Below are 144,179 nucleotides of genomic sequence, written 5' to 3' on the forward strand. Positions count from 1 at the left end.
TCGTTTATATCGTCCGTCTCTAACCCCATTACCTTACCCATTCCTGTGAACGGACTCATTTGCTGTCATAGTCGTTTAGTTTGATTCACGAGGGCAGTTATCGATAGTGTTGCTCCTGTTGTCATGCCGATGGGACTACCTGGCTCAACATACAAGTACTGTCTTGTTTATATTGTTGTTTAAGATAATACTGATTTACAGCTTTTTGTCAATCGACTGCCGGATGAAGGTCTTCCCACATTGCGTCGGTCATGATAATTTGTTGACTATATTGTTTGACTATATTTCACCACGCTGGTCAGCGCTGGTTGGTGAAGGGTGGGCCCTGAACCAATTCGGACATCCCCTCTGTTCTTAGCCATGGCTGGGAATCGAACTCAGACAGCCAGGTGCATAATGCAGAGCGCTCACCACTGCACCACTGTTCCCCCATATATATTGTATTTTAGAGTATATAGAAAGCAAAATGTCTTGGGCATAGAATTATACATCCGTGACGATATGGAAAATGCACATATTTTTGACATGATAGTGAAACACCATGTGGATGCTGCCCATGTTATTCTGCCAACAGTGTATCCCTACCACATAATGTACATGGTTAATAAGTACAGGGTTTTAATAATGTACAGTCTCTTGTCACTCAACCCATTGCAAGATGAAGGCCTCCCCACACTGTGTTGGTCATCGGTGTTGTTTGACCATACTTCACAATGATCAGTGTGGGTTGTTGACTGGTGGATTCAGATATCATCACTTGCCGGTGATGTTATCCATGGCTAGCAATTGAAATCAGGTCGTTGGATTCACAGTGGAGTATGCTGACCATGCACTCGGCATATGGTTGTTGTGCCAAATATCTTGGAAAAATTGGATGATAAAACTGTAAACCACACCTGGCTAATTTCATTAATGTGGGGATCATCGAACCATCAACCGTTCATTATATCGCAGCTTTCATGCCAAATAATGTAATCTTGCAATGTTCTTAAAGTATTTTGCAAATCGACTTTATCATGTCAAAATAACGTTGTGTCCTAACATAAAACCTAGACATCGTTTCGACATCCTGGCCACATCGTTGCGTGGTCTGCCCCGTGCCTCCATGTCAACCCACAGGGTTTGACACTGATCTGAGGTCCCTCAAGGTCTCAGAAAATGTAGACACCATGCAGCCCAAGCTACATTGAGTATCCAGACATACTACATGCCAACGTGACTTCGTTTGTCATTGTACTTTATCTACGCAGATTTTTTTTGCCAACTAAAAAAGAAGAGACCGAAAAAAAAATTCCAACACCTTTTCATGCATATATACATAAAGTTGTTGTCTAATAGTTAATAAATGAGGAAAAACTATTTTTTATTTACGTATGTACATCTTTTCTTTGACAGAAAACACATGCAAACATTGTGTTAACAACAGGGTTGTAGATATGCTGGGTTCAGCACTCTTAATCATCAAACGCAAGGACAAGTTGAACCTTTGCAACTCTAAACAACACAGGTCAGTTTTATGACTGCTGTCTTAGTTTTTAATACAAGTGAGCAACAGGGCAGGGTTTGTGTGTGTGTGTAAAAGTGCCTTGCAATTTGTCACGTGATTTATGTTGAGTGGTATAATCCTTCACGGCCAAAACTATAAACTTGGCTTTGAAGCCCTACTAACATCGGCAAGACCTGGTTCCAATTAATGTTGTGACCAGTGTAGTCATGTCCTTGGAATCATAAGCAATTAACCTTGTATTATATATAAAAAAACACATTTTTCGAGAAGCTTTTAATCACTCAAATGTACTGTTGTGTGCCAACCATTCAGAATTGTGCAATCGTAGTTACACATTTTCCTCTAATAATCCTGTTCGTGGTGAAAAATACTTTCATGCTTGATTTGAAGCTTTCGTGACTGCAGGAATCCATACTCTTTGGTTATTTCGGTAAAGTCACGTAGGTAGAAAAAGAATAGATCACGACGTTTCGATCGCAACACAAGCGACTCTCATAAGCTGGAACAGATACAGCAGTTCTGAACTGTCAGCTGTTCCACCTGATGACGGTCGCTTCTGTTGCGATCGAAACGTCGTGATCTATTAATTTTCTACCTACGTGACTTTACCGAAAGAACCAAAGAGTATGAAATACTTTCATGTTTAATAATAATAATTACGTATCATTTACAGTCCTTTTCCAAACCTTCCCACACCATATTTGTCGTTGGGGTAGTTTGGCTCTACTTCACCATTCTGGCCAGTGATATTACTCATGACTGATGTTAGCTGTGGATTGGAATCGAACTCAGGTCACCTGGTTTACAGCACGGTGTGCTAACCACTGTGCCGCCGCTCCAGGTTCAAGCATTTCATTATTCTGAATTGGTTGCTCATGGCTGGGTTAAAACATGTGCATACGACTGTATTTTCCCATCAGCACACAGGAGATGGAGGCACAAAGACAAAGTTAACTAGTGCTTCGCATGTTTTACTGCAAGTATTTATTTGAAGAAAAAAAATCCTTTGTTAAAAAAAAAATAGAGGAGCAATAGCGTTATTGGTTATCACACTGCTCCAGGAATCCAGCGCCTGAGTTTGATTTCCAACTACAGCTAAGGGCAATAACGAGAGTGATATCTCAACCAGCCATGGGTGTCTGCTCCCCTTCCGCCTAACTCTTCACCAGTTGGCAGTGACCCGCATGGTGAAGTATAATCAAACAACCCCAACGACTAACACGGCATGGATGGGGAGTCTTTATCTCGTCGTGGATTGACAAAGGGCTGTGAATTAAATATTATTTTTATTTTGTTCACATTTAGTTATCTGATTTCCTTCACTTTCAGCACTGAGAGTTCTGTCTTTTTGTTCTGCCCTGTCCAGTGCCAGTGTTTAGCCAATCCTATACCACTCCCCTCCCCACCCCCTGTGCCCGACGGAGCCAAGTCTGCTGCAGCAGCTCTACCAGCCAAGATACACAGAGTCTACACAAATGAGTGTAATTGCTCCTGATATTGCTAGATTGTTTGGGTTGTTCCAGTAGAGTGGATTTTCCATTTCAACTCAGCAGCCACATGGGCACAGTTATATGAAGCCTAATGCAAGCTGGAGTAACCTTAGTACCTATATTTTTTTAAATATTCAAACATGCTCTTAAACAACGCAAAAAAAAAATACCACCACTCATCATTTTTCTCACATTAGTATATTTACGCAGCAAATAAATTCGAATGATTTGACCTTTAGCGGTGTTATATTAATAAAGCCACAAAGCACATTGTTGATGTGGTTTTAATTCATCGGTGTTTCTTCCTCACCATAAATCAGCAAAGTAGCTCACAAAACCAGACTTACTGTGCTCATTGTTATTATAAAGAACCCTTTCGGAAGAGCTTGGCAAAAAAAACCACTTGTTTTTCTGGTCACTGTGACCTCCTCGCTATTACTTCGATGGCCTTATACAATCCAGATCTTTGGGGATTCAAAACACTGCTCTGGGGAATTGGGCAATGTGTGAAAGAAAACAAATCTGGACGTTGCATCACATTATTTTACAACACCCAGGGAGTGTACGGAAAATTAAACAATCATTGTCCCGTCAATGTACCACTCATTAAAATATTCATTAACTGGAAGCTGCACTTGTTACAAAAAGCAGTCTCCCTTGGGGATGAAAACAGAAGCTGGGCATCCGATTATAAAACTCCATAGAATGTGCAACGGCTTTATCCTCACCAAGGATCGTGTGTTAGAAGGAAAATAATGGGAAGACTATAAAAGCTGAAAAACATCTACAAAATCGGTGCCAAATTCTGCGGAAATAATAAAATGCAAACTTACAATGTCCTTTTCGTTTTTATGCATTGTGTTACGTAATTCAGGGTACATCGAGTACGGTACTGAGGGTAGAACTTTAGGTCCAGCCTTGGACTAAACTACTATTTACAACCCGTTTGCCATATTGCTTTCACACATTTTTTACAACTATCTATGCTATTGTTAGGTGTTGACAGATTGCTAAAAACATTCAATTCTAGTATTGAGACCAAATTTAATTAAATAAAACTGTCTCTTTGCTCATATGATGGTTATGGTGACCCTGATAAGCCATCTGTGGAATTTCACATATCCAATTCCTATGGTGGAGGGTGAGTGACCACTGTTGACTTGCCGTGAAGTATACACAGCTACTTATAAACAAATAATAAAGCATCTCAATTTGTGGAGTCGTAACAACGTGATAGCACACTGATATGAACATGGTGACCCGAGTTTGATTCCCTGCCACTACTACCAGTGGTGAGTGATATCTGATCTGGCTCAGGGCAACCTTCTTCACTAACCCTCATTGGCCAGCGTGGTGAATTATGGTCAAATAGCTCCCATAACTCACACGGTGTGGGCAGGTCATCATTCAGCAGTCGTTTATTTGTCAAAGGAAAATCATTTGTGCAGCGTAATGAATTGGAATACATGTAAGTGTAAATGTATGCAAGTCGTGTTGTAAAAGGAATAAAAGGTGTGTCATCAAAGTGTGAAGTTAGCTGAAACGCCGGTTATTTGACAACAAATTGCTACCAGTAACCGCAGACGTGTAAGCCTTGAATTAAAATTGGTTCAGCACTCGGCTCTGGGGGGTACCATGCTTGTGACACGGGGCCGGTATAGTTGAACACCAATGGGCTAAACCATTAAAGAAGGCACAGTAGCATCCAGCAGGGATAGGGAGAGAGAGGAAAACAACACTTTGTGCGGAAAGGATTGACAGCCATTGAATCTTGAAATGCAGCCAATCCCATGTTTCTAAGTCATGCTTAGAAACGTCACTTCTTAATCAATTCTTAGGCTCACAATACATGCCTTGAATTGTGCAGCGTACAATCTGATTACCCACGAGATATACAAATTATATGGTAATCTGCTAATGCGTAGTGTTGGGCAATCCGATTATTTAAATAATCACTTACTCTGCTGATTACCGTTTCCATTTCTCGACTAATCCGAAAATAGTTGATAAATAATAATAATCTCCGCCAGGGGCGTAATTGTCAGTGTCTGGTGAGAGCATTGAGCATCGTCAGCTCTGTGTCCCACTGGGCCGGGCTTGTGGGGGTTTTTTCGCCTTTATCCCGCACCTCCGATAAGTGCGGTTGGCTACGTACGGTGCGAAATAACTTCAACATACGTACAGCGCATTACATGAGGTAGGGTGTGCGCGTGTGTAGTCTCCATTTTTAAAGGGGCCCAAAATAATCGACCACAAAAAAGTGTTTCGTTACAAAAATGTTTTGCCAATTAATCTGGTGAATGCATTAATAATCCCAGATCCACAGAAAAAAGTTATTCACTTGCAGCAGAACGACACATTATAGCAGTTCATCAAATATTGGTGAGATGAAATGTTACAGGGTTAACATTCATGTTTATAGTACCCAAATGCAAAGCAGTGACTGGGTACTTGCTAATGGCACCCCCCTCAGTTGAGCTTTGGTATAATCCCTCTCAGCACCAATACACTGCTAATTACCGTAAATATATTACATATACTGTACAATGATATAGATACAAACACATCATCAGTCGACTCATTGTGAAGAACAGAAGTAACAAAATAAATAATAAGACAATACGCCGGCCCCCTTCCCATATGTTTTATCTCCATGAAAGTGTATATTTTTTTCACGTACACAAGGTTACTTTGCTTTTTTTTTCACTGATGATTGTTGAAATGGTCTTATTCGCAGCTTATTTTAGAAAAATGTTTGAATCCATCTAACAGCTTGAAAACAATAAGCGTCGACATATACATATATAACGTATGACTCCTGCACCGGCATACTTTTAAAGACATTCTCAAAACTGCTCATATTTGTTAGAAACGTTGGATTATTGTTTATGTTTTAGTTTGCAAAGCAATTCTTGTTAAAGGTGCGGTGTTTTTCGCCTTATTTAGGTGCATTTATAACCTAGGTCACCAGGAATTAAAAAAAGAAACCCCATCTCAATAAGCTCTCACCTTTGAAGAATCGTTGCCCTTCGAGTTATTGATATTCAGCACTGATAATTATCTGCATAGTAAATATTTAACGCTGAGACAGCGGCTGTCATATCGCTATCTTACAGAGCCATTCTCTTACTGCTGTGTTATTCAAGAGCCCTAACCATTGTTGAAAGGCAGGGCTTTAATTTTAAGAGACTGCTGTGGGGTGGGTGCCTGGATGCCTCTCTTGGCTGGTTTCTTGCCAAGCTCAATGGTGAACCCTGACTCCATCAAACTTCATAATTTTATCTGACAATAAACACGCACATGTCACATATGGTGCATGTTTGCATGCTTGGACACAAACCAAGGATAGAAAGAGTCAGGATGGGGGATAATTCTTCCCATCTCTTTTTTCCCTCGTCCGCTCTATTTTTCTCTTGCTCTGTTCTACCTTGCAGCTTCAGATGAGAGGCTCAGATACGTAACCGCTCTCCTCTCAAAGGGGCTTCTGTAAAACTTGACCTTCGTGACCTGTAGGGAGATAAATAGGGTTTCATTTCTCATCTTACATTTCAGATCATCTAGACATCAGATATGAATTATCACCGGATTGTATTTTTATAGGGGAAAAAACTTGCGAAAGTACAGTGTCATCAAATAGTATATTGTTAATTCATTTAACGGGTTTTAAATGTCTTTCTATGCTGGTTGTATTGCAATTATCTTGAATCACCCTTCTGCAGATAACAGCCCTGGAAAATTACATCACATAAATTCTTCTGGGGACCCTTCATGACGATTTGTTATCCACACTAGTGGCACACCTTTAATCACAATAATGAATCCTAGTTATTAATAATTATGAATACGTAATTATAATGCTCCTAGATTTGGCTACGTACAGTGCGAAACAAGTTCAACAACATACATACAAAGGGACTTTGGAAGTAGTCTACATTTTAAATTGTGTTTTTTGTGCAGTTATTGGCTACTTAGATGAGGCAATCGCAGTTTAATGTGTTCTCCAGGAATCGAAGAAGCTCCCAGCACAGTGAGAGAAACGTTGGATATCCTGACGAACAGCACACGCTACAACCCCCGAAACACACACCAGAGGACTATACAACACGACTGCTAAAAAAAACCTACGCAGTAGATGACACCAACAACTGACTACACTTGAGAAGTCAGTCTAATCGTGGGAAGTCGATACCTGAATAAAAACCTAGGTTTTCAGTGGTGCCAGCTCAGTGCTCTGATCCCTGCGCCATCTGGTCACCTCCTAGAACAATTTTAATGACCGAGCAATAGCACTAGGATTCAAGTGACATGGCATTCGAGAAAAAAAAACCACGTTAAAATACAAACTAACATTGAAGTTTCTGTTTAGATACATTTTCTCAGAGTCGAAATAATTAAAAAATAAATATCCTTGCACGTTGTAGTAAAGTGTCTTAAGTTATTTATTTCTACCACAAACTGTTTTTTTGCAAATTTTGCGAGTTGTACATAAATCAGGACTACTGGGCACAGTTGTTCGTGAGCAAAACTCAGCGCCGGCGGTTTCACCTTACACACGAGTGACACAGAGTTCTGTTGCAAAGCTTGTACAAGCCCTCAGAAAAACAAGCCTGGTGACATTGACACAGGTGCAGAGTATGCAAGAGCTAAAATATAACCTGTGCTGGTTTTTCTTGAAATTTTACAGCTGGAAGTTTGCGGATAGCTGCAACACAAGATCTGGTCAATAAAACTGTCAGGTTGTAATTTACGTCCACTGAAGAATGCCTTCGTGCACCTTGGTGAGACGCCTCACCCCTATGCACAGTTTCCGCTGGCTCAATGTAATCGAGTAGTTGGCATTGTGCACGTGATGTAGCGATGGTTCCCCTTGCCAATTATTTGTCCCCCACTCCCTTGAGGGTAATTAATTGATATCCCTTCATTTAAAAAAGTTTAACTGCCTCCTCCACACAACCTTATTCCTCAAGCCTTCTCCTCATGCTTCCTAAAATAGTGTCCAGTGAAGAGATTTATCGTGTGCATGGCTGGCAAAGTTGTGCTTCTTTGCCCATTTCTGTTACTCATTAACCGCCAACTGCAAACCCACTCTCCGTGATCGTTACCCAGCCATGAAACAATTTCTGGGCCCATTCCCCATGCAAACAATAATACATCAAAATGTAATTTGTCTGCGTTTTCTTGGATCAGATGTATTTTGTGTGCGCTGGCATTGTTGATTTATATGCTGGGATTCACTTCTCAAGGCATCCACTTTTGTACATGATCAATTTGGCATTTAAAAAAAGTCTCTTCCATTAAACATATATGGTAATGATTTATAACCCTAGCTTAATGTTTTGTGATGCATCAACTTTTTGTCATGAATAGACATCGCGTGTTAACATCTTAACGATGGAAATGTATTGTGTAAAGGACTTCCATGAAATGAGCAGCGAGCATAAACATTCTTAGAAAAATGCTACCACAAGGCAGCAGTTGACTTTTTGTGGGCATATTAGTCAAAAATTTTGTACTGAAGTAGGTAATATATTTCATTTACTTACACTATAGTAATGCAAACGAATAAATCAGCGTGAATCATTTGGGGAGTAGAAATTGAAATATTGTAACTGTATTACTTACACATGAGATCAATGCGCAAGTAGCAAACGAGCATTAAAATAAATTACCTTTTAAAAATATGGATTTAATCATCGTTTGTAAAATGATACAGATAAGCTAAGTAGTTGTGATGAATGCAAACTTCTAAAATGGTAATTTCTCATCAGAACTGCATTATTTCCCCATGACCCATAGATTACATATGCGCAAAAATAAGTGCACATCTGAAACTTAACTACAGTAAAAAAAAATAACAATTTGTCACGCTTGCCTACCATGAGTGTAATGTGCACCACCAAGGTGCCCTGTTTCTCTGCTCTGCGTTCAGAACGCTGCTCTCCACTACAACCTCCGCCCCCCACCCGCCCCTCCCCCGCTAACCTCTCCCTCCCCCCACGACGACCCTGGCTCTGACGATTGCACAGCTGTGGAGGCACGAAAGTCATCAACCAGCAGGAGCAGCGTGTTTTGCCTTTCTCAGCACTTTCCCTACAGAATGCCGCTTTTGTTCTCCGTAAAGCAGGGGTCAGAGACACCACGAGAGGAGCAATAAACCTTTCTCTTGTGAAATGAAGGGGATAGGCCCCGTCCTGAAGCTCACAAAATATACAATTAATGTTCTCATCGTACGCGTATCTTTCCACACATTTTCCACACGCATTTCAATCAGCGGGCTTTCTTCTAAAGCTGTGTTCTAAATGTGTACGGCTCACTTAAATGTTCTTAGATGCAGCAATTCAATTTAGTATAAACCTGTACTGAAACAGGAAAATGTACAGCGTGTCGTGTGTGTGTATATTTATATAACTTGAACGTTTTTTGCTTAATTGGAAACGGGCCACTACATTATTTTATGGTTAAATGCATGTAAATTGCAAAAGTACACATGTGTTGCCATTACATTCAATCTTCCTTTTTTATGCAATACAGAGACTTGTGTCAACATCCATTCCAGGATCTTTACATCTCCAGTGTGCAGAGATATATATAAACAAAGTGCCAAAACTTTATTAAATTATATACATATATAATTACATGCAGTACTTGTTAAACAAAATTATATGAACACATGTCTATTATGAGTGGAATATGATAACATCACGGCAAATTAATGCATAATAGTAATACGCTATTGCTTACTCTTCACCTATTCGCACGTTTGGCTAACGTACGGTGCAAAAGAAATTAAATATACGTACATACATCGTGTACAGGCAGTGTTCATGTATCGAAAATGTGCCAAAAATGAGCGACCCTGTGCTGGTGTGGGTGAAGTTGCCAACCCTGAAATTTGCTTGCGTTGCTCACGCCCGTTCCTGGTGGAAGAGCCTCCCTTGTGGAATAGGAAGCGAGAAGAGACCGCTCTCGATTGTGCATTTGGCCTGCTCTTCCACGACTACCGGTAACATATGCACCTTTTTTAAATCCTTTATATTAAGTTCACTTGCTTGCTTGCTTGCGCGCTTACGACCGTGCAAATCTTTCGGTCGTTTTTTAACCCACTTCCCGTGATCCAATCGAGCTGACATTTTGCACACAGACTCGTTGTGCGTGACAATTAATTTTCGTGAAATTTTTTTTCCAAATTTTTACACTTTTTAGGAAAAAAAATTATATTTAATTACCAATTGCTTAATGGTGGCAGACAATCATCTGACCCATAGGTGGCAGCCATCTCAAGCCAGAGGACGAGAGGACTCTAGCCGCCACGCATATAAAGGATTCATAGTGAAAAACTTTGTTTTTACGGGTTAATTTTTTTACAGGGCATATTGTTACGCGCAATAATGGAACAAGGGGAGGTACGCTGGCTAAGTGCAGAACTCGACTAATCCACAGCCCTAATTAGTCGCGACTCCTATCATCTGCCGCAGCTGTAGGGTTTCTCTGAAAGTCCTATTATCTGCGGCCATATTTTTTCCAATTACCCAATGATTTTATCCATAATGCGTAGCGAAGAGGAGTCGCGGAGCAAATGACTCCTAATATTGGTGGGGTTATCTGTGAATAATGACCCTGCGGATAAGAGTGAAAAAATACCCCACAAACAGGATATCACCTTGGATAAGATGGGCTCTGTACACTCATACGGCAGATGTACGGTACAAAACATCGGCCTCTCAGCACGCTTTACTGGCGATGTTTAATATGAGAAATGCACATGGTGACTGCGTCGTGACAGCCAAGTCACAACACTCCAACGTGTTTAATATATTGGACAATATTTTAACCAGCTGAGTTTTTATTCGAAATGTCAACTGAAAAGTATCTACTTTTAAAGATAAACCAAACATGATGTTCACATATAAACAATGCACTGGTGACACACATCACTTTAAACAATGTTATTAACTAAAAATGTTGTTGAATTGTACATTCAATTAATGTGGTTGAAAAAAAGTACAAATTTATGATCAATCAGAAATTATTTTCCCTGCCAATCAAGTTTAATTTTACAGGAATACATATTTTAAATTAAGTGTATGACAGGTAAATTATTTAACATTATACCGGCTGCTTTAAAAAAAACTAACAACACGTATTTCACATTCTTTCAAGTCTAATCCGTGAGTTAAAAGATTGCCGCTCGAGTGGCCGAACTTTATGCTGTCATCGACTGGATGTGCCCTGGAGTTAAACTTGCACGGGACCTTGCAATAGCACACAGTTCAAGCTGCACACTCAACCAAGCAGGAACATGTTTAATGAATGTCGTCATGAGAGACATTTTTATTAGCCCTTGTCACAAGAGCTCCTCCGGGTGACATATAAATTCGAGGATGTGGCGCACTTGATCAAGTGCACACACCGTGACGTCACCCCACTGGACACACGGTGTTGCAGTTATTGGCGTGACATAGCTTTTGCGTGTTATGCTTGCTGGGCAACAAATAGTTTTAAGACTGTGGTGACACGCGTTTTTTTTCGAACCATCAGGAAGACATTCTGTACAGACACGTGTTTTTAAAAATCTGTTATGAAAGTTACACATTATGTATGACCTACTGTTATTGTGAAGCAGGTTACATATGCAACCTGATACTGAGCTCGGCTTCGCACCTCAGAATTGCGTCTTCGGTCCGCAACAATGCGTGCATTATAAATTGTATTATTATTGAGGATGTAAATGCTGTGCAATATGATTTAACTTCATTTTTTCCCCACAATTCTATCCCCGACGGTGCTCTAAGTGTCAATATTACGAGAAGAAAAATCCATGAGTTCTAGATTTGAAGCTTTCGTGACTGCAATGATTCATACTCTTTGTTTTTTTTCCGATAAAGTCACTACGTCATTACGTGACTTTACCGAAAAAACCCCTAAGAGTATGAATCCTTGCAGTCACAAAAGCTTCAAATCTAGAATTAATGCCCTCTACGGGGAGGAATTTCACCTATCTGTTAGAGTTTTTAACAGACAACGAGACAAGAAGTCACAGCTTCTCGAGACGCTCTACGTGACTTTACCGAAAACAACCTAGGAGTAATAAAAATCCACTTGATTCACTCGTACAGCAGTGCCACCATTTGTGTTTGAGAACGGCCGATGCAAGCGGATATCATTGAGCTACCTCTGAGATCCACACATAAGAGGGCAGATCCTTCCCACAAGCTCTTAATGAGAGCAATGTTCATCACATTAGAGCCGAACGTATATTGCCATTATAAGAACTGTACATTAGCCGAATTAATTGGAGAACCAAATGTAATGTGATGGTGTCTTTGTGGAGTAATCGGTGATTGAGCTAAGACCATCAACTCCCTACACTTGAGAACCAAGTTTAAGGGCACTTGCCCTGATTCAAAGCCAGGATCTAGGCGGTGCCAGCTCAGCGTTCTGACCTCTGGGCCACCCGGCCAACTTAAATGCTGCACAATATCGATAATTGAAAAGCTGGTGAACCACACCATGGACCAATTTACGTTTGGGAAAGTTTCACCATACATGCTGAGTGAATCATGTATTTTTTTTTTATTGTGGAATGTTTTCCACTCAAACATAAGGATCGCTAAAACACACAAAAACTGGCATTAGTGTTTTTTTTTTTATAGTAATGCATATTAGCATCTGATTTTAAGAGGTCTGCTAAATGTTACTTTCTGCCAAGGGCTAATTGTTAGTTTAGCAGTGGGACCGTTTCAAAATAATTGGGATGGATTGTATACTTTAGTTTAAATTTCCACCCATCAGGTGATTTGCCTTATTTGGCAAGGAGCAAATTGTGTTGGTTTATACTGTGGTGTAGCATAATCTTACAGATTTCATTACACGCTACATTTGTGACAAAAATTAGGGGGGGGGGGGGAAATACAGACAATTATAATAGAACGTGTTTTGTTCTAATTCTGTTTGCTCTGATGGATTTTTTTTCTCCTCAATACGCCATATGAAAACATAAAGAAAATGGACTTGTTTGTTTGGCAGGATACACTAACATTCTTACCGGTATTTTCAATTTATTTGTAATTTAAATTTTATTATTTTAATGTTCTATCTACGCGACTTTACCGATAGAACCAAGAATATGAATACACTATTAGGAGGCAACAACGTTTATTCTACACTTTACACGACACCGTTACACTTGGAACTAATACACCTGTCTCTCACTCTTGTTACCCACGGGACTATAATACACCTATCTCTTTCCTATACGGGATAACTAGAATCGGGTCAGAGCAGCCACGTGCTGTCTGACCCACGATGTCTAAGACAGAGACGTAAACATAGCACCTCGGTTCCATTTCACCCATGGACAGCCCCGATATGCAATCGGGCCTCCCCTTTTACCCCTCTCGGCACGACCTGCCTCCACCCTCGTCCGCGCCCCCCTTCTCGAACGTTCCTGAAGGTTCCCGACAACCTCGCACATGCTACCTGCCCGGTTCCGCCCTTAACCACGCCTCCCTCAGGAACTCTCCAGAAACTTCTCGGCTACACTACCCATGTCCCCTCGGTCACCTGTTCCCCGTACCCCTCACCCCAGCCCATCACGCGCTTTACCCAGAACCGGAGTGACTCGTCCTCACATCCACCCTCTGCCAGCAACCCTCACCACATTCCCTCGTGACCAATTATGCGGCAATTACTCGCTGCGTTGGTGAAGTGGCTGCTATTCCCTATTCTATTGGTAGGGCTCCTTTGCCTCTTTCTGCTAGCACAAGGTACCACGCCCCAGTGACCACACTATGGTACTACACAGTGTGCTCACCTCTGTCCCCATATTTCCTTGTTATACTGCACTCAGCGCTACATGCCGTTGTGATCCATTTTACATCACTACATCACCCCCCCCCCCCCCCCTTCATAAAACACTATGGTACTGCACGGTGTGCCCATATTTCCTTGTTATACTGCACTCAACGCTATGCGCCGTAGTGATCTATTTTACATCACTACACATGTATAGCTGTCACAGATCGCTAACAACCAAAATAAGCAGTGCAACCTGTACCCGACCATTTGCATTGCACGTAATAACTGCTGGACGAGCCGTAATAAAGGCATAACTGTTCCTTAGTTTTCGGTGAGAGGAAATAAAGGACACATTATAACGGCATTCAGTACTCGGAGGAACAAAGACCATCCTTGCTCACTGCTGACAGGAGATTGCCCCTGGCAGCAGCAGCAACAACAACATGCGTGTTTGTGGCACGTGGGAGGGGAGGTGGGGATGTCCTGGGAACCCATCACACACGGTTAGGCTCAAGCAAAGGTACAAAATCATTCGCTAACATTTTCTAAACCCCCCAGGAAGGTAATGCACATTGTCGTTTTAATCAAAAGGTAATGTTTAACAAATGTAAATATTTTTTGACAAATGTGATTACATTCATAGTATAGGTGTACAATTTGTCAGCTATTAAGTTGTTCTCACGATTATAAGAGCCGGAAAAAGTGTAACATGCGAACCGAAAACAGAGGTGAAGCCTTCAAATTGTAATTCCAGTCGGATACAAGCTGAGAAAGTAATGGAGTACACTGTGTAAGCTTTATTCGTGGATGTTTTGAATGTGGAATTATAAATCCTCATTCCTGACTGTACAGGATGTTATTGCAATGCTACTACAACTGCCTCTCGTGACACTTCACTGTACCAATGTAACATTGTGTTAAATTATAGCCACGCGGACAACCGCATATTCAAGAGCACCCCTTTGTGATTTCAGGGTCAAAGGGGCTTTAGAAGTGTAAATTATTCTCCATTGCAGATGACCATTCTTATATTGAAAATAGCGTAATAATTTACCATCCCTGCCTTAATTCATTTGTTTTTTAAGTTTGTTCTAACAATACGCGTCATCATCATCTGCCATGGTCAATCCACTGCTGGATGAAGGCCTCCCCAATCTGATGCCACCTCTCACAATCCTGAAATATAACAACCCACCTCGTACCTGCAACACAAACGGATTAACATCTCTCCATCTCCTCGCTGGATGTCATTCGGACGTGTTTCATTCCAGTACACAAGAAAAACCATTAAAGTTTATCAAAATTAATTTTAAAAAATTAAGTATTGGTGACGCAGGATTTACAACTTAATCTTTTGGCAAGGCCAATTAGATTACTGCTACTAGAGCCAACTCCGGTAAATTATAAGTGTCATCTGCTCGCACAAATGTAGTCCTTAAAACTGAAACGCAGAGACACTTTCCAATAATCCCGCCCTGCCATTGGGTTTGCGATGGCCGCCCGTGAAAGGAGTGTAACCTAAGGTCACCACAAGTAGGTACGGCACAGAGGGGTGGGGGGGGGGTGCTGGCTCTCTGAGTCATCGTGTCACCGTGCCACTGTCCGTGTTTACTCAAGCCCACACTTCTCTCGCTTCTCTCCATTACCCCGCGGTACTATACGTGACAACATGCGCCACGATGACTCACTGCACCGAGTGACCCGGCACGCTCAAGCCACGAGCGACGCCTGATTTGACAGCTCAGTTATTTTTAAGCCCCTGCCGTCGTCACCACTTGCTTTCAAACTTTTCCACTCTCCCAGCACTTGAAACGATAACTATTAACAGGTGTCTCGTGAAAATAGAAATCAAATTGCTGGCACAAGTATCCTTCCAAGCGAAGATGATGATTACGCTTTGTTGCAGGATAAAATGATTGCAATTTTACGTAACTGCGAGCGGTAACGCTCGACTATGAATGCGGTACTATGCTATTAGCAGTTACAACAGCTGCATGCAATTCACGTAGTTATGTTTTCTACATGTTAACACACCTTGCTTGGTTTAAAATAAAACTAGCCACGTGTACACGACACTCTATACATGAACAGCTACTTATTCGAGTTCATAAAATGTCATGTCAGTTATGGTGATTGTAAAAAAAAAGCATTTCAATATATTCATAGGAAACTCATGTGTGCAATAGGCACTAGGCTACACCAGGTGTTGATAATGACTTTGGCCATAAAATGTAGTGATAACAGTCGTGGTACAACCTGAGCATCTCCTGTTCGCGCGTCACTGATGGTGGAAGGGTCTCCTTTAGAGGGAGCTTTAGAGAGCCCCTCGAGAGGGAGTTTGAGACCCATTCTCCCACACTGGCCAGACATTCGAATAGGTGAGAGTACTCATACTTTACCCCATCACATCGCATTCGGACTGTGGCATATCCATTTATGCTGTTGAGTGGACAGAAATTGGGGGGGGGGGGTTGATTTAGAAAAGTTGGGCATTGGGGATTATCTGAAACTGGCTTGTGAAATTTGACTTCATGTGCATTATACGTTTAAATGAAAAAAAAATATATCTATTGGCTTCATGTTGGCCCTGGACCGGCTTCCTGTTTTGACTGCGGGGAGTCTAGGAGGCAGGAAAGAGAGTGGCGTGTACTGCTGCTGCTGCCGAGGGCAGACTAGAGTTTCCTAGTGCGCGCCGGAAGATGACCCGTGGGAAACTCGGACGGCCCCGCGGAGGTTCTCAGCCACCAACACCACGCCTCTCTCTGTCTGCCTCGCTTTCCTATTTACCCCTCTGCCTCTCCGTGAACCGGCGTGAAAAGCGGGCCATAATAGCTCACTGCACACGCACGCACGCACGCGCATGCATATGGCGTGTACTTTCGCCGTGCACATAAGCTGGCCTCATGCCCTTTTATATTGCTCCAATGTTCCCAGGATTGTTAGCAAACGGCAAGCGGCCCAATGGGTTGACAGAAAACAGGAAAGGCTTCCCAACTGCAAACAGGCACGCGAGGTCCATTTCTTTTTTGGGCGAGAAAAGGCCATTGAGCCATATACATCGACATGCAAATTAAAATCATGATATTTAGACAATGGAGTGTCGTGGAGGCAAGCAAGCCACTCACTGTGCAAGCGTTGCCTGTTTACGCACTTATGTGAAGACTGGCACAATATTGAGGACCTTAAAAAAGTGTGCCACACAAGGCGTTTTAAGTGAGCATCGAATCGCACGCACCTCCGATTGGCACGGTTGGCTACGTACGGTGCGAAAGAAGTTCAACATATATTTACATACAAGTTTAGCAACCACAAACGTTGATTCACACACGGGAGCGGGGGGGGGGGCAATAAGTGTAGTTGTGAATCAAAGCCGGTTCATATTTTTATTCCATATAGCATATAAGAGCAGAGGTGAAATATATAGGGTCATTCAATCTGGCTTTTGTGAGGATCGGTGAGTTTTTGTCTAGACGGGAAATGGAGGTAGTGGGCACAACGTTTGAAGTCTCGCACACAGGTGGAGAACAGAACCCAGTAGTTTTTTTTAACGAAGCATTCTACTTGGCCCAGTTTTACTCGTATTTTAGCAAATGCTTATCTCATCATCCTGAAATGACCCATCGTATTTAACTACATAAGGATGTGTACAGCTAAGTGATGCACGTTTTACATTTATACCGTAAACACATATGTTAAAGTACAGTGCAAGGAATGTTTGTAAAAAATCAAGTAGCCATATAAGAAAAAAGCTGCAGTTTTTGCAATTTTTTCTTGCTGTGGTTGTCCCACCTGATGACGATTGCTTGTGTTGCGATCGAAACGTCGTGATCTATTATTTTTCTACCTACGTGACTTCACCGAAAGAACCAGAGTATGGATTCCTGCAGTCACGAAAGCTTAAAATCGAGATATTAGCCATATTTGATTTCAACAACAAAACATTTTTGTCTGTTTTGCACATTTGAGGACACTGACCTTTCTTTAATATCTTAATTTAAAGTTTTCGTGACTGCAGGAATCCACACTATTTGGTTCTTTCGGTAAAGTCACGTAGGTAGAAAAAAATAATAATAAATTGCGACATTTCGGTCGAAACACAAGCAATCGTCATTAGGTAGAAAGATACAGCCGTAGAACCGCCGAACAACCTTGTTCCACGGCTGAATCTTTCTACCTGATTATGATTGCTTGTGTTGCGATCGAAATTACGTAATTTATTATTAAAATGTTCTTACTTAAATACTTTCCATTGATTAATGGCCTCAAGTTCACGCTTTTATCATCGTACCACAATAAATATTAATGTCATATTGCAGAATGCTGTCCAGCATGCACCGATTGTAAACGAAGCTTCATGGAACCGAGCAAAACCTGCGCTCAAAATGGATTTTCAATTTAACGGATTAACAGCCTGCGCCAGTCATCGCATGGAAACAATTTTGGATTACCCTATTTAATTTCCTGCGAAGGCGATGATGTGACATTTACGCAATGAGACATATAAAGGTAGATTTCACTTTAAGCATATTTTATTGAGGAACAGATACAACTGGCTTCTTTCCCTAATTTTCTGCTCGTTGTTAAAAAAAAACTTTATTGATAATAAACAATGATTTACGGATGACAAAAAGTTTAATTTGGTTTCTGTGGATGCGTTTCCCAGTAATCGCACTTAATTTTTCTTCTTTATGCCCTGGTCGCGTGACTGTTTGATGTTTGTGCAAACAGCAGCAGCTGGGCACCAAGCTAATTTAAAGCCATTAATGGGATCTCATGCGGTTATTCTTCACTTTACTGCTCCTTACAAAGACATTACGTGGCTCTCTCAGTTGTGTTCTGGTCGAGAAAATGAAAACAGATTTTACAATATTTAATCTCTTGAAAGATTTTTTTTCGTTACAGAATGCCACTTCACTTTGGGAGGAAGATTCATCTTTATACACGACTAAAGTTTACTGCAAAGGGTTTTTTTTTGGCTGTGGTGTACCGAATAGCGGATTACACCACGTGTTGCTCGGTATGATGCCCAACGTTTCGCTCCACGTGTTGGGGGCTTCTTCAGGAACCGAATTTAATTCATTTCCTTAAAAAAATCTCTCAGCAGCACGTGGAGCGAAACGTCAAACGATACCGAGCAACACAGTAGAATTCAAAAACACATTAGAGAGATATATCTAAAGTTTTACATACAAGTACTGTGTAATGTGTGTACAGGTGTATGTAAAATTGGTTTAATTTAGCACCTACCGAGATATGCATCACTAGATATGTGCGTGAATATTCTTTGCAGTCTATTCAGTTATTCGGATTGCATAATGTACTGTATATGATGTGCAATATTTGCCATAGATTTAACATTCGTATGTGGGAAAGGGATACGTACTGTATACGTCATTATCTTGGGATTTGGCAGGCTTTTTTGTACTGTATATGAATGATGCCATACAGTATATGTAAAAAAACAAGGTGTATTTCCCAGGTTCATGCAGAGTTCCACAATCATTCACTTAAAACTATAATTATTCACCAAATAATGTTTTCTCCAACTGCTGAAAAGGAGCAAAGTAATCGCACCAGTAAAGAATAAGTATAATTTTTTTTGGCCTAATTCTATTTCTCTACAGCCCATTCTGTACACTCTCCAACCCATCAGATGTTAACGCTCATTCGCCGGTACCTCTCTCAGCGCGTGCTCTCTTGGGAAAAGGCTGCCTTTCACAACACATTTCCAACTTAAACTTTAATAAAACTATTATTCTAAGCTAGATTACACATAGAATCCCGATTGTATTTTGAGGCAATTATCCATCTCCAGTGAGATCTCTGCAGCGTCTTTGCTTGTACACTAATCTCATTTCGACCTCGCTTTTCGTGCCATTGTTATGATGGGTGTTGGCTTATTTCGATGTCGGGCCCCTTGCTCTCTTGTTTCCAGAAATCCCCAGGTGTTCCAATGATTTTCCGATTATTCCCACCAAGAGCCCGCCAAGTCACGGCTTCTGTGTTTCTAGCTTTTGTCAAAATTTCCTCGCGCACACCACAATTGCCCTTTCATCATCCAAACGTAACCTTCTCTGTAGCCTTAATCCGTTTCCTAAATTGTATTCAACGGTCTGAATGCAAGACAATTATCTCCAGAGCTACGTGAATCAGACATGTTCTGGTCACTCAGGAATAGATCAATGGGGCTGTAACGGAGAGGAAGCGTTTAACCAATGGACGGAAGCTTGACAATATGCTTTATTTTCATACAACGAAAGCAACTTGGTGAGAGAATAATTTACAATGGTATTCTGCAATTGTATTTCGCACCTCTCTTTCGACTCGTGTTTGAAATTTAATGATCCCGATAACAGGAATTGTAATTAAGCAACTTGCTGCTCATCTGTTCATACCAAATAAAGTTGCTGTTCGATAATCTGTCCTGTTCTATTGAAGACAGACAAAAAGGCCTCTCCCTAGAACATTAATGGAGTCATATTTTTAGGATTCATTATGGTACGTATCAGAGAGGGCATCCACTGAGGAGTTGGAGCAATGAATTCAGTTCGTGTGCAGGTGTGAGATGGATTGGCTACATCGTATCATCACGAGGGATGGCGGCGGTTTTGGGCGGCCTTCATCCAGCAGTAGATTGACCATGACAGATGATGAGGATAAAACGAGTATTTTATCACTAATAATAATCTTATAACGAATAAAACCAAGTAATGTCTGCAGACGGCTGTTGCCACATTTCTCTACTCATATCAACAGGGCAGGGTTTCTGTAGCAATGATTGCATGTGCTCGTTGTATATTGAGAACACTTGCATCAACATCATTGAAATAACGACGAATCGATCCGTCACTGAGTGAGGAACAGCAAGCAGTACAAGCATACAAGTTAAGACTTCCTCGCACTACGCAGATGCAATGGTCGGTGATGCTTTGCGGTTTTTCTTTTTCTTTGTGTCAACGTCGCCACCTTGTGTTCATTTAGTGCAACATCATCAAGCACGACTGTGGAGCAATGTCAGACGTGCGGGGGGGAAGCAGATTGTTTTATTTTATATACACACACACATACACTGTATCTAAAAACATAGGATAATGTGAAATCAAGCAATAAAATAAGATAGTTATGCATCGGAGCTCAATTTCTTGAAGCACTCATGTGGCGTCGACCAACATTGTGCGGAACTTATTTTTTCCCCCCTTGCACAGTGATGAACAAATTCTTTCACGATGTAAAATACAATGCAAAGACGTTAATTTATCGACTGGAATGACAGTATTAGTGCTAGGATTAATAATGAACACTGCTTTTTAACGTACTGATAATTCCCTACACAAGACTTCATCGTAATTTCTGGACACGACTTTTGATTCGGGAACGGAATCGACATACGGGGGCACACGCAACGTGGATGTGGCTGAAATTCAGGGTTTAAAAATGAATAAAATCAGAGCATATTCTTGGTTCTTTCGGTAAAGTCACGTATAAAAGACAGCGTCCTAAATTAGGACGCTCTGTTTCTCCACCTGAAGACGGCTGCTTGCGTTGTGGCCGAAATGTCATGAGAATTGTATTTTTATTTTTATTTCCCTTCTACGTGACTTTACTGACAGAACCAAGAATATGAATCCCTGCAGTCACGAAAGCTTTAAATCGAAATAAAATCAGAGCAGTGCATCTCCTCTTCTGTGTACGTTACGTACATCATTGTAATACGAGTATACGATGCATCTATTCAGGGTTAAGTTCATCCAGATCTCTCCCAAGGCAGAGCTCAACAATATATTTCCCTGTCAAGCCCCACGCTGTCGATGGGGACTGGGCGTGGTCGAGGGGTTTGAGTGCTTGGGGAGCCTCGGAAGATATTCAAAGAGAAATTAAGCCATGGATTTATCGAAGATCAGAGTTATGTTCAAATGACTGATTGATAACTGGTAAAAAAAAACATTTTACAAAAGAGTAATCGATAGCGAATAACCAACAACCAAAGAAAATAACGTAATGTTTAATCTCAGCAGTAAACTTGTACTTAACGACAAAAAAACGCCTATCGGTTTAATAATACATTACCCGGTCAGTGCAAAACCAAACTCAAAGTTGTAATCACAACAAGAGAACAGGACGATATATATGTAAGCCCTCAAAAAATGGCTAAATTTACTCCAAAAGCTCCTCCACAGATCCAAAAACACCAATCCACGCAGAACATTGTCGTTTCTGGTGTACACAAAACACAAAGGGCCGAGCAATGCGGAGAATAAATACAAATATTTGAAAGCTGTGACAGGATTCATGAGAGTGGTATTGTAAAAGGACAGCCTGCCAATGCTTAGCCTGAAGGAATTGGCTGGTAACATCTGCCTTCCAAGCAGATTTATGGAGAAATCCTTCACTCTCCTATTACACAGTAATTAAATAGGGCTTTTTTTTTACAATGATGTTCATTACGTACATTCTCAAAAACGTAACACTTTGATTGTGCCCAAACAAATACTCTAAAACATGGTCCTTCACAAAAAAAACATTGCTCGAATTATAATTCATCGGGAGCATAACTTACGGGGGGAAAAACATAACAGTATATAAAGAATATGGAATATAAATGTTTATTTTTCAATAAAGTGTCTTCCTGCCGAATTTTATTGGCAGCATGTGTGTAAAAAGATGCAAAAGCACCATAGTACCAGTCTCTAAAAAATAACGTTTTGCATTCCCCCCCCCTCCTTCCCCCCACACCTTGGTGTTCATTCAACTTTTGGACTCTGCCACATAGCGTCAAAATCACGTATCCGTGTCCGATTTACAGTTTTGGAATTTGTCTCGGAGACTGTGCACACGCCTCAGTTGGCCCGAGGGTTGGCTTCCTGCAGAGGGCTTCGGAGAATCTGCGTCTCCACCTGCCGGGGTGCTCCGCGCGGTCTCAACACTTTTGAGCAGACACCCACCGCTGGCTGCGATGCCCGTGATGCCTGCGCTGAACTCCACCGTGATTTCTGCAAATGGTTTTTGTGGAGACTGTCCCCACGAATTTGCATTCACGGTGAGTATCTTTCTTGCGATGCTTCTGACCGGGACTTCCATGGTGGCTTGTGTCAGTCCAACCTTTCTGGTTGAGGTCATTTCGGGTGACGATGAATTCCCATTGATTAAAATGCGCGAACTGCACGGCAGAGGGGGCCGTGTGGTGATCACGACAGGGTTTTCGTCTTCAGCTCGTTTTACAGATACACTGGGTTGGCATGTGTCGATGTAATTTTCGGAAGGTTTTGGCTGAATAGACGTTAAGCAGTCCTGATGGTACATGTTGTTTGTCATCTTTGGTTCAATCACCGCCGTGCTTTGGATGTTACAAGGAACAGTCCTGTCAATGACAACTATCTTTTCCGTGTCTTGTAGAACGATTTCTGAACCACAGTATTGCGTGTGTTTCTCTGTGCTTTCATACAAATGCTCAGTGAGCCAAGATTTGGATGTATCAGAGTCATGTTCTTGGACATGATCTACCTGGTCAGTACTACCAAGAACAGCATTTGGACGAAGCTTCTTCTCTGCATTTATTTCTCCGTCTATCCTGTTTTTGGACGTACCCATACTGACGACAAAATAAGTAACACAATTTTCAACACTTTTGGATGTTGTCAGCTTTAGACTGGATCTCCGTTTGGTCGTTTCAGTTGTGGATTCTTTTGTTCCATCTTTGGTATCCTGAGAAGCCACACATTTTGAGCCAGAATGTTCTATAGGAACATGAATAACAGAACGAGTGTTGATTGCAATTTTACTTTTTTTATGCTCCAATTCCTTGTCCTTGGTTATAATTTCTGGCTCAGAATTTCTCCGCTCCAGAAGGGAGTATTTAGACTTAAGGTCATGCACAGTGGAACAGGTTTTGTGATCAGAAATCGCAGTCTCCTTTAACATGGTGGCGGCACAAGCAGTGTGTTCTGATGAGGTGGGAGATCTGCAATGATCTGGAGAGAATGGCCGTGGAAAGGCTGTAGACAATTTGCTTTTGTGGGCTGAGTTAGGGAGCGCCTTGCTGTAGCCCGAAAACGAGGAGGACCTAGACAGACCAGAGCTGCAACGGGCATGTGGAAATCCGGCAACAGAAGATCTGTGAGGGCCGAGGGAAGTGACAGTTTGTGGGACAACATATGCTGGTGGTGACACAGGTGGGGGAGACTTAGGAGTGTAGCGATCATAATAAGACCGGCTCTGATCTTTTACAGCACCCGTTGGTGGGAATTGGCCCGTGAAAAAGGTTGGTCGCCAAAATCCAAATGATGATGGCATCGGTGAATTATGCTCATGGCGGTTTGATCTGTAAGGCTGCTGAGGCCCTGTCGTGGGATGTGCCTCTGAAGGGCTGGCCATCAAGGGAGACAGAGGTGGGCTTGTTGGGGTAGGTGAAGATGGCTCACTGATAGAAGTCTGCTTCTTGTTGAGTTTGTTCTTCAAGGCTGCCTTACGTATGTGTTCTGTGGTTGGCAGCATTGACGGGGCAGAATGCTGTTTCTTCATTGTGAGGTAACCTTCAGCTCTTGAACCTTAAATAAGAGAAACAACATATGCAAGGTAATAAATGATCGATGTATGTCAGAATTCGTAACTTACTGCTCATAGCAGTGAGCTTAAATTTTTACCGTACCTCCAATGGACCGTTAGACACACGCTAAAGAATTGTTGATGAAACTAATAATGATGGTTCACAGCTGATCGTTACCATAATGTTCATGTTAACAATTGAAACTTAAAAGTGGGTGTGTGGCTCAGCGATCAATGTGCTAAGCTGGCACCACTGATATATCATGGGATTGCATTTGAGCATCTGCTCACGATTAAAGCACGTTTTCAAGTGTAGCGTTTTGATGGTCGTTCGCCAATAAAAGCATGAAAAAAACCCACCAAATTATATTTGGTTTAGCACTTTATTTGGCAAACTTCTACCTCCAAGAATGATATATTTCTGAGTATAATGTGATTAAAGTTTGACTCTGCAGCATGGCAGGTGGGAAAGCGTCACTCTTTAGTGTGGAGGTCACTTGAAGATATTTCAGAAGTAGTTCTGCTTTATCTCCTTATGCGGACCACTCTCCAACACGGGGTGATGCACTGCTAGCTGCAAAGTTCTATAACGGAAATGTATTTGTCTCATTACATGGTTATGTTTTTTACAAATTTGTAATACAATTGAGAAAATGTGTTTAAAAAAAATACACGTCACTTGACATTGAAATAAAACAGCACGTGTTTCGTAGATAACACAAGTCAACATCACATACCGACAGTGGCCCCTTGCAGCATCTTGTGTTCCAGCAAAGCCGCCAGCTGCTGGCTGGCCTTCTTGCGCTGTTCTCGGTCTACCTCGTCCCTGTCTGTCTGCGCCTGGGCCTTTAGTCGCTGGTTGTACTGCCTTGCCATGTGCAGCACGTGGGCCCGGCTTCGCTCTTCCTCCGTTCTGGCTCTGCTCGTTTGGCCGTTACCGCCAGGGCAAGAGGCTGTGCGTTTGGTAGCACACGTGTCTTCGCGTGTTTTTTTGGCAAGTCTTTCTTGAAAAGTGAACGTCTCTTCTTCTGTATTCTTTGGATGAAATGTGCCGTCATGCCGATGGCAATCTGGGACACGGGTATCGTCTTCCACGATGCTGTGTTGTGATTGTGGCGATTCCTTTGTGTTGTGTGTAGCAGCATCACACTCTGCTTCTTCTTCCTCTTCAATAAACAACGGTTCGAATTTATCAGTGCAATCAGGAAAGTCCTTAATGTCAACGCCCTGTTTTTCATGCCCATCAGAACAACCCAATTCATCTGTTGGTGAAAAGCCATTTGGTCCTAAATTAACACAAGATGTTACATTACTCTGCAATTGTACAGTTTCTGACAAGTCCTGGCCTTGTCGGCCGAGGATGCTATTTGTCGCAGTATCTGGCTGTATCTCTACAGATCCGTCAGCACATGCACCACCATTTTCAACAAACAACTCCTCACTCTCAGATGTGCGACTAAGTGAAGTGCTACTCGCAAAACTGGAATGAGAGGCAGAATCTGTACAGGTGGGAACTGTGCAAGCACCCGTGACCTCTTCCTGTTGAGGATCCCCAGTTGTTGCTTCACCTTCAGAGCCGCTGACGCAGTTTTCTGTTTCAGAGTCGTCATCATCATCATCCTCATGGGAACTTTCATAAGTGCTTTCCTTTATCCTCTCCATGAAATTATTACGCAGCATGTAGGCAATGGACGATGGCTTACTCACAGGCTCCGATGAAACGGTTTGAATGAGAGGATTCAGCTGCTGGTCCACAGTTTCCCACACGGGCTCAAGTCCTGCAGAGTTGCCGCTGTTTCGTAACAGACTTCTACTCGGGGGTTTCAGTTCAGGGCGATGTGCTGAGTTTTTAGCCAGGCTGCTTATTTTTAAAACAGAATTTTTCACAACGCCCTTCGGAATGAACGCCATGCTCTCTCTCTTCTTGGAAACAGGCATTGCCGATTCTTCGTTTAGGTCAAAGTTCTCATAGAAGCTTTTGATCTTTTGCAGGAGGAGCCTATCCTTGTTGTTTAGTGTGGAGAAAGCTCCACTCTCAGCAGCACTTGGGGCTCTATTTTGAGGATTGGGCACGGTTTGGTATCTCTGCAGCTTTGGCCTTTTTACAGTTCCGTTGTACGGTACTTTATCGTTGCCTCCATCATAAAACAATTCAGCAGGTGCTTGCTTTGGCTCAGTGGCATGCAGGGTTTCACATGATTGAACAGAAGGATTGGGATCAGACTTTTGCACAAGAGGAGATGTACTTAGAGCGGTGACGCATTCAGTTGCGTCAGAGCATTCCGCATCGGATGGAACATCATGCGACATATCGTTAAAGCTCTTGCTTTCAAACTCTTGTTGTGCTAAAGTGACAATTTCAGGACTTGTGGACCTTGAATTGGTTAGAGTTGCCGAGGTATTTTCTTTCATATGCAAGTTTTCCCCTTCTCCATTTTCAGTAGCAGGCATCAAATCCCCAAGGGAAAAGTGCTCAAGTTTTTCATCATCCATTCCACCGTCATCCATGATTTCATCAGTTAATGCACATGCACCCTTGCTATTGATCAAACTATCCTCTTTATCCATATCAATATCTTCAACTGGCTCAGCACTTTCTGAACAGAAATCGTCAAAGAGAAACGATTTTGAAAATGAAGACTTCAACCAATCCAAGTTCAATTCAGACGCCAATAGATCCAGCATCACCTAGCAAGAAAACAGATGAGAGGCATGTCATGTTTACGTTACTAGACAAGTCAAGCACTATTTGCTTGTACGCAAGTTGATATCAGTGAAGATTAGGAAGATCATGATTACAATTACGATTGATATGATAATCGTGATAATTAAATAATCACAGTGTGTTCTGTAGATATTGTCTGAAAGTTAAAGTGAGCACCTGTGCTGATATTGAGGGCTCGAATACAGATTTGACCTCGGATTCTGAATTCTCTGAAACCCCATCGCTCTGTAGGAAGAGAAAAAATAAAACATCTCAGTAAACAGTAAAGCACTGTAGTACATGTTCACATGCTGTGCACATTTACACGGGGTGGAGCATTGGCACAAGGGTGAGCACAAAGTGAAACATTCCCGGTGACCTGAATTCAATTCCCAGCTTACATCAGCGGCGGGTTAAATCTGAACTGCTTCTGGCTCATCTTCGCCAACCTTTACTGACCAGCATGGTGAAAGATGGTAAAGCCTCTCCCATAGCTGGCATGGCGTGACGAGGCTTTAATCTAAGCAGCATACCGACAAACGGCTTAATTAACATGGACGTTTAACAAGCAATTGGCTTACCCCTCCACAGCTGTCATTCCCTTTACGGAATTTGTCCTCTCCTGGTCGTATCTTGCTCTCACTGCTTGCGCCTTCAAAATTGTGGCCGCCAAAATCATCTCCCCACGCATCGAGCTCGTGCTCACTGCCCCGCCGTGCCGGTGCCGGCAAGCTGTCACAACTGCGGTGTACGTCTCCCCTGCGAGTTCCTTCGCCCGCATCCAGGCTGTCGTTGCTGCAGTGCCTGCGCCTCGCGAGGCAATTATCGCTGCCGCCGTGCCGAGGCCCTCCCGCCGCGGGAGGGCCACCCTTCTCCAGGCCGTACTTCCTGGGGCCCAGGAGCGGGCTGTCCACTTCCAGGCTGGTCATGCTGCCCCGGCTCAGGAGACCGGCCACCGGCTCAACGCTGTCCAGGCCGTCGCAGCTCGAGTGATGCTCCTGCGTCTCGCCAGCCTCCAGGAGCTCCGAGCTGCTGCTGGGCTCGAACGACTCGCTGTCGCTGAGGAGCTCCCCGACACTGCCCGATCGCTGGGGAGGCACGGCAAATGTCAGGCGTGATGCTTTGTGCGCAGAAACGGAGCATAAGAACATGATCTAGCATGCGTTAGTTTTAATTAAGCAAAGTTGTGATATTTTCTGTGACGGTCGCTTTTTTGAAGAGTACATGTTGATTTCTTATTAAGAAGAATTGACAATTCGTATGATGGCCAGTGGTCAAGACTCGTGTCGGAGTTGCAGCTAGATGAGAAACATGCCCATGAGGACATCCACTCTGAAGGTAGAGCAGTGAAATCAGCTCGTGTGCAAGTGTTCGATGGAATGCTGCATCACGGGACTGTGGGAGATGGTGATGGCTTGGCAGGACCATCATGTGGCCATGGTTTGATCGTGGCTGATGATGTTTAAATAAATAAGTTATTGCTGCGTATGAACATTTATTGCAATACACTTACCATTCTCAGATCTACTTCAGTCCATCCAGTCACAGTGCAGGATATGTAAATGAAACCAGACATGAAGTCAGCACAGTACAAACATTTCCAATTTCAAAGGGACATTATCATGACAATACTTAAGGATATTTATAAACTTTAGGGCCCTTGTGATTTTATTGTGATTCCATGCCTTTCTTGACTGACCACAGTGACTACAAAAATATTCATTCTTTGCCTATGTGGCATCATCACAAGCACGGATAATAAAACACTCAACACCTTCGTCAATAACACTGCCCAAAAATGAAAAATTGATAGGTGGTATTTCAGGAAATGGCCCTTCTTCATAGCACACTCGAGGCCAGACAGACTGAGTGGATAAGAGTTGGAGACAGTACACAGTGGTCTAGATGTATTGTGACCCCCAATTAAATTCTCGAAAACTTTTTTTAAAATTAAGGTTTATTTAAAACAGAAATGAATATGCAAAGGAAAGAATGCGAGGGCTAAATTAATTGGGAGTCACAAGACATCGGAACCACCCTGTACTTTACACCAAGGGGCCTGATAACATTTATATATTTTTTTGTTTCCTGATGAACAGTTTTTAATCGGTATATGAATAGTTTCCTTTTGGTCGCTGTTTGAATGACAAACCCTTCAATAATCAAGGTATTTCTAAATAAACTCATTTGTATTCAAAGTATAATATACAGTATAGCCGGCACAATGCTTTATGGGAAGAATTGTTTGTGCGAGGTCAATGCATTTTTCGCTCACTGTGCTGCCAGATCGGAGTTCAGTACATTTCCACAACTGTCAACCAATTACGTATTTTTTTTGTCTTTTTGAAATTATATTACAATTGTCCTCACGTCATCATGTCATGAGATCATGTGTTCATTTGTAACTCTTGTACAGCAGCGAAAGTCCACGATGAAGGCCCATGGAAGGAGATAACAATATCTTCTTGGTTCTTTCGGTAAAGTCACGTAGAAGGGAAGTAATAAAATAATAAAAATAAAACAATAAAACAATTCTCACGACGTTTCGGCCACAACGCAAGCAGCCGTCCTCAGGCGAAGAATGAGAACATTATCAAGCTAGGAGCTTATATAGGTGTAGCGAGGAGGAGCGCCTTAACAAAAGAATGTGCATATGAAGAGGAATTTAGCATACCAATGGACAATGCGTAGGGGGTGGGCGGAGGGGTTTCAAAGTCCCATTATGCCCATGCATTATGCAGGATCAACAGCACCACGGGGGGGGCGCAAGGAACAGCGTTAATAAAGGAAAGGAATGTTAGTGATATGTAGCTGCATTTACCAAACAACCACGTAGAAAACCGAAGTGAAAACTACATAAAAAACTAAAATATAAACTGATACTTACTATACTCTACAATAAGCTGAGTTACTAACAACAAATAATAAAATTACAATTCTACGTCGTAAGAAGTATATAATATACTTCCATCTAAACTTTATTCTCTTAGCATATACAGTACTATATACTGCCATAGATAAACCCAACATTAAATTATATACTGTATTGCTGTAAACCACCCTATACTTTATACATTTTAATATAACACTATGTATTATTCAACTCACCCTAATGTGTATCGAAATGGTTTATTACGTCCTTCCAATGATTGCTAAGCCTGAATCCATCTTCTCGGTTAAAATTGTCTCTGTGTTTGTATATGTGGATCGCCTCATGAACGAATCTCTCATGATAGCCAGATGGCTTGCAGAGAACCTCCGTCTTGGAGAAGTCAATGTCATGTGAGCCCACTGAGTTGTAACAGTGGTCTGCCACGGCTGAGGTGTTTGTCCTACCGTGTTTTAGATCAGCTTTATGTTCACGAATGCGGTCTGAGACGTGTCGTTTGGTTTCCCCAATGTAACTGCTACCACAGAGGCAACTTAGTTTGTAGACGCCAGGGTACTGTATGTCTGGAATCACATCTTTTACAGATGGTACCAGATCACGGATTTTATGTACTGTGTTGAATCGGACCTGGATCTTGTGTTTAATCAGGATTTTGGAGATCTTTTTTGTGACCCCAGCAATGTAGGGTAAGGTGATGGTCTTGAAAGGCTCCTCAACAGGATCTTTCTTGATGGTTGGAGTGATGGCTTTGCGGATTGTGTAGTCGGAGTAACCATTAGCCTTAAGAGCTTGGCGTACGTGTTTGAGTTCACTGGAAATGTGTTCATGGTCGGAGATGCATTGGGCTCTATGATATAGAGTCTTGATGAGGGAATTCTTCTGGGATGGATGGTGGTGGGAATCCGGTTTTAGATAAGCATCCGTGTGGGTGGCTTTCCTGTAGACAGAGTGGCTCATTGAACCATCAGGTCTCCTTTTGATTAGGACATCCAAAAAGGGTAGCTTGCCATCATTTTCGACTTCCATGGTGAATCTGATGGCTGGGTGTATGGAATTGATGTGGTCGAGAAATTGGTCTAGAGCAGGCCGGCCATGTGGCCAGATGACAAAAGTGTCGTCTACGTACCTCTTCCATAAGGTCGGGCGTAGAGTGGCAGTCTGGATGGCGTCCGTCTCAAATTTTTCCATGAAGATGTTGGCTACAACCGGAGATAGGGGGGAGCCCATTGGGGTGCCCTCAATTTGCTTGTAGAAGGTTCCATTCCAGGTGAAGTATGTATTGGTTAAGCAGTGTCTCACCAGGGCGGGTACCCCAGCATTTAATCCTTGATGAACCAAGTCTTCAATGATTGCGATGGTGTCAGGCACAGGCACCTTGGTGAACAAGGAAACCACATCAAAACTGACAAGCAGGTCCTCTGGGGACAGGGCAATCCCCTTGATTGTCGATACCAGGTCAGTAGAGTTTAGTACTGCAGAGGTGGTTTTTCCAGTGAAAGGCCGTAGTATTTCGGACAAAAAACGAGCCAGTTTGTAAGTGGGGGAGTTGATAGTAGAGACAATGGGACGAAGAGGTGTATCTTCTTTATGTATCTTTGGCAAGCCGTACAATCTTGGTGGCCTGGCTGCAGAAGGTTTCAACGAGAACTGTTTGGTCTGATCAATTAATGCGGTTGAAGCAGAAATGATGTTGTTGGTTTTGGAGACGAGGCTGTTGGTGGGGTCTCTTTTTTTTAATTTACATGTATTTTTAAGGCGTCTTCCACTAATGATATCTGCACATATATCAAGAAAATTCCCTTAAAGTGACTTTTTTTTAAACCACACACTAGGGGGTGCTGCACTTTCCCACACATCCTGCTGTAGGGGACTTGTTCATCACGTGGCAGTCAAAGGAATATTTAAACAACGAAATCTCACAGCTGGGATTTCAAAACCAATTCTAACACGATAACCCTTTCGTGTAGTCACTGGCGACCAGGCTAAGACCATTAACTGACTCCACTTTGAGAACCCAGTTTGACTTCGCAGTGGTCCCACCACGGATTTGATCACGTGATCTCAGTGGCGTCAGCTACTCGTCACCAAACCTACGCACAACACAAGAACTGCGCACGAGGGGGCGCTCAAAGAGCAGGCTAAGGCGGAGGCCGTTCGAGCTTTGTGCTTTCACTGCCATCTGCGTCTTCATTGTCCAACTTCGTTTATGTTTGCCCTCAAATATTTGCTCAATCATAGCACGTACAGCATAGGCCTCTATTACATGGCCGCGCAGAGTACTTACAAAGATGCTCTGTTTTGTGTCAATAAATAAAGTAATATTTATTCATTGTGGTTGAAAAATTAGCTTGTTATACCAGCCCATGATTACCTATTTCGCTAATACTGTCACGAGACTGTAAAGTACACAAGCAGACAGCTGATAAAACATTTGGCATTGTGCCGACAGCAAAACTTTTGTAAGCACAGTAAATGTATATAAATCAACACCCCACAATGTCCCTTTGTTTACCTATATATTGTTTTAAGCCAGTAACATCTTGAAGTGGTTACGTGTTGAAAAAAAGACTAAATTATTTCGTACACTTGCGCTTTGTCTCACTAATTCCTTAAATACATTTTCGAAGGAATTAATTCTGCAGAGATTACTTAAGTTCACCCTAAACCCACACGGAAACGAGAAACAAAACACACCGAGTGGCTCTAAAGTTCTTGCTTTTCTTGTCGCAGGTTCTAAAAAACGGGAACAAGAACATTTGAAAATGTGAATAATAATGTCACCAAACGCACACGAAATAAAACATTCACAATTACATACTTTCTAAGATATTACTCAGAGTAATTTTGAACCACAGCCCGACAATTAACGTGATGCATGCAACACAGGAAATGGCAAAAACTGAATACTGGAAAGTCTGAAAGATGTCAGCAGACACAGCTTAGGGTAACCTGTGTACAAAATCCCATGGCAGTGATGGAGGGAGCTGGAGGGGGAAGAGGCCCCCTGCTGAAAGCTGAGCCTCCCTTGTTAAATCCTTGTAGTACAATTAAGCAGCAATAGGCGTCGAGGCTTTTCCTCAAATACAGTACATAAGGGGCACAAACTGGATCATAATACACGACAGACAAAAGGAGACCATCGTTATTAATTCTGCTTAGGGTTTAACATTTGTTCAAAGTTTGTTGAACATTGGCTGTCATGACCCCACTCCCCCAACCTTCCCCCTGAGCTTTTGAATGCCCCCCCCCCGACCCCCCGGATGTACAGGTTTGCCGTGCTCCCTAACAGCGTGTCGGACGACACAACTGACCTGACTTGCGTCGACCTCTTCGCAAGGCGAAGCTGCCGGTGGTAGGCAGCACAGGCTGTGCGTGAGGCTGATCTGCACGAACAAAGCAAATAAAGGGGACACCCCAAGCATTAGGGCAGGCTCGACGGTCGTACGCTTTATCTATTGCCACGAAATGTCTCTGGAGGCAAGCAAATGTGGCACTCAATGCATAAAGCCCTAGGAACAGTAATTCGCAATGGGAGACTGCGCTGGTGATCCTTCCAACGTTATCATTAAGTTGGTCTCTGATTATAATAACAAATTACGCCCCTGTCTTTTGTTTGACCATAGTGTATTACGTCGGAAACTATTCAATTGTCTTCACCAAGCCGTACTAACCAGCGTGCTGAAGTATAGCAAATCACACCTGCAATTTGCGTGGTGCAGGGAGATTTTCATCCAGCAGTGGATATCTAAAGATGGCTGTATATGTATTATTCAAAGAAAAAGATCCCAAATCGGTTTTACTGACAAAGTAAATCACTCTTAATTTTGGAGCTTTCGTGACTGCAGGAATTATTCTTTGGTTCTTTCGGTTAAGTCACGTCTAAAGATAACGTCGCTATTATTTTAATTTATTATTTTATCTTTAGACGTGACGTAACCGAAAGAACCAAAGTAAATCACTTAAAGCTACGTAACTGGATATTTATGCTCTTTAAGCATCTGTAGAAGTGACTGTTCTACTTTAAAAATCATATAATATTTCATCATCGTCACTATTGCCATTTATTATTTATATAGTGTATCATGGTATCATGCCCTGCTCTGCAGATCTGGAGGCGCAAAAACATAGTTAAAACATGAAGTCAAATATGAAAACATGAAATACAATATTCTAGGTACAAATGATGATTGTGTTTGAACGGACACATTATCGAACACGACACTGTACTTACGGAAAGCGTCCATCTCTAAGATGGCTTGTTTGGCCTACAAAGCAAAGAGATTTGCATCAATGATTACATAAATTTTACATAAACAAACATAAATGCTGGCTTAAAAGTATTTTGAAATCTGGTGGGCCCACAGTGGAGACTACAAAGGGCAAATTAAAGCAATTTTGTGATCTACAATTTCCTTGAAATGAAGGAAAAACAAATGTGACGTGACCTGACAATGTGAGATGCCCTAGCAGGCCACACTCCTCTACGATCACATAGTTTTACTCATTCGAGACAATTTCGCTCACACTAACTCCGCTTCTCCGCTGACAAAAAAAGTTTTTTAAAATAATGCCAGTTCCAATGACCATCTCTGATAAATACACCCATCAATGGTTAAACATCACAGCAATAAAAAACAGTATTTAATATTATATGCAGTTTATAAATACACATTTTATTATATAGACATAAAAGCGAAGGATATTTTTCGTACCAAACTCGTGAAATTTTTAATTACAGATATAATTTAGAATGTTTTCCTATGCATTAGATATCAAACAATGTTGACAGGAGAGATGGCTAACCATCGAATAAAGATGGTCACTGCATTGCGCCCTTTCAGGTGTGCTTCTGCGGCCATCTGGAATGCCCTTCCTTCTGATATTAGAAAGCCACTGGAGCTATGCACTTTTAAAGTATCTAGATTTATATAGAACAGTTTTTTGTGTTTAATTTGTTGTCTTTCCCCTGCATCTCCGATTAGCACGGTCGGCTACATATGGTGAGAAGTTCAACATACTGTACAATACATATGTACGGTGCGAAAGAAGTTCAACATAGGCACGTGACTGATTTGAGGGACTATCAAAGGGAATACTGCAGATATAAACACCAACGAAAAGAACCTAATCTTTCATTTCATCTCTGCATTCCTCAGTGATCACAGATAACCTCCAATATATGGCTCCCTCATAATTCACACGAAATATATTTTTTAAAAGGCTTAATAAAATAGGCTTATTCTTACTCGTCCATGAAATATCTCATTATTTTAGCACAAATATCGTAGTTAAAGATGTATAAATGTCATATGACACTATTTTATGTGTTATTGAGTGCGGTTGAATATTTTTCATAGAATAATTATTATAACGTATAATGCATAGAAATATCAGAGCATCTCATGACACCCTATACAAGACAATCATAATTAACAGTGTTGTGAAAGGATAATGAAAATCATTATATGATAATCATGTACATTTTATATAAAATTAGGTCACAATTGCAATATATATGTTGCATTTTAACAAGTACTTACATTCCAAATACTTAAAAGTTTAGTCTAAAAATGTTAGACCTGCATTTGAGATGAATATGCTGCCAAAGTATGGTGCAGCAATATCGATTATTATCATGCAGTCATGGTCAACAAACAGAAGGGGGAAGCGTTTTTTAGCACCGTGTGTATGTTAAACTTCTTTCACACAATACCTAGCCAACCATGCTAATCGGAGGCACGTAACATGACTCACGCTACACTCATCACAACCGCCATATGCCACTGATAGGCCACGTAGGCTGCTCAATCCATGAATCAGCCAGCCATCACCTCACTCTTTGTGTGGAAGGAATCTGGTGAGTAAGTTCGACAGGCCACTTCACAGGCCAAGCAATACTCAACATGTGCCGCCACGTCATCCCCGATGCCTGGTACTTGTTACCATTAGACTTTAGCGGTGGCCTCTCATGCCGACGTGAGAAATGGGCTGACGGAACGAAACCTCAAACGTTTAAGAGCAAGAGGTTGTGTTTAAAATGAAATAAAACTAGTGAGTGTATGGCTCAGCGTGAAAGATTTACGTACGTGAGGGAAAGAAGAGGTCTGGTTAAAGTCTGACAGTGCAATGTTCCTTTTACATCAGACAATGACGAGCCGGGTCAGTTATGAGAATACGTGCAAGCTGAGCGTTTCAACAGCAGCAGCGGTCACCTTGAGTGGGATTTTTCCTGGGTGATTCTCTAGGATGAGCCGTTTCAATTCGTGGATCCAGAGCCTCTTTTCATCAAAGGAGCGTGCCTGAAATAACAATATTAAAGTTCACAGACACACCATGATCCGGGTGTACCCAGGGCTTAGTTTAAGCTGGGTCTGTCTGGGTCGAAGACCCCAAACATAAGTTTTGCACCTGGCACACTGCATCCAGTATAAGTATTTCAATGCCTTTGGTTGTTAGTCACGTGCCTATTTCAGTCCACGAGTGACCCCGGAAATATTGCTTGAGAAATGATGCCCTGGGTGTAACTTGTCATGAAACGGTTTGGGCACATGTCAAGCCGCATAGAACCGAGAATAAGGAAAACACGAGGATGCTTTGTAATTTCCATTTGTGAACGTGGAGAAAGTATCTCAGCCAAAAAGTTCATATTAATGTTTTCCTCTAATGAGTTGTGGAAATTTCAGCATGTTAAAAGTAAAAAACCGGAGCAATAAAATGCATAAGTTATAGCAACTTTGTGATTTATTAACCAAAAAGGAAACATTTAGTTTGACGGCCCAATGTAGACATCACAAGTTAACTTTGGCAGAAAGATCGTGTTGTGAGGACCAATGTCATTCTGTATTGCTGGATAATTATATACAATACACACACACACGTGCATATGCTATATTAATTAACATTCATGAAAAATTTAATGTGAAGCTATTTCAGCTTCCATTACTGAAATATGACTTGTGTACGTATCAAATGTACTATGAAGCTATCAAGAGCTGATTGGTCAATACCAGTCACTCGATCAGATTACAGTTCAACCTAACCCATCCACGTGATATTACACATCTACGCACCTAAAGGCAAGGTGTCTGCACAATATCAACCAGTCAGAAGATTCTTGATCCCTGGAGGGAAATGACCTCAGATTTTGGCTGGCATCGGCCACCCCTGCTGTTCCGAGCGTTTATTACTTCCTGAACCCGAGAGGCAATCCATCTCTCAGCGGTCTCCTCCCAGGAGGCAGTGTTTCACGGGACTGCTCTGCCCCTCGGCATTTGTGACCGGCCGTTTGCGTGTTGGCGCAATGCGAATGGAGGAGGTCACATTTGCAAGCAATTTCTCAAGATTGTGAACAACTTGCTAAGCAAACAAAATTCAAATTCTTCACGCAAACCCACAGCCAAACACACATGTAATTAGTTGAAACTGAAAACACGATTATAACCGTAGATACACAAACGTGAAGACCAAATCGTACTTGTGATGCTATCATTAAAGCATACGCAGTGATGCATAATAGCCGTCTGCAAAGTGAGATCATGGCTCTTAAAAGAGCACGAGGAATGCATCGGAGATGAAGGATGCTGAGCCAACCTGCACTGTGTGCTGAACCTTGCTGTTTTTGAAGTGGCGGACGCTGAAGCTGAGAGGCTCCTTGGGAACGTGTTCCACAAGCATGAGGTTTGAGCACTGAGGGACCATAGAGGATGTGTGAACATCAACACTTTGCCAAAGAAAGACCTCACTCCAAGCAACATTTGCATAACCAAGATCACTTCATACATAGAGGGGGAAATCGATTATAAGCACAGTTCTAATATAAGCAACGCATCGTTACATCACACCGGTAGGGGGAAAGTTAGGGGTAACTTCAGATACAACGCACACTTTGGTATATAAGCATAGCTGGACCTTCTCCCAAGGGGCGTGCTGTTATTCAGATGTTACAGTACTGCATTTATTATTTTTTTGTCAGGAGATTAAGAGGTTGCCTTCCGTGTTCTGCTTTGTTAAATGCTGTACGAGATTTCCCATTCATTTCAAATGACATCGTTACAAAATATCCTTAGCCTTGGACTCGTTGAATTGGCCTGTGGTTTCTCCTTCGCCGACCCCTAGGCTTATCCCCCCGTGCCCGTTTGCTCCTTCCTGTGCGACTCGCACACCGGGCTGCTCACCAGGATATGTGCCTTGTAGGCGTAAGCGTCGTCGCGTCTCTTGGTGAGCAGGAGGATGCAGTGGAAGAGGAAGAGGGAGCGCTCGTGCCGTGCACGATGCACTCGGAACGTGCCCTCCAGGACCAGCTCGCCGTAGCGGCACAGCTCAGGGCCCTGCCACTGCACCAGCTGCGCCTGTATCTCCTGCAACCCGCGCGGTCGCAACGGTACAAGTCATGCATTCCCATCGACTCCCCTGATTACTTTTGAAAGTACGTTTGGTAATTGGGCTTTACAGCAGCTTGTCCTATGGAACTATGCATGTTCCAAATAATGTGGCTTTTTGTTGGCCGAATCTACATAAACCATTTCAGCTAATAGGTCGGAGGTGGAATGAACAGGTTTGGAGCCTTAGCGGGGGTTAATTACGTTGTTGTGAAGGTAAGAGAGGCAAGACCTAGATGCTTGGGCACGTGTTGAGAAGACACAAAGAAGGTGGATTAGATTGGCCATGGAGATGAAACTGGTGTAGGACAGGAGGAGGAGAGGGAGACCGAGGGCGGGATGGATGGATGTCATGGAATGAGATATGAGGATGGCAAATGTGATGAGAGAAGAATTACAGAATAGATGTGAGCTGTGGCTGAGCATTGAACTGGGGCTGCTGAGTTAGCGTGCTAACCACTGTACCACTGTACCACCACTCCACCTACTGCTCGATAGGCCTTAAAAAATTTATTTTGGCAAAATATTTTGACACCGGTGATATATTATTTACATTTGAAATTGAATATATTGAAACTGTGCATAATATAAAATATAAGTGCCTCTCTGTTCTGTTTGGTCACCCTAGATTGACATTACTCTGCAGTAATTGAGTTTATCATAAAAAAAACCAACATTCACTTGCGACAAAATGGCATTAAAAACAGCTGTGCTTTTCAGTTTTTCTAAGCAGACCGCATGCCAGAAATTCCAGCTCTATTTGGTCCCTAATGCATTTGGGCTCTGTAACATTTTTTTTAGTTTGCAGTTCAAATCTGAGCCATTTGTCTTGTTTTGTGGAAGGCAGAGTTTCATTTAACAGGATGTATTGGTACTTATTGCACACACACACAAAAATCCAAGCTGTGAGATTGTAATTACTGTAACTGAAATCCACAACTCACATGATACCCAGAAAGGCAGCAAACATACATTACAAATCAGCAACTCGCTAAGGCCAAGACACACGAAACAATCACTCGAATGCTTTGGTGAAATGAATCTGCTCGTGAACTCATGGAAGATTTTCCTTTGCCATCTAACGAAACCATCAATGATAAGACGTAACTTTGAACGAGCAGCAAATAAATTGAAAGCAGCTTTCAGTAAATAACATGAATGTGCATGCTTGGCAATTCCCAAATTCCACGTCCTGTGCAGTATTATAATAATCATCATTATCAGTAATTGTCTACCCACTGCTGAATAAAGGCTTCCTCATGCTTTCATCGGTCATGGGGCCTGTCTGACCATACTTCAGTGCGGGTTGGTGAAGACAGCGTAATGTTGCCTTGCCTCTCGCCAAGTACATATCTGGTGTTGGGTGCCCCGATCTAGTACAAACACTCAGGTCTTAAAGTCTCTCAAACCTTTTCGCCACATCAAGGCAGTGCCACAATAAAGAAGAACCACTCGTACCATTGGCATAATACATTGCCTAGTATTTTGTTCAGTTTAATGCAGGACTATGCAGTCAGCAGAGAACCCCATTGTTGCCCTGTACCCATGCTCCAACAACTATGCTCGCACTGACAGGGGTGTATGGGAAGGCCGTCATTCAGCAAGCCATTGACAAAAGGGGCTGTACGTGTACGTTCACATGAGTTCGGCGGGACTCCCCACGTGACCGCTGAAGCGAGTCATTGTCAAGCGGCACGGACCTGAACGCGGGCAGCGTGCTCATGCTTGCGCTTGATGTCGTTGATGTGCCACGCCACGCTGGTCATGGTGGCTGTGGCCTCCTCGATGACCTCCATGCCCTCCGCAAGGCCCTCGTAGTGGTTCGCTATTTCCTGCAGCCACAAAGGTAAAGGTAGACTTAAAGGTGCAGCCCTGCAATTTTGCTTGCTCATGTCACTGCTGGCGGGAAGGGCCTCCAAGAGCTCTCGAGAGAATCGTTTCTAAGATAATATTTAGGCCTGCTCCTCCACACCAACCAGAGGTCAAAGAAGAGGTGGGAGCACTCGCACTTTACCCACCCACACGGGGCCTGCTGATCAACTAACTGTGGATTACCCAATTATACTCCTGGGTGGACAGAGGCAGGGGAAATTTAGAAACTTGTACCATTGTTTCAACTGCCACTCCGGAAACCTCTGGATTTCATGTTTAGTGAGCTGACCATTAACACCATGGCACCCACCCATTTACAGCATTCATCAAGCTCAGTGCGAGCTTTGAGGAAACATTTGAACTAACAAGCTAAGTTGATGACATTGATAAAATAAGCACGCGGAGTCCGACAATGGCTATGGGAGGCCCTGTGCACGTGGGCATGACTCACTCGCAGCAGCAAGTGGTATTTAAGGATGCGCTGCACGGGCTTCAGCAGGTAGCACCCGAGCGGCAGCGAGTGCTTCAGCGACGCTTGCACCTCCCCGAAGAACCGGGTCATAACGGCGCTGCGTGCGCACTCGTTCAGCACGTCTATGGCACTGCAGGGCACCACAACACAGAATCAGGATCTTTTTCACAGATACCCAGTTGGGGCACGGGGTCAGAAAGTTACAAGAACAAACAATATGAAAACACAAGAGGGCAAGGTATAGGAATCGTAAACAAATCAGTAAAAATAATAATTAAAAATCTATGTTTATTTCACCAGGTAAAGCCAACTCGGCGAATAGCTTCTTTTTCAGAAGTGGTGTGGCCACAAATAATTTCTCAACGAAGTGGCTTATCACGTGGAAATTTATAGCAGCAAAAATAACCCACTTTATCGTCTTAGCATCTTCATCGAATTTTTATTTTTGTTAACGTATTCATGGTACGGAAAAAAGCATTCCCTTGTCATGTTTGTGTTTACGAATAATGAACGTAACTTTTAATTTACTGCTCTGTATCCATGATGATTGTAAACAAACTAGTTTAAGCACTTCATAACAGCTTTATGGATATAAAAATAATAATAATAATAATAATAAAACTTAGACAAATTTGCATACTCAAGAATGATATTTCAGATGGGGTTATTTGGGCCAAATATTTTAGTTTATTGCCATAGAAGTTATTTTATTCATAACATTTTATATCCATTATACCACCCTGCCGTAGTGATAACTGGAATTCACAAAAAACAGATAATATTATAAATAAAGGAACATGTATGCTTACTTTGGATAGTTCATACAGTACTGGGTATATATGTGAAAGGCTTCATTCTGCAGAAAAACAACAAGGCAAAGATAATTCAAATTAGCGACAACAATGTTACACGCAGAATGTAAACAAGTCCATAAATACATATGTTTTTTTTTATTAGGCGATGTGCCACTTCATGAAGACGCTGAATGAATCACCGATGACACATGAAGTTTGAAGAAACCTTGAGCATGATTCCTAAAAGGACAACATACACCAATAAACATTGCAGTGAAAAACCCAAGTTGCTGGCAATGATATCGATCATGTTCATTTCAAAACTGGAAATATGAATAGGATGGGGAATTTAATTATGCTAATGACATGTCTGCAAGATGATGTATCTTAAAAAAAAAACTACATGGTCCAAGGTAGTACATGTAATAATAAGAGTAATTTACAGCTCTTTGTCAATACACTGATTAAAAAGTTGGTCATGGAATAGTTTGAGCATGCTTTACCACTCTAGTCAATGCACATTGATGAAGGTGGCAGCCAGGACCGGTGCAGATACTCACAACTGATGTTAGCCATCTGTGAGAATCAAACTTGGGTAACCGGAATCATAAAATGGAGCGCAAACTGTTATGCCAGCACTCCGCCATGTATTAAGGAATAACAACAATGAAATGAATAGCCATCTCAAATTGTTGTCAAAATATGCCTTTAAAGATTATTTAGGACAATTTTAAAGATTATTTAGGTAATGTTTCATCGAGTCTAGAGCAGCACATCTTACGTGGGAAGGCACACATTGGAGATTAATGTGTCATGAGAACGCTAAAACTGTCAAAGTAATGTTCCCAAGAGTGAAAACATGTTTTTATATTCTGCTATCTTCTCCATAATTTAAAGATCACAACCCGAAAACTCATACTCCCAACCTTGAACCTCTTCCAAGCAACACAGTCCATGAACAAAACCTGAAGTAAAAAGCATTAAAAGACGGAATGCTGATTTTACATATTATGTAAATATGTAAGTCAAAATCACGACATTTTACTCAGGATGTGTTCATTCAATCTCTAACTGCTCCTGCATGTCTTGTCTATAATTGATAAATAAATGGCTTAGCACAGCAGGGAAGCACACAAACATGAGAAGATCAAACTAAAGGAGGCAATTTGGCAAGGGTATTGACCATGTAATTCAATAGCCAAGTAGGGCAATTGGAGTATCCGTAAAGAATAATAAGATCTACAGGGGGTAAAGGCTCCCGGACTTGTCTATTTTAGCCACCGTGGCAATGATGCCACCCACGTGGCTACTGAGAGAGGATCATCACGGCTCATTAAACAAGGGTTAAGACTAAATTTGCGACATTTACGGGCTGCAGATATAATAGATTATCCACGAATTAATAAAATTGACACAAGTATTTGTCTGTTCATGAGTTAGGCTTCCAGCACTCAAAAATATAATTCGTGTAAAAATTGTTCTCTAACACATGTTGGAAAGCACAGTGGAAACTAGAATAAAATAAAAGTGTAAAAAATAAGACACGATAAAGCAAACTCAAGGCACTATTAAATATACATTGCCATAACAGGATTGAAAGACAATTATCGAGGGATATTAAACCACACACAATATCAATCATGTCAGCTCGGTCTGAGCTTAACTTACATTATCTAGTTAAGCCGCGGCTCATGGACATGCACACTCAAGGTTAGCTCTGAAGTATATTTTGTAATGTCAACATACCAAACAGTAAACAACGGTAATGGGAACAACATGGGCGTTCCACCGTTCTGCACAAGAAAATGCTACTTAGCACTCCTGTGCGTGAGTGATTGCTAGCAGGTCAGACAGGGAGTCGCTGGGGGGTACACGAGCAGACTGACAATAATCGTGGCCTCATTTGCCACAAACATGTAGTCGCACTGCACGCACACCTCCCACACAAATAAGTATGCACTTGCAATTTCGAAACGTAAATATTTCCTTAAAATTGTGAACAGTATGGATGTATGTATGTACAGTGAACTCTAGGGCGTGTAATATAATCTCAGTCAGTATGTCGATACATGTAATGTAGTGATGAAAGGTAAATGTATAAACATAACTATTTGCATATTAACGCTTTGAAATGTGCGGCAATAACATTCACACACACACACGTGCCTGCACTCACGCACAAAACACATTACGAGTAATCTCTTAAAGCATTCCCACATTTAAACATTTAAATAAACTCTCTCAGAAACGAAGTCACTGCTGCCATAAATAAGGCAGAAAACTCAATTTGTGTTCCCTCACTAGGAGCTCCCAGAGAGCTCAAATGCCCCATAACTTCGCACTACTCTGGTCACAGGCATTTTCAGTTTTGGGGGAAAATATTTTTTTTTGGGAAAAAACATGTTAAAAGTGAGTCCATGGCAATGCTGAAATATTAAACATGAATCAATGGGAGATGTTCAAGGAAGATGTGAGGGCAATTATTATACATGATGGAAAGGATTTATTTTTTCATGACCAAATTAGATTTAAAAACCAGAATGATTTAAAGTTGCAATAGGCTGGACAGAGAACAGACTGCCTGTCAGGGCATATGCCATGTAAAAATTGGTGTTGCAGAGTAACAGCCAAATCCAAACTGTAGCAGCCTTTGGCAACGATGGGCAATGTATTTCATCTGATGTTTTGCAGTTAAACAAATATATATATATAAATGACTAGCTTCATGCAGCAAAAGAAAAATGTTACGATAAAAAAACTAAATTGACATAAACACATAATATTGGTTGGTATTTCCTTAATTGTTGGTGAAATATGAGGAAAGTCAAGTTTGTATACCATCTTTCATTAAAATAAAGATGGCAATTTGTTATCAAGGTCAAATCATCAGTGCAAATACGTTGATACCACCACACCTCGTGATTGCTACCTTCTGGCGCACCCTTACATAAGTGGTAAAAAGAGGTCAAGGAGTAATATGATTGATGAAAAAGTTTACATTGCTCGACCATTAAAGTAGAACTATAAATTGCGATTAACGGGATCTGCTTCGGATTATTATGTTTTGTGTAGAACTGCGGTTTACCTCAGTTGCCAGTAACTCCACGAGCACGATCTCAATTTGCAAATGGGGAAATTAAAATGACGGCATGAGGCCTCCAATTTGGCTGCCGCGTTGAATTCCTGCTGTTCGCACTTGGAATGCGCATGCACAGCAAGCACGCTAACCACCGAGAAACACCATCGTTCTGTTGGCAGTGTTAGACAGGAAACCTTCTCGTGGAATCTTGAGCAATTCATAATTTAAGCTGTCACTTAGGAAAATTGATGTTTGATAACGTTCCAAAAAAGGATAGGGGTGTATTTGAAATAATTGTACTTCATTTTGAAAGTAATCCCTGTAATACATCTGGTATCTGTAATAACCTCTCTGTGAACTAATCGTATGTTTAATAATGTACTGCCCTTGTCAGAAAGTGGAATGGGGCTTTGGCCGAGGCAAAAGCAGCGCATTATTCACATCCAATGTGGTTTCTCAGGTTGGAATGCTGTGAAAAGCCTTCGAGTGGTGCAATCCAGCAGCCCCAGCAGCTCCTTCTCGATGCAGTATTATCTGATCTGATAGAATTGTTGGCTTAAAAAAGATCAGTGTCACATATTAAAGTAGTGTATGTGACTAAATGGCTCTCCATTATTGAAATGACACAAAAACACAATCCAGTCAGGTGGTACTTTTTCAGAGTATTCACAATCACGACACAACTCTAGGGTCAATAAAACCAAGTGCAACTTCTTGCTTGGGAAGTCAACAATGGTTTTACATTACTACTACTACTCAACAATGGTTGTTGTTTGGTTAGAATGGTCTCCCGTCATAATAATTTTTAATATCCACCACTGGATCAGGCCTGCCAGTGGAGATGGGAAGCAGCCTCCCGTTAATCTGAGCATGGAGACGTTACAAGACCTTTGAAAATACAACAAATTTGGGTACATGCAATAAGTGAATAAGTTGATATAAAACAGATGATACAGCGGTACCAGGCACGATTGAGACATCTCTGCAGATTCTCTCAAGGCATTATGCACCTTTTATTAAATAATACTACTCTGACATTGTTCAGGAAATACATTAAACATAAACAGAGATTGTAATATTTCTTAGATATGCTAAATCTAATTAATACACTTTATATATGTACACACAAGCACGAATAAGTGTCGAAAATGTTAATTATTGAAATTATTTCTCCATTCAGTAACAGTTCACACAGATGTGAATGTTTTTAGACATTTATGAAAATGTATTTCAAAGCATGAAATGTTTTTTTTATTTTAAATTATTTAAATAATTAATAGACCACAAGCAACTGTCGTGGCAAACATGGAAATATCAATTCAGGATAAGTTTACATTTGACAGTGAGGTAATGGCTAAGTATAATGTTAAGACAACACAAACTATGAACGCAAGCACTGTGTGTAACTTGTGTGGCTGGCATCTGTTTTTCCAGATAAAACAGAACACAGTTTCAAACTATTAATGAGAGAATTGCAGATTTACAGACACTATTTAAAATAGCAGAAGTGCATTAGAAGTTAGAATTCATTTGTAATAATACTTATTCATGTCACAGTTATGTTATCGTGTAACCATCTTGTGTGTGTGTTTGTGACCAGTGGCAATTGGGAATATATTGTTGCTACATCATGGGACCTCCTTTGCCAGTACCAAAATATGAGAATAGGTTTTCCCCTTTTTTCTGGCAACAAAAGCTGTCTCTGGTGTGGATCAATCAGTTTCAAAGACAATGCATATATTATCAGAGTATGTTTTTTGTTTGCATTCTGACCACAATCATTGTGGTTAATGCAGACATGATTCCTTGTAAAAGGTTTCAGTTTGGTGTTTTAACATCTCAACACAGCTGTTTTGTTGCCAGAAAAAAGGGGAAAACCTATTCTCAATATATTGTTGATTTCAGTTTCTATGATGTGATAAAACACACACGTGGTGAAACAAAGCAAAGAGATGTAGATGAAGAAATATTTACTAAAATGTTGACAATAATCAAAATCAGTGGAATATATGCCATAAAAAGTATTGATATCACAAGTATTTTCACCCATAAGATGAAACAGCGAAAGCAAGCATATACACACACGTGTATAGTCTAACAGGACACTGTTCAATGTATATAACCTAGAGTTGTAATGAGTGAGTCTATTCCATCAGTGTACACTAAACTCTGTTCCCAATAGTGTGCAGCGAGATAGAAATGTTTATGCTTTATAAATTTGATGAATGTCATACTTGTTTTCATAATTAAAAGCGATTTAATATTCACACAGTGAGGGAAATGATTTGCTTATTTGGAAGACATTCCAAATGTAATCATCAAGTATGTTTTGTTGTGTATGTTTTCTCTCATTATGGCAGTGAAATTCACTGATGTGTCGAGTATTTTTTTGTGCTTCTGCAACAATGCTAAAGCAGTACGACAACAATTTATGAATGTATTATTTTTCATGACCAGTTGGCACAAGTAGTGATACATTTTATCACAGGAATCTTTTTTTTTTCTGCACCGGGGTACATTGTATCACACTTTACACCTTAGGTGGCAGTCAGGGAAAGGAACGCATCTGATAGTACGTCCATCGAGCTGATGGAGCGATCGTATCAGCTCGTGTGCGGGTACTAGTGGATTATTACATCAACGTGTCATGAGAGAAATGGCAGCGACACGGGGAAGCCTTCATGCAGCAGTGAATTTACCAGTGCTGTTGAATCTTACCTTTGCAACAAAGCAGTCAGCTATGGCCACAGGATCGAATGCACAGCTCTCCAGCTCATGAAGAAGTTCGCTGAAGATGCAAAAAAGAACACACATATGGACATGAACAAACACACAGAATAATGATGTGCTTGTGCGAAATACATTTGCAATAACAGTTGCATTTGAAAGACCTTCCATGCACAATTTACACACACAATTTATTTGCAGATATAGCTCTCTGGTGTGACTTCTGGTTGTACCGCGTGATGTTCGGCATGACCTTCGATGTTTCACTCCAAGTACTTCTTAAAATCTGGAGAAAATCGTGCCGAAAAACACTGGACGTGGGACAACCAACTGTACGGCGCAACGGTGAAAAATTTGCTCAGTCGTTTAATGTACACTTGATTCAATGTGCATGTTGTTATTATCCTTAACATTTGAATAAAGTGACCTTCTAAAATCAAAATAACTCGCTTTTCCTCCCCTTTCACAAATTCATTAGGCGTTTTCCACACAGCTCGCAATGGCCCATGCCCCTTGCGGGTCACATTAGGCCTTGCGGCTATTGAAGCTCACATGCGAAAGCGCTTGTCTGCATGCAAGAGGGGAGAAAGAAAGGACTAATTTCTCTGTGACGTCATGTGACACTTAAAGCAGTGCGCAGCTGCCCCAGACCCATGCAGGCATGAGCAAGATGCCTGTCAAGTGCTCAATCAGTCTTTTGTAGACAAGTTCAAGTACAAATTTGAAGTTATGATTGTGGAGGGAGGATAATTGTGTTTATAATCAGGTATTTTTGCGTGTACAGCCCTTTTGTCAGTCCACTGCTGGATGAGGGCCCTCCATATGCTGAGGGTCATGGGGGATATTCGACATACTTGGCAACTCCGAATCAGTATTTAATAGTTGTAATATGATATTTGGCTTAACATTTTATTCTGTAATGGATGTTGTTTATTTTATACGAGTCATTGTTAAATGTGGGAGAGTCCATAGTTTTTGACTAAATGGATTTTACAATCAGGCACAAATGCTAAGTTTGGAAAGTGCCGACGAAGAACTTACGTTTTGACACCGAAGTGATTATTGAACATGAGAGTGGAGAATGCGCTGACAGACAGCTGACAACTCAGTGACACCAACACCCATAATAAAGAGGCCATCACTTTTCGTCAACATTGCTTGGTTATTTTGTCACCCACCATAACCAGGCAGATTTAAGTAATTTACATGATAAAGTTATTTCCTTTGTTACGTATTATTTATGATCAGCAGCTAGTGGAAAAGCTTTGCTTTCTCAGTAAAATTTTTTTTTAGGTTTTTCCCCCCAACAATTGATCAAATTTGTAAATGATGAGAACACTCCATTATAACAGAATAATAGTGCAGGACGGACAATACCATGAGCTTCAAACGACACGGAATTATGCAAAAAACACAAGGCCTCTACGCATTAAATGAGAAAAAAATGTGACCTACTGACAGGTCAGTCGGTCACCGACAGGTCAGTCAGTCACTCAGTGGGTCACATTTTATGAAATGTATATCGATGGTGACTTTAGACAAGAATATCACAAGGCACATCTTATGGTCCTCATGAAGTGCCGATGGTTTTTGTATAATGCACAGAGGCTGTGTGCCTACAAAACATTTTCATGTTGTTTGAAACGTATGATATCATTCGTTCAATCTTCCGTCTTCAGGTGAAGACGGAAGCTTGTGTTGCCTCCGAAACGTCGTGATTTTTATTTTATTTGTATTTTACTTTTATACATTTTTTATTTTTCACCTACGTGACTTTACCAAAAAAACCTAAGAATATGAATACTTGCAGTCACGAAAGCTTCAAATCTATAATTCGTTCAATCATTTAGATTTTATTTTAAAATCAACTCTGAGCATAAAAGCATGTTATTTGAAGTTTGTTTTCTTCTCATTCCTGTTATCACCCAAGAAAATGAAGGCACTCACGCAAGGCCTTTTTTCAACCCACTGCTGAATGAATCAGTAAAGGCCATTGAACTGTACACAGCTCTTATTCAAGGGCGACTCTCTGCCAGCAGACAACAGCAACATCAAAGTGTCAAGACTACATTGAGGGCCTCCCCATGCTAGCGTCCATCATGGGGGTTGTTTTTACCATACTTCACCAAAAGCACGGTGCTCTCTGTGAAGGTGTGTGCTATGCCGGTGATGAACTGCTGTGAACGTTAATTCAGATGTATGATTACACTCTAAAGCTGCTGGTTGTTAAAGTAAAAACATGATCTAATTCATAACTACACCTCTAGGGAAATTTTAAAGTATGGTACATCATATGATGCAATCCAGATCTAAGTTAACACCGTGACATATACTACATTTTACAGGCTGTTTTTTTTGTTCAACAGCCAAAAAAAGAAAAAAGATGTTGCTTAAAAGTTCATCTTCTTCCATATATCACGTCAGCCACAAACACAGATTTAAAAAAAGAGAAGGCCATTTACACAAGCGCAATGCCTTTCCACCGAAGCGAATTCTATTGCTGACTGGACTAGCTGAACTAGAGCCAAGACGTGAAGTGTGGGTCCGAAATGTAAAATTTACTGTGTATAATTCTTCAAACAGCCATTCAGAGGTGATTCCATTGTAGAGGGCTTGCGTGCTGAACAGCTTGCCAAAAATAATCGGTCTGCTCTAACCGTGCAACTATAGTGTTACAGTGAGCACTGAGGGTCCGCAGCTGCTCTGGATGTCTCACTAAGGCGAGGGCTTTCGAAAAATATACATTCCTCATTTGCAAAAATGAAATAATAAGTACGTTTCAACGTGTAGTGACATTCAAACATACTTTGACACCTTCGGTAAACACTCGACACAATGCGCGGCAGCTGATTTACTAAAAGCTGGCTATTTCCAATTGGCTTCTTTTTATATACGAATCGCCGCTTTGCACACATTTCTACATTTGCTGGGTGAGACGAGTGGGCCATTTGAACCCACGAGCTCTTGCCAAATTTTGGTTGATCACAACACCAAGATAAAGGGCTAAACGGACTTCAGTTGAACAAATGCCAAACAAACACAAAGGCGTCACAGTCTCATGAAACTCACTTAAAAAACAAAGGAGATATTTAAAATAGAAAACTATAATGATGTGATGAACATTTTTGTTTACAGCCAATATATTATACTACTGCTTTTGCTGTCTGTAGATTCCCGCGGTTGTACAGAATAGCTCTGTGATGAATTTTCTGGTTGTACCGAGTGTTGTGCTAACCAATGTGTGTCGTGTTACAGCATTGCTCTAATTCTCTCATGACCATCAGAACCCTGGGCCAAGTTTGTTTAGTGGAGGTTGTATAAACTCATCCTCCAGGTAAATGGTACCTCAGGACCTCAAGGCTGCCCAAGCGGAGCCATACATCCACACAACCACACACTATCAGTTTGGATTGGGTACAAATGGGTCACAGTCCAACGCCTCACAGCTGTGCTCGCGCACCACCAGAGAGTAACGTACCACACTAATGGATGGGTTGGCCTGGCTTCATGCAACTGCTCTCAATGAACACACATACGCCCCACTTTTCTGTATGCATTGGCCACTCATATTCTACACGATTGAATTTCACACTTAATTGCTTGGCAATGGTGTGTGTTCGTGGAGGACTATACAATTAATCAATGTGTTCAAAATCTGGAAGAGCACTAACATTTAAATAAAAATAACTGTAAAAAAACTAATCCTCAGCTTATTTTTTATGAAATCCTATTAACCTTAATAAACAGAAAGACAATGTGAAATTAACCATTTTTTACTTGTATTCATTTAAATATTTTACCTGGAGCAGCCCTTAAGAGAGAACATCTCTTTTGCAAGGGTGCCCCGGTGTCCGAACCTTCAGTGAGCCATAGATTAAATAAGGCAATAAGACAGACGGTTTCTCTTTTAGAACTTGACTACATAATCCATGTCCTGCGATTTAACCACGTGACACTTTTATTATTCTGTAAGAGCAAGATGTTATCGTGGCCAAATATGTAAATGTAGCCCATTAGCTTGTAAAGGACATGTAACAACGACTTCTTTATCTTTGGTCTAGAATACATAAACACTAAAATACAGGTTGCTTTTATTTATTAGCATTAGTCCGTGAAGGATATTGAAATAAATCAAGCATGCTGTATTTTAGTATTTGTATGTTCGAAATAGAAAAGGTACAGTTCTTGTTATATCAACGTTGGAAGATATTTTGCTAGGCAAACACAATTTCACAAGAGTATAGGCACTTACCCACTAACATCTGCTGACAAGGCTGACTCTGGGGATGAGACCCAGAATGGTGAAAAAAACCTATGCAGACTTTGCGTGTTTAAAAACCATTCTGCTCGTAAACATAATTCTCCAAGGGCAACAAGACGATAAATTAAACGGTATTTAATTTTTTTCAGTGCAGACGCAGAAGGGAAGAGCTATTTATTTATAGTAAAGTGATAGGTTCACTCCGCACAGATTCAAAGTGGGGACGCAGGAGCACATCATGGCAGGAGCGCTGCCTTTCTACAACCCCAGAGTGCTGTCACTTCTCGTCGCGAGAATAGCGATCTCTCACCTGTTAAGAGCGTAGATGTCCTCTATGTTTCCAAAGAGCGTGCAAACCTCCTCAGGGCTCAGAGGCAGGTCTGGCGTGTCGATGATACAGCCAAGGTAATTCTATAAAAAAAACAAATATCATCAACACATGCACGCATTTAGTTGTTTTCCCACATTGGCCAAAACTTTGCATTTTCTTGTGCCTTTTCAACTCATGTACCAAAGTCATTTACAAAAAATGACATCACAGTTTTCTTATCGTTTGGCGTTCGGCAAAAGCAACAGACTACAATTGTATTAAACATTCAGAAGCCATTCCACATCATCCAGGGTAACTGTTTGTTCCACCAGCATACGCGTGTGGCTTTGGGCAGCCATCAGTAATATGTGCTTGATAGTGTGCACTTCACCAAATTTGCACTTTGTTGAGACCTTGTTTTTTTATATATACTGGTAATGTTTATTTGTCGTATTTATAACAAACATGGAATGCATAAAATGTCAAGAAATTTGCGATAGAATGGATTAGAAGATTTAAAATGCCAAGATCTACTTCAACGAGAAGGAAACGTTATTGTTATGTAATAGACAGATCCACATCTCTACATGAACTCATTGCGAATGCAGAACATTTTTTTTATCAAAATAAACTTTGTACATAAGTTTGTCTTAAAAATACTATGCACAATTATCAACATTCTTGAAGCGCATTGGCACACACTAGGTTTGAGCTTCCATTATACTTGAAGATTTTGCTAGCAATTATTTGTATTCATCATTTTCACTTCCCCTTTTAAAAATTTCCCACGGCACACGTTTGAATACGTAGGTCCTATATGGCAAGTGTCCAGCCAAAATGAGCCATATCCTCCATAAAAGCAATATTCCCTACTGCCATCCACACAGGGTTTCCTGAGTTAGGGCGTAGCACTGGCCACATGGATACATACTTCTGTATGCCAAACGGGCCATGAATGGCTTGACCTTTGCATGGTGATGCAAGGGTTATATATACAGATTTAAGGAAACATATACGGTGATGGAAAATTGTTCATCTTGGTAATACTTATGGTAATGATAGATATAGAGTAAATTAAGAATGCTGATTTTGTTTTTGAAATAACTTTGCAGGCTTTTTTATAATTAAGTTCTTATATAATTTTTAGAAATTAATTTTTATTGCTTGTTAGAATTACTATGTCTTCGAAATGGTAAATCATTCCTCTTTGTATGTTCGTCTTTATGTTTCCAATCCGATTTATCATTTATCATTTTAGGAAGAGTGCATCGACTGGCCTTTCCTCCATTAACTGATAACAGTATTTTTTCCTTTCTTCATGAAATCTCAATGAAGCTGTTCTATCCTTGCGAGTGTTTTTACGACTTCTCAACATATAACGATGGAAATAAGTGGACAGACCATGGTTGAGTGATGATGTTGATTAAGTTAACAAGGAAAATACGTAACAGTTCAACAAAAGGATTCTGTTCTTGTGTAAGGAAATATGTTTAGGATCGGAATGTCAATGTCGAGGTATGCTAACCATGTGAGGGCTTCAGGAGAGAGTTTGTGTAGTTTTGTGTTCCCTCCGTTGAAAGTGCACAGACTACAGTAGTTTATGGTCCAAATGTTAAGGGGATCATGCATATTTATAGGAACAATACCATTATTATAGTTGTGACAATGTTAAGGAACATACTTTAAAACGGTCTGCCTATTTCTAGTTAGTCTCTGGGCGAAAAGACAAACTCGCAAGGAATGTAATAATGACCAGAATGATGTTTAGTCTATCAGATCTAGAGGAGTAAATACAAATTTGGTGTAAGCATACAAGAAATGTCGGTAATTCAAATACTGGATTTTTCTTTGGGCTATAAGTCTACATGGAACTTAGCTTAAGGGAAGGTTATAGTTTGCCAATATTTACTTCATGAGCTACAGTATTTATTACATTTTACCATGATGGATGTTCTCCTGATCAACACTGAACTTGTCCAATTATTTCCAAATGAAATACATTCTGGAAAGATAAATATGCAAACGTGCTGAGATATTCCATTCTAATATTTCCTTACAATTCACTGGGATTGACAAAAAAAAGCATTATGAACCGATGCAATGTCAGAGCATCTTATGTTTTGGAGTAACCGTGAAATGACACCTAATTAACACGTACTGTTGTGTTTATCATAACTAGCGGAGAACGTATGAAATAAAGAAATTAAGCAAAAATAAACGGAATGAACATGAAGTGTGCCTCACGTAAGTTTCACTTTTTTAACACGAATGCATTCCAGGTACAAATTCGCAATTGAGAAAATCTGGAAAGAAAATATTTTGTGCTCATTGCACAAAATATACAGGGTACCGATAGCAATTTTCCACAACTATGTAGCACAAAATGTTCTCCTCAGGTATCAGCCAGGTGTTCTAGTCCTGGAAGGGTGCATTTTTTGTATCACCTGCTGTGACTGCGTTCCAGTGGTTCAGGAAACGGTGGTGGTACTGGGCTTTTTTTGGCAATTTCCCCCCGCATGGACAGAGATACTGGCAGCTGTTACTGGCAGCCGTCCCTTACCATAGACGCCTTACATTCAGAGTGCGTAATTTCACTCACATGTGAAACGTACGCAAGGGAATCTAACCCACTGAGATGCAGACATAGCTGGGGGTGTAGTAGGGGTGAAATCCAGGTGTTACTTTTTTTCGCTCTCTCTTGTTGCCTGTTAAAATCAAACTTTCATCAAAATATTCGACAGCCTGGCCATTTCCCATAAATCAGGATTACATTACCTAAATATAGGTGAGGCAGCTGGTGATATTAAAAATAAACCTTCTTGCAAGTTAACATCCTATCAGAACAGTTATTTTCATGCATCTTAAAATAACCCAAATTGCTATTTAACCCTAATCACGTAAAAAATACCGACAGTTTATTTATGTTGAGGGTCAAAATTAATGGGAAAAAACGAGAACGCGGGGTCTCTATTTGAGTGCGTAAAATGATCAAGCAGCTTCGTAGCTGAAACTGAAAAATGAATGACAAAGTCAGCAACTATATACATTGCATGAAGTCTACACCTCACACTTTGCAATGATGCGTAATGAAAAATATAATTCTTGTGCATGCAAATCAGCAGTATTTTCATAACTAAAAGTAACCCCAAATAATTTCCAAAGTTACATCTGATGCTCTTGGCATGCTCTTGGCATCAGATGTAAATGTCACTTATTGATTTTGTAGTTGTAGGGCAAAAACCTATGCAATCCATATGCACAGGAATTCTTGTGGTAAAAATGCCGCAAAAAACAAATGTCCACATTCCAGATGTTACAGAGCTCCACATATGCAGTGTTGCATTTATTGCCATTGGGGCCTCACATACACAGTGAAATGTCCCAGGATATTTATGGGAATTCCCAATGCTCTAATTTTCTAAGCTATTTTCCCGACACCGTTGACATGAGAATGCCTTCCATAACACCAGGATATCAGTAACTGGGTCTTCTGATGGGAAATGTATGTGAATGCTGTTATTTCACAGACAACATTGACTTCACTGTCAACTCCAAGGCTTTGCATTCCATATATAATTTACATATGTTCTTGTATTACTTAAAAAAAATCAATAACAGTTTTTCATCTACGTATCTCAAAACACTCACGTTTAAAACACGTTACCAATTTATGCAACGTTTTTTCGTGGTAAAAAAGTCCTACATTGTAAGCATCGAGTTAGATTATTTTACTTCGGTAATGGTTAGCAGGCATTCCTCACCTTACCACCCCGTTTATTTTTTTGAAGACAAGGAACTACAATGGATAGCACTCAACTCCTTTCATGCCCAGAAGTAAAAGTGGAACATATCAAGCAAGCTTGCTGGTATCTTCCAAGAAACATACGTCCAGTCTTTCAAAGAGTTTTGGTTCGTGGGGTCTGAGCACTGCCCTTTCCTCTTGCTGTGTCCGGAGTGGCGTGGGGTGGTTGCTTATCTGACTCTATTTCCGTACTTTATTACTCCCCATTATGCAGTGTTTGCTTTAGAGGTGGGATAGATTAATTCTGAAGATAAATGAACATTCCCAAAAGGCAGCTGTGGTTTGCGGCTTTAAAAAAATCAACACCAAAGACGCACCTCATCTATTACTGCCAGCAACGAATTGAATGTTTTAGTTTTTCTTGTGGGCAACCATGGCTACACTTCAAATGCACTCACAGGTTGTCCCTATTTTCGCCCATTAAGGAATCTGAACTCGGTAAATCGATTCCATTGCGTTGCGTAGACAGCAATAATGCTCACTCCATGTTTAAACCTCAGTGGGCTTTGTTAGCTCAGTGGGCTTTGTCTGGTAAGATGGGGATGGTGTAGTTGTATGTGTTTAGGTGATTTGTTTACCTTCCCCTGTACTTTGCACTCCTATCATGTTTTTGTATTGTTTGTTGTTGTAACGTTCTTACCCGCCCGACTGAACATCTGTGAAAAAAGGGCGCTATAGCTCATCGGATTCCTCCAGTATAAATATTCTCATTTTGATAAACGCATCACGTCGCACATAACCAACGTCTTGCAGACACATCCCACAATAAGGATCCCGGGAAGATGAATCTCATTTACGTGTTGACCTATAACCCAAAACATCCACGTGCTCACAGTAGTCTAATTTTGCTGACCACTCATCGCGAAGACAGCTTTGCTCCATCAACGGTCATCCGCTCAAAGAAACACATTCATAGCTAATCTGACGATGTGGGAAGCGTGTCAAAGCATACCTATGATCGATGATACCAAATATCCATTACGTACGATATGTAAACAAAAACGCATTGTATAAAGCGCATATGTATGATCGTGAACAAAATGCAATAGAAGAAGAAGTGACGCGCAATTTGTCATACGATGAGAGAAAACGTGAAAAGCATCCACATGTGTTGGACGTTAAGAGGTTGGAGGCCTCGTAATGCAGTCATGCAACGGTGGCAGCACTTTTCTCGCTCGCCGCCGCCGCCACCATCGCCGTGCGGGTGTGATGAGTGACAAGAGATGACAGCCAGGAGAGCCGCGGCAGCTCTGTGGAGGAAGATCTTTCCGAGCCACAGCTCATGTCCGATGTCTGGAGATAAGGGCGAGCACGCGCGCCGCCGCCGCCGCCGCCTCCTTGGTCGGCGTGAGATAATCAGATAAAGCCTCCACCGCAGCCGCCGCACGGCGATTGACAGCAGTTCCTGCTCACCCGAGCAAAGGCCCCACCAGTGGACCCAAAAACCCACCTCAATGCCAGACACTGGCAACTCAGATTCTTACCTTCCCGACGCTTCATGAGACCTGTGGGGAAAATTAAACCGTTTATTTTGAAGACGGAAGCTTGTGTTGCCTCCGAAACGTCGTGATTTTTATTTTTGATTTTATTTTACTTTTATTAATTTTAATGTTTTACTTACGTGGCTTTACCGAAAAAAACTAAGAATATTAAACCGTTTATCAACATGTGGGTATTTATTGGTTGCATGTTATTATTTTATTGTTTTAAAGTAATTGTTTTTTTTATGTAAAGCTTGTTCCCTAAGCACACCAGATCAGTTCATGTGTAGGAGCGAGATGTACGGTGGCAGGGCTGGAACGTGTGGGGTGGTGATAGCATGGGGAGGCTTTTATTCAGCAGTGGAAAGACGATGGTGGCTGATGATGATGCCGAGGCATTTACGGAGAGTAACTGTGAGTATAGTGAATTATTAAAATATTAGGATATGTGATAAAAGCAAGGAGTCCGAATAAAAGAATGGTATCATAGGCGACATTTGGTGGGTGCGTATTTCTGGGTTGTGCTCGTGAAATTGTGCCTGGTAGCAAAGAGCAGCTCAAGAGAGAAAGCCCATGTGTGATGCACAATATTAACATGCGAATCTCATTTATAAAGTTACAAAAACACTAAATCAAGTACACCTTATAACTTTATACCCACATACCAGTGGCGATATGTGAAATAATTATTGATCCACATACATTTCTTCACAAAAGCCAAGTGTTTACATGCCAAATATTTTTTACCCATAAGAACACTTTGGAACATTGCGTTCCAATCTTTTGCTCATATTATTAGATTATTCCAAGTGAATCATACATATAGGGTCTTGTCTGTAGCACTTCAATATTGAGTAACCGCCTCCCACTTGTACAGTACATGCTATCTTAAGAAAAATACACAAGATATCATCTGACGGATCATAACGTTTTTGTTAATGGGATTTTGCCAAAAAAAATACATTATTAAACATACAACTAGTGTTTCCAAAACAATTTACTCTGCAGACTTAGAAAAAAACATAGTTATCAAACCAAACTATCAGCAAGCTTTACTGCCACCAAAATCAGTCTCCCGCGCACAGAAACCCAGACGCACTGGGACCCAACATTTCACGCATCACTATTATCACTTCCGGAGAATTTCCCAACTCAGCTTGTCCAGATGTGAGGACATAACACGAGTTTGGAGAAGGACCATTGATTGTTATTTTAAAAAGGTTGTCTCTTCCACAAAGATATAAGCATCAACTGATGCCGTAAAACACTTAAATCATCTCTGTCCTGCAGTACTCATTCTACAAATGTGCGCAAATAAACAGATATGTGTGTGTGTTTACTTATCTAAGCTTGTCCTGCTTGTGATGATTTAATATAGTCACATTTCTCACAATGTAAGCCCTGCCCTGGTCTTCGTTATCTGCGGTAAGAATGTTTAGTTACAAAGGTGGGGTCCACTTGTAGTAAACAAGGCATGCTTGCCAATAACCGTATTATTTTGCGCACTCTATGTTTCGCGAAGTACGTATAATATAACCTTTAAACAGCTTGAAAAGCGGCCTTAAGACAAGTGAGTGGGCTTGGTGGTAGGACACGTCACTAGAATACGGGGGATGATGTCCGACGGTCAAGAATAACGATGGAGTGGCAGCCCAGGGATGGAACGCGTCCGAGAGGATGTCCACGATGGTGGAGGTTAAATGAGCTCGTGTGTAGGTGCTAGGTTGGATTATTACGGCGCAGGATCACGAGAGATGGTGGCAGCTTGAGGAGGCCTTCGTAAAGCAGTGGATCTACATTGGCAGACGACGGTGATGATAACATCATTAATTTTACGATGACTACTCCTCAAAGGGAAGGCGATTGAGATCTGCAATAAAGTGGCTGGCGACGGGAAAAGCTAATGAGCATTACAAAATGACTTTATAAAATTTAAATTTTCCTCTGTAAATCGGCATGCTATGCTTCGCAAAAACGATGACCTCCTAAAGTCAAGCATGTTTCAGTCACTTTCCAGCTGCACGATGCTACAAGCATCTAACATGTCCTCGATGTGTCAAGAATACTTGTCTAGCCATCACAGTGTTTATTCTCCGACGAGTAACTCCACTTCAGCGCTTGTGCTCCCACGGATTGGATGTGAAACTATACTTTAGTGTCCCCATGGAATCTGCACACAAGTTATTTCCCGAAGCCAATGGGCCCGAATGCTGATAGCACGGTGATGTCACAACGCAGCAACTCTGACAAGTTACGGTCTCAGCCATGAATCGTGCGGCTGTCCAACGCGGAGCGTTTATCAGCCAAGTTCGTTGCTGCTTTGCGTCAAAGTAGTCCCTCGAAGTACGCTCAAACAACTGTGGCGGCGCATCCGCGACTGCATCGTCACCCACACGCAAGCGTTGTGTTACATCCGCAGTTGTTGGATGTAAAGTTTAGTATTTCCATTGGCGCGACATCAAGCAAGATGCCATCTCGCCCGAAGTTTACCAATGCCATTGTGCCCAATGAAAGAGCTTTCAAGCTTTGATAAAGAAAAAAGCTGACTATGGTTTCATGAGGTCGAGCTGTAAAGAACCTCCACTGTATGTGCTGATAGGCAGAGAGACAACAGAGACTGGGGGGCGGCAGTGAGCTCATTGTACATGACATCATGAGCAGCTAACCACACGCTAAACATGGCTGTAATGTGAGTACTAAGGTTAAATAGGTATAAACGGTTGGTTTCAAATAAACCCAACGTGTGATGGGAACTACTGCGATAGATACAATTTTTTTAAAATCATACATCCATTTTAGACATTGCTTCGTTGTAATAAAGAATGGGGCAGAGTTTACAACGGCAGAGTTTGCCGAGACACCCTTGGAGCAACTTTTTCTCTCAACTTCTTTCGACCTCCTCCGTACGTGGAAAGAGATTACTGATCTTAAATAGTTCCATATGGGCGATCCAGTGAGAGAGATACGAAGCACCTTCACGCACCCCAGATTGTCGATGATGTCTTGCTTGTGGGTGCCGTTTTCCTGTTAGCTTGCGCTGCAAGTTGGATGTGAACTATGAATAGTCTACATTTTGGCAGTTATTGCACAGGGGTTTTTTCGGGGCCAAAGAAATCTAATTCTGTAAAGTGACCTTGCTTAGCCTTAGGGAATGCAGCTGCTTAATATGGAAGCAGCATTAACGTCTATGCAAGGTTCAAATTGTGATACAGCATACCTACCTAATGCATATCACAGATCTATTGCAACTGTCAACAGTCATGCTAAGCATTTGTATTTTTCAATCCCTAAAACGTGCGTTATATGCAGCATTGGGGGAAAAAAACTCATCATATTGATCATAAACAAAGTAGAGAGCTCTGAAGGAAGGTCACTGGCGAAAACGTTTACCACCTATTTTTTTTCTGTTTATGCCACTTTAATTTATTGTGACAAAGGGTGGCGTCGTGACGCAGTAGAGAGCATCATCAGTGCACTGCACTATGAACCTGGCATCCTGAGTCTGATTCCAGCCACGGCTAACATCGGAGGTGTGTGAAATCTGAACGGGTCCTCGACCCAGCAACTTCCCCTTAAGCAACCCATACGGACTGATCTCCATGGCCGCGATGGTGTGGGAGGTCTTCATCTAGCAATTGATTTACAAAAGGCTGTTCTTTAAGTATTATATTATGAACGATGACCGACTACAGGAAATGTACTGCCAATAAACAGTGTTTGGTCGTGATAACAAAATACTTCATCTGGTAACAGACCACAATCAAGCATCTTGTCTACATAAATTGATACCCACATTTTAAAAATGTAAAAGTCCAAATCGGAACAAAATGAACCACTGTGGAATTACCCATTCAATAAAGATATATAGCATGCAAGTCTCTATGATGTTTCCGGGACGGTACAGATAAAACACGTTGTTGAATACAGCTCGCTGGAAGTAATTAACGCCCATTAATTTTAGTTGTGCATTAAATATTAATGTCATAGAACTTTAGCAATGTTGTATTATTCAAATATTTACTGTGTGTCGGGCAAGCCCATAATTGAAATGCCTCTTCTCCTAACTAGTCCTAAAGAGGTTTTCCTGCAAGTTTTTCTGTTATAGGCTGAACTGTTTAGGTCACGCCAGCATATATGGTACTGGTAGGAACCTCCTGGTTACACCAGCCCACATGGGATTATTGTGTCTGTCCGTCGTGCATCCAAAAATGGGAGGGGTGGGGCTGGGTGGAGAGGGGAGGGTGGGGAGGGGCTGGGTGGGGAGGAGCTGGGTGGGGCTGGGTGGGGGGTGGAAGGGGTGGGGTTTGGAGGGGCTGGTCACCCCGTGGTGCCCTTATAAAACTCAACGTTTAACCTACTCACGCCGGCTTGTGCCCGCCCTCACAGTCGGCCATATTTGCGGAATACACCACGCCACCGTTGACCCTGGCCATTGACCGAGCAACCCAACGTTCCGACCAGCTCCCTCCGCAGGAATATGTTTTACTTAATGGTTAGCCATCACACTGACCATATTGATGTCGACATGGTATTTCCCAGAAATCACCATACATGTAAATAGATTAGATTATCAACGTTCAAAGAAACAACACATCAAACCAATTAAATAATTGCAAGTAAATTCAATACTGTATGTGAATGAATCTGGCTATCGCCTGATGGAGCTAGTTGTAATTACTGGCGAAACGTCGTACTCAGATTGTAAATGTTGTGGCTTTGCTCTCCAACACACCGGTGTGCTGTAGTAGAAACGAATTGGCTTGTTCTGTTTACGTGACAAACCTTACCAAGTGGCTGTGTCGAGTGGTGGTTGGTTTAACGACACGTATATAAATTCTCAGAATTTTATTATTTCCCTTCTACGTGACTTTACCGAAAGAACCAAGAATATGACACGTATATATTTATGCGATCTAACCCAAACAAAAACTGTATTATGGGTGAATTAATCTATTTGTCGCAATATTCAAATCATATTTAACCCCACCATTTTTCTCGGGAGGCTCAACCTCTCCCCCCCCCTCACTGTCAGCCCAGCCCAGCTTCACACAGCCAAACAAAAACAATATCCCACCTGACCCCCGTAGAGCCTTAACAGACTGTTGCGGCAAGTGCTGTCTGCGAGTTATCTATGAAGAGGTTCACAAGGCACACCAGGGAGTGGGTGGCCAGCACCACACCCGGCCGCCTTTGTCTCCCCAGTGGCAATGTTTACACGCCGCACCAGGTATTCATTTGAAGCGGAATCGACTTTGGGGAGGCCCAGGACCGGTTCAGATAATCGTCACTGGTGTTGGCCGTGAGCGGAAAATCGAGCTCGGATCGGCCGGGCTCGGAGCGCAGCACGCTAACCACTACACACACACTATCGCTCCCAGCGTAGCAGCACCCATGCAATGACACATCCCTTCCACACAGTGAGTGGTCTCTCCCACTCTTCCTTGGCCCTGCCCTACTGCTCATAAGCCCTTCCTACACCTTTGTCAACCAAAAGCTTCGGGATATTGGGACAGCCTTTCGAAAACTGGTACTATCCTGGCCAAACTGGGCTGTTTGGTAGCCTTAATCATTACACATTCATTCATTTAGACTGTGTGGATTAGTCTGTGAAATAGTTATTATAAATAAATAATATGACAGGCCTCTGGAGGAAGCCACATCTATTTGGTTAGTCTCAAGGTTGTTAAACTGCTTTAATGACAGATTTACTCCTTTACATTCTGGCATGACATGCAGAAGTTGGTTAATGGAAGGAGATTTGAACAAGTACAATTTAGACACGTGGCTTGTGTTTGCGCAATTGAATGCAGTTTTTGCTGGGGATGTTTTGACTGAGGTTGCTGAAGAAATGCAAACGATGTGTGACCTTTATTGAAGCATTCCTTCCAAGGCCTCCAAAGAAAAAAAAATCATATATAATCCAAACAACAGCATCACCCAGACGCAATATTGGTATTAACTTGGTATTTCTGCTATGTTGTATGGCCAGGCGAAAATCCTGTGAGCCAGTGGATTTTCATTTGTGAATAATACCTTTTAATATTTTTTTCAAAATGGTTTTATCGTGGATTTCATGTTTCACAAAATGTATTTTTACATGAATGATATATGGGTTTTTAAAATAATAACTTCCCCCAAAATGTGTAAAAAAATGTCAGGAAAGATTACGTCAATATATTTGGGAAAGGGGAACGTTGTTTGACAAGGCCATGGTCAAAGTCATTTTTGAATTGGGGAAAGTGTCCTTTGTGTGAAATCACTTCAGGCAGGAAACCTGAGCACAGTGTGCCGCCTCGGACACCAGAGGTATACAATAGTCTTTGTCAAGCGATAAAGCAGATTATGAAATGCATGGCTGCAAGCCTCAAGGAACAGGAAGAGCACTGTCATCCCTCTGCCCATTGAGTGTTCAAGAGTAAGATTCGTTTTTCGACAGCCATACTTGATATACCGAAGTTTGTTGCCAAATTGGAGTATTGGCTCAGCTACATCTGACTGCTCTCATGCCTTAACTTCAGTTTACTTCACAAGGTTATACTAATATACACTGACATGAATTCCCAAATAGGTGTTCATGTGTCAAAAAGTTGTTGCAATTATTATATTTTTCTTCACGTTCTAATTTTGTCCCTTGCTCATTTTAATAACACGATAGGCAACTAGATTTTACCCGCAATTAATCAGGTATTGTTATTCAACATAATAGTCACATTGATAGTTTTTAATTTTCCCGTTTCTTCTTGCGATATAAGTAGGAGGCAATGTTACAACCTTTGCCAGAGAATGTCCCCAGAAGATGATGTCACAGAACTACATCTGTAGTCCATTAAACTAACCTCTTTATGCATACTCAGGAGACACATTTTATAATACGCTGCAAAGGTTGTTCATCATATGTCAATAAATCCAACATTTATGTTTCTAAGAGCTAAAATATCCTAAATTAAGTGACATTATATTTAATATCAAAGGGCTTTTTTGTGCAATTTTTTATTCCTGATTTCAGACCATCGACCAGTTATACTTTAATCACCGGTAGCCGCTAGATTCTAACCCATAATTTTTGTAGTGCTGCCCGACACAGTATTGGCTCTCTTAGTTACCTGGCCACTGCTATCTTTGACTTCTTGCAGCCTTGTGTAAAATATCGAATGAATAAATAGGCTGTTAACATTAGTTTATTTCGGGATATCTTGTGGCAATGGGGTTTGCGACCCAGCCTGCAATGCAGAAAAGTCTGTAGGAGAGTACATATTAAGCACTTACGGGTCATCTCTTCCAAGGGGTGAGGGATGAGTTCATTGGTCAAGGGTTGTCATGGTGATTTATTGGCTGTGTCATCACCCGTATCCCGCTAGGAATAATTTATGCCAAGACAAAATGCCCTGGGCACCAAAAGTCATCTTCACTGACTACGGGACCCATTCTTCAAATCTGAATGCAACACACACCACCTGTTACCAATGTATACATTGTGCACATTGAGCAGCCAAATAATCATCTCTATGGACACATTTAGCAAAATCCATGCCACCTTTGAACTATTTAGGGTTTAAAAAAAATAACTTTAATATATGCGAATACCTGTGCTTTGAAAGGACAAATCTCGCGATTGGTATGCATAAGATGTAAACACTACTTAAATTAATATTCCATTACTTGTCGCACACATCGGTTGAGATGAAGCTACCTAGAACAGCCAGGATTTATGACAGTACACCTCGAAGTGTCATGTATTGCTAAAGCAGCCTCATATTTTACTAAAAGTTGGATAACAAAGCGTTATCAGTGCTATGCAGATCAACTGCCCGAAACATAATGGCCATGGCTATAATGTATCACACTTTTTTTAAATGTCAAAAGCGCATGCTGTAGAAATGGAAATCCAAAACAACTCTCTTTAAAGCTAAAAGACAGCAGCACATAAAGCTCAAGGTCACGCCGAGCCTGTTTTGAGGGGCGGGGGAAGTGGTAATCAGAAACCGCTTGCGCATGCGCACACATAGTGCGCATTCCGTGACCAGAGCGCGGAGTGATGGGAGAAACCTCCACTATTGCCGTAATGTTTCCACATCTTCTCACACTCTGTGATGACAGCTGTTTTTTCAAGAAGGCTAGGAATTAATATCACAAAGCACACCTGCATTTGATGGGTTATCAGTTGAGTTTTTTTGTCTCTCAAAAATATATGTTGGAACAGTGTCATACTGGACAGCAGAAAGCTTGGTAAAAACATAAAAACAAATATTTAATGCATTCTCAAGTAAAAAGAAGATGTCCAGGAACTATAATGTTCATAAGATGTTATGATCATGTTGATCTTTTTGGTCTTTTAAATGACAGTATTATTTTTCTAACATTTATACTGTGTATTATAAAGGTCCATGATTTTAAGAACAATCTTTCTCATTATATTAAGACTAAGCATTTTTAAATATATACATATATATGAGCACTTCAGTTTCGAAATATTTAAGTAAAATTACAAACATTTAAGTTAAATATTTTAGCTTCGTAATAGAAATTCCATCAATCTCTTGGAAATATAATTTTTAAAAGCAAGCCCAAAGCTTCATATTGTGGCAAGACAGAATTCAGTCAGTAATGGCTGAAATATGCCACTTCTCAGCATGACCCCTAATCCTTCAGTGCCCTCTGCCTCAACTGCTCTCGTGTAAATCATTCCATTCCGAGCAAGATCACAATGGAGCCAACTGGGAGGTTTAGTGTGCAACGGTCTGTGTGCACACATATGTCTCAAACCTCCCGTCTCCAGTCTGACCTCGTCCTCACCTTTGCTATAAAGCTCTTAATCCAGAGTGTGCTCCATTGAGCTGCTGGATCCCAGTGACTGGCACAACAAAAAAGGGCCGTCTGTACCGCTAGTTAATTTGACAGCGTACTTAGTGAGATATGACCTCCTAATAAAATATGTTATGGAAACAAAGAGATAGCCTTACTGTTTAGATGGACACTAGAGGAAGAGTGTTTCACTGAAGCTAAAGGTTTCATAAAAAAGATGGAAAGCAATGTTCTTAGCAATTCATGCACTTGGCAAATATATTTTGTATTGTGTATTACGATGTCTATTTTCTTGGGAGAGTTTTTCAAAAAAATTTAAAACGATATATTTAAGGAAGAAAAGAAACCTTACCAATTGTGATAAATTGGTTGCAAATGTGAGAATTTAACCCCCTTACCTCTACAATGCTCCTGAGGTCCTTCACGTACATCTGCTCCGTCTGTAAAACCTCCAGCACGACGCGGTCCACATACGACAGCTTCGGGTCAGAGACCATCGCGTCGGTCGCAACTGGGGACTCGCTCGATTCTGAGCAGATGGTTGCAAAGTCCTTCTGCCGTCGAGAATTGCTCCTGCCCAAGTTAACATTCCACTTATCTGCGTGCTCATCAACCCCACCACTGGATTGCCGATTCTGCTCAGAGGCATCGGAGTTTGGAGAAACCTGATCCAGCTTGACCGTGTCACTGTCCTTGTCGCTGCACGAACACCCAGAGTCGACGTTCTGCGAAGCAGACAAAGAGGATGCCAGCGTCACGCTGCTCCCAAACATGGATCGGCTGTCTCGGGACGATGATGACGATGAAGATGTCGTGGAGCCCGTGTCGGCATTCTGGGAGGTGGAGAGAGAAGAGGCTAGAGTCATGTTGCTTCCGAACGAGCAATGGCTGTCACGCGATGACGACGACGACGATGTGGTGGAGCTCAGACTGACGGGCCGCTCGCACTCGGATGAATCCATCATGGCAAGGCTGGCTGTCGACGTTGGCGTAGCTCAGCACTTGTCATGGGCAAGTTTTCCTGGGAAAGAAAAAAAACCGAGGCACAATATTATTTATTTAACATACATTGTATTTTATGGCACGTACAGCATGATATATATCCTGTAGAAATGGTTATCAACTTCGTTATTTTACAGTCAAATGTAATTCTTTTAGGTGAAGCTTCCCAAATTCCATTTCATATAACTGTCTCCAGTCTTCATACAAATGTAGTTATTACATTTAGAGTATTTGACTACTATACGTTTCCAAATGACAATCCACTTTTTTGAGCTATAATTTGTGGCCAGGCCACCTCTGAAAAAGCACTCTTTCGCTCAGTGAGCCTTACCTGGTAAATTAAAAATAGTAAATAAACTAAATTACACATTTCAAGAACCTGATGATTGCTACAGATGGAATTTGCACTGTGTTGAAGAACATAGATTTGTTTTGCAAACTCTGACTTAATGTAAAAAATAAACATAAAGTGTAATTTATACATATTTTTTCAGTTAATAAAAAATTACATTTCAATGTATTCCAAATGACCGTCAGAGGGCTTTACAAACATATACCTTGCCTTCACCTTCCCCAGGTGGCATCAATGCAGCAGCAACATCACAATGATCGCAGAGACGTCTTTGTGCTTATTCTGAAAACAAAACAAGAAAACGACAAAGAACATGAGTATCGAAGTGTTCCTATATATATAAAAAATTCAATCAAATTCTTCACATATTGCTTATACTTGCATATTCAATATGACACAGAATCTTAAACCTAAAAAAACTTCATTTATTACTGGATTAAACTATTTGGCAATATAATCAGGATTTTCAGTCATGTTAATGTTCACAGTGTCTGACATGAGAAGAAGAATAAAATCATTATATAAACAATCCTTAGAAAAAGATAAAGAGGTTCCAACATAACAATGCTGTATGCGTCAGTGTTCAGCTATGGTAATGCCAACAAGAGTTATGGATTTTCTGTGAAATATCGCACAAGTGCTGAAACCGTGCCAGTACACTTCACGGCCAATACACAAACCAAGAAACCTTGGCTTATATCGCTCCCCACTCTAGCGCTTTAGATTCATAAAACACGACAAGGGCACGCTGACACCTGACTACATGCCCTGTTCACATAAATCTGTACAATGTTTGTCATGCATTTGTTTATTAATTCATTTTCCATTCCAATTATAATTGTTTTACTTTATATAATCGCACCAACCACTTACAGCAGCCTTTATTACCATCTGTATTACATTGTCGAAATTAATGAGCATTTCAAAACCTTTACAAAGTTCGTACAATGTCCGGCCAATTTTGTGTCAACACATTAGCAAAGCCAAACTACGAACTAGGGAACAACTCTACGTCTACATTGCAGGTCTGCTCCTACAGAAGGCCATACATTTAAGGGAATACAAGGCAGGCATATACACTATATTCAACAATGCCCATCGAATTCTCCAGATAAGAACAATCCACATCAGTATAGTTTACAGATATCGCTACATCACAAGGCAATTTATTTACAAAAGGTGCAGCCCTGCAATTTGTTGCTCATGCCGCTGTTGTTGGAAGGGCCTCCACAATCGTACCTATCACCAATATGTTTATTATTTTATGGAAATATAAGGTAATATTAGTACTTAATATGATTTGAAACGAGCAACTACATATGGCAAACAGTTTGACTCTGTCACTGCATGGCAACTATTAAAGCACATTTCTATGAATTGCACTCTTACGAAAATGTTGTATTACATATAATACATCTAAAGCAATCATATCCAGTACTAATTCTATTCAGATACAGTAATGAAATGGAAACTTCAGTTAAAAAATTGTTCTAATTATATGACCTATATTATTGACGATTTATTTAAACGTCTGCATAATCAACGTACTTTGATTTGGTTAATTTTGTCTCTGAAATCTGTTCATTGGGATATTTGCTTCCGTCATGCAACTGTGGGTGCTTAAAAGCCAGCCCGCGAATCGAAATGTATGCACCATGCAACTCGCAAAAAAACATTCGAAGCAGTTTATTTTAAAACCCGTTAAAATGTCTCCTGTGCTTGCCATGTCTGCATTTTCTGTCAAACGGAAACACGCTCACTGAAAAGGGAGGAATGTGCAGTGGGTCTGAAAAAAGAGCATATATTTTCTTTTTGGTATGGAAGCAACAGCAAAAGTGCTAGTGTGAAATTTATAATTAGGATACAATGTTCACACTTTAATACTGCATAACAGGTGAGAAGGTATAATGTGCAGCGCCAGCAATTACTCCTTAACATCACTGCCGGAGGAAGAGGCTCTGCGAGGGAGCTCCAGAGCCCATCTAGAGGGTGTTTTTTTGCCCGCTCTTTAATACTGGCCTGTCATCTTCCAAGAGGTAGGAGTACCCACCACTTTACCCCACCACCTGCGGATTGGCACAATTATTTATTTCACCGCTCTATATATTAAATACGTTAATTAGTACATTGGCACTGAAACATACTTTAGAACACTATTTGTAGACCTCGACCTCAAAATGGTTAGGAAAAACAAAGTTTCCGTTGTCAGGTTTGGCCAAAGTCAGCGAAAGCCGCAATGCCACATGCCCTAATCGGAGAGCTTTATTGGAGTTCCCACACCCAATGGTAAAATGCTTGAGAACTGTTTCCGATAACGACGCCCGATTCAACTTAGACCAGTTAAAATGTCAACAATGAACCGTGGCAATTCATTCATACATCACTTTTATAATAAAATCACTTTTGAAAAGAGAAAACGTGTTCAACAGTTCTGTATTACAAACATCAAATTAAACCAGGAAAAGGCATCTTACGTGACAAGCCATAAAATAAATACATTTCCAAAGAATTATACATTTCTTAAAAAATAAATAAAGTACAACGAAAGGTTTTTGGCTGTTTTCATCAAATCCTGTAATTATTTCCAGTTTTTAGAAAGATTTTGTTCGTTTTAAGTTTAAAATCTGATAACTTCATATGTTTGTGAAAAAAAGCCACGTTCACGAAAGGTTAAAAAACATTTCTGTGTTGTTTTTTTGGCAGACGGACAAGCGTAAAGCAATTCAGTCCATCCGTGCTACTTTTTTTCTTTCCAAAAAAGTAACAAATTCCACGAACCAAATCCCCTTGTCGCATAATAAACACTGTTTTCTACAAGACACTGGCAGCTGTGGCCATCACAAACATACCTATGGTCCCTTCACTAAAAGCCCCTAACATGCAATGCCCTCTTATCACAAAATACTGTACATAATGTCCGCACATGTCAGTGATGCGTTCACGCCAGCAAATAACGTGGGGACTCGGCTCACAATAAATGACAAAATGCCACTTGGAAACACTGTGCATAAAACTGGAGTCTATGCTAAAACCCTATGGCTGAACAGGAATCAAAGTCTCAACGTAACAATTCTTTAGTGTGCCTCAAACCAGAGGACTTATTGGTGAGGCACATTGCTTCACCTCTCAACTCTCCTCTGTTACTGATACTTGCCAGGACATTGTTTCCACAGTGTGCAGACTCCTGTAGCCGAGAAGCTTTAGCCCCATTGTCGACAAGCCATTTAGAATAAGAAGAATAAGAAACAGTTTAAATTCTATGGACTAAGATTCATGACTGAGAACATCCACATTGTCTTATATTTTTTTGTAAATATGACATTCAAATACTGTATATCAAGTTGATGTTACTTTACCCGAATCCAAACAAGAATGTTATGAGTCGTATTCGAAATTACTATATTGCCACAGAATCACAGAAATTGTATAAACATGTAAGATTTTACTTTGTTTAGAACCAGGTATTAACATAAACTGCACACAAACGTTAACCAAATGCTCTTAAGTTGAAAGAAAGGCAATACAATCCACAGTTACCCAAGTAAAAAACAATATAAATCCAATGAAAACATTCAAGAGAAGGGAGATGCTTATTTTAGCAGGTTATACAGGCATTCAATTATTTTGTTATGGTCTTAAAATAAAGAACCGTAATGAAAAATTGGAAATTATCAATTGTGCCGCTACAGGAACCTAATGCTCGTCAGACGTATACATGAACAAAAATAAACAATTTGACAATTTACAACAAAGTGTCCAACACATGACTTAGGCAGCATTTATCACACAGCTAAAAACAATCTTCCCATGAACGTGAATAGGAAAAAAGGAATGACTAAGGACTGGATGGACTATGGTCATACAGTATTATTAAACTACCATTGAAAACACGGAAGGAATGACATTTAAGTTATATTTTGACAGGCGTGCATTAAACCCCTTGGCCAGACCTAGGCCATGACATAACAATGGTCTGGTGGAACAAATCCCTGTTTGACATTGCAGACGAAACTGAATAGCCCCTTTGTACAACTGCCATAATTTATGCTGTCTTGCCTCGCATGATCGAGAAAAAGGATGCCACGTGGAGTATGATGAAGTCACTTTAAGCGTAACAGGTCATAAAAGCTCAATACAGTAAAATTAACTTACGACCCATAAAAGAGGAGGGTATTGTAATTGTGCAATCTGTTTAAAAAGTAAAAAAAACGAAGTCTATTTTCTCGCGGTTATTTCCTCTTCAGGTCCATTCACGTTGAATCAGCTAGTGCCCCGGGGGGGCTGCAGTGAGCCAAGCACACACAGACGCATCACCTCTCTTTGATCTCAAACTTGCCCTGAGTGTGCAAGCCAAGAGTGGCTGGTGGTGTACGGTCAGGTGGTGGACCTGGCGCAAGCACTACCATTTTTTGTCACAGTATACTTCCTTTATGCACTTGCAATCATTCATCAAGAGCATGTACACACCGTTTTTTTTGTCAAACCGCTGATGGATGAGGGCCTACTCATGCTGTCCAGGTCACGAGGGTTAATTGACCAAACTTCACCACGATGGCCAATGGGGGGTTGGCGAAGGTGGGTAAAGTACAGAATAAGTAGATGCCTTGCCCTCTACTTCCCACAACACCTGTCTTTTGTGCATGGTAATCACCCGCCCAAGTACGACCCATGTTTAACCTTGCGTAGCTTCTAATGTCTCATAGGATTTGGCATATTCGAAGTGATTTAATCAGCTGTCATTAATCGGGTGTACTGTACAGTATGATATGTATACCCTGTGTGTATAACCAACACTCAATGTGCACATTGCAATTGGTGGAAAACCACATTTTGTGAAATGTTCAAATACTCTATTTTATAGTGGTCACCAAAAGCGTGGTGGAAAACCACATTTGTGAAACCGTGGTGGAAAACCACATTTTGTGAAATTTTAATATACTATATTTTATAGTGGTCACCAAAACCAGTTTGTGGCGAGTGTTTCCCGAACTGCCCGCGCTCAGTCGAACCACCTCCAATCTGCCTGGCAACAACCCTTTCCAGAATTTCTGTGAGCGTTTCCAACACCACGTTTAATTCCAATGGCACAAACCCAAACGTTTGCAGACTGAACTATTCACCCTTGACACTACCTCTGGACCTTGAATTCTTTGAAGGTGGGTGGGAGAATGAACAGGTGTGAAAAGACACACCATTTGGTTCTGAAAAGCCAGGATACAAGTCACTATACATCATGCCCTGATAAAAATGTCACAGCGTTCACAATGGACGGATAACTCACCAAACAGGTTAGAATGGCAAATATCCAAAGTAATGCCATAATTGTTTTATTATCTGGATTCATTAAAACATAGATGTCAACAGAATAAAAAATATACAAGTCTTCAAATTATTTTCATACCGTATTTTGTTAAGGAATTACATTTCCATACGTTTACTGCATATTCCCAATGTGTCTGAAAATATTTTAAGTCATCAGACAGTTGCAGCTGGTAAGTGAAAGAAAAATACTTAACATACTCAATCGTCTTGAAAATTGCCACCTGTGTGTTTTGGGACTAAACGGAGGTAGCAACCTGGTTTGTGATGAAGTAGCAGAGTCTGAAAACCAATGATTTATTCAACAGCTGCATTGTCAGTTCCATTATTTGACCAGGTAAGATTGATTTGACATTTATTTGTAGCTAAAATTGGATAAATGTAATCTCCCCTGAGAAAGCAAAATACAACATTTGTATGTTGGCCAATGGAAATGTAAACATTCCTACAGCCACTATGAGCCTTTTCCATTTTACCAAACATGTACTTTAAGCTTTTTATGACCAGGGTCTTACAAATGATCTGTATGTCAGTGCTGTTATTGTGAAGACTTTAGGTGTTATTATCCTTAGTCCGTGCCAGCAGTTAGAAGGTTTTATGACTCTCAGTGAAAAAATCTTAGGGCTTACACTGACATGTTTTGTTGGAACACGGTAAGGGTAGAAAAGCAATTTTGACCACGGCCAGTTGTCTTTCACACTTCTGAGGATCACGGGCGGAGTGAATTGCCAAACGTCTTCGTAACACGAGGATGAGGAGGGCAGCCAACCTTCATCAGGAAGGGGTGATCGACAAAAGTGTGAACAAGCCAATAGCAGGAGTCAAGCCAATCTACCGGCCATCCTGGTGATTTACTTCAAGAAGGAACCGAAACAGAGAAATATGATGACCGATCCACATGCGATTTCCCAGGGAGACCTGCTGCTAACATTCTCACAGCAGTCACGATTCCAATAGATTTGCTTGTCGTATTTGTGTTACTCATTCGCTGTCTGACTCACGAATGGTCATTGGGCCTATATTGATTGAAAAAGTGTATTTATTTCCCTTTTTTTTGTTTAGATATATATAAATGATAACAATCAAAGCATTTGTCTAAACACCACTTGTTAAAAACACGTGTGTGTGTATAAACAACATGCTTGAACGCTAAGTAAACTTCCCATTCAGCTCCTATGCCTTTCACCAAAAGCATTAAAAAAAGCCCTCATTGAAAAACAAGTACAGCTGCCCGTTCAATACCACCGTGAACACGTCAATTTTTTCTTCCTGCAATAAGCAGCAGTCAATGCAGGAATTAGAAGGCACAGCAATTTAAAATTTACTCCCAACAATTTACGTAGCACAGGTTATCCTTTGAGAGCAGTTACTTTCTGCCAAACAAGCAGCACACACACATGGATGGATGACGCTGGCAGCAACTCGAGTGCTCTCCGAGACGCTTACCCACGGCCAAGCAAACAGGCTCCGACTGTTTGAACATTGTTGTCTGCAAGTGTAGCCACAGCAACACTTACAGAGGCGTGTATAGGTCAGCGCGGTATAGAACATGGGCTACATTGAGTCTGCAGGGTGCAGAGGAAACACTGGCAACAATATAGGGGGCATTGAACATGCACTGTCAATTGGCAGATATATCTTGCTTCCCTTTTTTAACATTTCATGGGGGTTACTGAAAATATCTGTGCATTATTTAAACTGAATGTGGTCACTCGGACAACTTAAGAGTTTGCCATCTTGTGAACATAAAAAAAAATGTTCAAGCAAACTTCTGCTCATAATAGGGTTTTGGGTCAGATAGCGTTATTTATAAATGTGTCGTAACTCTCCACCACCCGACACGGCCAAACAGTAAAAAATGTGTCACGTTTTTCAAAGGACAAAATAATTCACTTCTTTAACCCACCGGTGTGTTCAAGAGAGAATCAACAGCATTAAAAATTTTGAGTAAGACGTTTCGCTGGTAATTACAATCAGGGTGGTGGAGGGTTACGACACATTTATAAATAACGCGATCTGACCCAAAAACCTATATTATGAATAATATTGGTCGCGAAAGTCTACGTGTTAAACAAACTTCTGCTCACAGCGTTTAATCACAAATGTTGGCTTTGGAGATACACTGGCACATGCTGCATGACATTTTCAAAAAATGGGGAACGAAAGTGAATTGTCTGGAGTTTTCAAATTGGCAAACACGTTTCAATTATTGTGCTCATCGTTGCAGCAACGTCTGTAAAAACAAACTCAACAAGATTCTATGGGCACCGTGACAGATGTACAGCTGGGAGCTCTAAGTTGTCACCTCTTGTCCACGGAAGTGTACTGCTATTTTTTCCTCCACATTCCAAATACTCATGAACGGAATTTGCCAACCATCTTAATGAAGGACCCTCCTAACTAAACGAGTCTTGAGACTCAAGTGCGTCTTCCCTGGGTAAAGGGCATTATTAATGTGCTAATAAATAAAAGAGATGAAAAATAACAATAGGTTTTACCCTTTCTGGCAAAAAAAACAGGTGTTAAGATCTTCTTGGTTCTTTCGGTAAAGTCACGTAGAAGGGAAATAATAAAAATAAAACATAATAAAATAATTCTCATGACGTTTCGGCCACAACGCAAGCAGATGAATCACTGCAGTCACGAAAGCTTCAAATCTAGGTGTTAAGATGTTCAAACACCAAGATACATATATTTTTGCAAGGCATCAAGCCTGCATTAACCACTCATACTTGTGGCAAAACATGCAAACAAACATGCTCTGACAATATATGCATTGCCCTTAAAACTGATTGGCCTACACCAAGGTAAAATAGGTAAAACCTATTCTTACTTTTCATCTCTTTTCTGATATTGGCAAAAAGGTCCCGTGTTATTATGTGCACACAAGTGATGCTTGCTACACAGACAATTACCCTCTCTCATTAAATGCCTACTCACTTTAATGTCCTTACACAATATTAACACAACTGCCTCGTTTTAACACATCAATGTAATGCTAAAGATAGACTGTTGCCATGCATTATTCACAAAATTAGCGATACGGTCTTGGCCTGAGCCTCACAGTAGTACTTAAAATGAGAATAATATAGGAATACAGTACAGTATTTATAATGCACATATGAAACATGAACAACACATAACTCGAAACTCGGTAACAAGAGTCCATATTCATTTTGATATCTAAATATCGTGTTCATTCACATCATTTCGGCTTATTCCCATAGTTTTGAACACCGTTATTATCAGTCTATTGCTAGCATTGTTTAAACCAGGGCCACGTCGTGAGTCCTGTTGTATTGACAAGCATATTACACATTTTTACTCACCCTAAATCAAGTCTAATTGTTTAACTTTTGCTTATTTAACCAGAAAGTGGGATGAAATTCATTATCCAGTTGGAAATATAAATCTGGTTGCACCTGCTTATTTCAAAACATCCAGTGCTCTACTACAGACACGAAATATTCTGCAGACAATTTCTTAAAAATACAAATTCACAAGTAGCATTTCAATTATGAATGTTGTGATATTATAACTGCAGTGATTCGTACATATGCAGTATGTCCTTCTTATCATGCACTTGAGAACCTATCTTGAAATGAGAGTCTTGATACATCAGACTCCGAACACAAAAACCAAATACCTTTGGGCGTTGCGTCTCACTCTTAACCTGCTGCACTGCCATAAACACAGCTGTAATAGCAGCCGCACCACCGTCATTATAAACACAGGAAGAAAAGGACGATCGTCGCTGCAGCTCCACCCGAGCCGCTAATTACAGAGGGGCAAAGCGAGTGACGCGCCCGCTGCCGCTCCCACGTGCTTCTCTGTTCGCCCGGTCCGCTTCTGCAACTTGCACCGTCGCACGTGCCTTTTTTGTTCTCTCACACAGGGGGCTGGAATTTCATAATTAATGCCCGGGTTGTCATCAGTGACCTCAGAGCAAGTGGCGGGGCTCTTGGGCTCACGGGCTCAGGGGGCACAGGTAGAGCACAGCCAGAGGACACCGGATCCCGCGGTATGTGCTCTCCGCGGCATACCTCACATTAAACGGGCAGACCACGGCAGGCAGGAGCACAATGCAGCCCTCTGACGAGGCTCAAAAAATAGGGTGCAGAAAGGAGGCCAGCAGCGGCGAATACCGCAGAGTATTTTTTTTTTCCTGTTGCTTGGGAAACGACAGATCTGCAGTTTTTTTTACTTGGACCCGTCAGGCTGGAATTCGATTCCACCCAAACCAATTGCAGGGAGGAGCTCCAAGGACAGACCACACCCCCACCTCTTGTTTAAGAAAGGCACCGTGCATCTAGAGATCATGTGCACCCCCCCCCCCTTGCAAAGCCACTCGGGACGCAGCCTTGGGATATCGGTTGTTCTTGGGATCACATTGTTTGAACGGATTCCTTCTCTCTAAATCTCCTTTTTCGTCTGCAAACTCAGCAACATTTTATCCTGCTGTTGGTCTCCAAGCACCTTGGGTTTTCAGTTTCTCACAAACATACACAGAATTGTTCCGCATAATGTGCATCAAATTATTGTTCATGTCTAGCGTATAGAAACACCCAGGAGGTGGTATTTTTCAGAAGTGCTTTCCTCTTGATATTAAAATTTCTGCCTAACCAAAATGTAATGCTACCTACTTATGTGCCATTGCAATTTAAACGAGATTAACGTTAATGGCCATGACAAAAATAAACATGATAAATCATGCGCTCATGATATTTTTTTGCACGGTTAAAACTTAAACTTTCCAGTGGAACCCTTGGGGAGAATCTGTCTGCATTCTCCTGCAGACGACGCTGACTTAATTATTGTTTTAAGGCCATTTCAATCATAACCTTTCAGCCTGATAACAAAAACTGGCACGGAAAGCTCTGAAATAGAAGCCTTAAAAAATGTCTGATATATAATGTGATTAAACTTCTACAAAATTAAGGCAATTACAGTAAATGCACCCTAAATTTACTAAATAATTTGGCAATTTAGGTTATTTTAGTTGTGCATTTAGACAATTACGTCATAATATTTAGCACATGAAAGTAGAATAAGCATATTTAAGTTTCTTTCAACTCAAGTTATTTTTGGCGAAAAAACGACAATGTAAATTGATACACACAGACAGCTAACATCTGTCTATACACGCTTTCATATGTAACATGACATCACGAGTTTCCACGTTAGGTCCGAATATAAATAGATTTCATGAGAGATAAATAATTACACCGATCTCCCCTTTGTTTAAAGCATGTGCTATGAAAATATACGTTAAAGAGTCAACTACCGAAAATCAGCGAAGCTGCTGAGAAATGTAAATAAACCCTTCCCAAAGCTGTCAGCGGAGCCTCATGTTTCATGAACCAGAGACTTAACATAGAGTCTCAAGTCTCACACGCAGGACGGAGCCATTCTTCCTGATGTCTCTCTCACTCTCAACATCAAAACTGAGGAAGTACATTTAAGTACTATACTAAGCGAACAGAACACAATACAACACAAAAAGATTCAATTTCCTTATAAAATGCCTAAAACGTCAATAAATGTGTTGATGAAAAAAAAATTTGAACAAAAATCCACGCTTTAATTTCATCTTCGAGTAGAAACACATGAGACGCACAGAAACACGATACGAGTTGAATGTATTACATTAATAAATACAAATTACAGTATATTAAACCTTATCCATTTGTATTTACAAGCGCAATGCACACATGCACACTTACCAGAGAACAATTAGTTACTGGATGTGCTTAGGAAGCCACACGGAGCTTTCATTTGGGTGGTCCTGAGCTCGGGCAGTAGCCCGAAGGGCAACCAAACCGCTTCCCCTGTTACTCTGGGCATGGCGTTGTGACAGCGCTGTGACAGGAAGCAGGGTTGGTGGTGGTGGCGAGAGGTGTGGGGGTGGACGGGAGGTGGGGGCGTATTGTCATTACTCCAGCACCTTGGGAGGCAGGGAAACCGGCAAAATTTCACACGGAAGGGCTGCTGTTATTATTACAACTGCTCTCGCACAGAGGCCGAGATGGCCTGCCAACTTTTTTGGGCCAAAAAGGCGTGTGCCCGACAGCCTCCCCGCGTTAATCCCTGGAGACCGGAGGCCGAGAGAGCAATTAATATTGTATCCTTGTCAGCCTTGACGGACCCTGCATGACCAAGGGCCACATCGCCCCGAGTCCTCTGTCTGCAGGAGGATGCCGATCCCCATAATTAGCACGACATCATCACCTCCTGCCCGTAACGCCAATGAAAGTAAATACTTCCAAAGCAGTTAGATTTAGGCGATGATGTAAAAGCAGCGTTATGCATTGTCTCGCGTTTTCCCTCTGTAAAACAGAAATTAACTTGAAGCAATATAGGAAGGGAAAAAAACCCAACCTCCTGAGCCATCTGGTATACCGTGGTTTAAAACCTAAATGTTCTGCTTCATAATGGAAATGAAACATGCTTTCAACAATATTGCGTGTGAAATCAAACACCGTAAAATAATACAAAACTGCACCAACTTTGTCAGAGGACATTTAATCTTACCTGAAAGTATAAGAAAAGTATTTAAAGTTTTCTTCATATATCACCAGTAATTTTTGACATTAAAAGCAAAAATGGCACACGACTGAAAAATTACAAAGGGGAGGATTTTTCCACATCTTGTAACTGGAGACTGCCTCCCTACCCCTTCACGTAATTGTGCCATACATCACACATCACATACAGTAGCCTTGCACTACATGTTCCACCAGATAAACCTCAGGAGATGCTATCCATTTCTGCTAATGGAGCGATTGGATCTGTAACAGTCACGTGTACAATGAGCAAATCCTTCAAGAGACAAGTCTGCTGTAAAGACCAGCTGTATAAGCGAAGAGGCTGTAAAAGAGAGCTTTATGAAACACCTAGTCAACATATGAAGGGCTTCAACCTGACCAAGTCATGTGCCAATGCATTTTAACAGATGTCTGATGAGACGGAATGCTGTCGTGGTGTAATGGTTATTGAAATCCCAAGGCTGCTGGTGCAATCTCCTGGCGCGGCAATTTGAACTATGGGCAAGTTTCCGAAATCTCTCCACCTCTCTCCACCCAGCAGCATAAATGGGTACACACCACAGTTAATCGATCAGCAGCAGGTCGTGTGTGGTGGGATGAACCAAGTGACTCCCCCTTCTTCCGAGACATATGGCCAGCATGAACTAATAGCCTCGACAGACCTGTTCTCCACCTGAGGACGGCTGCTTGCGTTGTGGCCGAAACGTCGTGAGAATTATTTTATAATGTTTTAATTGTATTATTTTATTATTTTCATTCTACGTGACGTTACCGAAAGAACCAAGAAGATTTATAGAGGCCCTCCCACCAACACCAGCAGTGTGAGCAAGCAATTGCAGGGCTGCACACCAACGTTTTACCTTCACCAACGTATGAAGAGGTAGCCAGGTATTTTTGTTTACAGATGTCTTATCTTGAGCGTCTTTAGAGCTCGATGAGCTCAGTCAGAACAAGTGCCATCACAGCTGGACCCATGCATCCCTGGGACAATAAAGTTTGTGAATATCGTGCGCAACAGGAGGAACTATAAACGTGTGACAGACTGATTGCAGAACTGAGTCATGCTATATCTATAATGATTACCATAACTGGACAACGTGTATAAACAATCATAATAATTTGTGCAACAGTGTAAAGTGTAAACGCAAAAGGGCCATGGAAGGAATAATACATTTTCCGTTTAAATAACTTCGTGAGGTCAAATTGGAAATCTTATCACAAAGTAGATAGATTTGTAAAACTTTTCAAATCAACTTTTTAATTAACTTTACAAATGCGCTCTTATTGTATTACATATTTACAACACAATTGTGGTGGTGGGGGGATGGGGGGGCTTCTAAAAAAACCGGAAATGTTAGCTATCACCAAACCGGTTAATAGTTAACTGAAATAACTGGCAGACCTTTCGTCAAATCCACAGTGGGACGAGGGCCTCCCCGTTCACCCACCGCGCTGCTCGTGGGGATTGTTCTTTGCCAAGCTGTGTCAGTGCAGGCCTGGTGAAGGCGGAACGCGCACGTGGACCAATTCCGATTAGACTCAACATTGTTAGCCACGGGTCGGGAACCGAACTTGGCCATCGCTCCCCACCTCACGTTCGTTGTGCTGTACTTGAATTAAGCGCACGTTGTGATCAAATTCTGTTCGTTGTATGCAGCTTTGTACGTGCGTTACAGCTGGTTGCCATTCATTGTACTGAGTACATGCATCATTATTTACTTTCCCCCGAGGTAGCACTGTATGTATTAACAAGTTCTGTGGACACACACACACGGAAGCGAAAGCATTGCTGTAAGCAGACAAAGCATATTGCCCATTGTGTCTCCCCGTGCGTGCCTGGGCAATTGAGGTTGGTAGAGCGTGCACAATCTGTCATTTCTGCCACGCCACTTTGTAGGATTTCTTCAGATCAAGGAGATTTAAAAGCAAAGAAAGGTCTGCTAGGACATTCCAAGCACTGTATAAATTATAGTGAAGAAACATATACAGTACCATATGAAACGTACTGGTATTTGAAACCTAGCTATTTCCTCTCCATATGTAGTTTAATTGTTTTTTTTTTAAATAGTTAATGCGTGCATGTATCCTCTTTCTTCCATTATACTCTGCGTTTTTGATCCAGGAAGTATACATACCAAAACATATTATAATGTATTAACAGATATGGGGGGGGGGGGGTGTGGTGAAAATGTTTTGGAGAAAAGATATTTCACAAACACGTCAACACACTTACATCCGACACTTTCAAACCTCAATTTTCCTACGTGCAGCCTTTACAAAGGGTAGCCGACACAGTTGGAAAGCTGCACAAAAATAATCACAGCCAGTTTTTTTAGCTGCGAATGAAAATTCTCAGCTGAGCGCGTCCAAACAATTCAGAACCAGGCAGTCGTTTTCACAAAGGTCCCCTGTGGTGCCAATGGTGCAAAAATGACAGCAGCTTCCCACACGGGCACACAGATGCTTGCACACTTGCTTTGCACGTTCTCGAGAACAGACATCGCAGATCACCACGATTCTCATTTACCTTTACCTCCTCCTCCTCGTCCCGGTAGCAGCAGCATGGCAAGTAGCTGGCTGAACAATGGGAAAGTTGAACATTATGCCACCACCACTGCTGGCACAACAGTCGAAACAATGCGGGAGTTTATTAAATCGCCTTCCCACTTCGGACCACCCAGCAGTATAAATGGGTGATACACAGTCGATCATCGGCAGGTCACGTGTGGTGAAGTAAAGTGTGGATACTCCCACCTCCTTGCAAGATGTCTGTGCAGTAATAGAAGAACGGACCACATATCCTCTAGAGGGGCTTTCTAGTGGAGGCCCTTTTGCCAAGAGTGGTGTGGGTGAGCCATTGCAAGGCTGCACCCTTATCTTAGAACATTTTTTATGCCACCTTCAATGTCTCCTTCTCACAGCTAGTGGTCCTAATTCTAGATCGCACATAATTACACACTATGCAACGCGTCAAGGTCGGTGTTATGAAAATCGAATGTAACCTCATACAATTGGTTTCTTTAAATTGGTAGAGTACTCGTTTATATAGCATATATCAGGGAATGCCCCATAATGTTAGAGCTCAAAATTAGTCATGTAATCTAAAAGTCGCCCCATTGTGTGTTTACTTATTATAACCCCATTAATTATTTCCTCAACTCCACAATTTTAATAAAGTTTAGAGTCAACTTTTCCCTCAGGAGTCCAATACTGACATTCACACATATAATTCACATTTTGTGAGTAAACATAAATGAGCCATACACAGACAGTTGTACCGAACTTTAACAGTTGTAAATGTAAATTCTTCAGGAAGTAAATTTTGCTACAGACCAAAAGACAACAACACTGAGGAGTCACAGTTAATGTGCACTTTCTAAATGTTTGTTCAAAAGGAGTGGATCGCAACTCCTTTATACCCAGGCCAGCCGGTACAGAACATGGATTTGTAAAGGAGCCATCGTCCCCAACAGCTGTGACAATAGTCGACAATGGCCTCTGCCATCTCAGAAATGCAGCCTGGGCTGCTATAACCTTTGGGAGTTTCACACACAACAGCCCAACCTAAACAAACCGCCACGGCTGCGTGTAGGTCAATGCATGCCTTTTAACCCTTTCACCCCCTGGCCATGCATTGAGGGATTAAATTACCCACTGATAACTTATTTGTTGCGCTTTCCTTCAGCGGGAATTCCACATATATTGGTGACACCGCTGAAACGTGGAAAGGATAGTGTGAGGCATACCAATTGGCATTTGGATTTATATGCAGGGTTAAAACACTTAGCTTGAATTGTAAAATGGATCTGTATTGATGTGTCAGGACTTAAAAAATACCCCTTGAATGTCATAATCATCATCGTCGTGATCAGCAAGCCTTGATCGATCCGCTTCAGGATGAACGCCTCCTCAAGGTGCCACTACACCCCCCCCCCCCCCCCAATGAGGCTGCGATGCAATATAGATGTTTAAAATGACTTTGTTGGAATGGTTATGAAGGCACATTCACGCGTGTCTTTAAAAAAAGTCCATATTTTCAATAAGATGTGGGTCACGACTTATGATGTAATTAATTTATCAACCTTTAAACAAAGACACCATTGAAGGTGTAACCCTGAAGCCATAATGCAGCGATTGTTTCTAAAGAATGAATGTCGGCATCTTGCACTTTCCTTTACTTGACCTATTTCAAACTCGTGACCCTGGGTAACTCTACCATATAAACAAAGCGAATAAAAACAAAAGATTTTTCTTTCAGCCTTATGGACTATTGAGGTAAATATTGTTAGCGGACACCAATTGAGACCGGCATCACAGATTTGAAAAAATAGAGAAAAGGTGGGATATTTTATATTGCGGTCTTAACAGAGCCACAAAAAGCTAAGGCAGTGGTTTGGATCTAAGACTTCTTTACCTCAGGGGCAGTGCACCTTGCTCTTCAGTCTTGCCTGCTTTACCTGTGTCTCGAGACTGCACTCTGCACAGCTTGAGTCCCAAAAGGAGGATTGCAATTTCCATACATCAGGGCCATTTGCTGGCTACAAAAATACTGCAAGGTATTCCACTGGATATCAATTACCAACAACAACTGGGGTATTTCAAAACAGGAATCACTTAATCATTATAAATTGGCGAAACAAATGCACATTGCCTGGAAGCACTGATTCGATGCTTGAAATAGACTTTGAGAATTCTCAGGAGGGCATTGAGCTTTCAAGGCTGTAGTCTTAAGACCTGGTTATTTCAGATCTCTGGAACAGTTAGTCTTACCAACATGAGGTAGCGTGGGTATTGCGCATATCCCTTGGCGATTGCATTTTTAGACTTATACTCCAAGGAGGGTAATGTTTAACATTCCTGGCAGCACTAAAAATATAAACTATGTTTTACTATGTTGGTAGATTTTTATTTTAACGGATTAAGTTAAGGGAACTATGATTTAAGAAGATAACATTTTGAGTATTAAACAAATGTTCGTCGTTTAATATAATCTAAAAACAATACCAGTAAAGTAAATGTGAATAATTTAAAGCATTTTGAAATCCACTGCTGGATCTCCACAATGTGTCAGTGATTGGGGTTGTTCGACCATACCTCATGCTTGTTAGTGAAAAGGGGAGCAGGATCAGTTCACATATTACTCACCACTAATATTTGCCATGGCCAGGAATCAAACTCAGATTTACAGAATCATAGGCGATTGCATTATCCACTGCAGCACCACTCCACGCGTAACAGTATAAACTCATTATTAGACCTTTTCCGACATAGTAATCTCTAATTGTATCAAAAACTGTGACCACTGTGTTTATAAAGCCCAAATAATCTTATTGTGTAATGAGGCATACATGGCACAGTAGAATGTGCCTCATGTTAAGTGTTCCGTAAGTGTTCCTGCCTGGTAATGCTTCAAACGAGCCTTTAATATATCTTCTGTTGAATGATGAGCCATGGTTTCTCAGAGGCAGCCCAGGAACCCCTTTGTGTCCAGATTGCAGTTCATATTGAGTGGCAAACAGCCGTTGGGCCATACTCCCGCGAAAGTACACAAAGTTTCTCAGGCAAAATTTTCCAACAGTAGCCAGACATAAAAGGAAGGAAAAAATGTTCCAAAGAATTTTACAGCAGAAGTAAATATTTTTTGGCAAAAAGTCATGAAAGTATAGGTAATGCTTTGGAACTGTGATTTTATTTATTTAAATATTTATCCTGCGTAACCCCTTGCGATATTGAAAAGTATGTAAATGTCAAACAGAATGTGTCTGCTAAATAACATACTGAGCTCGCATTCACACAACATACCTGATAAAAAGTAATTACAATAATTTTCAGCCCTTTATCAAGCCACTGCTGGATGAATAGTACTCTGTAAAGAAGGTTATATAATATGGATTGTGGTATTGCAGCAGGACTATGAGAGGATGGCAAAGACATGGGAGGCCTTCAGCTAGAAGCGTATAGATAATGACCAAATATAATGATTATTATGATGATGGTTGTATAATAGTCCAGCAAAAGATGAGGTGTTCTATAAGTTGAGTGTTATATTGTATTATGACTGCGCTTCCCATACATGGTATTCATGTAATTCATAACAATGGTAAATACAGGTTTTAAATAAAATACAATTACCAACATCATAAGCACACATAATTGCAATGTAGTTAAAGTATTTAACAGCAACCGATGTAGCATTGTTTAATAATAATAATAATACAAATCTCTAAATAAGTAATATGCGTTATGGGAACCTCATTTGCCAGTAAAAATATGATAATTGTTTTTTTACCCTTCTATCTGGCAACAAAACTGACACCTTTTTACAAGGAGTCAAGTTTGCATAGACCGCAATACCTGCAGTCAGAATACAAACAAAAGAACATAACTCTGATAATGTGCACTGTCCTTGAAGTTGATTGGTCCACACCCTAGACAGCTTTCCTTAGAGCCTAGTCTCACATGGGTTGGACCAGATGACGCCAAAAGGCGCACAACTCAAAAACAATGCACCATCAGAGTATAAGAGCTCGGGGCAAGCATCTACACTATGGGAACCTCATTTGCCAGTAAAAATATGATAATAGTTTTTTTTACCCTTCTATCTGGCAACAAAACTGACACCTTTTTACAAGGAGTCAAGTTTGCATAGACCGCAATACCTGCAGTCAGAATACAAACAAAAGAACATAACTCTGATAATGTGCACTGTCCTTGAAGTTGATTGGTCCACACCCGAGACAGCTTTCCTTAGAGCCTAGTCTCACATGGGTTGGACCAGATGACGCCAAAAGGCGCACAACTCAAAGACAATGCACCATCAGAGTATAAGAGCTCGGGGCAAGCATCTACACTATGGGAACCTCATTTGCCAGTAAAAATATGATAATTGTTTTTTTACCCTTCTATCTGGCAACAAAACTGACACCTTTTTACAAGGAGTCAAGTTTGCATAGACCGCAATACCTGCAGTCAGAATACAAACAAAAGAACATAACTCTGATAATGTGCACTGTCCTTGAAGTTGATTGGTCCACACCCGAGACAGCTTTCCTTAGAGCCTAGTCTCACATGGGTTGGACCAGATGACGCCAAAAGGCGCACAACTCAAAGACAATGCACCATCAGAGTATAAGAGCTCGGGGCAAGCATCTACACTATGGGAACCTCATTTGCCAGTAAAAATATGATAATTGTTTTTTACCCTTCTATCTGGCAACAAAACTGACACCTTTTTACAAGGAGTCAAGTTTGCATAGACCGCAATACCTGCAGTCAGAATACAAACAAAAGAACATAACTCTGATAATGTGCACTGTCCTTGAAGTTGATTGGTCCACACCCGAGACAGCTTTCCTTAGAGCCTAGTCTCACATGGGTTGGACCAGATGACGCCAAAAGGCGCACAACTCAAAGACAATGCACCATCAGAGTATAAGAGCTCGGGGCAAGCATCTACACTATGGGAACCTCATTTGCCAGTAAAAATATGATAATTGTTTTTTACCCTTCTATCTGGCAACAAAACTGACACCTTTTTACAAGGAGTCAAGTTTGCATAGACCGCAATACCTGCAGTCAGAATACAAACAAAAGAACATAACTCTGATAATGTGCACTGTCCTTGAAGTTGAGTTGTGCGCCTTTTGGCGTCGTCTGGTCCAACCCATGTGAGACTAGGCTCTAAGGAAAGCTGTCTCGGGTGTGGACCAATCAACTTCAAGGACAGTGCACATTATCAGAGTTATGTTCTTTTGTTTGTATTCTGACTGCAGGTATTGCGGTCTATGCAAACTTGACTCCTTGTAAAAAGGTGTCAGTTTTGTTGCCAGATAGAAGGGTAAAAAAACAATTATCATATTTTTATTGGCAAATGAGGTTCCCATAGTGTAGATGCTTGCCCCGAGCTCTTATACTCTGATGGTGCATTGTCTTTGAGTTGTGCGCCTTTTGGCGTCTTCTGGTCCAACCCATGTGAGACTAGGCTCTAAGGAAAGCTGTCTCGGGTGTGGACCAATCAACTTCAAGGACAGTGCACATTATCAGAGTTATGTTCTTTTGTTTGTATTCTGACTGCAGGTATTGCGGTCTATGCAAACTTGACTCCTTGTAAAAAGGTGTCAGTTTTGTTGCCAGATAGAAGGGTAAAAAAACAATTATCATATTTTTACTGGCAAATGAGGTTCCCATAGTGTAGATGCTTGCCCCGAGCTCTTATACTCTGATGGTGCATTGTCTTTGAGTTGTGCGCCTTTTGGCGTCATCTGGTCCAACCCATGTGAGACTAGGCTCTAAGGAAAGCTGTCTAGGGTGTGGACCAATCAACTTCAAGGACAGTGCACATTATCAGAGTTATGTTCTTTTGTTTGTATTCTGACTGCAGGTATTGCGGTCTATGCAAACTTGACTCCTTGTAAAAAGGTGTCAGTTTTGTTGCCAGATAGAAGGGTAAAAAAACAATTATCATATTTTTATTGGCAAATGAGGTTCCCATAGTGTAGATGCTTACCCCGAGCTCTTATACTCTGATGGTGCATTGTCTTTGAGTTGTGCGCCTTTTGGCGTCTTCTGGTCCAACCCATGTGAGACTAGGCTCTAAGGAAAGCTGTCTCGGGTGTGGACCAATCAACTTCAAGGACAGTGCACATTATCAGAGTTATGTTCTTTTGTTTGTATTCTGACTGCAGGTATTGCGGTCTATGCAAACTTGACTCCTTGTAAAAAGGTGTCAGTTTTGTTGCCAGATAGAAGGGTAAAAAAACAATTATCATATTTTTACTGGCAAATGAGGTTCCCATAGTGTAGATGCTTGCCCCGAGCTCTTATACTCTGATGGTGCATTGTCTTTGAGTTGTGCGCCTTTTGGCGTCATCTGGTCCAACCCATGTGAGACTAGGCTCTAAGGAAAGCTGTCTCGGGTGTGGACCAATCAACTTCAAGGACAGTGCACATTATCAGAGTTATGTTCTTTTGTTTGTATTCTGACTGCAGGTATTGCGGTCTATGCAAACTTGACTCCTTGTAAAAAAGTGTCAGTTTTGTTGCCAGATAGAAGGGTAAAAAAACAATTATCAAGTAATATGCGATTGTTGTGTTTGTTTTAGGTATTAAATCATTCTGTATCACCAAGGATATCAATTGAGCCAGAAGGCTTGTACACCTGTGAATTATGCTGGGGAGAGAGCGAGGGTTTTTTGTATGTGACAGATGTAACATCTGTCAGCCCATCTGTGCCATGCTTATGTCACACATCCGCCTCTGCCGCAATCGATGCAATTTTACACACAATCCAGTTAATTGTAAAGGTATCGAGATTTTATTTTATGTTTCAGCATATTCAAATAATACAAAATATATAATTGTGTATTTCCTGGAGCTACATTACTCATAGGGATGCACTTTTGGGACTTCTGTTACATTTTTGAGCGTTGGACATGGCTCTTTAATTAATGCCAAAATAATGGGTGTTTCAACATAGGATAAGATGGTCCAGCCTTAGTGTTGTCTATATAAGGGTAAAATATTCACTTTTGCCCAAGTACATGATGTGCTCTTGAAATGACCGAGCATTGATGAACAATCCCATTTTCCAAAAACAAGTGATTTCCGACAATACCAGGACAGCGGTGGTGACAAGTCAGTGAAATGCCAGTACGTCTGTGTCATGCAAAATCACGTTTCGAGCACACAAACAGTTTTGTGAGCTATAAACCTTTTAACAAACACTTTGCCACTGAACTAAAACCATATGCTGCACTCTAGTTAGTTGGAGTGCTCCACTATTCAAGCACAGCTTGCATACACTGTATCTCCCAAGGGCACTGCTCCAAACTTGTGTATGTAACCTTCCTGTCAGATGTGGTGCTATAACATTGACTCCAAAGAAATGTAGAGCTCTGCTCTTGACACTGCAGCTAGCCATATAAGGCGCCATCTACCCTGGGATTTTTTTTTATTTTAGAGTATTTCTTATAGTAAATATTTCTGCTGAAGACGAGTGGTGTTCCCATGCAGGCGCCGCTCCCCTGGGTAGCATACATCCTGGAGGGCATCTAAATCACTCGCTACCCTGGTTCTCAGAACCCAAACTATTCTTGGCCCAAGTGGGTAACATACAGGAGACCGATTTTCACAACTGGCCATACCTCGCTGGGAATAGAGCATGGGCGTCGGATGCGCTAGAATTCAGCCATATTGTCCTGTGATCGTCTACTGTTTTCGTGTCCCCATAAAACTGGCAGCAACTTAAAAAATCATGATCCTGGCACAGGCTGTGAATGATTGACAATTATAACCTGGCCATAATATGACCAATATAGGAGTCATTTATCGGCTGATCATGGGTGTCACGGTTGTTGGACGTGCACAAATCGGAAAGTGTGCATTTAAAAACACATTCGTTACCAATTATACCGAAATGTGCACAATGTCCAACAAACAGCACGTGGTGTGTGGTGTTGGGTGTCATCTTAAACACAATAATCGCTGTCATCTCCTCAGTCGTCATCTATACTCTAGAGGTTTAAATATCGAACGAAAGTAAAGCGAAGCGTACAAGTACGTCGTCTGAATATTTCTACAAATATACGACGTTATAAGTAAGTTACGAGGTTATATATATTCGTGACAACATCGTGTAGATGCCATTTAACAACCTAATGAATGCGAGACTTAGGGACTCAAGCTGTGACCATTAAGAATTGGCTGCAGCAAAAAGAATGCACTCAGTCTGGTTGGACAATGAAGCCACAGTGCAAACTGGGCAGACATGCGCTCAATATGGGGGGGGGCGGGGGGGGGGGCAAGATCTCTCAACGGTTCAACAATGGTCTGGCTTCATTGAGACTCCCAGTTGTATGGACCAACTCTCAATTACTGGTCCACAAATGAAGCACGGGGCAATCGGCGGCCACAATGAAATCAGAGAGTGGTTGGGGCCAATTTACATGCAGGCTCGTTATTATGGAGCTCATTAGCCAATTATGTGTCATTTCATCAATGCTTCTAAAACATTCTGCATATTTAGTAAATGCCCATAATGGAGCCCTTTGGTCAGCTGGTGAATGTACACGAGCGTTAAACCGTGGCCATGATGAATACCAATCAGCACGTTATGGTCTGCCAATGTAAGAGTCTATCTGGCCAGGCAAAGCACTGGGAAAGGAAGTGTGGAAAACTGCTAACTCCATCTCCTGCCTGGGATGGCAGAATTCACATTCTTTCGACTTCGGCGCAGCCATTTTACCTCTCCAATACTACCATCTCATTTATCTCATGGCTTCGAGCCAACATACTGTTCTGGCATAATTAATTATTGTAAACCACTGAAGAGGGGAAAATAAAAGATACACATTTCCTTAGTTCAAGCCCAAGTACCAAAGCTGAATACTGCATGCGAATATGTCAAAGAATCTTATTATGACATGGCTGTGGTATATATATACAGCATGTGCTGCACTGGCATGTCTTAAAACCGTCTCACCATTCGCGAGACTGAGCCAAAGACGCGCATGAAATATTGCCAGCACGCCTTCCAAGGCAAAAGTGCAGGAAAAGGCTCAATCATGCAAACAATATTAATAAAGAAACCAGTAATGTGATGAATGGTGGAGTGGGACAAATCAAGAGGCTTTTTTATTCTGAAAATAAATAAATGACGTAAAGAAAACATGTTCCTTTCACATACATTATATTCCACTTGTAATGTAGCAATATACAATATACCAATTACAATGACTTTGTGATTAACTCAAACTTTTGAACAGACATTATCCGGAATGTAGCCGTGATTGTTATACGTAAGCTTTCACATTCTCAGCGTACATGAACACAATTTCCCACCATTGCAAAGCTATGCAGCTCTTAAAGGCTCAATCATGCAAAGGGAACTTCCTCACAATAGCCGCAAGAATCTGTTCCAATAAAAATTCCTTTGGCAGGGCAAACATTTAAACCACGTTTTTTTTTCCTCTAAACAATGTTGTTAGGCAATTTTTGTTTGTATAGCAATGTGTGCCGTCTTTTATGCACAGTCTACTGCAGGGCCTGTGGCTCCCAGTGGCTCCTCGTGGTTCCATGGATAATGCAGACATGATTAAATACACTAGATTTAATCAAACCACTGCGGAATCCAGTTACATCAGTTTTGTGCACTGTGAGAAAATGTGAATGGCCACAGAAACCCCCCTGGGCCTTCACATAACAATAAACTAACCCAGACTTGTACGAAACTAAGGTCTCCAGGCATGGGTGAGTGCCACTGAGCTGCTATGTAAGACATGTCAAACTCCAACATTTGTTCATTTTACATGAAACTAAATATTTAGAGAGTAATCAAAGAGTGACGTGTAATGCTGAGCAAACTAGGCTTTGAACCATGTGAAATGAGTTCGAATCCTGATCATGGCTAACATCAGCAGCGGGTTATATCTGAATGAGTGCCGGGCTGATCCATTTCACCAGCCCACAAGTAAAGTAAAAAACATGTGTGAAGCCTTTCAACCAGCAGTAGTTTTTACAAAGGGATTTCATGTTATCACTGTGTGAAATATGCAACTAGTACTAGATTTTGTCCACACGTATTTCTTTGGGCAACTTGTGTGTGCTACCTGATCGTTAGAAACTGTTCACATGATAATAAGACAAAACAATTGCACAATGAGCATGAAGAAGAAAGACGTCTGCCTGCAAATATCATCTCATTAACGTCCTGTGTGTGTCGACTGTGTGCTTGAATTCGAGACCCAAATGCAAGTCTCATTGTGGCCTTTATTAAAAAGGCTAGTGTTGTAATTCCCCCCGAAAAACTCTACCAACTAAAAAAAAATTACAGCACATATTTCAAACATCCCCACTGATGGCCTGGCAAGGCAATGAGACTAATTTATTTTCACATGTAATCCTATACTTAAAAAATAACCCGATGGAATAACAAAAAAGAATTACTAGAATGCTACAGCATCATCTTTCATTGTGGCATCATGCCCTGTGATTTTCCCTGAAGTCCACAGTAAGGGACCTCTCAACATAGTACCTGCATGGAAAACGCATACAGGTACATTAAGCAATGAGGGCCCTGTCCGTAAAAGTAAATAGTGAATTGTGTTAAAGACTCAACAGTGGCTAATTGAACCTTATGGCAGTACTCGCATAATGTCCGTGATGCAGTAATTTTTAGTCTGTTGATGGTCGGCGATGCGGCAATTGACTCATGTCGACGAGCTGTACACGATGCACCACCACGGTGCGTACGCGAGCGTTCAGGGTTTCAGCGCAATCGTCCTCGCTGCGTTTCGACATCGCGGAGTGGCACTGATTTCGGATTGATGGGTACCCCAGTCGCGGAGTAAAGTACACCCCTGGAAAAAAAAGTGTCCCAGAAATAACATATTTCATTGCCTCGGCCATATTGTATTATTTGGTACCCCGGGGTACCGCCATAAGGATCAATTATGGTCAGTTTTAACACGAGCTTTTAAAACCTCAGTCAACGCAGGTATCAGTAACTTAGCATTTTTAAAGAAATACTTGTGGTAAGACTAAAGTTATTATTTGCTCAAGAATTTCCATATGTATTGTGTGTAAATGTTAAATGGGTGGCTGGAATGAACAATATTTTATCACAATAAAAAAATAAAATATGAGCAGCTGCTTTAACGATCGTTTTCCTCTCTCAAAGAGTGCTCGACTGTAACAGCACAATCGTAAATTAAATACCTGAAAATAATACCGCAGGTCAGCATTAACAAAAACGGTAATTTTAATTAATCAAAGACACGCCGAGCACACACACACAATAAAAACCTAGAATGTCGAGGCAGCAGCCAGACCTGGGCTGTGAGGAGGGAGATGCAGGTTGCTTGTCTCTCCTTTGTGCACATGAAAAGGGCAAAAGATTTTGTGCCATATGAAACTTGGATTCTGATGTTACAACACAACTTCGATTTAGCATCATTCACCGACTCAGGTGCCAGAAAAAACACTTGCATCGCACGCACATTTCAGAGTGTGCACTCTTCTTTCATTGCCTGATGTGCATTCCACCATAATTCAAGCTGAAATACCCCCAAAGCTATGTAAGCCCATTGCCGTATCACTAAATCACTAATTGTCGAATAAAAGTGACAGATTTCAAGCACGACTTTCTGTAGCAAAGCTCACTATTCCCCGTTGTCATTCTGTTTGCTTTCAAGCAGTCGTTCCAGCCAACATGGGCATGCCGTTTCCTTGTATGGTCAGGGCAGGCCAGCTTGAAGCTGTGTATAATGTCTGAGATTCCTGAAGGCCGGCTGGGAACGGAGATGAGGTCCCTCATTTTAATCATTCTTTCTGGCCGGCTGCAGCTGCACCCACTCCGCACCACAAACCACGCGTCACGCTAAGAACTCCTTGATCGGACACCACAGCTGGGAACACCGATTTCGGGAATGCTGCTGTCGACATTCTCTCAAAGTCGGGTGAAGATATGATTATCCCGTTGCCCTTTGCCGATACCGAATGGGTCAGAAGTATCCCAGCTGTCATTCATGGAAGCTATGAGAGCGGCCCACGCTTCTAAATGTTCTCACGGCCACATTTATTGTTGGGCTCCGATAGCCGACAGAGATTCAAGAATTGTGTTCAAAGACGGCCTTTGAACACAGCTTATGCGTTGTTTGGTGGAACTTGAAACCACGGTCATTGATGTAATACAGTAAGTGATGGCAACAAAAACACAAAATCATTGGTGGAATACTGTATGTAATAATCATCATGGCAATGCAGCGATTTGAACAATATTAATCTCTCCACTCAGTGACTACTAATTCATATCCAGATCCTTCAACTTGTAGGATTTCTAAAACCAGCAATGGACATTAAATGCATGGAGGCTCCTTCTTAATTCAAATACTGGAGCAAAAAAAAATATCCATAGCTACATCCACCCCCCACACCTCGATTCCAAAATTAAATCGAGGAATCGTATGTACGAAGAGCACAGATGATAGCAGCAACAGTCGTTGAACTTGCTGCCTCATCAAGTCAGAGCTGCAGCACAAATTGTGACTTCATAGCGAATATTATTTCAGCTCGTCTGCATGAAACGAGGTCTCTTTTTTGTCTCGATCCTTTTAATGCTCAGAACTTCAATACGTTTGGGAGTGGAAGTTTAAAAAGTTATAACAACAAAGACATTATGAAGAGGAACTTTATACACAGCCTCACATCTACAAAACACTGTGTGGTGCCCTTTGAAAGGCAATATACATGGAGATGTTACACAGAAGCAACTGCGCGTGTGATTGTAGTTGGAAGCTGCGTTGAGCAACACAGAGCACTGCCTACACATGTGCAGTCCGCACAGGCTCATTACCGTAGTAACGGCACTTCAGGATACCCTCAGAACTATGTGCCAACTGTGTTTACAGAGCTGACACATTTAATTTAATGCTGTAATGAGATACAGGCAAAGGCTACATTAACAAGCTTTACATCCAAACAGACAGAATGATAATTTGGCAGCTCTGAATGGTCTTTCACAAGCACCTACTAACCCCTGCCTAAAATAAACAACGGAATAACAAAGCTGGAGAGCCTCGTGCGTTTGTGTAATGTGCAGCCATGAGACAAATGTCAACAAAAACTATCCTGCAATATAATTCTAGAGTTAAATATAGGGCACTGCAATTATACAATTGCATCATAGCTTCAGTTAAAATCTAATTTTACAATATCTACAGGCATAAGAGCAGCTCCACTTACTAAAATGTTTATTATATATTATATTTGACACGCATTGTTTTATAGCATTAATTATTAGCACGTGTTTATAGGGAACCATATGTTTAGCATATAAAATATATCAAAGACAAAGATTTAGATTCAATCGTGTTGATATCCCCATGTTGTGGGGTGGAGTGGTAATGCAGTGGCAAGCGCACGTCACTCTGGACCCGGCAACCTGAGTTTGATTTTCAGGGCACGATTCACATCTGAACTGAGTGACATTCGACTTGGTCACGTGCCCACTCCCTGACCCCACCACACTCAACTTCACCAAACCTGCACTGTTCAAAGTCGTGAAGTACAGCCAGACAACACCCAAACAAGACCACAGGGAAGTGTTCATCCAGCAGTGGATTGACAAAGGGCTGACAAATTTAAAAGCATGCGGTATAATAGGCCGTCGGTAGGAAACCACAGCACAGTAACATTTGCAATCAAAGCTTGGCACAATTAGTTTTGAAACGGTGCACAAGTGCCTTGCGTCTAATTGCTTTCATTGAGACAGCTGGAAGCGTGCCTCGCTCACCACGCATAATTACGAACGCATCCCCATGGGGGCTTCATCTGTATTTCAAAAGAAGGGCCGGGGTTACTTGGCATTCTGCTGCATTATGTTCCATATCGCTAATGCAATCAGGACATTGCTCACTTTTGTTCATTTACGTATCCATGTTGTGAGTAAGAGACACACTTTTGCTGAAAGGTGATTTAACTGACAGATAATGGCGTTTCATATAGATAATTCACGCCAACTATACATAATTATCATCAAAAAAAATGCCCACTTTGGTTGAGGAGGTTGTGCAATTATAAATCAATACAAGTATACATAAGCAATTCACTATGTTAATTTATCTTTGATGCACAGTGACCAGAGATGAAAGATGCAAGGAAGAAATAAAATGGGATACCCTTGACAAAGACTGGATTTTTTAAAACATGAATCACCCACTGACCAATAGGAAGATCATGATGGAGACTATGGTGAGAATGGTGATATGTTACTTGTGATCGACATTGCTATACAGCCGTGAAACCTGGATAATTTGCAGACAGAACGGAAGTTGGCTGGTGTAGAATCGTGATTATTTAAGGAGATTGCTGAACATCACGTGGGTTGAGAGAATGCTAAATGAGTATTTTTACGACCTTGTCGACTTATGAACGTTGTAGCAACTTTGAAGGCACCGAAGATGAAACGGCATTAACTGGTAAACTTGACCATGACTGGTATGATGATGGTAAGATGATGGTCAAGATGGAAAACATCATGAAGTGGTTGGATCACCAGGGCAACAGGAGTGCAACATGTTGAACTTGTATTCTTTGGGTCTTTCGGTAAAGTCACGTAGATAGAAAAAATAATAACAATAAAATAAAATGAAAATCAAGTGAATCAAAAAAAATTAGTGATATTTTTAAAAATATTTATTCACTTTATTTTCATTTGTATTATTTTATTGTTAATATGTTTTTTTTTTTATCTACGAGACTGTATCGAAAGACCCAAAGAATATGAATTCCTGCAGTCACGAAAGCTTTAAGTCATGTTGAACTTGATTCGGTAAAAAATGTTAATACATTACAGTTGACCCCAATCACAGCTTGGCACAAGCGATATATGTGATGATGGTGTCAATAAATAACCCTACCATAGCCGATTTTCACAGACAATGTACATTGTAAGCTGGTTCTAACATGTGCTGTACTTCCAATGAGCCTGTTCATTGTGCTTCATCATTCCCTTGCAGAGGTAAGTGAGCGTTTTGAAATGTATGCAAACTCTCTGGTAATAAACGCCAAGACACAAAAAAACATATCGCTTGCGTTTTGAACGAAGTAGACTTTCTTACCCATGTGAGTACCCACCCGTCTTTTGTTCCGTTGGAGTATTTTAAAGAATAGTCACAGCCTCTAAATTAAGTACTCTATGCCCAAACTGAGTAACTCCCAGGAAATACTATATATGTCAAAAGCAGCATTCCAGATTATGATAAAAGTGATCTAGCACATGCCAGAATTTGCCACGTTCGTGCCGAGATGTATGATAGTGAAGCCTCTCTTCTCCCACCACACGCACACTTTCCAACAAATATCTCCCCTGGTGACCGTCCTTTGCTGATATTATATATGGTATACATTTTACAGGCCAGCCTGGTTCCATATATCATAGATTGAATCTCTACTGGGGCATCGTATTTAATGATCATTGTAAGTTTTTGTAATGACAGTGCCATTTGTCGAACACCATAGCAACAGGAAAAACTTTGTTTGAACTCAGAAGCTCGTTTCCTTTGTTGCTTTACAGACGCAACACAAGAGACCCTCTGGATCTGACCTCTCCATGTCGTATATGATGCAGAAAACTCGTGGGTAATGAGGGTACCATGTTAGAAAAGCAACGGGGGTTATTGGCTATCCCCAACATAAAACAAGCTTTCTTTTGTTGCTTTGCCAAACGCAAACTGTCGTGAAAAATCAGATATGAAACTTAAATGCAAACTTGAGGGGATCCAACACTGCAAACCACAAACACGCAAGAGCTCGGTATTGAATGGCGTGCACGCCACCGATCAGCATTTAGTCATTGATGGACGATGCATATATTTCATTTCATGTCTAGATTTCATGTCTGAGTTATGTAACAGTGACACGTGTACACTATGGGGACCTCATTTGCCAGTAAAAATATGATAATTGGTTCTTTACCCTTCTATCTGGCAACAAAACTGACACCTTTTTACAAGGAGTCATGTTTGCATAGACCGCAATACCTGCAGTCATAAATACAAACAAAAGACATAACTCTGATAATGTGCACTGTCCTTGAAGTTGATTGGTCCACACCCGAGACAGCTTTCCTTAGAGCCTAGTCTCACATGGGTTGGACCAGAAGACGCCAAAAGGCGCACAACTCAAAGACAATGCACCATCAGAGTATGAGAGCTCGGGGCAAACATCTACACTATGGGGACCTCATTTGCCAGTAAAAATATGATAATTGGTTCTTTACCCTTCTATCAGATAGAAGGGTAAAAAAACAATTATCATATTTTTATTGGCAAATGAGGTTCCCATAGTGTAGATGCTTGCCCCGAGCTCTTATACTCTGATGGTGCATTGTCTTTGAGTTGTGCGCCTTTTGGCGTCTTCTGGTCCAACCCATGTGAGACTAGGCTCTAAGGAAAGCTGTCTCGGGTGTGGACCAATCAACTTCAAGGACAGTGCACATTATCAGAGTTATGTCTTTTGTTTGTATTTATGACTGCAGGTATTGCGGTCTATGCAAACATGACTCCTTGTAAAAAGGTGTCAGTTTTGTTGCCAGATAGAAGGGTAAAGAACCAATTATCAGTGACACGTGTGTTTGTCTGCAAACTAGTTGCAAACATATACTATTGGAATCAGTTCGATTGAAGCTCCAATATGCAACAATTGCTGTCGTTGTGATGGAAAAACGTACAATAAAATTAATAAAAATATCAACTAAATCGTTTTTACACGTTTTTTTTCTTTCTTGCAGAGGTATGCAGTACTGTGCTGCAGTTATCAGAGAAATAAAGAGACCTCTACTGGACAATTCTGAAAATTAAGTTAGTTAATTTAGCTAAGCCTCTATTGTACGGTAAATACAGTACTGTAATAATACACTTTTAATACTATAAAACAAATTTAATGCATACTGTATTTCACTACAATACGTAAGACGGTTGTTTAGAAGTCAATCATTTCCTGTCACCTTGGTTATTTATTTTAAAGCTTTCACATTTACGTCATATGTAAGGCCATTTCCTATCCAATAGAATCGTGGTAAAAACTACTACTGATATTGCTGATAAATATTCGTTAGAAGGTGGGTTGTTTGTTTGTGATCTTTGAACATTTGCCCCTTGATTTGTAAGCTTATAAAATGGCTCTTTTGTACAAGTGAAGTTGAGGTAATGAGATGTGACATTTTTGACATGACAAAAGCATTACAGTACCGTAAAATTCTCATTATTTATGATCATTTATGGGCCTATTCATTACCCCCAGCACATATTTCCACATCTCCAACATCACACTACAATACTGCATGTACATGATGAAAAAAAAAAAGCTTGTGTAGCCAGAAATTGCTTGCTCATGCCATCCAGGGGATATTTTGTCCTCTTCCATGCTGCCCAGAAATCCTGGAACAGGTGCAAGTACCCACAATTTGCCCCATCACACGTGACCTGTCAATTCACAAAAATGTGCATTCATTATACTGGACACTAATCGTGACTGAGTAACAAAAAAAGCGTCCTTCAAAATACATGTTTGCGTTTAAGTGCCGAATAAAAGCATTATCCCTAATACAGAAATATATGTTTTACTTTGAACAAATATAGAAAATATTTTGTTACTGTATAATAAAAGTAGTTCACATGGCTTACTTAACCAAACAAAATACCCGTTTCCATGAATGTTGTGGTAATACCTTGACTACATGAAATCAAATATATGTGAGTAAGTATGCTTAGGTATACGACCCAACCTTTGTACACACTCTCAAGGCAAGGCCCTAACTACGGTATCAGAAACACCATGATGATGCAATGAGCAAAAATACAATGGCAGAGGAAGCCTTGCTTACTTTGCCCTTTTAGACAGTCGGTGCAAGTGCATTTTCTCAAAAGACATGTCCACTATACGGCAGCCATCTGCATAATGCGTCAAACCCAAGCTGAAGTTAAATGAAGGGGTTAACATTGACACGTCATACGGTGGTGCCGACTTCTGCTGCATTAGCAAATCTCGCCTGAGCCTTTTTGTGGCACCGGTGTTGAACAAGCAAAGTGATTTACTAATGCTCTGTATGCGGACTACACAGCTACACATGCCATATCCACTACCCACCCATTGCACTGTTAGGATTGTTTTAGATTACACTAAAATTGATCAAAGTTACACTCTTGGGGAGCAGTGGCCTATCGGTTAGCGCACTTCATGATCCATTCCGGTGACCTGAGTTCGATTGCAGCCCACGGCCAACATCAGTGGCGAGTGATATCAACATGCCTTGACCAGCGTGGTGAAGTAGGGTCAAACAACCTACACGACCGGGCAAGGCGTGGAGAATCCTTCGTCTCGCTATTGATTGACAATGGGCGGAAACTTGTTATTAATGTTGTATTATATAACATGAGGGTTGTTAATGGGGAGAGGAAAGGCACTCTTTTAACCCAGTCACCTCGCCCTGATGGTCCTTACTCATGTCACCTCACAACAACACTCCACATCCCCCCCCCCCACCTGACTAGATATGAATAATGGCTTGATCGATAACAATGAGTGAAGCAGCGATTGGTAATGATGAATGTTAGCGTCATCCATAACGATGCTGCATTAAGCTCCATTAAGACTGTGTTCATCTTAGTAAATGGCATGTAAAGGTTTAATTTTTCATTCGTAGCTTTGGGTGTTAATTAAGTTGTCCGTCATCATTTTACATATGTTAGCAACACCTCTGCAATATAATTACAAACTCTAGCTAGGCAGTTCAGATCATTCATGAATAAGTTACGTTATGTATCATGCCTACTCGAGTTTAACAGTGAATATGAACCTCATAAGATAACAAGCAACGCAGATGATCTGTTCCATGATGAAGTGTCTACCGCCGGTATTTTAACTTTGTTACCAACTAAGTGACTGCAAGTACATAACACAATATACCACTAACACCAATATACTCTAGTATCATTCTATGCAAAACGGAAAATCGTTGACATTATATTGGTCAATTCTCAAGAGAACATGTATTTGCAGGTCTGCGTCCAGGTCTTAACAATCACAAATTGCTTAAAGTTGAAGGCGCGTAGCCTTCACAGTTCAATCACGCAGCATTATTGCACCCAAGGATTGTACAGGTGTGTTATATTTACAGGTGAGGTGTATTATTCTTTCAGCACTGGGGTGTACGAGTTGAACAGGTATGTTTCATCCAGGTGAAGACAATATACAGGTGTGAATTATAACACCAATACGTTGCAAAGGTACACATGTTATACACAAAAAGAAAACTCAACACATTCGTCAATGAGACTGCCCTAAAGAAGAAAATACAACAGGTGACGTTTCGGGCAATGCCCCTTCTTCATATCAGAACAACACAGAGCAGGTGCGTTATGGAGCTTTTCTTGTTTGTTCGCGTGCGAGTCGGGGCGCAGGTGAACGTGAAGTGCAAAGGGGACAGCGCGCAGGGAGAGTCCTGGGAGGAAGGCAGGACGGGGGAGGGGGGGGGTCCCTTACCACTCAGCAGCACGGAGCCCGTGGGTGATGCCCCCAAACACCTCCTCCTCCTTCCTCTCGTCCTCTCAGAGAAGAAGAAGACGCGCGCTTCACGCCACAGGGCGTGAAGCGCACATCCTTTTGCATGCGCTCCTCTTGTACTTTAGCCGTGGACTTCGTTAACTTCTGTGCGGTTGAGTGAGAGAGGGAGAGAATGTGTGTGAGTGAGAGAGAAGAGGGGGGGGGAGTGGATGTCAGTTTGCGAGCTGCTTGCCTGGGCCCGGCCGCACCGGAGCCAACCCCTCTGCGGGCGGGCTCCCCGGGATTCATCCATTCATCATGGTCCTCCCTCTCCCCTTCCCTCCCCTCCTCCCCACTCATCCACCCAACCACCCAGCCACTCACCCACCCACTCAGCCACCCCCCGCCGCACACCCCGCGTCACAAGAAAGCTCAATGTGCACTTTCAGAGGGAGTCTGCCTACAACAAGGCTCTTTTCCCCTTCTCCCATTAAAAAAGGGGCATTTGGTGCATCATTTGTCGCTCATTTGTCGCTCTGTCTGCCCACACTTTTCTTGGAACCTCAGTGGTGCGGCATCTAAACTGTGTTGTTTATATTGGGTTTGTAAGTGTCACGTTTGGAATTACAATGCTGAGTAGTATACAATAATTAATAATGTTCTGCGTTTTTAGCCCTTTGTTAAGCTATTGTGTGATGAAGGCCTTCCCGCTCCGTATTGGTCATGGGAATTGTTTGACCATACTTATCCATGCCGGTGATGTTAGCCGTGGCCAGTAATTAAACCTGGGCTTATAGTGAAATGCGCTAAACCGCTGTGCCACTGCTCTACTATAATCACCATTGCCACCACTTTAATAGAAATTTGTCATCAGCTTAACTCATTACTGAATTATATACACCATAAGAAGCATAGGTATCATTTGCCATTGCAAAATTGTACATGATTGATAACTATCATGAAGATGATAATCCAGGTTATATATGTTTACAGTTGCTCTTCAGATGTTCATTTTAAATCCAGACATATTGAAGTAATTATTTTCACCATTACAAAGGCAGTAGATGTCTTTTTCTGTTTTCCAGCATTAATAAAAAATATATAAATGCTGTACGTATGTCTAACCATGTGTTAAACAGCAGTGCTACATTCAGTTTGCATGATTTGGTACAACTGCCAGCATGGATGGGCTAGACACCCTTCACCAAACTATTCACGTGGTTCATGGAAGTGGAAGAGTTAAAGTCACTTTGTTATTAATTATGCAGGCTAGAGAGGTCTATTCTTGGTTTGTGAGAGAGTGGATGATTGCAATCAATTTCCACTGAGTCATATGCTTTGTCATAGTCTACAAAGCCTGTGTATAATGGTGTTTAAAAAAAATTTCGAATGGTGTTTCAAAAATCGGATTGATATTGTTTGGTGGTAGAGAAATATTTCCTAACCCACCTATTTGTTTGCGTGGTTCGTTGCCCTCTTAATGTTCCATTACTTTGTTCCCAATGATCGTTGTGAAGAATTGATATACATACCTCTCTAATGCTCGAGGAGGACGCTGGCTAGATAATGGATGATGGCAATGAAGAGGTCTATCCGCTATGTATAATGTACATGGCTATGTTTATTGAAAAATGTTCTAGATTTACAGTACATTAATAAACTATTTTCAATGGCAAAATAGCTTGTAATATACAGTATATACTGTATCAGTGCTTTTGAAGTAAAATAATGGTATTATGGTATAACAAAATACTTTTAGCAATAATATTTGTATTTCTAACTTGTGTTGAAATATTTCAATTCGGTATACAATAACTCCACACTACCTCTTACACACAATAAAGGCATGCCAAGGATACAATACTTTACAGATGCAAATCCTATCCTCCTTCCTATGGGACCTACAAGAACAGGATACCCTTTCACAAATGTTATTTGATTGTTTATATATTTTTTTACTTAGTTTACGAGTGAGAGAAATATAAAATCACTGCAGGAGATATTTAAAAATATATATATATGCCACACAATCAGTGTCAATCTACCTCAAAAAGGCCACGCACATTTTCCTCCCTGGAGCAATAAAGAGAGTTGAGCTGTAACAAAGACATGCGTCACCGAGTCACGTTTGGTTTTGCATTCCAAATCAAATACCCTGACATAACGCTGGAGTTAATTAAGCCTTGGAATACGCGAAAACCCGTGTACTAATGAAATTATAACACTTGTTTGTAATAAACTATATTAAGTGAAACAGAAAATTGCCTTCGTCGTCTATAGTATAAGCCGATATTATTTAATATAACACATCAACGGACATGCTGACATTTTGGCTGGTTTTCAAATAAAACTGCTAGGTTTTCGTGACTGTCGATTCACATGTAACGTAATGAAAACTACCCCCACAAAGTCATGCGTCTCAATGAATGTATACGTTTATTTACATTAGTCTAAGTACAGCACTGTATTTCTAAGAGCAAATTTAGAACAATATTCAGCTATTATTTCTGATGGTGTAACACATGGATATTTGTACCAGTGTGTGTATATTCATGACTGCTTTTGTACAATTTGCGTTATTACCATCTTCCTCACCCTCAACACGATAACGCAGTAAAAAAAAAATCGTTACAGAGCAATGTTTGAAGACTGCAGAGAAATGGAAGATTCATAGCCCCCATAGGCTCAACTCCTGGCTTGACTATGATGCTGTCTGAAGCATTTATTGCCAGCCATTTAACATATATTTTTTATGCTTTGCAAAAGTAATGTGCTATCATGAGCTAAGTGGTCATATTCCCTCGATGACCAGATGTCCCCAACACATGAGGTAATTGGTCCACCATCTGCTATAGATTACGCACCGTGCTTTTCACATTTCGGAGCCAACTGGTCACTTGAGGAATGTGACCACTCAGTTCACAACAGTCTGATGCTTACGTCGACTGTAAGCCACGTTTACGGTTTTTTGTTGTTATATATCGTCACTTTAAAATTAATTACATACGAATCGCATAATTATTTGGACGAAGAAATGTTATTCGGCAACACTTGCAACTTTACTCTAAGAAGATCACAGGAGGGCCACAGGATCTCTACATCAGAGCCAATGGGGAGAGCTGAGGAATGGAGGTTGGTCTTTCCAGCTGTAGATGGTTGATGAGGATTGGGGTTCTACAGAGAATGCTGAGGCTGTATGAAATGCTTCCATAGGGGCCGCCAGCTGTGAGACCACAGTAAACATGAAAAATGGTGTTGCTGAAAAGTAATAGTCCCCACTCTTTGGTGGGTGTCCTAGTTTAAGATGAGTGAAATAAAGGGAGTCAACGAGCATATAAAAATGTTCACGGAGACAATGAGAAACCTTGAAGAAGCAGAGATTTTAGAAAGATTGGCATGACTCAACAAGGCACAGTCGTGTAGTTTTATACATATAACTAACGACGTTATCAAAAATTTCCAGAAAACAAATACAAAGCATTTTGTAAACATTTCGAGAAAAAATAGAGCAACGTTGGTGTTTTTACTACTTTGATGAATTTGTAAATCTGAATCGTCTCTTAATGGGAATCACTTGCAAAAAAGATGGCACACAGTTATGCAAGCACTACAACGGTAGGATCGTGGCCGTGTTCGTACACAACCTCACATTTTCCCAGGGAAGCGCTCCATTTAAGAACTGTAAAGAAGCACGCTGCCCAGAAGTCGTGCAGAAGAGAGAAATTGATGGAAACCCACCCCCCCAAGGAATGCACGGATTTGAACATTTAACAAATTAAAAGTGACATCCGCTCTAAAATAAACTGCAGCTACAAATGGCGTTCTGTGCGATGCAGCTCAGCAAATGCCATCGGCCGGTTGGGCATTTCACATGAGTGCAAGCCCTCACTGACAGGGGCTTTAGAAACACAACACCAGAGGGCCATTACTAAAATATTCACATATTATGAAAGAATACATTTATTTTTTAACTATCACTGGATGACCAACCATCCATGGAAATAAAATGTAAAATGTATTCGAATAAAAAATATATTGTCAGATAGAATGAAACTCATACATTTTCAACAGTGGAAATATATTTCTGTAGTCTTCAGGCGATGTATACTATGTAACTTTACTGTACAGTGTAGTACACGCTCCTAAAAAAATACGTTTATTGTGTATTGCAGTACTTCCGAAAGACACGTACACAAAAGCATTTCAGAAAATTGGCTAATTTACTTTGCAATTTAAAACAAATACCTTATTTGATTTCTCATGGCAGCTTGTCAGATAGTATATAGGCAATGGGGCAGAAATGTGAAGGGTAATAGAATCTGGAAACAAATCTTACCCACAGCAATCGCACAAAGGGGGAAGCAGCTGGCCCATTCATTGCTTTGTGTGACAAGACAGAATAGGGCACACTACCCTCCCGACGCGCAGCATTAAAGATTGCATGCGCACGTCATTAAGTTTACATATTATATTGTATGTGCACGGGGGGAATTGGTGGCACGGCGGTTAATACACGGCCTTATGAACCTGGCAACCTTAGTGCAATTCGAGACCAAAGTTAGCATAAGTGGTGAGTGATATATGCACCGGTCTTAGGTGTCACCCCTCTCTTCAGCAGCCCATACCGACCAGTGTGGTCAAGTATGGCTAAACAAAACCCCACAATCACATAGAATAGTTCGGCTCCCATTCAGCACTGCATTGGCAAATGAATGTAAGATAATAATTTAAATGTTCGTTTTTATTATATTATGTATACAATTCATGTTCTTATCCACATTACCACAACTGAAACATTCTTGGAAAAATTATACGTGTTTCAATTCGCACGCAAAGTTGTGAGTTTTAACCGACCTCATAAAGCCACGAGCAGTGGTTATTTTCCAACTGGCATCCGAGTCACATACCACATTCATTCACACATAATGGATACTGCATTGGCAAGATACAAACCGCTTCTAAATTTAACTGGAACAAATGGATGGGTGCAAGGAAGAGTTTCGTTGTACAGTATATGGAGGGCATACATTTTTCACTGAATATGTTCATGGTTGCTGGTAGACTGGGATGTGGCACGTGACTAGTATTCACAGGCATGGCGATGTGCATACTGGATGTGGTGTGCGGGTACGGAAATATTTTCCAGGGAGCCAAGTCAGACAGACATGGCTGAAATTAATCTCTTTCCGGACACCAAGTTTATGTTCGGCTAAAGCAAGCATAAACAACCAATATACAGCATACACTATCTAGGTTTGAAGTTTTTGTGAATGCAGGGAACCATACTCTTTGGTTCTTTCGGTAAAGTCACGTAGGTATAAAATAAAATTGATTAAATCACGACGTTTCGGGCGCAACACAAGCATATACTATGTTAAAACATGATGACATTTAATATCATTGCATACTACTGAAGATAATGCAACAGAACAAAGTATTACAAGAATATAACAAATTAAACATAGGAACATATATCTCATAACAAAAATGACATGTTCATATTTTAATGGAATGAAACAATACTACTGTGGTGCACAATATAAGCAGATGTCTAGTTATGGCCAATGTTACGACGTATATCGTCAGGGGTAGATGGTCATCTGTATAAAATACTAATCATGTGAATAAACCAGAATATATTTCAGCTAAAGCAAAACAAAACATGGCTTAGAGGCAAGAAAGTGTGGTTAGATGGATAAGCTGTATATACTGCCATAACCAACGGTTAAGTCGAATACATAACAATATAATGCCATCTAGGGGACAAACTCAGCATCAGGGGCAAATCATATTTCCAGCACTGTGCACCCTGAAGTACACTGCTCCAGTCCTGTCTTAGCAATACTTTAAACATTTTAAAGATGTGTAAGGTGTACATTGTGTACATTTTAGATACGTTGGTGTTTTGTATTGTGGGTGTGGATTAGGTCAGGTCAAAGGAAGGGGAAAAGCTAAAAATATAAGTTTCTTTTTATTTCACGAACATTTGAAAGGCGACTTTTTGGTAAATGTCACAGTTCCTGTTTGAAAAAAATATATACATGTTTACTGGGGAAGACGAGTTAGCTATGCTGCAGATAAATGATGCAAAAGTCCATATTTATGAACACCAAAACCCAAACAATTGTGTGTGCAAATACGTGCCTATGCCAAGCACTCACCCATTAAACTACGTCGGAGCTCACCACCAATACATGGTGTTGACAGCACAGCACATAATCCTTTCATTGATTAATGACTCAAACAATAATTCAAGAACGAATAGTGAGAGTCAGGCATCCTTCAGAAGGGACAACAACAGTGCAATTTAATGCATTTAAAAAAAAAGTAAAAATTTTGTCTCCAAATTAAAAATATATTATTTCCTTATGTTTATACATTTAAAGATGAAAGTGATGTGCTGTATATGCACACTCAGATAGCTACAATCTTAGCATAGCTCGAATTATATTTAACCGAGTACATAAAAAAATATTATATCCCAATTGTGCTCTCTGTGTCATGTCATGAGGTTAATCATCATGAGACCAACCCCCCCCCCCCCCCCCATGTTAAACAACAGCTCATGCAAGTAGATATTTCAGAACTACTTGTGAAATCCGTTCTCATGAAATCTCGTCGATACATTAGGGGGCAGCACTTTCCCACCCAACCTGATGGAGAGAAAAATGCTTTTCACATGACAATAAAACCAACAGGTATTAATTACCAGAGCTGAAATTTAGCAAAACAAAACATAAAACCTGATGGATTGTAATGGGGTATATTGTGCTGGGCTGAGACCATGCACCCGTTACACTTAGGAATCCAGAATATTCACATCTGAGTGCTTAGATTGAAACCGATCATGTGGACCAACATGCCAGATGACCTGCATTTTAGTCCACATAACTGCTACAATAATGATCGAGTTGAGTGACATGCAAGGATAGCAATACGAATCTGTGGTAATCGTCAACCCCTGGCATGTGTATAGGTTATTCTGAAATGCATGATTCTCATTGTCAGCTTGCAGAACAATGAGCTATCACTGGCAGCCAGGCTGTTGGACTCTTTGCCTCGGCACAAGCTGCAGGCACACTTCAACATGGAAACAGCAGGTGGCTGCACTGCTTTTATGAACCATTGGCAGGGTTTCATGTTGCTTGCAAGAATTTGTCTGCAGGAGGCAGCAGTGCGCATCCTGAGTGAACGAAAGAGTGATTTAGCCCACATGGAACGGATGTTGCGGTTGTAGTATGGTTAGCACACTGGACTTGGAATCCAGAGGTCATCGGTTCAATCTCCGAGTGCTGTAGTTGAAACAATGGCAAATTTCTTCAACAACCCCCGCAACTCCTGGCCTGTCCACCCAGCAGTATAAATGGGTACATCCCAATTTGTGGTGGGGTAAAGAGGGATACTCACACCTCTTCCAAGACATAAGGCCAGCGTGGAAAAATAGGCCAATACTGTGCCCTCCTGAGCTCCCACCAGTGGAAGCGATTCTGGCAACAGCTGTATGAGCAATTGCAGGGCCTGCACTCTGACCGTTCTTAAGCCACTAATAGGCGGTATTAGAGTCGACCCCCCCCCCACGCACACAATAAAATATTCAGCCACTTTAGTATCGAACAGGTGAAAAAAAGCCCTACATATGTTGTATGGGCTTGTGTACTATCAATGTGTCATCCGAGTCACAGTTAAGTCACAATACTGCGATGCGTCAACAACAATTTCACGTCCAGATTTAACAGCAACGTCTTGACCTTAATTGCGAGCTGTAGAAATATTTGTGACCCTTTTAAGCTCCAACCCCAAGCCCCCACAGAGAAACCTCAGAATTAACAGAAACCATTTAGCCCCAGCCCTCGTTAACGAATGTCATTTTTGGTGCTTTATTATGTGGATATATCATTTTCATTATACGTGCTAACAATGCCAAACCTATTACATTCATTAGGCCTGCTGATGCTCAGGCTTGTATCGTTGCATGCAATCGCTTGCTGTAGCTAGTGCTGGAGTAAGGACATCCACGAAAGCAAAACGATTAAGGGCATCCGGTCTACTTGTCCACGTTGACTAAACGCATTGGAAGTGCATTGGGCGTTCCATGGTATAATAAACTTGAGCAATTCACACGGAACCAATATTTTTTTTTAATTCATATCACGTTTTTGTATTGTTTGTTGTTGTAACGTTCTTATCCACCCTGACTGGACATCTGTGAAAAAATAGCGTTTTTGCTCATCGGATTCCACCGGTATGAATACATATTCTGATTCTGAACCTGCCAATCGACTGTTGTTGTGTACCCATTTATACTTCTGGGTGGCTCGAAGCGGTGGTGGGGGGGGGGGAGTTTAAGAAACTTTTCTCATTGTTTATGTGCCGGAAGATCGAGTCGAACCGGCGACCTCTCCATTGATTGCAAGCGAGTACAGTGCGCTGACCATTACACAAGGCAGCTCCGTGTTTTGCTTTGCCGGGTGTTGGAACTGAAAATGCAAAAGCACGAGAGACCAGCGTGTGTGTGTGTTAATGATGGCGTGGAAAGGGTGGCAAGCCTTGGTGTAGCGCTTGAGAGTACCGCCGTGCGTCAAGTCCTCCGACCTCATGTTGTTGCGGTTGTCATGGATGTCATCGCTGGCTTAAGTTGAGAAGCACTTCTCCTCTCTCCATCTTCCGCACACAGACCTGTCTTTCATTTGCTACGTAAAACGCACAATGAATGGGCTCCTTTGTGAGCACTGGTTTAACGTTTTTTTTTGCTCATAATGCGATTCGACGAGATACAAAACACTGATGCTGTCTAAAAAGAGACAAAAAAATGACAAAGCTGGTACACGACGGACGGACTTGGACCGATCATGAAGAGCATCTGCTGCAGAAGCTTTGCGCAATCATACATATACCATTTGTTTAGGCAAATATATCAACGTGTGCATCTGAATTACAGTTGATTATTGCTTAGACCAATTAATATATTTATTTACAGGTTCATTCCCACTTGACGTGACCAACTGAGACCGAGATTAAACCGAGAAAAACAAAGTACAGTACATCATTTTGAGCCATGTAGACAAACAATTGTATAAAAAGTGAAAGCATACCACCAATATTTTGCACATACAGTGCTAATTAAAACATTGATCTTCACTTTTCTAATGGTTAGTAGACATAAGCACCATGCACGAGTCATCTCTCAGCTGACACGTGGAGCACAATTTAATGTTATGGAATAGTACATTGGCAAAGCACTGCCATTTTTCACAAGCTTATCTTATTTTCGTCAAGATAAAGTGATGTGCAAGCTCCTATCCAGTATGCAAGTGTGCCCTATGTTAGTAATTGCTTACAACGTGCTTCGGAAATTCAACTACATTCACTGAGAGCAAAAGCATATGTTTAAGCTCCAACACTTTCCTGAGGGCTAATTCTTATTTTATTATTCCAGCCTGCATTGGTGGACATCAGGCCAACAGGCTTGGTGTATGAGGTCATAATTTGCGAGTGCTCCAAATTATACAGCCAAAATTAGGGTCAGCTGAGTCCTAACTACCAGTCAGAGATTGTGTAACGAAAACGTATCTATGTGTAAACTAACCTTAAGCTTCTGTCACGAAACCATACCTCTAAGCTGAATGACTTTGTTTGCATGTATCTGAAGCATTATATTTCTGACTATATTTATTCGCTCCTGTCGTCCTGCAGTAAACCTCTGCAGCTCTCTGCAATGCGAATCGAAACCTCATCTCGACATTAAGGACTAGGACCATTACTGCCAGGCGTTGTTTGTCCATGACTTCTACCATTATCTGGAATTCCATCCTGCTGCCCATGGTAATAGAGCCTAACGGCCCATTGGGCCATTCTTGCTGAAATAAATAAAATCAAAAAATCATTCGCAGCTTCATTCAATCTGCACCTCCTTTAAGAGACACGACACTTAAAGGCCCCACCCCTTCACGTGGCTTTCGAGTGACACTGAGCTTGGCTCGGCACTTCATGGTCATGGTCGTTTATGCCTGTGAAATATTGTGCGTGTTACAAATTGCAGTGTTATTATATTGCATTTTGCTCACATTAAAGGGGTGCGTTGCTTTTATTCCCTGTGCCCAGGGTAATAGAACAGCTTGCCTCAGATGGCCAATTGTCTCAGTTTCGTGTGTACACACTTTTCCTCAGTGTGGCATTTGCAGTGTTGTTCTATATTCGCAATGTATGAGATTAGCTCAGCATTTATGAAGCCATTTCATAAGTAGTTGATTAGCAATACAAATTCCCATTTAAATGTTGCATTGTTTGTTGAAACGGTACACGGAAATTCACATAGTTAGCCCAAGCAAACATAAGCACGTCTAGACAATTTAAGAAAACAGTTGCAGCATTAACAATGTCTTACGTACAGTAATTGTCTTCACAACGTAACGTTTCTCATTGTAACAATGCAGCAGCCAACCAAAAGTTATTGTACGGCTTATATAATGTCCACAAACAAATTTACTGTCTGAAATATTGCAACCACTGCAGGTTGTTTTATGGTTCCCGTTTCCCCCAAACGCTGTGCATATAAAATGTCGTACTCTGTAAGACATTCTAAGTGCTGGCTGAAAATGTGGAAGGAGACTCATCCAATTGTTGTGCATTGAGCAATGGAAATGCCCGTTTTTATTGCGATGGGCGAAGGAAAATATACAGTGAGCGAAATGTGGATGAACAACCTGACATCACATCAGCAAAAAGCTGCATCAGTTCGGGAGACATCCTGTACAGCACGGCCAGAATAGCGGCAGTCCCATCTTGCCCGCGGTTCAGTAGCATCAGCTACACTCGGGATTTATTTGTATAATATGGTAATACTTGCGTTCCTTTAAGCTGATTTCCAATCTAGGGTATAGAGCATACGTATCGTTTAGAAAGGGGGCGAGGGGGGGGATAATACAAAAAAATACGGAATATTCATTTTCCCCTGGAAAATAATATAAGGTTTGACATTTCGGGCAGCCTTCAGCCATGGAATGCACACATGAGACAGGTGAATATAGGATAGTGAAATGGATGGCAGCCCCGCTTAGCAAGTTGATATTATTTGTGATTGCTCAACGAAAGCTATTTGGCCTAAGATTTCCCACTCACCAATTTTCGCACTTCATCATGGTCCATATTTACACTTAAAAAAATCAATCATCAGATGGTGCGAAGTTCAATAACACAATCTGATTTCAAAAAAGAAAGAATGGCAATCCGAAATGTTTAACTGTAGTATATTTTCCAAGAGATCTCAGCAGTAGGCTGCCGACATTTTAAACAATTTTACTACGTACTGAATTTAAGAGCAAATTGTACTGCTGTATGCGATGAACGGAATACAAAAATCATCATCCTACTGCTGAAATCGTCATGTTGTCAGGTATTCTGTAAAGAGGCACAGTTATTACATTTCATGAAGACTGACCTTGGTCATTATGTCAAAGGGTGTTTATGCTCAAAAGTGCTTTTCTCAGTACTCATCAACATTGATGGCTTTAAACCAGCGGTGGACATTTCTTATTTATATTCTGGTGAGCCAGTGCCTCTATAGAATAACTACTGTTAATTGATTGACTAAAATTGTGCTCATTTTAAACACTCAGGGGGGATGACGGCCTGAGTCAATTCTTCACCAGGATTTTAACTTACAATCGTCCAACTGCAAGTCAGACATAATTACAGCACCACCTGGCTGTATAAATTAATGTCTACCATTGTAAATAATGATGAAACTAATAAAAATAAGTAACGAATAACAGAGTTCACCAATACACTATGAAGGAGGCAGTGATACAATTAGATCGCATTATGTCCATCGTCGTTTTTCTTCAAGTGAATATCTTATGCATATGTGGTCACAATATTCCTTGAGAAGTTTTGCCAAAGGTGATCTAGCGGCATGACAGAATATGGGCAGGTGTGAAAGATTTTGTTGGTGTTCAGACCAGACAATGTCTGCAGGATTTCTTCCTAACTACAAAAATAGAACTTGTGTCCTTTGATCAAGGTTGATTGAAGGTGGTGGGCAAAAGATGAAAAGTGAGAGAAAGCACGAAGCAGAAATAAATGCCAAAGACACAAGTCTTGCGGAAGGCAGATGGAATCAAGCTTATACATTTCAAATGCTCCACGTAAAAAAAGAGTCCTGTCAAAAAAATGTATTCAACATTTTGTTGGACATTTCTACATTTATTTTTAAATAATATATTACACTTTTCTCTAAAGGGTCTATCAATTGCTATATTTGTGTGTATATATATGTGTGTGGGGAGCGGTGGTGTAGCGGTTAGTGCGCTGCACTACAAACCCGGCGACCCGAGTCCGATTCCTGCTTAAGGCCAACACCGGTGACGATAATCTGAACCAGTCGTGGGACTCCCCTAGGTCGACTTAAATGAGTATCTGGTGCAGTGTGTAAATATCACCACTGGGGAGACAAAGGTGGCCGGGCGTGGTGTTGGCCACCCACCCTCCTCGTGTACTGTGCCGGCTTTTATAAGTGTTAGCTAACAGCACTTGTCTTAACAGTCTGTGAAATTCCATATGGGGATCTTTGTCTTTTATATACATAGAGTGCACATTATAAAATAGAAAATGTATACCATATATACTGTACCATGCATTATTTATCCATCGAGTATATTATAAGTTCACTGATGTATTCTTAAGGTCATAATGTCCCTTTCGCAAAGCATATATATCCACATTGAACAATGTGGATACATTTACTTTACTAAAATAGGTTGAAAGTAATGCCCTGTTACATCGAAGCTGGAGTTTAGTTGTGCAGAGGAAACAGCGGTGAGCACACCGCTATGAACAAGGTGATGTTAGTTTGCTTCCTGGCCATAGCTCAAGATCAGCGGACAATGATTTTAAACCTGGTCACAAACTTCCGAACAGGCCACGAAGCACTTGCATCACAGATTCCCACTTGGACCTAAACCCACTGTTATCACACGTTCGTCAATGGAAATCGATCCTAGGATGTTCCGACAGTCCACACTAACTCGCACTTGCTGGCATTTTTGTACAAAAGAGGCTACCATTAGCATCGCCGACAACCCTTTCAACTTCACATCATGCCTACCCGCCTTTCCTTAACACCATCACAATCCGATTACACAACACGTAATCCACTTCTAGCACTACAGCTGTTATAATTATCTCCTGTGTGTGGGTTCTTATTTGTTTATTTTTGGTTTGTGGTATAGTGCGGTTGAACTTATTCGCGTGTTTGTTTCTCGATCTTTGGTCCCCAGACTTTAAATAAACCAGCCACAGAGTCCGCTAGCTTGCGCTGGCAGGATGCCGGGGTCCGCGGTTCAAACGGAAGCCTTAAGCAGCTAGCTTGAAGCTATCTACATGGAGGCAGTGTTTATAATCATGGGCCTTCCTGCTAGCACTTGGGGAGAGTGGGCAGAGATTTTAGATCAACGGAGCCAGCTTGCGTGCAAAAGCCAGAAAACTGCCGCTTTAATCAAATACTATTACACCCACCGCTGAAAAAAAAAACTTGGCAGTTTTAGGTAGATTTTTTCCTCTTCCCAAGATGATGCATTCCAAAGTAAATTGGTAGGTTTAACATATGTTGGATTGAAGCTCAGAAAAAAAGCATGTGCATTTCTGTTTAATGTGCTAGCAATTTTGATTCACATTAAAATTATTTATGCAGAGAGGGCTTTGTTGTGGTGCTTTGCCAATTTGCATGTTTACATAGACAAAAGCACTTTTAAGTATTTCAGTTTCTTTGAAAAGTATTACATGTTATTGAATGTAGGCCACATTTTTAATAGCTGCACATGTTGCCAACTCCTAAGCATTTCACATGCCACACAGTCTATACTTTACCACATACACTTCAAAGGATGTGTGTCAACAAAGCCAATAATGATATCTATCAGTATATGAATTATTACTCAAGAGTATAGATAAACTATTTTACTTAATGGTTGCTAATTTTGCATCTTCAAAGTGTTTCTTTGGGCATATCCTTATCACGGTTCACTTGCTTAACAAGTATTGGGTTTATATGTTTGTGGTGCGTTTGTGTAAATAAATATAGGCTTTTATAAAATTAAACTGATACCGAGTCAAGAAAATGTTGCTAGCTAACGCCTCTCGAGAAAAGTAGGCATTTATTTGAACACAGTGTTTATACTTTCTCTCATGATAATTATGTCGCCTGCACAAAAAGTCCAAGTGTGTCATAATGGCTGTGCTTTTCTACTAAAATAAATACCCGCAGATGTGTTTTTGGTGATGCTTGTCCAGATTGAATACTGACTGCAGTTTGCTAAAAATAAGTGATTTATAATATACATTTCCTGTGAATGTACTAAGTGAATAAATGCAATTATTTGTTGTCACAATAGGCTTTAACTCAGTAGCTAGCTCTATTTCTCTGTCAAAAACACTCATTTAACAAGTGCATTACATTGTATTAAAATGACATGCCCTTCACATTATACGTTTCACTGAGATGCATGAAGGTAGTACCGTATTCAACTTTTTTTTCCATTACTGGGTCGCAGGATTTTGACAGATGACGGAAGCTTGGGGAGGAATCATTCCACATCGGGATAATCATTACTTCTGACGATAACGACACAATAAATGTCAGGTGCATCATGGTTGTAGGTATTAGGCTGGCTTTCAATAAATAAAACCTGAAATTTGTTTAACTGTTTTTGATAGCACTTTGTCGAAGCATCCCTATGAGCAGGCCTTCATTCAGCAGTGGGTATACACAGTCCATCATATTATTGTATGCCATTACACGTCTATGCATTTATCATAAATAGTCAAGATCTATCCACTGCTGCGAGAAGGCTTCCCCATGCCAATGGTATCCCTCACAGTCCTGCGATGCCACAATCCATCTGACTCCTGTACAATGGGAAATGTGGTATCACTCCATTTCCACAGTGGTCATCTTCCTTTGCATCTTTTCTCCTCCTTGGGTTGCCATTCCATTCCAAGTCCCATCCATCGGTCATATTCTGTGTTTGCAACGTGTCCTGCCCAAAGCCCACTTATTCTCATTACAGTCAATGTCTATAATTTGCTCATTCGTGTAAGCTCATTAATAGTCCCAGAGAGCGGTAAGGTGTAAAATACAAATTAAGGAAACAAAAGAACTTGCAAACACTCGTGTGAAATGTGAATACAAAATTCACGCTGCTGGAAAATGTCATTACATTGCAACACAAAAGTGGCAGCTGTTTCCACCCAAACGCTAACAGGTCGTCACATGGGCATATGGCTCAGCCACGATATTATTGATTGTTCTGCTACTCGGCATCCGGATCTACAAAGCTCTGGCCAGAGCTGTATGGAAATACCATTCTGAAGGGTAAATAAGGACTTGTAACTTTATTTAGTTGTTTAAAATAAATAACCTGACTCAATAATGTTTGCTCAAGACGTGTAAATATGTTTGGTTTTCTGCCAATTGTTAAAAAAATTCTGAACAAGGTATGCCAACCAATGCGGACATGGGTCCGTTAGTTTCTAACAAGTCAATTAATCTTTTAAAGACCTAAGGCCCCCATATAAATCATTACAAATTTGTAAAATAGAAAAAAGCCTGAAACAAACTTTTTTAATGCTTACAAAAATAATGTACTTCACTCTCACACCACATATGACACATTCAATAATTAGCGTCACATTTGTATTATTATTAAAGGTGTGCTGCACAAATTCAAGAACTTAATATATATGTGGATATGGTGTTCCTGGAATAGGGTTACTATTGAGCTCTTACGTTTATTAAAAGAAGTTGCTTTGGTAAAATCATCTCCCAAGACTGCATTATGCAGTTATGTACATTTTAAATTGAGTCACCATCCTCATCAGCAGCCATTATCAATCCACTGCTGGAATGAAGGCCTTGCCAAAACATCGCCATCTCTATCAAAATCTCGAAATAAAAAAATACATTGAGCACCTGCACTCAACATGATTTAATCTCATTTGTGTACGTCTGCTCGGATGCGTTGCATACTTTTGTTGCTATTCTGTCATCATTCTTGACCATGGGCGATCACTCCTCCAGTATGACCAGACCAAAACACCTATCAGCAAAACACTATAAGCCATGGAGGGGCAATGCTGGCTACACAGTCATTTTAATTACTCTAATACAATATCAACAGTAGGATTAAAGCACTACATACTTTCATTTTTGAAAGCTAAACCTTACCGAAATATTTGGCGTGGATGATAAATAAACAAAACTGAAGTCAGACGGCCACATCTCTCCAGGATGGATGGACTCCTCATTCTGAGCAAGTAGGTCATAAAGCATGAAAATGTAATAGGACAGCCCTACGATTGCTCGTTCACGCCACTGCTCGGGCTTCAACTAGGGGCAGTTCTGGAGAGGCCCCCTCGAGTGTTTTTTGTTGTTCTGGGAGTACCCACACTTTATACCCACCACGCATGACTTGTTGCATTGACAGACGCGGAGGGGGGGGGGGGTCGGGGGAGGGTTAACAAACTTGCTCATTATTTCAACTATTGCGTCAGGACGTTGAATGGAACGGGCAACCTCTGGATTGCAAGTCCAGTGTGCTCACCATTACACCGAGCCAGTATCCCCTCAGATGAAAGCTAAATTGGTTTAATTTGTCCTGGCAGGTGTAAGGAGTTTTCAGGATATAAGTAAAAAGAAAGTGTCCAGTTTAAACAACTACTGCATGTGCAGGTGATGCCTGATGTAACTCCAACGCAAGCGTCTGCAGGACACTTCTCTGTCAATGTTTACAATAAACTACGGTCTTCAGTGAAATTTCCTTTTTTTCTTTTCTCCAAACAAAATGCAGTCTGTGATTACAAATATATACACTTTAATGTGTCACTACATTACATCGACATGCAGATTTATTTCAAAACATATATAGCCCCAACAGATGTAATTTTTTTTTAGTTTTATAGCCACACACTTTCACATTTTGTAAATGGAAGCAAAGTATGAGAGCCTTTTTTTAAACTTCATTTTCCATGAGTCACATGTCTAGGCCACAACCTCAAACATGACTGTTTCACCTTGGTCTGGCTCATGACAGAGTGACTGACAAAGACTTCTTTCACATCATGGCATTGACTCAGCTAATGGATCTAATTTATGTTTATACAACTGATTTTAATGTTAGTGACTGATAGCAATTTGCGGAATCACAACAGGATGACTACTCAGAGAAACCGGATGCTTCGTTAATGTGGAAAACTTTTTTCAATCATTTTATTAAATTAGTAACATCCTGCTTCCTGCATAGTTATTCCCATCTCGCCGCAAAAAAACAACAAGAGTCTTGCCTTCAACCTCACTAGTGTGGGAAGTTTATAAGAAATACTCCCTGTAAATTGCAGACATTTTTTGAAACTTGCAAATGTGGTAATTAATATGTAATCTCTTCCAGCTGAGATTCTGTTGAATGAGACTTGGCGAGCAAGATTCATATTATGATAAAGCAATCCGTAATAGGTTTGAAGGAGACGTAATGGGCTAAGTGCTGGCTATTACTAAAAGCTATGCTATCAGGACTGACAAAGTGGCCATCGTGGCTGACGTTTTGTTGATCGAAAATGTCGCATTTGACTTTGAGCGACGTGCCCCTGAGTTAATAATGCTGCGACATGTTAATGAAAATTTGAGCCAGTCATACTTATTTAACGTGACGAGTAACTCAGAGCTGAGTGCATAATGTTCCGTGGTATGCTTTGCACCCACATCAATCGTCCACCTCATTGAATAGACGGCTCAGTTTAATAATCAATTTGTTGCTCAATGTCAAGAAAGTCAATGAGATCTGTCTCGTAAATGTTACCCAGAGAACAGTTTCAAACTAAAAAGAGCAATGAAAACATATCGACAATAGTACACTAAAAAAGTAATTAAAACATACTGTTAGGTGAAAATTAAAGCCCCGCATGTATCAGAAATATAATCATATATTGGAAATTTATTTGAAAAACAACATCGTCTCAGAAAAATGTTTAGTAACAAAACAAAGTACATGTCAAGGTCAAGAGGTCATCATTGCCAATGTCGTTGATGCCATCACACTTAGCCATCACTTCCTCCCTCCCTTCTTCGAGATCCCACAGTTGATGTAAGACGGACACTTGACCATGAGGGTCTGGCCACAGAGGATCCCACCATCTGGCTTTAGGTCTTCCCCTCAATTGCGAACCTTCATATCACTCCAACGTCTGTTTCGCTAATCTACACATGTATCCCACACATTACAAGGGGATTTTTCTCTTTGCATCCAAGAATACTGCTTTCCCAGGTTGCTTGCCCTCTCCTTCCATAAAATTGCTATCACCTTCCACATGCACCTGTGTTTGTTGCCCAACTCTCCGACCCATATAGTGACGCATATTGTGCTAAGGTATATGCAGTATGGTTTTCTGAAGAGGGATGATAGCCAATAGACTCGGCACGCAACACCTCTGATTTGTGTTCCCAGCATTGGATGCAATCTCTTCACAGGCAACTCTCTTGTGAGTGCAAATTGAGTTAAATATATGGCAGGTGTTAGCATGTCACGAAGATGCCTATTGGCACAGGAATGTAGGGACCAAAGAAAAATATATTTGGTGGAGGGTGTCCAATGCGTCTTCATTGGGAACATATATTTTTACAGGAAGCAACGTAATTCTGTTGTATAGCTGTCTGATTTGTTTTCGGTTTATACTGCGTGTTATCTGGCACGACGTCCAATATTTCATTCAGTTTTTGAAGAAGCTCCCAGCACGTCGGGTGACACGTTGGACATCGTGCCAGACAATGTGCGGTATGACTCCGAAAGCACACCAGAGAGCTGAATAGCCATAAGTATGAAAACCTACGCAAGCAGCAGTGCTACTGTATTCACATTATCAAGACATCATCTGCTGAGTCTATTCATCATACTTGGACGTTATGAGAACCAAAATGCAACAAAAATGTAAATGTTGTTATAAATATTATTGAATACTCAAAGCAACGCACCACTTTCAGAATTCTATAATTCCCTACCCATCCACTGAGTTATATGAATCACAGGAATTCACAGCAATGTATGGGCCATCACATTGCCTCTCTGAGCTGAAGTGCACTGCATCCATTGCGGATTGACACCGTAGCCAGCGGACACCAAGCCATTCATTGCATTGCAGAAGAACGTATCGCAGCTTTGCAATGCGTTCAAGACATTGTCGCATATGAGTTGGCATTCATGTTGTTCCTGAGCTCGCTTTGCACTAGGCAAATTGATGCATGGCAGTGGCTGAAATCTCTATAAAATCTTTTCACTGGTTAATAGACGATCAATCACTCTTTATACTCTATCATAAAAAGTGCCATCTGTGGCCGTTTCAGTTGTAATATGGAAATGCATATTGTTTTTTTTTATAATTTAAATTCCAGATGCATGTGCAAATTATAACTAAAACACATTTAAAAATAAACATCAGTCCATTACGTGCTTGTATTGTCAATAAGCTACATTTAAAAATGCAATATTGTTTTATAAATAGATAATATATTTTCTTTGACAGTGCTATCAATATGAAAGGTAAATAGAATATTAATTTTAGGTGCATTTAAATAATCCACATGTATATAAAGAAGTACGCAAATGGCAGGGCAGAGTGGTGGTGCAGCGGTTAACTCACTGCCCGATGAACATGGTGCATCGATCTTCTTGGTTATTATTATGTTTGTATTCTATGATGTTTTATTTTTATTATTTTATTATTTCCCTTCTACGTGACTTTACCGAAAGAACCAAGAAGATGAATCCCTGCAGTCACGAAAGCTTTAAATCGAAAAATGGTGCATCGAGTTCGATTCCAGATTTTCGAACGAGCACTCAATTCTCCCACCAGTCTCGCCACAACATTTCACCAAGCCACAATAACCAGCGTGGTGAAGTATGCACAAAAAACCCCCCATGAACTAAACTGTGGGAAGGTCTTCATCCAAGAATGGATTGACAAAGGGCTGTACATATTTTTTTATATGTCAATGTCAGCTAAAACTAGAAACTCAACAAATTTTATTTTATTTTACCAGATAAAATATAGCAATATAGATATTTTTAGCAATATAGATATTTTTCAAAAGCTACCTGGCTTTCACAAACGATAGCTCAACGAAGTGGCTTACCACGTGGGAATTTATCGCAGCCAAATACTCTTAAACAAATGTTTCTAAATGTGGAGGGAAAAACCGGAAGATCCGGAGAAAAACCCACAACATGCAAACTCCAAATATATAGGTGTCAGGATCGGAATAGAACCCATGTCCTTCTGTATACGAGGCGAGGGATATAACAGAAGTAGTTTTAAGCACATTTATATTATCCACGTACAGTACGGCAGGGCTTCATTTCAGCCAGGTTCATCTGGGATCGGTGAGCTGGAGAATATTTCCGCATCCCGGCACACCACCTCGAGTATATATCTTGCAATGGCTGTGGCTTCATCTTCTTGGTTCTTTCGGTAAAGTCACGTAGAAGGGAAGTAATAAAATAATAAAAATTAAACATAATAAAATAATTCTCACGACGTTTCGGCCACAACGCAAGCAGCCGTCCTCAGGTGAAAACCAGGTCTGTCGAGGCGACAGCGTCTGAATTTATTATGTTTTATTTTTATTATTTTATTACTTCCCTTCTACGTGACTTTACCGAAAGAGCCAAGAAGATGAATCCCTGCAGTCACGAAAGCTTTAAATCGAAAAAAAAATGGCTGTGGCTACTCGTCACATGGCACCAGTGCCTCATGCAATATTAAATAAGTCAATGGCAGATCTGTACAAATTATACAATGGAAGTCCCCCTCCTTGAACGGTGAGAGCTTCAGCAACTGGTCAGATTGGGATTGAAAAAACATTTTTTTGGGGGGGTTTCCCACATTTTCCCCACACGCAAGAATATCATCACATTGCACTGTACCAGTGCTGCATCCAGAACATCGCATGGCAGGTATGACTGCCTATTCCAGCAATCCGTACTGCAACTTCCCCAAGGTATTGGTAACCTACACTGGGAATTAAAACTACGTTCTTTAAATTATGAATCCCGTGGAGAATCCTCTAAAAACTAACTATTATTACATTGCCATGTAAAATGTTATACAGATACCCTTTCTGTTCTTGAAACGGTTTAGATTTCATATACTGTACTCTTTTTCAGCAAGGGTCAAAACATGTTTTTAAGTCATTTAGCCTAATCCATTGCATGTGTACATAACCTGAAGTTGCCCACTAGTAAAAATGATATGCACACGACAAGGAAATTAAATTTGACCACATAGTGCCTCAATGTAAATAAAAAAACACCTTCTTATACTTTTCACAACGTATTTACAAAACACGTGCATCGCATTTGTCATTCATGGACCATGGAGTGCCAAATAGTAATATTTTAACAGCTCAGATGACAAAATCTTTTTAATGTTTTAATTCATCGATGCTAAAATTCATGACGTGGGCTTCATTAGCGGCATATAAGCCATCACTGTCCAGTGCAGCCACTGAGGTCATGCACAGAGCTCGTTTGCATTCAGTGGGTTTGTATTGTTCTCAGCATTTAAATTACAGTTTTTAACGTTGTCTATATTTTTACCATCGTGCACATGGCTGTTTAATTGTTCCCTCTTGTGTGGCGGTACATTCATCTCGAAGACTCTTTTCTTGTTTGGATACTGTTGCTTCACATTCCTCAAGCGGGATGCCTTTCTGGGTGCCCTGCGTGTAACAAAGTAGCGGCCAGTTTTGTGCGAGTACCAGCACAGAGCACCGAGAAGCACCAACACTAGCACAGAGGCAACGCTTCCTCCTACGAGACCAGCGACTGGAATGGGAAGACCTTTGTCAGCTAAAATGGTTTGGTCCTGGTTTAAAAATAAAGTAAGGTTATTTGGCAAAGAACCATTTGTCCGTGCGTCCGTGCAAATTGCCGCAGTGTCCTGAAGTAACATATTGTCATGCCGTATGAGTTCCAAGCATATCCTGTAAGCTGTTTCTGCCCGAAGTTTCGTGATGACATATGAAGGAGGGCTGCCGTAGACTATTTCCGACGAAGTCTCTGCCGCGAGAGTTTTATTTTCAGTTTCTGTCCAACTGAGATTATATAATGCATTGGGATGCATAAATTCCCATTCAACCTTGATTTCTTGCTCGCCCATTGACTGCCCTCTTAACACAGGATTGCTGTAGCTCTGTGATGTTAGATGATCTGTTGTTGGGGCCATAGTAGTTTCTGAGGTTGTATTACTTGTTGTAGTTACAAGCGTAGGTATGGCCGTAGTTTTCCCTTCTTGGTTTGCCGTGAAATCGCCAGCTGACGTGGTTTCAGCAACTTCGCTCGAAGTATGTGTTGTAGTGTATTTTGTAGTTGGCCCCAAAGTGGCATTTTCCATTACCATTAAAGATGTAGACAGCTTGGCATTGCGAGAGTTCAACATTTCAGGTCTTATTGCCTTGTAAGTTTCACCTTTCAGGTAGTGTGGTTCATTGCAAATAAATCCATTCACATGCACAGTACTTGTTTCCAAGAAGTCTTTGAGCAACAGGAGCTTGCGGTCACACAACCATGGATTGTTCTGAAGTGTGAGTTGTTTCAGGTTGTTCAGTCCACTAAAGGCTTCAACGGGCAAACTCTTTATGTGGTTTTCTGATAAATCAAGGTAAACAAGGTTATGTAAAGACAAAAATGAGTTTGATGGAATTGTTGTGATGTTGTTATGTTGCAAATGCAGTTTTTGCAAATTCGTTCCTGGCAAAATTCTTGGTGGTGAAGTTAGTAAATTGTTTGCTAACGACAGTTCTTCCAGCTCTGTAAGGTCGGCAAATGAACTATCATGAATACCTTCACTCGTTAATGCATTCCAGTCCAAATTTAAATGCTTTAGGTTCACCATTCCTTCAAAAGTATCTTCCAATATTGTTGTGATCCGATTGCTTTCCAGTTGTAGTTCTTCCAAACTTTTCGGGAGGTCATAAGGCACAGACAACAATTGATTAGAGGAGAAATACAAACCTTTAATAGAACTTAATTCTCGAAAGGCACCTTGCTCAATCTCACTCGTAGCAAGATCATTGTCATCGAGGTGAAGCTTTTCCAGCAGACGAATCTGTGAAAGAACCTCTCTGGATATTCTGCGTAATTTGTTCATCTGCAGATGTAGTTCTAGTAGACCTGTTGGTAGATTTATTGGGAAGGACTCAATTCGATTTCCGTACAAATATAGCAATTTCAAATTAGTCAAATTCTTTACCGCAAGAGGAATCCCAGCCGCAGTAATCAGGTTATCTTGGAGATACAGCACGTGCGTGTTCTCAGGTATTCCACTCGGAACCGAAGTCAAGTTCTTGTCATTGCAGTAGACGAGTTCATTGCCTGCATCGCACCGGCAAATGGATGGGCACGTGTCCGCTGGAGCAATGAAGAGCAGAGCAACCACGAGCCAAGCACATCTCCCCGAGGTCATGGCGGAAAACGCCGAAGGTACAGATGTGGTCGAATGGTCCGTCCACTTGAGTAGCCTGGGAAACGAATAAGGTATGGCGTACATTCAATGTCCTCACAATGAAAGAGAAGTACAACTGCTTTATTAAGTAGCAATAAATTAATCATCATCTTCAGCCATGGTCAAGCGACTGCTGGATGAAGCCCTCCCCATCACCACTTCTCACAATCCTTCGATGTGATATTCCCCTTAAAACACTGCACACAAACGAAATAATATGATGAAGCACCCATATAGAAAGTACGCGTATGCAATAAACTTCACAGTATATAGTTCTCTATTTGTCAGTCATGTAAAAACAAAGCACACGCTGGCTGTAACACTAGGGAAGGTATAAAAAACAGCATTTTGCAATTACCAGTGCATTCCAGAGCAACAAATGTGAGTTATGTCACACATTCAGCGAGTAACCGAACGTGAAGGCACAACTTATATATGGATGCAAATACTTGTTTTTGTACTTAATTACAACCATTAATGCCGTGTGCCGTTTTATCACGCAGTCAAAGTTGACTCCACAACGTAATGCGGTGACACTCTACATTGTATTACACTCAGAAAGACGATATTGTAACAAAGTCATACACACACACAACATCGCATTAACACACAAGTGACACACAAAACAATTATTTTAAATAGTTATACGGCATTGTATGTGACATTAAAATTAAGCGACACATTTCTTACCTTGGTACGAGGCTTGTGAAAAAGAAACTGCGTGACTTTGAACGTGGAGCCTCAAGCCAACAATTATGGACACACCCTTCCTTCCAGGCCTTGACTTCTGAGATTGCAGGATGTCCTGACGAGAATATTTAACATGCTTTACACGCGAGGAGCTGATGCGTGCCCTAAACATCCGTGTGCCTCGTCCCCTAAGCGGACGGGACATGGGAGTGCTTCTGAGTTAGGTCCTGTTGGATAATGAACCCAGCTGGCTTGCAGAGCCTGTCCTGATGCTTACTGTTGGGATGATTGTTTATTCAGGGATCTTTAACAAATGTCGGAGCGATATACACAACCCATCCCCAATGAACACTTATCTGAGGAAACCATTTTAAAGTTGAACCAAGGGGATATCCATAAAAGGCAACTGTTTTTGTTACGTACAAAAAGCAGCGGGAAATAATTGTTCTAGTAATAACAACCAAATAAGAGTCTGAATCCACTTTTTATTCCCACACATTTAGGTTCTACTATTTACATGCTTGGGGTGGAGAGTTAGTGCGGCGGTTAGCATAGTGCACTATGAACCTGGTGACCTTAAGATGATCATCGCCACAGGAAACGAGTGATATCTGAACTGTTTCTCGGCAGCGCTTCCCTCACTTCACCAACCTCCACTGACCGTCACGGTGAAATAAAGTATCATCTGTGTTTTGATTTAGTGTGCTGATCTTAAAGGTGCATTGAAAAATGTTGATACTCCGACTGATGCTCCTGCTGTTGTGGAGTGACTCATGCAGCCAGCTGTGGCTGCAGAGTTTGGTAGTACATGTTGTTAACGTCGTTTATTGTGAAAATTCGGTCACAGTTCCTATGATCACTGTTTCATCGCTTTTATGGCTTTATTTTGGTGATTTTCGAAAAGTTTTTTGGTTTGCCATGTTTGTTTGTTATAGTACAGAGTTAGACTGATGGCCTTAATCTAAGTTGTCTTGTGGTTGTTGTTGTTTGACTTGCATCCCACTGGGATTTTTGCACACAGTGTTGGTGTACGGTGCTTTTTCTGCAATATTTTGCTGTCTTTTCTTGGATTTTATGTTTGCACATAGTCACTTTAAGATGTTTTTTTGTTCATGTTTTTGTTTTTTGTTTGTTGTGGTTGCACCCGATTCAAGAGCCGAATGGCTCACAGAGCTTTACCTAATAAATGAACTTGAACTTGAACATACAACAGTGGAATTAAATAGTACTATAAATTACGTGGTACTGATTCATTATTAACATGCTTGAGCTGTTCGTGATAGTTAACGAGAACAATTACATAAAGTTGCTGAAATCATAAAGCAACTAACTGGGTGTTACACAAAGGCCAGTAAATAGCAATTTTATCAAATAGCTATTTACAATGTAATCATATTTTATAAAATAGCGATGTACAATGCAAGCAGCAGCTGCTGGGCAAATGTGGCTCAATGTCATGAGATTTGTAAACAACTTTGAAAAGCATTAAAAAAACTAAATACTCTAAGTGTATACATTGTCTATATTTTCGTCTGAATTTAGGCTGTCTCGTACACGTCCTTGACATTTTCAACAACACATGTTTATATTACTCATTAGTATGGCACAAGATTTATATCAGGAGAGCTACACGTTATGGTAGTTCAGAAAAAAGAAAATGTATTAATGTTAGCCACTTCCTCTTCTGCAAACTGTGCCTGCAGTCGAAACGGGACTGGAGATATTCCCGGTTGAGTGGTGTTTTTGCTCACAAAATATCAGCTCGAACAATGGCAATGCTCTGCAAACAATAGATTGCGCTGCTAGGGGCTGGTAAACATGAGCTGTTCATAACAGAGTGAATGGAATGCGAAACTCCCCTTCGACTCAAGCTTTGCTAGCCAATACTGTAATCAAGCCTGAATACATGGTCAGGGTGTAATTATGGAACAGGCCTCATACAATTAAATTGTAATTGCTGGAGGCATTGGACGATCATTTTATATGTACACAATGTTGGCACACGAAATTGCTGTATTATCGGGCAGCACTGCATTAAAAACGCCAACATATAATTTAAATATTGTATCGACTAAACACGACCTTCCTAAAAATATATATATCAAAACTTGAAGTCTTTCGTGAAAATATAAACACACAAAACGTCGTAAGAGGCCAGGACAAATGTTATAAACGTTCTGTATGTTTCTACATAATGCATATTGATGCCATTTTACAAAACTACTGTATATGGACACAGCATTGCAGTTCACAAATTTAGGTGTAAAGGTCACACTGAAAGTATAACAAACAAAAACAACTATATGTCAACAATAAAGTGCGGTCAGTCAGACTGTACTCAAAGCACCACTACTTACAGAGACAGTGGCAAGGCCATTGTTAGAACAGATGCTTAGCCTCCAAATCCAGCAAAAACTGGCATCACTTTTGTTCCCTCACACTTTCGGGGTGTTCTTGCGACATCTGCGTGATTAAGAAACAGTAGGCTGGTGGGACACGAACTGCTTATCACTGCATTTCCCAGCCTGAGTCGTGCCAGGAAAGGGAGGGACCTTCAGGAGTAAATAATATGCAGTTCATTCTCGTGGGACCCTGCAGAGTATGCTTCATAACAGGTGGCTTACTTGATATTTTCGGCAGGCCACCCCCTTGCAAATATCTATAGCTGCTTAATGCATATATTTTGTTCGTGCAAACTAATGTTCCTGCATTTTATGCAATTGCTCACTATGTTGGGGATATTACAAATGTCTTCATGTTGTGCAACTGGATCTTTTTTCAGATGACAATGTTTTATATGCAATCATTTAAAAGCATTGACGGCTAAGCTTAAGACCTTGTCTGGCACATCATTTATATAATGTACTTGTATTTGTTATTCTCCCCAGGATAGGCATTCCATGCATTAATGCAACAATGCTGATTATTTGACGCACACACACACACACTGCACATCCATCATCATCTATGAAATCTCTCATGGTGAGTCCGAGAGCTCGATATACTAAAGATAGAATGGGTTAATACGTTTTTTTTCTGTTTCCAGAGCTCTCGAGTCTCGCTGAACACACTATATCATAAATAAGCCTTGCGTGTCTGGACGAGTAACGGAAGCCAGCAATGGGACAGGCTGCTATTGCTGCTGCTAAGAGTCGTCTGGCAAGTTTGGCACGGTTACACTGAGACATAACGGCCATGGTACATGCCAAGGCATCACACAAGAGGCACACCTTGTGGTGGCACCTCCAGTATCTACTGCTTACGTGGGTTTTTGTTCATTTAAAGTTTTACATTGCTGTGTTATTTATGACTTACGAAAAATGGGGATGCTATCGTGGTGTAATGGTCAGCACGCAGGACCTTTGCAATCCAGAAGTCACCGGTTCAATTTGATCTCCTGGCATGGCTGTTGAAACAGTGGCCAAGTTGTTTAAATCTCCCAGCCTCTCTCCACCCAGCAGTACATGTATTCGTGAGAAACCCACAGTTAGTCGATCTGCAGGTCACTTGTATTCCTATATATTCCGAGATGTCTGGCCAGTGTTGAAGAATTGGCCAAAATACCCTCCAGGGTGGTCCTCTAGAGCAGCGGTCCCCAACCTTTTTGGCACCAGGGACCGGTTTCGTGGAAGACAATTTTTCACGGACCGGGGGTGGGGTCATCATTGGGTTTTTCACACATTTCAAAGAAGCTCTCCAGCGACGTTTTTATTTACTCATTTTGGCTAGGGGTTAGAGCTTGTGGGCTTACCAAAATTGTGACTGAGACAAGTGCGCAGTGCGGGAAAGAGGCGAGGATGGAAGTGGTAATTAAATAATTGGTCGGCCACGCGCGCGTAATCACCGCTCACCTCCTGCTGCTGTGCGGCCCGGTTCCTAACAGGCCACGGACCGGTACGGTCCGCGGCCCGGGGGTTGGGGACCCCTGCTCTAGAGAATATTTTGGAGGCCCTTCTGCCAGTCGTGGTGTGTGCACGCAATTGCAAGGCTCCATCTTTACTTTCCCCTCGTAAATTAAAAGCAATGGAAGGGAATATTATTTTCTTAGATGGTGATTGGAATGACTTTTGGAGAAAATAAAAGTTCATTGTGATTTATATTTACCTACTGTACTTGCTCTTGTTATTTCGGTGACCCAGGTCACTCTTCTAAATGAGACTCATCCTGTTTTCTTGAGTTCTCACCTGGTTAAACAAAATAAACCTGAAACTTGAAAACTGAAGCAAGCCAATGACAACAGATATACGCTGCTGTTGATTTGTGATTGGTAAAACAAATTACGCAATTAGTGGTAAACATTAAAGTCAAATGCATTATCCTGAATGTCTTTCATAGACCTTATCTAGCAATTAAATTTATATCATGAAAGATGTCCTTGTTGGATTAAAGCATGGACATCCAACCTTGATATTCCGGCAAATGTGTAACTAGTGCGTGCATTACCATTGCATTGGCATCCAACGTTTGTATCAAAATATTTATAATAAATATATTTGACATTTATGACAATTGGCAGTGCATTTCTATTAGAGTGTGCATGATTTGCATCCAAACTCTTTTGATTTCCACATTTTAAATTATTTCGCAGAGTTGTGATGTACCCGTAGCGTGATGATGGCGTGAGCCTTTTTAAGACGTGACAACAAGACTTGAATTCCCAATTACCGAGGTGTGGAGCACATGTTGCTGAGATGCGGCCCCCCGGCATGCTGTCAGGCAGCCTTGCCCATCCAGAAGGGCACTGTTTTGTCTATTGGCCATGGTGCTAATCCCCTGCCCTCAGCTGCCCTGGGGTGGCACAAAAGGATCACACATCGTTTTCTACGAGGAAAATGCATCTCCAGCCCGCTGAGAATGGTGACTTATCCAAGAATTTTTAAACAGGGCTGCATGCAGGCGGCACTGCTTAATTAGGCTCGGGTAGTGGTGTAGCATTGAAGTGAACTCAGCGGCACTCAGTGTTCTGCCTTATTAAGTTGAAGAGAGGCACCTGGTCAGGGGTCTAGGGAAAGAGCTGCACTGCGGTAGAATTGGGGCCATGTGTCATCCCAGATGCCCACCACAGGCACGCCACTGCTATATGGCAATGCCTCCCAGGTATTCCAAGTTCAATCTCTTTGTAATCTTGAAATGGTATTGCAGGTTAGAGCCCTCTAAGGTATATACGGGTCTGTATGCCCTGTCTTTGCTTTCAAGAATTTTACACAAGAATACTGTACAGTGCAGGGGTGCGTGATAAGGCAGCACAACACCTTCTGCAGGATAAACTGTATCTATACAAAAACAAATCTAAGATGATGCTTATGAGTACAGCTATAGAAACACTTATCTGAAATAACGTATGCGGTTGAAGTTTTTTCGAAGTCATACAAATATTTTGAAATATGATCGGAACAAATATATTACTAAATTAATTCTGACCAGAGCTTACATATTTGATACCGATGTTATAGCAATGTATGATTCTGCACAAGGCCTTGTGGAATTTTCACAAATCATTGTGGCTCTTTCTATATTGTTGTTCTGCCTAAATAAGAAGAGTAGCAACAATATGTAATGGTTTGCGTTGGTTGAATGTTAGGGGTGTTCACCCTCCTGGTGAATCAATGCATTGTTACTTTTCAGGGCCACGAATCTATTGCTTTTCGTGTAATTTTTGCCGCCTCCCTTGTATTATTTCTTGTGTTTACATCAAATTTTTGTCAATTTTGTCCACTGCATTAATCGTATTGTAATAAGCATATAATTAGCATATCGATTGAATCAATAAAACAAATATATTCTCATACGCAGGATTGTATGCACGTACAGTATTGTAATAGTTATGAATCAATACACCCCGATTGAATCTAAGGTCAATATTTACACTCTCCATTTGCACACTTTAACTTACGTATATTTAATGTATATTAATACACCTCAATTGCAGTGTTTAATATACTTCGTAATTTAGTTGTACAATAATACAAGCAATGCTTACCATTGATGCTGTACTAATTTAAAATTCGTTGTGGAATTGGCTTAACTGCAGAGTATGTAGATGGAAAAAAGGTTTGAACTATTTTTTACATTTCACATGAATTCGCTCACAGAGTTTCCAACGTCAAATTTCAATGGAACGATGTTTTAATTTCAAAAGGATTTCCTTGATGCAGACATTCACTTTGCATCGGTTTGGCAGACATCAGGCTGTCAACCAGTCTCCTTTTTAAATTTCACAATCAGCACCAATTGCTCAAGTTAAGTTCGAAAATGAAAGTATATTTTTAAATCCGACTTGCAGCTGGCACACCATTTTTTGCTGAATGTGCAAAATAGCTCCAGTTTCAACCTTACAGGAAAATAAAATCAAGGAATTTGGCAGTTTGAGTACTCTTAACTATTTTTTTTTCAAAATTAAGTAATATATTGTGGAATGTTTATAAAGTATGAAATAACACAGAACGGTAACGCCCGTAATATTAGACTGTGACGCTATTATTGTATGTGGACTGCGAGCTAATGCATTGAGGCAGGCCTCTACAATTGAAAACACTAGCCTTTTTTTTGGCTGTCAGGTGAACTGTTACACGTTGTGACGTTGACTGCTTGAACGCACCGCGTGCGCTGAAACTCGCACCAGTTACATCAATCAGAAAGGCGCCGTAACTGCTTGTGCTCAAGGAAGAAATAAAGCGGCAGAAATAACTTCAAACATTCAGATATAAATGTAGGAATATTATGAGCAAATATGCAATTATGCACAGTGCTAAACTTAGTTTTATGAATTAGTTTGGTGAAGGTTCATTCATTCCTATTTCCAGTGAAAGAGAATATAATTTTGTTGTAAATATTCCATATGATGTGGACATGGAATCTTCTCTTTCATCAACACTATCAAAAGTCAATATTTATTACGTTCTCTCATCATCAGCCATTGTCTATCCACTGCTGGCTGAAGTGCCTCACCACACCGTCAACTATCTCTCACGGCCCTGCGATGCCACAACCCATCTCTCGTGCCTTCACACGAACTTACCGAACCGTTCCATCTCTGCGGTGGTTACTTTGTCAGATGCGGCCTCTCCTTCGGATGCCATTCCAGTCTTCTTCATCGGCCATCATCATCCCTTCCGGAGATGTGACCAGCTCAAGCCCACTCACTCTACGTCAACACGCTGTCTCTCTCATTCGCGATTGTTCTCCGATCCATATGCTTCACTTCCTGTCTGTCTCTAAGCAGACAAAATGTTTTGAAAACAAATATTTCACTGACCAAAATAATTTGCTGGAAATAATCCATTGAAGAAAAGTGAACAAAACACGCAGCATTAGAAGCAAGAGAACGTTAGTGTGCTTTGGAACAAGCATTTTCACAGTTATACGCATTGTTAAACAACCGTCGCCAATTGGAAGGAACTGCTTACCTGTTGCTGGTGGCTTTGACAGTGGCATGTCACGCAAAAAAAAACCTCACGATCCGCAGGGAGACGCATGCTGATCCTTGTACGGATTAGTGGGTTGGCATGCAGCTGGCTGCACGTATAATCCCAGCTCAGTCATGCGTTTCACAAAGGTATTAGGTGGAGAGCCCCTGTTAGGTGCAATATCAATACTGTATTACCAAGATGCATTGCTGTGCATTGAACAAAAACAGCCAATAAATGAATTCATGCATTGGCATTAATTAGGAGTATATGGTAATATGGCAAATGCATGTAAATTAGTTTTAATTAACATACGTTTTTCTCAGACTTAAAAAATAAACCATGAATATACTCTATAAGACAATGTATATTTAAAATGGCTGGTGGCTCTACACTCTACCATGAGAATTGTCATAGTCAATCACACTTTGGAAGGACTGTGTAATCTTCTTTCCATTGCAATCAAACCTATGTAATTAGCTGTCACTATTAGTGCTCTGGCGAAATCACTAATGGCTGCAAGCAGCATTTAAGCTACCAATTTCAAGTACACGTCCTATTTTTGGTTTGTGTTTGATGGGGTCTTTATTGGAAGTATAAATGCATTTTCCTTCTAGCATTAAGCGCCAGGTGAATGGGTCTGCATTATTAAATGACAATTATATATTTCATCATTAAGTTCACAATAAAATCACTGCTATTCTTTTAATTTTAGAAATGTGGTACTTTTAAAAATATATATACATGTTTGTGTGATCATACATGCAATGTAACTCACAATCATTGTTAATTAGGCATCATTCAGCGTTGACAAAAAAAAAATCTAACTTCAACAACACTATGATTTGGGTCTTTCGGTAATGTCACGTAGATATGTTCAAAGAAAATAACCAAAAAAAAACTACGACGTTTTGATCGCAACACAAGCACACAAGGGGTCGTCACCCCCTTTTCCTGATGACGACCGCTTGCGTTGCGATCGAAACGTCGTAGTTTTTTTTGTTATTTTCTTTGAACCTATCTACGTGACTTTACCGAAAGACCCAAAGAATATGAATTCCTGCAGTCGCGAAAGGTCAAAATTCAAGAACACTATTTCTACATCTTCAGAAAAATAGGCATAAAAATTAACGGACACAATTATTTTTAATTTCTTTCTTTTTAGTTATGAAAACTCCATGCAAACTTTTTTGGAAAAATAAATGTTCATCAATTTGATTTTTAGAATACATTAAATCATAGACTTCTAAGTGTGGAACATATATACAGTATATTTATTATATACAGAGAAAATGCACCAAGCTGTGCAGAAAAGGGCCAAAATGTTGCTCAAATTGGAAATTATATGGCATTTTATTTAAATTGTCGATCAGCCATAATCAGTATTTGATGCATAGTGGCCTTCTCTGACCGATAATGGCCAGGTATCTTCTACTGCACAGTAACAATTTTACTCCAATGCGTGAACAAAAAGATGCAATTAATGGGGTTGTTACAAAATATTGATTCAATGATTACTATGCATGATACTTATGTTTATGATGCATGCATCGTACTGTATATGCTTCAATTCACATACGTTGCATGAGGTGGTTTGACATGATCCCCCATAGTAATTGGAGGCTGCTATATTTACCATAAGAAATATATTCTTTAATTTAATCATGATGCCCTTGATGAGTGACATTCCCTTGCATTGAATTGCAAGGCAATGTATCATTATGCCCGTATTATTTAAATGTTGGCAAAGTATTTCTTTTTTAAAGGAATAGTTTAAGCACGGCTGATGGGCCTTCAGCTTGAAAACAACTATGAGGCATCCAGGACACACAGCCACCTTGAAAGTTCACATCAATTTATCGTGTGACCGTAGACAGATGTTTTATATAAACTCCATTATATATTTGTAGTCTGTCTAAACAGACACTTGCATGGTTAATCATCTCGACATCAATCGTCATAGCTGAAATTACTATACTTACCTTGAACAATGGCATAACATGTTTGATCTACATTTTTCTCCACTGATTACATTGCTTACGTTAGTCATGTTTATGTAATATAAATACATTCTGCTTGTTTTTCTTAATGGCACCATATTAGCCGGATTCCATAATGCCAAGGCATGCCACATTTACTGCCTTAATTCTATTATAGACTCTGAGAAATAGCTCTTAATTTGTCTAAATTTAATGGATCGGTATTTGTGCAGCAATTATTAATGTAAAACTATATGCTAATGCTAATATTAATACCTCTAATGTGTTGTATTATGCAGATAACAAAGATATATGGTGCCACGTTGTCAACGAGAGAAAATAGCAAACAGGAATTCTTCAGACACATTTTTCAAGAAGACATTTTTATTAAAATATATCCAAACATTTCTCTGTTCATTTATTTATACCGTGGGCTGCAACAACACCCAAGATTTGCTAAATGCTAATTTTAGGTTTTTGCCTCGTGTGTATATGCTGTACAGAAATATGGCATGCTGCTTTAATGACATAAATGTAACCAAATGGGCTAAAAGTTATACATGTGTAACACACACGGAAATTCGCACTCTTCCTTTCTCCACTCCACAACTGATGCCCTCTTTCCCTTACACCTCCCCCCTCCAGTGTCCCACCAGTTAAGGTTGTGATTTGGAATCGTGATAAATGCTGCATCTGTGCACTTTCTACAAGGGGACAGCTGAGTTATTTCTTACAAATTTGGCAACCAACTGAGACCACAGTTATATCAACAGGATCGTGTCAAGGTATGACATTTTGGACGAAGTTAGTTAAATATTAAATATAAATGTATTTAACATTTTAGCCCAGATTAATTTCTAAGTCAAAACGAATTTGCTGTTACTTGCACGCAAGTCTTTCTTCAGAAAAAAAACTCTGCTGTTGCACAAATTTAGTTTAAATGTAATTAATTACCAGGAATTTATGGAAATATAGTTAAGCCTGACAGTGTTGCAATGTCTTCATTAAAAAACTCCTACCTGAACACACATGCACACACACACACACACACGTGTGGAGCACCTCTCTACACACATGCATGCACTTGCACACATGCATATTATTACAAGACCGCCTTTTCATCACGAAGTGACCCGGAGGTCTGTTCACATCCTGCTTGGTACCGGCAAACTCCAAGGCAGAGGAAGAACCATTTGTTAGGGCAGGCAATGGGCCATGCTGCTGTGGTTCAGCAGCAGTGGCAGAGACCTCTCAATCACACACGTGTGTGCTGACAAGTGCACTCACATGAATGCATGTGCTCAGAAAAACAAAGATCCCCCGATAGCCCCCACAGGCAGTTGGGGCAAGTGCCGTTAGCGAGTATGGAAGCACACGTAGATGTCGCCCGCTCCATCTTGTCTCCCCAGTGCTGATGTGTACAGACCTCACCTCCTACTCGTGTAAGGCTGAGTCGACCTAGGGGAGATGCATGCTCGGTTCCAGTAATCACCACTGATCCTCGCCAGGAATCAAAACGTGTTGTTCTGGCTTCGTAAAGCTGTGCGTTAACCACTACGCCACCGCTCTCCTGTGAACACATGCGTGAATGCATAGGCCCTTGCATTTATGACAAATGCATCCTGTGTTGACTACAATGGTAAATAGTCTATCAGTTTTCCTGCAATGTTTATTCATATTAAGCAGATTTTTGGTATAGCGCTATTGAATATTCTAAGCTATTTTCTAGGATAAATAACACATTCATTTAAGTTGTTTGTTTACCAGCTAGACTTGGCAAACAAATGTCCACAACCATGGATACACTTTAACTGCATTTTATCAACAATGACAATGCGACTTTACCGAAAAAAACAAACAATATGAATTCCTGCAGTCACGAAAGTTTTAAGTAGAAACTTAATGTTGTAAAACTTTGCAATGTCAGAAAACCCTTGCCACGACTCCCATCATCACAGCCTCCATCAAGGTGTCGACCCACTCCATCTTCCCAGGGTTCTCCCTCACCCTTCTACAGCACCGTCGTCACAACAACATCCACCTCTCAACAAGCTCGACGCCATGACTTGAGTCTCCACTTTGAAGTCTCCAGAGAACACTAAAAACGCATCCCTTTTTAAATCCTTTATATTAAGTTCACTTGCTTGCTTGCTTAGGACCGTGCAAATATTTCGGTCGTTTTTTAACCCACTTCCCGTGATCCAATCGAGCTGACATTTTCCACACAGACTTGTTGTGCGTGACAATTAATGTTCGTGAAAATTTTTTTCCAAAATTTTACACTTTTTAGGACAAAAATATTATATTTAATTACCAATTGCTTAATGCTGCCATGCAATCATCTGACCCATAGCTGGCAGCCATCTCAAGCCAGAGGACGAGAGGACTCTAGCCGCCCCGATGTCACGCATATAAAGGATTTATAGTGCAAAAACTTTGTTTTTACGGGTTAATTTTTAGCCGCAAAAAATCCCCAAACTCGCACCCTCCCTCACATTATACTCATTACTCCCTCCCCCAGGCGAATCCTTCACGCGTATTGTTGGTCATTAACAATTCCGCCTGTTGATCCCTCCGCTGCGTCTCACGCTCTCCCCCACGCGCGTTGTCCACGCCGCAAGTCATCCAGTCCCGCACCTCCGATTCGCACGTTTGGCGACGTACGGTGCGAAAGAAGTTGAACAGACATTTTCTCTGTACGTTGTGTACATACATCCGCGATCCCACCTCGCTTCTCGCATTGCGAGTTACAATATCAACATATCCTGAGTTATTAGCAGAGGTGTGGACTCGAGTCATGTGACTTGGACTCGAGTCAGACTCGAGTCATGAATTTGATGACTTGCGACTCGACTTGGACTTGCATAACAATGACTTTGTCCCACCTCTGGTTATTAGGTGTCCATTTGTCAAGTCTACATCATACTCGCCGTGTATCTCCTCCCATCCCTAATCTTGCCTAAATATTGTGTTTGTTCATATTACTTCCAGTAACTTCTTCCGATACCTTGACACATTTACTGTACATACCATACCATTGTTAGAATGCTTATGTTAAACTATCCGATTGTTTCTGAAAATGTATTTGTGTAAATGTGCTTATCTTATTCGGACATTATTTTCACAAACTACGTATCCTTACTATTGTTGATATTTATCACATCCTTCAATCATCACCCACCATTAGTTTGCATGTTCGACGTGTATTAATTTCCCAATCTTCAACACTATACACACATTCACCCCTAACCTTCGCACCCAGCATAAACAGCATTCCCAGTAATACTGTTATCATACACACCTCTTCATCAAGCCCCCAAACACCCGATCTCCTCTTTTATTTTCCTCATACACCTCTTCACATCTCATTGTACCACTCAACACACTTCTTTACTCAGCCCATGCTAAGGGAAGAAGTGTGTTCCCTCAGCCCATCGCAAGTCGCACAACGACACTGCCATATAAAGTAGTGTAATTGAAATGGATATATCGTATATTATTTATACTTACTGAAATACTTCAAAGCGACAATAATCCTTCACGTTGTTCATTTATTTTTACAACTAAGGTTGAGAGTGGTAATCCATTAGCTCTGTGCCTCTGTCCTTCTGCCGACATCTGTCCATCCATCTGTAAAGGAGTGGTCAATGTAGCTGTTGTCAAGATGATCAAATTTGGTGGTTGGCGCACGCCTGCAACCCAGGGGCGAGGGTTGGTGGATTGCACAAATGTTGTGAAACTCCCTTCCCGTGGATATCACGGTGCCATACCCTGGCTCGCCAGCAGAATACAGGACAGGAAAATGTGGACTAATATCATCTGTCCCTTCTGTATGGGATAGAGTGTTCCCACCTCACATGTGTCGGTTTTCTCCATGTGCTCCGATTTCCTCCCACATCTATAAACACTCACTGATTTTCCTGAAAACACCTTAATATATAGAGAACAACAGAGCAATTCTTGGTGTCAGCTTACTGGCTGGCAACCTTCCAGCTTGTCTGTGGTTCCTCAGCAAGTGAGATGAAATTTCCAGGAACGATGCTATATAAAACTCTGTATTAGATGATGAGTATTATTATTATACTTGCTTACCCAGGAAAAGCTTCACTAAGCTTCAAAACTTTTTTTAGAAGGGTCCTTTCGAGTTTACGAAGTCGTGGGCAATTTCCGGATGCGTAATCCCAATTGAATAATTAATCTAAGGTCATATTTTAGCATTGGAATGTTTGGCCAATAAGAGTTACATTACACTTTTAGCTTTGGGAGGAAACCCAGAGAAAACTCATGCAGAACAGGGGGAGAACAAACAAACTCTACACAGAAAGGCGCTCGAGTTTAGGCCCTGCTTGCTGTAAGGCACAAGTGTTTCCACTGTACTCCCCTATCAACACAGTGAGGCAGTAGATCCACTGTGTTGATATTCTGAACTTACCCCATAAACAATCAAGCAACATGTATCAAAGGATTGCAATGAGAGACAGCATGAAAAGCAACACAAATCCCAATATCTATACACAGAGATATACTATTAAAGTTCTGATGGGACACTGAGGGTGGGCCTTACCTACAACGCCAAACATTGAGTTGACACATTTTTGTACATTTTAAGAACAGAGCCCTCCCAGGTGCCACTGTGTTGTTGTCGGGCTGGGTGGCCTGACTGCAATCCCGAGGGGCTCGAAGCAGGGCTCGTAGCAGGTGGGCACCACCAGCCCATCTGCATGGGGCCCAAAATAACTATGTTTTGACAAGTGGCCATCCTTGACAAGCTCCATTCTGGAATCTACATCAAAGGGATTTTTTGGTACAAAACCAGCAGTTATGTACATTTTAATAGTTGTCTTATAGGCATCTGTGTTGTTTTCTAGACATTTAGCAACTCAACTCCTCCCCGTCAAGATGATTTGATGAGTTATTGCGATACACGGCCACGAATTTATATGTATAAATGTTCTTTGTTGTCTTGTTTTTACTATCTCTTTGGTATTGCTTCTCATTTTCCTTGTCTCATTTGTCCAGTTTTTTTCATTACATTGGCCTGAATTTAACATGAATCAAAAACATACATTCTTATGCATGCGAGTCTATGCGTGTATCAAGAGTATTGAAATGTGTTGATAATCAATGAATTGATGAATAATTAGACCCTTATTGTTTGCCTCTAAATATTCTTAGTATGGTCGTATTGAATCATAGAAATAACTACAGTATCTGGCTATTATCAGTCTGACACATTTATGTAACCGTTGTTTTGGTTTCCTTTATTTAGCCATGAAATTATATAAACACATTGAAACACATGAGACATTGCCTCTTTTGGAAGGCACTGAGTGCATTGGGCCCATGTCGTCCAGAGTTTACTTTCACACTTTTGTGGATTCTGGTGTAATCCGTAATTTCTGCAAAAGTAATTCCAGAAAATTAATGAAACAGTTGTTGTGTTACGGTTTACCATGTGGGCTGGGCAGAGCCCAAAAATAAAAAAAAATGATGACACACTTGAAATCATTATGCTCGCCCATGAAAGGAGCAAGCTGATCAATCAGGCTCTGTCTCCCACAAAGACAAAGAACCCCGGTATAGACATAACAGACTATTGGGGCAAGTGCTGTTAGCGAGTACCTATGAAGGCCGGCTCGGCACGTGAGGGGGTGGGAGGCCAACACCATGCCCGGCTGCCTTTGTATCCCCAGTGACGATGTTTACACACTGCACCAGGTACTCATTTGAGGCTGAGTCGATCTAGGGGAGGCCCAGGACCGGTTCAGATAATCGTCACTGGTGTTGGCCGTGAGCGGGAATTGAACCCAGGTCGCCAAGTTCGTAGCGCGGCGCGCTAACTGCTACACTGCCGCTTCCCGCACAAACACACACACATGCATGTGTGCTAATGTATGAGATTTGTTTCACCCTTCGACAAGGTGCAGAATGGAGCACTAAGCCCAAGACAAGTTAGCGCTACTTAAAAAGATTATGATAATGATGAGATAATGTTGATGATAAAGAAAATAGCGATGATGATGATGATAATGACAATGATAATGTTCTAATGATAGTGAAGATGATGCTAATGACCTATAAAAATATGTTGATGGTAAATAAGGATGAATAAAAATGGTGACTTATGGAAATATAATCATTAATATTAAATATTCACTGCTGGATGAAGTTCTCCCCATCCCTTATCGGGAATGAGGTTTGTTTGACCATACTTCACTATGCAGGTCATTGCAGGTGGCTTGATTGAGGCCTAGGGCCAGTTCAAATATCACCAACCACTGACATGTTAGCCATGGCCTGGAAGTGAACTCAGGTTACACCGATTTCGTAGCGCAGTGCTGTCCCCTATCCCTTCCACCAAACTCCACCACCTCATGGCATACAGTATGTAATCAGCTTACACTGGCAGATCATTGTATGCGTGTGTGTGTGAATGTGGGGACCGTACAGACTTAACAACTACAGGGGCATCTCACTCCTCAGTGTGCCGGGAAAGGTCCTGGCAAGGATTATTCAACATCGCCTTGCCAGGCACGCTGAGGACAAGTTCAAGTTCATTTATTAGGTATAGCCCTGTGAGCCATTCGGCTCTTGAATCGGGTGCAACCGCAACAAACAAAAAACAAAAACATGAACAAAAAACATATTAAAGTGAATATGTGACTAAGTGCAAACAGAAAATCCAAGAAAAGACAGCAAAATATTGCAGAAAAAAATCACCGTACACCAACGCTGTGTGCAAAAATCCTAGTAGGATGCAAGTCAAACAACCAACAACAACCACAAGACAACTTAGATTAAGGCCATCAGTCTAACTCTGTACTACAACAAACAAACATGGCTAAACCAAACCACTTTTCGAAATCACCAAAATAAAGCCATGAAAGCAATGAAACAGTGATCATAGGAACTGTGACGGAATTTTCACAATAAATGGCATAAACAACATGTACTACCAAAATCCTGCAGCCATAGCTGGCTGCATGAGGAGAGGCTTGCGGAGCACCAATGTGGTTTCAGGAAAGGGTGGTCCTGCACAGATGCCATATTTTCTATCTGCCTGCACAGCAGAGGTGTAGGGAATTCCAACAAGACCTGCATCTCTGCTTTATTGACCTGGTTAATGCCTATGATACCATCAAGCCTATACGGGAGTTTTTTTGTCTTCGTGTCTAACATATCTGTTTGCATGCTTAACCTTTGAGACAAGCAATATATGTGGGGAGCGGTAGTGTAGTGGTGAGTGTTACGAACCTGGCGAACCACGTTCATGTGCTTGTGAGCCGCCATTCTGCCACTTTCCAAAAAGCTTAAAGGACAAAAAACCTGCTCTAAAGCTTACTAACAAATGCAGAAAAAGAGTTTTGGAATGGAGGCGCCAAATACACGGCCTAAATCTGTTCTTACCCTGCCCTAACCTCACCCACTTTTTTACCATTCCACAATTTCGCGACGTGTATTGGTGTAATCATGTAATGGGTAAGTTTTTTGTATGGCATTGACGGCATATGAAGTATAAATTTCATAATTCAAGCGAGTACCAAAGTTGGTTTAAATTCCTTCCGTGTGGCAACCCCTAATCTCTGGAATAACCCAAAGAACATTTTGGGATCAAACACTTACCATTCCTGTTCTACTTTAAATCACTTTTGGAGCTCATATGTCCTTTCATGTGTACCTGCAATTGATCACTCTGCTTTGCAGACTTTAAGTATATATAGTTTTTTGTTGTTGACCATTTTACTTACCCAGGTGCTGTTTTACACCCAACATTTTCCGTATATGATGCGTTCTACGAGCTTTGTTATATAGTTTGATGCTGATTCTACAGTAGAACCCCTCTTACCGACCACTCCGTTAATGACTAATCGCTTCACGACAGGCCTCCCTAGAGCTCAATGTGTTCGCTTACCGATAATTCCCCTGTTAACGACGGCCTGTTGTAGGTACAGTAAATATTAATGAATGTATTGATTAACCATGTTTTTTTATATTATGTGTTTATAATATTGTCAGTATCTTTATGTATTAATATCCATAGTTTAAATATCATAAAGTACTTTCAATGCTATGGGCACGAATTAAGCCTTCAACATGTATCTCTTATACTCGTTCAACGACCAAATCACTTAACGACGGGTTTCGTGGAACCAATCACCGTCGTTAAGAGGGGGTTCTAGTTCTACTGTACCATGTTGATGGTACGAACCTTGCTATTCGGAACTTGATCATGTACAATTGTTTTATGAGGTTTATTTTCTGCTGTAACCAGGTTTCTATTGTGTAACCAGGTCCCCGTCGAAAATTTGCATTCCTTGACCCCATGGGTGTAGATCTGTACCACATAATATAAGCAAACAAATACAATCAATAATTTTTCCGATTTTTTTTTATAACGGCCATCATTCTGCCCAAAAGCGGGAAAAACTCTCAACAAAATCAATAAGAGTAAATGTGTAGATAACAATCATGTTTGTTAATGTATGTATATTATGCTTGCCCCAACAGTCCCTTAAGCTATACTGGGGGATCTTTGTTCGTATTTTTCTTATGCATAGATGAGATTCTAAAACTAGAGATTTTGTACGTGGGTTCTCAAAGAAAGGTGTCCAAGAAATTGCGGTATAGCAATTCACGTATAAATCTGTGCGCTGGTTTTCTCCTGGTCCCACAATAACCAAAACACTCACTCATTCATGGAGTTGGCCAGGCATCCCAACGCAGCACCCTTACGAAAATCATCTTCAAACTCATTGAGGCTTTCCTAAGTAAAAATAGTATTATTTTTGAATGAAAAAAAACATACAAAAATGTAAAGTGATTACCTAAAAAAAATTTTTTACACAAAATATAAAACATTTAAATTCAACAGCTATCAGAAAGTGTTAAATAATGTTAGCGATGTCTTCTTTATAAAACGTAGGTTCAATTATAAAAAAGGAACAAAGTGAGAGATATAAAACCAGTGCACGTGCATTGTGTGTTACTCATCCTTGGGGCAGGATGTGCTCCATCGACAGCCGTCCATGCATATACAGTTGCTTCAGACATTGTACGTGGAATGCATACAATTTGGGTTTAGTGCACAGCCCAATGCCGTTGACACCCAGTGTGGTGTGTGTTTAATAAAATTTTAAATCAATCACAGATATCATCTCGCAGGGTAAAACGTGCAAGCCCATGCTCTTATGCTTAGGTGGTGAAGCATGTTGATTTTGCAAAGCAGACCCTCCTCTCGCTTCATCATAAAGCAACCGCTCGCTGCCTTCTAACTAGTCCCATTCTCCCACCCCCCACCATCCATCCCCGACTCGCTCATCGTCCCTAGCAACTTGGTCAGGCAGAAAAATAATTGTTTCTGACCTGTTGGTGTCTGTACTCTCCTCCCCACCCCACGTC

General features: G+C 40.9%; 2 protein-coding genes across 3 annotated transcripts; both read right to left on the reverse strand.

The window, feature by feature from the left end:
• Positions 1–20,842: 20,842 nt before the first annotated feature.
• LOC144933494 (uncharacterized) lies at positions 20,843–101,424 on the reverse strand. 2 transcript variants are annotated; one of them, XM_078858306.1, is made up of 19 exons: positions 101,165–101,424; positions 67,468–67,544; positions 66,307–66,929; positions 51,824–51,924; positions 47,244–47,313; positions 41,462–41,508; positions 40,632–40,782; positions 40,009–40,140; positions 38,105–38,287; positions 37,521–37,616; positions 36,143–36,229; positions 34,162–34,195; positions 33,242–33,313; positions 32,625–32,663; positions 28,554–28,567; positions 27,622–28,128; positions 27,218–27,286; positions 25,074–27,024; positions 20,843–24,338 (listed from the first exon to the last, which is right to left on the reverse strand). In XM_078858306.1, the coding sequence occupies exons 3-19, from the start codon at positions 66,871–66,873 to the stop codon at positions 22,573–22,575; spliced, it is 5,886 nt and encodes a 1,961-aa protein (XP_078714432.1). In that variant the 5' UTR covers positions 66,874–66,929; positions 67,468–67,544; positions 101,165–101,424; the 3' UTR covers positions 20,843–22,572. The 2 variants fall into 2 exon arrangements, with proteins under 2 accessions (XP_078714432.1, XP_078714433.1); XM_078858307.1 differs by lacking the exon at positions 101,165–101,424 and adding an exon at positions 78,305–78,395.
• A 20,412-nt stretch (positions 101,425–121,836) lies between these two features.
• On the reverse strand, positions 121,837–125,690 carry LOC144933256 (leucine-rich repeat transmembrane protein FLRT3-like). The gene is made up of 2 exons (XM_078857935.1): positions 125,396–125,690; positions 121,837–124,721 (listed from the first exon to the last, which is right to left on the reverse strand). Exon 2 carries the CDS (start codon positions 124,664–124,666, stop codon positions 122,714–122,716), a length of 1,953 nt encoding a protein of 650 aa, XP_078714061.1. The 5' UTR covers positions 124,667–124,721; positions 125,396–125,690; the 3' UTR covers positions 121,837–122,713.
• Between the last annotated feature and the right edge of the window lie 18,489 nt (positions 125,691–144,179).

This window comes from Lampetra fluviatilis, chromosome 7 (assembly GCF_964198595.1).
Source record: "Lampetra fluviatilis chromosome 7, kcLamFluv1.1, whole genome shotgun sequence".
In the NCBI taxonomy this organism is placed as follows: Eukaryota; Metazoa; Chordata; class Hyperoartia; order Petromyzontiformes; family Petromyzontidae; genus Lampetra; species Lampetra fluviatilis.

Bases quoted from the DNA above. Each gene is read 5' to 3' on its own strand.
- LOC144933494 (XM_078858306.1), bottom strand. From the start codon at position 66,873: ATGATGGATTCATCCGAGTGCGAGCGGCCCGTCAGTCTGAGCTCCACC. The intron at 47,314-51,823 runs GTGAGAGATCGC...TTGCATCTTCAG, and splicing joins GACATCTACGCTCTTAACAG to CGAACTTCTTCATGAGCTGG. The intron at 24,339-25,073 runs GTATGTGATGTT...CTCTTATTTAAG, and splicing joins GCTGCAAGGGGCCACTGTCG to GTTCAAGAGCTGAAGGTTAC.
- LOC144933256 (XM_078857935.1), bottom strand. From the start codon at position 124,666: ATGACCTCGGGGAGATGTGCTTGGCTCGTGGTTGCTCTGCTCTTCATT.